The sequence below is a fragment of the Diprion similis genome, chromosome 10, assembly GCF_021155765.1.
Source record: "Diprion similis isolate iyDipSimi1 chromosome 10, iyDipSimi1.1, whole genome shotgun sequence".
NCBI classification, from domain to species: Eukaryota; Metazoa; Arthropoda; class Insecta; order Hymenoptera; family Diprionidae; genus Diprion; species Diprion similis.
Window position 1 is genome coordinate 21,471,904 of NC_060114.1, and position 133,707 is coordinate 21,605,610.

Genomic DNA, 133,707 nt, shown 5'->3' on the forward strand with positions numbered 1-133,707 from the left:
ATATTATGCACACATTGAGTGATATTAAAATTCTAGCTTGCATCATGGCTTTGATTTCACTGAAAAAGTGACTAGCTAAGGATTTAACTTCTCTAAAAAATGTATAACCCAACCCAGTATCATCTTCAACATGCTAAGAAAGGTAAACAGCTGAATAACCAAACATCGTAGGCATGTTGGATGTACAAAAGAAAATTGTTGAAAGTGATGCTTAAGCAATATATGTAATTGTTCATTAAAATTTGTACGACAAATGATTTGGTTAAACCAGCTGAAAACTTAAGTAAGTACAGATTTATAAATAAATTCACAAAGATTATGATACCAGCTGGGATTAGGACATCAGCGATGTGGAAGATCAGCTCAAAACTGTTGACATTATCTATGTATCTATGTACATACATACATACTTCAACGCGTTCAGCCCATATGATGTCATTTCAAGTCATAACTCATGAAATCCAAAGTGTTAACAGTTGAACAGACGTTGATTAATCCAGTAAAAATAATAATGATGATAAAGTGAATAATCAGTCTCAACTGTGAATACTTATTTATGAGTGTGACGTTTATACCAAGTGAATAGCTAAACACAAAATGGTTTGTCGTCTGCTACAATCAATGCGCGTGCGCTACAATCGAAGAGCAGTTGTTTGCCAGGGTGACCAACCACTGAACTTTAATACATCTATAGTTCAGTGCGACTAAACGACATGAATGTAACCTAAAAAATTTTGACAGTTGTCGCTGGCAATTGTGTTCAACACCGACGAAAATTTTTGAGGTTACATACATTGCAGCGAACTGTCATCTAAATTTATGACGGCTGGTCGCGCTGGCAACAACTGCTCTCGAAATGCAGCGCATGCGTGTGAATTTGTGACTGACGACGGACCATTCTGTCGTTAGTAATTTACTCTGTACGTAGTTGAGAGATACCCTGAAATATTGCAGCAGAACTTTGATGAAATTAGGTTCACACGACAAGAAGCTGGTATACAGCATGTGGATCGAAAGTATTGGCTGTGAAATTCTAGTGTCATCGGTTGGAAGTGAAGTTGCTTATATTTATATCAGTTCGGAAGAGGAGCAGCATACGATTATGATTGAACTCCGCATACAGGTAAGTACATTTGGATCATTCGAAATTCAAATTTAATGATGGACGGAACTTCACCGCTATTGGATGAAACAAATCCTACGCGTGACTAACAACCTGAACCAACTCTAAGAATTTCAACTTTGAATTAGCGAGGGCAACTATGTTAAAAATACTCGATTCATCGATTAGCCAGGACCAAAAAATAATGGAACACGACTTGATTGAAACGGTAAAAATTAATCGATTAATCGATTATTTCATATTTTCTTGAAACGGTGCATTCGAAAACAAAATTTCGTAAATTTCAGTACGTAGTCGGAATAGCGGAAAAGTTTTTTTGATACTTTATAGTTTTATTCAAAATATCTTTCTTTCAATGTTGGGTAAAAATATTTATTTGTCTTTTATTTATTACATCAAATAGGTACTTAGTAAATAAGACAATGATAATTATTGATACTTTAATCATATAAATTGATATTGTATTACATCGTTCATCGGATTCAAAAACAAAAACCAATGGTGAGAAAAAATAATGGAGTCGGTCGATTAATCGAGTTTGAAAAATAATCGATTATACTCGACTAATCGGTAAAAGGTAATCAACTTAACTGAAAATCGATTATTTTTGGTTATTCTTACTTTGAATCAATGTCCTTATGTGTACACCAATTGGTTCTCGAGTTATGATATCCCCTTTGGAAACTCAAGAGTAAACATCGCGAAATACGAAGATTTTTCACTGGCGACCTCGTTCATTTAATCGGTCAAGTTCTCGTCGAGGAAGAAGCTGCACCGAATCGTCGCAGGTTGCTGAACTTTCACGGAAGTAGTTTGACCAGCTTACCCTGAATCCAGGTAATATATTTATACCTCTCATGAATTTCGCACATACAAGCATATCACGTTGATTCGTAATTGTTACAACTTACTGCAAGGTGTGTCGGTCTAATCCTACATATAATAGTAAGACGTAACGGGATTATCTGACAGTATAACTAGGTGTCTGAGAATATACCTCAATCTGTTAGTCGTTCGGAACGAACGATATTTTATACCATAACGACATTCGACGTCTTATTTTTCAACTAGCGTTCCGTTCACAGTATGGACCTTTGCGGTATTTTCCTGCCACTATCACTTCCAACATTTGTCGAAGGAAACTGTACGTATACAGATTATGAAAAGAACCGGGGCCTACTTGGTTAAAGACATGGTACTTTCATCGGCCGGTGAAAGCAATATGAAAGTGCTTGATTGCAAAGTAGAAAGGTGAAATGTACGGTAAAAAGATTACCAGACCTGTTACCTATGTGTGCGTATGGCTTGGTCTAGAACTGTTTGGTACTTAATTATTTTAATTAATTCATCTTCAGCGAATAGCCAAGTTCAGAAATTTCCAGCTCTGGGTATGTACATATATATTCTGAATTCGGTTATCCAGAAGCCGGAAAATTTTATTTTCTATACCAAAGGAATACAGTTTTGATTTTTGCACATACCTTTTGAAGTAATCAGGGATTTTGGTCATGATAAAACAAATGCATTCTTCATGCTTGGCACCGAAATGTTATCGTCACCGGTGGTTATGACAGCTCGGTTTTGTGAAGTGAGCCGAAGTTGAATTTGAATAATTTGCTGGAAGAAAATGATGAAGATGACAAACATCAAGAGATGATAAAAGAAAGGAAACGTGACTTTTAAACGCTAAGATAATAAGAAGTAAAGATAAGGAAAAGAAGAAAAAAGAAGAGAGTGGGAGACAGAAAGATGTATAGATAGGGCGACTCGTAAGGCAATCAATAACGTGAACGCCACAAGTCAATAGCCACTGAATATATTTACAAATCCCACTATACGACCTTACGCAAATATACGCTGCATGATGTTGATTTTATATACATACAATGGCAAGTTCACGGCTACATATATGTACATTACGTGGGAATATGAGTTACGTAACAAAGCTTTTGTTGAAAAAAAGACGTGCGATTTACATAAAATCTTCATTATTTATTTATTCATTTTTTCTGACGTCTCTCACTTATGAAAAGTTGATTGGTCCGGTGTTCGGATGAATCGGATCACTTCATGCAATTGAGCTGCACATTTAAACAAATGAAGTAAGGATCAGGAATACTGGAAACGCTTTGAAGAAGACGATCGAAGTTCATTATAAGATATGAATAAAAAAAAGTCGAGGATACTGCTCGAGCTAGTGTTGCAATGTCGCATGGAGGGGATGTTATTTGCACGGTACTGATATCCGGCCAAATACAATGCAATGAGTGTCGAATAACAAAAATGAAGGCCAATGGGATTGGCCACTGCAGCGAGAATTTATCCAGCACTGAATAAGAAATAATAAAACATTACTTGTTGAAAACAACTGTTTTGACAAACTGATGGCAATAATCAGTAACGGTTTTTGATTTTCAGACACTTTTTATCTTCATTGTATTGGTTGTGCAGAAGCTCTTAGGACCTTGAATAAGTAATTAAAAGTAAATCCTTGGCCATCCACACGTAAACAGCAAACTATTTATATTATTGTATGGAAACTGAAGTATAAGGTTTCATTAAAAAGTAAGTGTTGATAGTCTTTGTCAAAACGTTGAAAAATGTGTATAATTTACACATGCGCAGCAGCGTTACGAAACGCGTTCAATACATGTTCACGGATAAAATTCATCCTTCGAACTGCGAGCGATGCTTCTTTGTTTATGGTTGCAAAATTGGTATAAAAATAGCGGGGAATCAGGCGACGCCCACGTTGAGGAAGGTTATGATACTTTGGGTAAGGTTAGATAAATCGTAGCAAATAAATACGTCTGGGTCTGAAGCAACGAGCGCGGTGTTATCGCGTATCGGCTTTTGCAATCAAAATAATAAGATGTATATCACCGGGACTCTGCAACGAGGCTCTGCATTATCGCTTATACACAGCAAAACGTTCACCTTGGCGAAAAAGTTCGCGGCGTTTTTGTGTGTACAACAGAAAATACTTATGAGCAACGGTAATGTGGTCGAAATGCAGACCCCTTCTCAATTTCCAACAATCCCAACTGTCTACGAGAATTATATCTCGTCCGGTCGTTACTTCAATTTGTCCTACAATTTTTCTTCGAGACAGGCTTGCTGTAACACATCAATTAAAATTTTGAAGACGAATAAAGATCCCGGCGATTTCAGACAAATAATCGATAAAAATAACCTAGTAGTTGATGCAGTGGGAAAAAATTATGGGACGTTTATGTTCTTTACTTCAACAACCCTGTGATTTTTCTCGGAAACATTTTTCGACGTGATGTATGCCCTGGGAGATATTTTGTCCTCAACTGAAAACACGATCCCGGGGTCATTGTGTAATTGCAAAAACAAAACTCAACGATGCATCGACGTACCTACATGTATGAGTAAGTCGCCTTTATGCCTCGACAAATAAACTGCAACGCGTGCTCAGAGACCGAGTATCCTTGAAATTCCCAAACGCATAATATGCGCCTGAGTGGTATGGGATCGCGTCACACCCGATGCGATTGTGCATCCATGAATGTACCCATATAACGCATGCACGTACTTCTAACGTTTTTTCATTACGAACCAAAGACACTTCTCGCTAAACTTATTTTTGATGCAGTCATTTGGTCATCGCATTGCAGAACTGTGCTTTTTTTTGATGAAGCAAGTTTCGCTCTTTGTTATCCATAATCTTTGTATATGCAGTTCTCTTCGTTTTATTTTTCATAGCTAGCCAATTGTTTACCCGTGTATGAAGTTCGCTAGCAATTAATTAAGAGGATATATTTATACGATTACGCGTGCGTGATTAGCAAGTAAAAATGAAACGAAAACAAGACTGTTGGAGGTTTTGTTTTCGAAAGCACTGATCTGAGTAAAGAGATTTTTCCCCTCTACGCTATTTTGTTCCTTTGTCTCCCTCTCTCCCTCTCCCTGTTGCTCTGTACTTGTTTTTATATCGTATTGCTCAATGGCTTACCCACAGCTGACTCTAACGGTGGATCGTTACGTTCTGTATACGGTCATTGTTGAAATTCTGCACGTATAACCGCGGTCGATAAGGGTTGCCGAGCAAATGATGACAAAGCCATTGCGTTTCAAGTTAAGTGCGAAGGTGACCCGCGGTGATTCACGTGCTGACGACCTCTCGTCTGGCCACGCGAGTATAGATTAGGAAGGAGGGGTTAGCCGCGCACTGAAGGAATTCAGGAGAAGTTAGGAGGTGGCAAGAGCCGCAGGAAGTTACCCGAAGAGATTATGTACCACCACCGTCACGAACTGCAGTTAATTCGCAGGGGTGTTGGAACGTCCAAATATACATGCAGAATCGGAAACCGTCGGGCGTTTGCTTTGGCAAGGAATTCATTGCCAAAAAGTGACAGGATCGGCACCCTGATGTAAATGTCCTACAGTATGTTGAAACATTCAAAAGAATGGAAGGATGCTCATTTCAGGAAAGGTGTTGCAATGTGATTGCAATGTCACGTAACTTCACCCTCAACTTCATTAATTTTGAAAGTGATTTTAAAGAGGAGGAAACATGCAAACCCGAAGTAACGTAGCATCACTGACTGTGAATCGGAAAATTCGCAAAGACTGTTTTGAAATCACGTTCTAAATAATGTCGTGCGTCACTCGTCGTCCTTTATTTGACATCGCCGCATACGTGTGTATATCAAGCGCATTAACCCTCGCCTGTGCTATTCGAAAACTTCAATTCTTAGTAATCACAAACGCATACGCGAAAAACAAACTACTTACGTATATATGTATATATATAAGTCTACACACATGCTCGTCGGGTAATGTGGAAGTATTTACGAAAGACGAAGGAATTAAAAAATGATGCATGAAGTTGGGAGAGTGAAAAAAACAAAGAATCAAGATTAAAATTGTTATACAAAATGCAGAAAACAACCTTTTTATTCATTGCACATATGGAACCACCAACAAATTTCGAAGGAATGAACAATAGCAATGAAACAAGTTCTTTTAATACTGCACTGTGACTATCGTTGAACCTTTAAACGGCCGAATGACCTTGCTTGCGTAGCAGTCTTGTAATCAGAGGACTCGACAGTGTGGCATGTTCCTCCGAGATCTGCCTTGATTACTACTTTAGTAGGCTTGCCTTCCGTTATAACTATTTTTTCTAATTACGCCGCCCATCAAGTATAGTTCCGAGCGTAGTAAAGTCCAGCTTAGAACCTGAAACTGAACAAAGTGGAATATACGCAGAAAAATTATAAAAATAAGCAAATAATACTAAAACATTGGTCTTGACGCTCCTGTTATGTGCACTTCAAAAACCACAAATAGATCGGCAGTCTTCTCTGTACATCCAAAATGAGGAAGCAGTTTGATTTGCTCAAACTTTCGAACTACCAATTTCATATTTTGTAATAGTGCGGAAATTTTTATGAATGTGAAAAGTCCTAATGTATCAAATGAATAAATTTTGGCACATGGCAATACTCGTCTGCAGACCTCCACCAGAGGGTCTGGGCGAATATATTTCGGCGCTGCCCTAAACCACAAGCCTCCCAATATATAGAAATTCGAATGCCAATTATAAAGCAAAAGTCGCAAACAGCAATTTTCGATCGTTAGAATGGAATGTTGGAATGTCTTCTGGAATGTTGGTTCATCGCTAATCAAACATAGCCTAATCCCTGAAAAAAGAGCAATAACCATACAGACGAGTAAGAATTTTCAGTAACACCCAGCTACATCAAGACGGAAAGTCCTAACCCCGTCCTCCAAGAATTATCTAGAAGCTAGCGCTTAGACCGAAAACCTAGACCTAAATAACCTACCCCAATCGATCAGACCCTTCGCTTGTCAGACGCTCAAGCTGCGCGGGCGGGGGATCGAGGGACGCTTAGAAGCGCAGTAAACACAAATGGGTGTAGGATTATGTGACTGACTCTAGAACGCGGGGAGGAGACAGCGACCGGATAGCGAGAACGAGATAGAAAATGAGAGAAAGGTTGATCCTGAACATAAACTTCCCCCGTACGTTGCGTCGACGCTACGCGGTGCTTCGCGCGACGTCGGCTTCTCGGTTCTCGTCTCCCCCTCCAGGCATCGTCGCGAGAAGAGGAAGGCCCCCTCCTCCCACACACATACACACACACACACACACACACACACATACCTCCGGAGGGCGCACGACGAAGTAGCGCATAGACTCGCAGGAGGAACGACGGTGAGCCAGCCGCGTCGCCCTCACCCTCACCCTCACCCTCGTCCTCCTCCTCCCCCCTCCACCCCCCTCCCACTCCTACTCGACGCCTAAACGAGAGAGCGCCGGGAGGTGGCGGCGACATTGGCAGCAGCAGCAGCAGCGGTAGACCGAACTCGCGACTGAGTCTCGTACCTACTTCGAGGCGGCTTAGTAGAGTCAGTTCTGATCGCGGTATCGAGCCGTTCGCACGTGTTGTTTGATCGTCGATGCGCGACGTTTAAAACTTTTCCTCGAGACACTGCTCGTTATCGCATAAAATCGCAAGGATTTTTCGTCAACTATACGACGACGCTACTTATTTAATATTTTCTACGAAAGTGCACAGAGTTAATGTTCGTTACGTCGCTGGTACTCTGCGTACGGTTGTAATCGAATATTTTAACATTTATCTGTTACTTTGTAAACATACGATACACCGCGTAATCGTTGAAGTTGGAAGTTAAACGGTTTCAACTTTTCGGCGAACTTCACTATTTGTCGTATATCATTGTGATTGTCACTGACAGTAGTCGTGAAGGAAGACAATTTGCACGTTGGAACGTTTCAACCACCTTTAGCCGAGTTTTAATGTTGAGTTTTATCAACCGCCAGTCTTCGCCAGACGCTACGAGGGATATGAACACACGTGGTCTTTAGTGTCCGTCTGTATCAACGATCTGCGCGCACTTTACAACAGTTTATAAACAATACGACCATAGGTACTGAAATATTGGAAATCAATTGTGTGTGCTAGTGTTACTTTTATTTGATTTAACAACGTTTTTAACACACCCAATTTATATCCATTGTGAGGATTGACTTGAAAACGTTTTAATACAAGTGAACAACATAGCGAGTCTTCATTCTTTTTTGTTGGACTTAAAAACTACAACCATAACTACAAGGACAACAACAAAAAAACCTTCCAAAATTGGTAAGTACATGTCTTTTTCTGAGTTTACAATTTTCGTCTTCTTTTCTTCTTCTTCCTGTTCTTCTTCTTCTTCTTCTTGTAAGGTCTAACTGACAACGCGGTGTTATCTCTGATATTTTTGACTGTCACGTACGACGTTTGTGTTTTCGCAAACAAAGGAACAAAGCTAAAGAGATAAGAAAAAAGGAGAAAGCGTGAAAGAAAGAAAGGCACACGTCTGCAAGCCACCGAATCAAACTAAAAGATTATGCAATTGGTACATGGGCAAAAATAAACCCGATTTAATCATATGCAAATAGCTATATATTGAGTAACATTACGAGCCACGCGCCTCGTTTACACCGACAGTGACATTGAAATGATAATTAATTACAATTTCGTAAGTCCCGCCAAGCTGCGCGGTATACCGCGCGTTCCATTCGAATGCCCATCTCTACCTGTAACTTACAATGCATCTATACTTCACCGGCCGCCACATTAAATTTTGTCACACTATCTTGTTATGACACAATGCTGGATTTCAAATTCTTCATCAAATCTTGAGTCGGATAGTTGGAATAATGTTTGCTCATCGGCACACTTCAAGAAATACATATCGCAATGTCTGGAGGTTATTTCGACAGGTACAACCTGCAACTGAAAAAAAGAATTATCACAAGTTTATAAATAAGAATGTACAAACGTGTGGAGAAAGATCTGTTACTATTTCACGCGGTCTGATCTATCCCCTTCGCCCCAATCGCCATACCTTCTCCAAGTATACATTGTATAACATTGTTATGCGGTGACGTTATGAGTGCATATTGCAGTGATTGACCATTCTCGGAGTCTCGATGGTAATCTTCTTTGTTTCGAAGCTACAACTTGATATTGTCAGACGTATATATATACGTATACTGATGCAATGAGTAATCGCGTCTTGAGGAGGTATGTTTTGTAAACGGCGCAACATATCGCTAAGAAAATTCATTGCGGTATGTCGGCCATTAGGAATAGGTGCGTTAATCTCTCGAACGATTTAGCAAAATAAAAAAGCTGTGTGATCAATATTGTTGTATGCATATGGACTGTGATGTGTCGGTGATTGACGTGTTTATCACAGTAAGATAACACCACTCACGGGGCTTGGGGTGTATATCGAAAGGTGGGCAAAATATTTTCAATTTAAAAAAAAACATTGAATTTTTATCTCGGTAATTTATACGCGTAACTCATAATCGGGCGTTGACCTGAATTTTCACAACGATCCGCAATATATTTCTTTCACACTTATATTTATATCTCTACTTGTCGATCTACTGCTTACGCACTTATATAACAAATCGTGACACCGTATTACACGTTCGAAAATCTGTAACATCACAACATAGATTCAACCTGTTTCAGTTGAATCTGAACAAAGAATTTTTACAAATACCTATTCACTGCCACCATACGCACCTTCACACTATCGATATACGTGACGATTATTTGGTACAAGTGGATCACACGTTGTTATTTCATTCCGCCTCGAGAGATAAGAAATGTTTTGCGGAGAAAGAATTGCAAGAAAAAAAGTCACAAGAAAAAAATGGAGCAACACAAAATAACTCAGATAGGTACATCGAATGTCGTAGTAGTTAATAATAGTTGAAATAGCACAAACAACAGTAATAATAATGATGATAATAATAATCAACGTTGACCCAGTTTCGTCGGTCCTCGCGAATATTTTTGCAGACTTTTACATCTGCGCTGCCACTACCTGCCTGTCTGCCTACTACTATACACTACCACCACTATCACCACATGCTTGCGCATTACGTATTATTGCATCATATTTATTGTCGCCCAGTTATAGATTACATGTAATCTAATATCTGTATTATCAATTGAACTGCTAAAAGTAGCACGTGTAGATCGTAGTGCGCGTATATTTTAGTACGTAGAAAAACCCGCAATTATTGCGTATTTATCTGATTACCTGCAACACATTTCGAGGATATCGAAAGAATGAATAAATGTCACGGGATAAAGTATCGATAAATAGAGGGTGCGTGTACGATGATACTATCTCCATTGGTGTGGTTAACAAAGAATAATCACTACTTGCTGCACTGAAGAGACAATTGTAACTAGCGGAAAAAAAGTAATACACTGAAAATAAAAAAGCGAACTATACAAGAGAAAATAAGTGGTAAGAGGTAGGAAGAGGAGCCCTCCTTCTCGTTCAGGGTCGGAGCTCTGCCTACTCGACGCTCTCCACCGGTCCGGTGTTATAGACGTTACACGTATACGCTGTGTGCTCGACATATACAGCTACATAAGTAGGCCACGGCCTAATTTACTCTTCGTGCTCTGAACATCACAATCACGCGCGCACGTGGTGTATCATGTTTGACGACTATCCGCTACTACTATACACCGCTTTAAACACTAATCTCTTTACGTACGCGTGAGTTTAACGCTTTACTTACACGATGTGCATGTACTCGTAACGTCTTGGTAATTTCATACGACGACAATGCGATAACTTAATGCGATAGCTACATACACAGAAGAGTTTCAGCGCTCTTGTTACAAATGTTCCGCGCTTGTTGCATTACGTTGTATTCTTGCTGCATTATTTGACATGCATGGACCCATAGACTTATGGAGATAGAATGCGCGGTCTGTGCTCCAAGCTGAAGCCGTAATTAGAAAGAGAGAGCAACAGCTGGAGCCGGATCTCTCACTCTGATCGGTAACTCGCTGGAGTAATCACATAGGTCGTATGTACAAGTATACCTCCCTGCTTGTCTCATTGCTTTCGCCGCCTGGCGGCTACTCCCCACTCTTTCAATCGTGCAACGAAGAGGTCCGGCTCCAGCTGTCACTCTCTCTCTCTCTCTTATGACGGCTTCAGCTCGATGCACAACTGCACAGTCTATCTCTCGATAAGTCTATGCATGGATCTAATAATTTATCGCATACGGTTTCCACTTGTTAGTTTCAACGTCACTCGTCTTGACGCTCGTAAAGAAACATGTGGAAACGAGGACTCTTGGATAGATAGACAACAGATTATCGACACGGAATGGTGATAATAGTAGTGATGATGCAATGATGTCAAAAAGTAGTATAGGTGTGGATATATTCTCGTGCAAATGATATGCGCGTGCTGGTCGACGAGTAACGGTGCTTTGTGACACACATGCGGAGGCTCGCTATCATTTCCGTCCATCTAACTTTCCAAGTATCTCTCTCTTTCAACATGCGAGTATTGCATACGGTATAACGATAGGTAGATAAACCGATCGATAGATCGATCGGTCGATGGGATGAGGAGCATTGTCCAACGCGTACTTGTACAAGCTATCGAACACTTTTGTATCGATTCCTTACCCTGATATCTTTTTTTATTCTCGTAACTGTGATGCACGACTGTTTGGCTCATGCTCGTTTATATCTATTTATGTATGTCAATCGTTTTAATACAAAGCTGATAACATTTGCGGAGCACGTGCCCGTCGTCTAATCGATTTCCTGTTTGCTCAATCTCGTGTATGAGCGAATCATGCGTGCTTTCGTCCAATACGCAATTAATACGCAATGAATTGACCACTGATGTATAGGTCTGTTTCACAAATCTTGTGCAATCCTGAAAAAAAACTTTTCTAAATATACCTACACTTGGTTAATATTTTTATTTTTCCTTTTTATTGACTCTGTGCATAGGTCGTGGCGAGTTTCTTCATTCATTCATTCATACGCGGTTAATATCAATATGAAGATGTGATTGTTACATCCATCTGTAACCCGGATGGCACCCATCCATTTAATTATCAATTCAACTGTGTACACCCAACGGGATTGATAATTCTGTCACTGACGGCAGTTCAAAATCCCCTATGTGTATATATGTAACACACTAAAAGCAGCCGTCGTGTTAGTTACTAGTTAGGCTAGTTTGACGTACTTATTCACAACTAATATACGCATGTTCCGTACACAAGACTCCCGTTTCTTTGAAACGACAAAGTATACATCAAAATTCCGTAGAGAGTAGATGTACCTCCAAGAAAACAAAGTTCGTTTACTATATTTTTTATACCGATCAGTCGAGTCGTGACAGTGATATTTTTTTTCATCTCACATTGTCATATCATCCATATAGAATCGAACTCGCATTTTGTTTCGGACCGAAAACAAGTCAACCGTAAGGTTAAAGCACTAATGAATATTACTATTTACACCGACCGATGTTTCATCGCGTATATCGCGTATGGCTAGATTTATCTTTAGTGTTTGATAATCAAAGCTGACGGTGAATATACGTATTATGATTATACGACAAATTGAGGAGAGAAAGAAACTGAGATAGCGGAGATTTTTTTAACTACTATAAATGTATATTCATACAATATCATGATTGTAGTTCGAGAGACGAGATGGATTATACCTATATGTATACTGTTCTGCATAGTTTAAAGCGATCCTGTGCTGTTATACCGTTACATTGTATCACTGCGTAGTTGCGATGACACGTGTATATATGTATATTAGATAATAATAATCATCGTTGCGCAATATTACCAGGGAAACACGTGTCCGCGCAACATGGATGGGCGCTGGGTCGCTTCACCCCCTCCCGGTCGGTCACCATTACTAACTGCTATGCTTAGTACTTTATATATAACTACTAATAGTATACTCGTCACGGGATTAATGGGCATAGCTCAGCTGCGGTGACGGGGTTAGATAAAGAAAATAGCGAAATGGAGAAGGAAAAATTTATAGGAACAAAATACACACTTTACATCGATGATGCCCCTGTAGCCAGGCCACTTAATATTATATCGCATTATGTTGAATAACATAACCGCTTATCTCATACTACGGCGACGATTCACGTTTCGTTTTATCCCAAAGTTTCATACACCAATACTGGCATGGACTTACATTATATTCATGTGTTTCGTGATATAGAAATCGGTCAACAACGTCGGCACTGCGTTGTCTTTTTATCATTTCTTTTTCAAACGCGTGTTTATCGTTACATCACGAGAAGGAAATATCCGTGGTGCTGTGTAGTAGTTATAAACACGATCACAGAAATAACAAAAAACAGAGTGAATAAGATGAAATCAAAATGATCATATCATGAAAAACAAATCACCACTGATGACATCATTTTTTAAAAAAGGAACACGCAAACACCCGCGCCCATGGCTGTGACAATGAGAAACAGAATTAACAGTTACCTAGTCTGTGTAAGTTACGTAGCTATACTTATCTTGCGTAATAAATTAGGTAAATTTTTTTTCTCCGTTATACCTGAATAGATGCGTGTACGTTGTACGCGCTGTAGTAAGATAGGCTTCTGGCTAGCCAACGGCGGCGGGGCAAGTAAAGGAAATAGAATGCGACGCGACGCGTTTCGTTGCGTGAACAGTGAACCTAGGCATAGCAGGAGATTATACGGTCCCACACGTGACAGTTACTCGGGTAGATACATAGTTCTAAGATATTATAAGACTCATGTGGCACGAATTACGTAATTCCTGGAGGAAAACTACCGTCTTGTTTTTCGATCCGAAATATCGATAGTTTTCTCCATGTTTCCCCCTCTCGATGTTTGTTCTTGGATATTTCTCAACATTGCATGATTTTCAAAGTAAAGAAGAGAAAAAAAAAATTATGCGCAATGCTTATTTTAACATGAAAATTGAGGAAGAGAGTTTTAAAAACAAGGCAAAAATTATGAATCATACACAGAATTGAACTAAAATTTAATCACGTTTTGTGACTTTATCGGGTTTCCCTTGTAGGAATGTATTCACATATATATAGTTATGTAAAAGAGGATATTACACGCAGCAGGATAGTCAGAAGCCGCTGCTGATAACTACAACAATTATCTATAGCTATTAACCTCTGACTAATATCTCAATGTTGCATCATTCAGGGACTGCGTAACGCCAAACGGCTCGGCTGTACCATACACAAGCATATTATTGCATGACCATCACTAATGTATTCGCAGAATTGTGTACGCAGCATGTTTCTATTTGGAGCGCGGATGAACCGACTTTTCTTGTTCTTTTGGTGATTCTGGGACCCTCGGAACACCGAGGGAATGACGTGTAGCATGTAGATTCGTCGGATGGAAATTTAATATAATAAGCGGGACGTAGTCGGACGTTCTAACAATATAACGCGTGCATGAGCCCGAACGCGGATCCAGCGATTTATTCCACGAATGATTCACCCGGTTTTATATATGTGTTTTATGTATATGTATCCATACATTATACATAAACAGGCATACCCAAGCGGGGGATTTTCAGTTGCTTAATAAAATTCCGGGAATATTTGACGAGCGGAAATAATAGTGAATCGACTAACCTGGGTCATCGACGTGCTGCCGCCACGGCACGCCGAACAGAGACGCCTGTCGAGCAACCAGCCAACTTATACGTACCTAACACGCGGTTGTAACGACTGCGAGCACGTGGTCGTAGAACGGGGCACAACCTTGCAGCAGGTTGCGTAATCCGACGAAGCCGCAAGATAAAAGCCATCTTTCCCTCTCTCTGTCTGTCTGTCTGTCTGTCTCTCTCTTCTTTTCTAGTCCAGGTTAGGCTTCGTTACCGGCTACAAATGGATGTTCTGTGGTTAAAGTTATAGACGCTGCACCGGTGCTTAGACCATTGCAGACAAGACACTGAACGGCTGAGTGACGCGATAGCCACCGTGATAAGCGTTGCGGTTGGAGTGGGCAGATTTTGAATTTCAATTTTCGAACGCGTCGAACGGCCGTTAGTCACTCGATGAGTACCAAGTATCGAGGACCGTTCGGAATATAGATTAAATACGTGTCGCAGTTAATAGGTTTGGCTACAAACAATTTTTTGGCTTTCTTATTTATTTTTTTTCTCTTGGCATCATTATCACTGGTTGTATAGTTGGCAGGTTGACAATTATTCGTCTATTGCTACTTTGTAGCCAAGAAGAAGACTAAAACTGTTTTCAAAGTGTTGCATCGAGTCACTCAGAATTCGAAGCGCCCGATTCATTTTGTTAACACGTTCAGATGACATCGAACATGTACTTACAGGCTGATCGGGACTCTACTGCGATTTCGTCTATTGCGCAACAGATAGGTGCGTGTGCACACAATGTATAATCAGGGCGATCACGAGTATCTAGGTATATATACACAACTTACGAAACTTTAGAATGATTTGCTTTTTTCAATTCAAAACCAAAATATTCGTGGACGTCTCTACACGGAAGACGTATTTGTAATTTCCAGAACTGTAGAAAAAATGGCGTTCCATCTGATTCCCAGAGGTTCTCTAATTTGTTATACTAAATATATAAGTACTTGTACATATACGTACACTTGGTTACATGCCGTGCGGAAAGTTTTTCAAATGAAAATCGTTATGATCACACATTACACTTGTTATACAGGTACGTATAAGTCAATGAGTTGACAAGGTGACAACGAAACGCTCATGACGCAATTCTCCTCGAGTCTGGGTCGCTGGTTAGCGGAGGTTGTTTTCTCTAGGTCGAACACAATGTTAGTTCCTTGTTCCTGGCTGCAGCATGAGTTAACATCGTGTACTTGGCTTCGATATATTGAATACATAGGTTTATAAATATAGTGATAGATCAGCTATCATCGGTATAATGTGTATATGCGCAAACACTGACGACAATCCTTGGAATGTATAAATATGTGTTTAATACTCACCTCGGATAATTCCGTTTTGTAATCATCGTACAAGTTTACTTTATTTCATTTTTTATTATTTTTTTTTTATTTTTACTTTGTACGCTTAAGTCACGTACAGCAGCGTCGATAAGTGTATACGTGCGTTTATCAAGAACAAGAAAAACTGAATAAAAATTAAATAACTAATCAAACATTGACTGCATTTCACGTTCAAGGATCACGACTTGCCTGAAAGTTATCGCGTCGTACCCGGTTATCTAGTACACACATATCACTCTCTTTCTGTCTCTCTTTGTTTTTCTCTCGATTTTTCTCTTTCGTTTTATGTTTTCGTTCCTTGAGAACTCACCCAACCTTGGAAATAAAAGAAACACCTGTTCAAGACAGCCTTATATTATACCGTGGCAAATTTTATACCGTGCGTATAATATTGTTATTAACAACGAAGTTGAAAGCATGATTGAATTGAAAATCAATTTGTTTAATGTCGCGTCAAACTATATATTACGTAATTTATGTTACAGATGTCATAAGAAGACAAATTATGGTGGCAGAATTTGTCGCCCGTCAAAATGGATCGCCCATCAACGGTGAAACCGCTTGCCTGAATTTAAATATGCCGGGAGGACACAGTATGGCTCACGCAGGTCACGGGGGACCTCATACGGGGGGACATCACGGCCCTATGCCGCCCCTGAATCACCCGGCCCATCCCGGTCACCAGGGTCATCTTGGGCCGCAAAGCACGTCCCAGCACTCTCACAGCGACACGGAGAGCCAAAGTCATCCGGATACGTACGGGCCGAACTTCGACCTCAGAAAGGAGCTGTTCTCCCAGAGGAAACAACGGGAGTTCATACCCGACAATAAGAAAGACGACAGCTACTGGGACAGGCGTCGGAGGAACAACGAGGCCGCCAAGAGGTCGCGGGAGAAACGCCGTTTCAATGACATGGTGTTGGAACAGCGCGTGATGGAGCTTAGCAAAGAAAATCACATTCTGAAGGCCCAGCTGGAGGCGATACGCGACAAGTACGGTATATGCGGCGAGTCGGAGATCAGCGCCGAGCACGTGCTCGCTGCCTTACCGACCGAGCCTCCGCTCGTCAAACGACCCAAACTCCCGCCGACCGCCGCTATTCTATACGCCAGGTCTCCGAGCCCTGTTCCCACGTCGGTAATCCACCAACCCGTCAGCGGTGCGAGGTCTCCCAGGTCACCTGCCCAGCTCTACGTCCCGGAGACGACGGCCTACCCCGAGACCGACAGTTTCCAGTACACCTACAGCCATCCGGCGATGCATTTCGACACGACGAGCGCCCTCAATTTGTCGAGGGGTCGCAGGACCCAGTCGCCCTTCGAGCTTTCATCGGGCAGCGGCGACGAGGGCGGTCCCCAGGTCACCGCCGCTCAGACAACCGTTAATAACAGCCTCCCACACAAGCTCAGACACAAGTCGAGGATCGGCGATAAGGACGCCGCGAGCGCCCTTCTCGCCTTACAGGGCATAAAGCAGGAACCCGGACCACGAGCCTCGCCGCCCTGGGACAACGAAGGATCCAGCGACGAGAGAGACTCCGGCATATCCCTCGGGGCCGAGTGGCCCGGTCCTGGAAGTCTTGCACCCGTTCCCGAGAGCGAGCACGAAGTCAAGTCGAGGCTCGATCGCTTAGCCTCAGAGGTCGCCTCGTTACAGTCGATACTCCGTCTGAGCAAGCCTGGGGATGCCCAACTGCAGCAACAGCAACCCCAACAACAACAACAACAACAACAACAACAACAGCAGCAGCAGCAGCAACAGCAGCAACAGCAACACCAACAGCAGGCAGCGCAGGTTCCTATAACTGCGGCGCAGTGAAATAGTACGGTACACGTATTTCCAATGTTGGAAATATCACGCGTGATGATTCTGTATGGATATATACCGATTACCCGATGAACGGACAGACATCAATGTATATTTACAAACGACGTACTACCGCCCGGTTCCGTTTTTACCCACGACTCCTTCTCACGAGTCGTAAAATGATCGTAAAAGCCGGATTTACACGAGGTAATGGATTGATCACATCCCGCCGCCTTCTGCCCCTTCGGACCTCAATTTATTACGATACCGCTCCCCTTGTCTCTTCAAATCGTGACCCGTATCCAAGTTTTTCAAATTCTGTTAACTCTGCAAGAATATCGTTGTATCGACAAAATATCAATATATATTATATATATTTATCATACGAGTACATATTATATGTAACTAAACTTGTTTTTATACACTTTGTTAAAATACGAATTTATAATAATCACACTTGCATACGACTTCTATATTGTTCTGGTTGTATTTATATTAAAAACAATGAAATTTTCAAATCTCAACTTGATAGCAGACTTGGTTATGACTGAAAGAATATTCGAGTAGTGGGTGACGAAAAAAGTTACTAGAAAAGAAACAACAGGAATACTTTGAGAATCAACAGTATTGCACGTGACTGTGGAAATTGAATAATAACTTTCGAAGCATTTCTTTTCTCGTGTACTTTCATCGATGTCGAAAAAAATTTGAGATGGATACGAATAACTAGTGGAGCGGAAAGCTTACGGATCTTTCTAAAGTTTCAACCAGTGTTGAGGACTTAGGGTGAACGTTTTATGGTTGTTGAAAAACAACAATACGCAGATATGTGTGTGTGTGTGTGTGTGTGTGTGTGGGGGGGAGCGCGTATGTATATATATATATATATATATATATAGGGACGTCTAGACCAATATGCGTAAACAAATAACGATGATAACAATCACAATATGAATTTTAATGACGATTATGATAATAATAACGATAATATTAATGATAATAATGTAATACCTTTCGCCACCATTGTGTACAGCTAATGTTATTACTACACCACACCGCTACTAGGTACTACTACTACTAGTACTACTATCACTAATACTAATATTATTATCGGTATAAATATAAAACACCGTTAGCTAGTTTCAATCCGTGAAATCCTATCTCTTTGAATGCAGTATAGGTATAATCGGATTTATACAACGCATATCGATGCAACTGCGCCGCTAGCCATCACCACCAGGATATTTCTAAAACAATGATTGCTATTTATTAATCAAATATCATCATGTTATTAGCAACTATATATGTATATTATTCGTGATGCAATGAAAGTCGACGGAATTGGAATTTTACAAATATCGTCACTGTATCGAACGCAACGTTTGTTGACTGTCCATACTTATTTCGATTCACTTTTTGTCACTATACGAGTATATTTTATACTTCTGTCCGTAGTTTTCTATCTTAGACCCCCTCACTTTCTAATTTTTATTTTCCTACTTGTTTCCGAATCGTTTTAAAGCCCATTGAGACCTGCGAAATGGAAGATCTTCTTCAGTTACCCACTTATCCAGTATTGTTATGTTTATTGTTACTATTACTGTTAGAATTTCTGTTGTTATTGTTATTATCTTTATTATTATTATTATTATTATTATCATTGATAACACTTGTTCTTGCCTTCACTTGCGGTATTTAGGAAGAAATGAAAAAAAAAAAATTTTATTCATTCATAATTGTTGCACGGTGCCACGCGGTGTAACGGTTTCACTCGAAACAGTTTAACATTTGCGAAGATCTTCAATTTCGATAAGCGAACTCAATTATCTACGTTACCACATGTTAGCATGAATTAATTTTCATAAGGCACAGAATATGGCACAACTGGATGATAATTTTATTAATTACTTTCGGATTTAACAACAAAAATGCTTGACGATCGATCGAAATGGACAAGAAAATAAAAAAGAAACAAACATTCTATATGTTCATCAATATAAATGACCGTCGACGATTCTGTCTCTATTTATATCAATTTTACCAAATTATACAGATTCATATACATACATATATATATATATTATATATATATGTAGTAAAATATATCTATAGATATGCCTACGTATCATACACAAATATTATATATTTATATCATATATTTTTCGAATGCGAACGTCAATGTATTTTTGGATATATCACGTGTATAACAAGAGTTGAGTAGAGGAAAGAAATTTGTGAGAAAAAATTGGACCAGTTTTTATTGACATGGATGTGGGAGAAAGAGGTAGATGAGGGGCACCGAAATGTGGCTATAATCTATCTATCATCCGAATCGAGGCCGCAAACGAGACATAACAAACTTAAGTAAATCAAGGAAAGATAAAAGTTACACATAAACAAACAGAATCATTTGAAATTATTCTAAACTACTACATATAAACTAGGAGAGATTTGAGAGACATGAAGTATATTTGAAATTAGTACGGATATAATTACATGGGTCAAGCACTATTGCTTCGTTGCGGTATTAAATTTCATTATTTATCGATTACGCGTTTCCAACGGAATGTGTTAATGAATCACCAATCGTTCGATGTATTTTTGTAAAAAAAAAAACAGAAAAAAACAAAAAAAAAAAAACAAATCTAATCATAAATTTGCCACAAAAAAGTAATTTCGCCGCGGAAGAATATCTGACCCATGAAATCGTACGTAATAAAATAGGGTATACACAGTGTAACATATATATAAAAGTTTATCTATTACCAGTAATAAGAGTAATATTAATAATAATAATAACAATAATAATAATAATAACAACAACGCTTTAGCATTATTACCGTTGTGTGCATGCATATGTGTATACATATATACGTATATATAGTATATATATATATACACATTGTTATATCATATTATATTATATGTTAAGTAAAACACTAATACTGTAGACGTAACCAGAAATTATTTATTATATTAACTGTATGTGTAGAATTGTATACTATTTAAAGAAAAACACGCAATACACAAATAAACACACACACACACACACACGCGCGCACGCACGCACTCAAACCAACAACCATAATGTCTATAATTTTATATAAATATTATAATATCAATATAAGAGATCATTAAACAGCAAGAGAATAATCATAATAACAGTTAAAGTTGCACCCTATTTAGTAACAATACTCGACTAAGAGATTTGTCGTATTGTGTAATATAATATAATATAATGTAACATGTGTGTGTAATTTGAAGTGCAATTGTTGCTACAGGTAATTGCGAGAATATATTTTATGTCGAGGATATTTTTGTTGTGTTTTTTATTCTCGGTGACGAGGGAGGGGGGCAGCGTTTAAACTTATACGTATAAGTATATCGGAAGGACCGTAGATACGAAACCAGATATACATATTAAATTGTAGCCGCAGCCAGAGCCACAGCTAACGTGATATAAAAATAACAATATTTTTACTGTAACGAGATAATTCTGATGATGATAAATTATGAAAATAACAATTGATCGATTCTCTTCAAGCCCAATATACAAGACTGTTTATAACTATTGGTGTTGCAAAAGGAGTTGAAAATATTATACATAAATATATCATAACGCAGGTATACAGGACTGAAGTTTTCCTATTATATCTGTCATTGTTTTTATATCGTTTGCTACTGTTATTATATAGAAATATATTATACATACAAAATGTAGTTTAGTTCAGTATGCGTATACATATTATACATATATAGTATAAACATAAAGAATATTTATATGATTTATTGTGATGTGAGAAGAATTGTTGTATGAGAAGGTAAAAAACTAAACCAACAAAACAGAAAAAAAACTCGAAAAAAGAAAATAACAAAGCGGAAAAAAAATCGATGGAAGTGCTGTGTCGACTAGATATGAAAGTGATATACGTATACTTTGTACATTACGTGATAATACAACGATTATGGTAAAGTTTTGAAATTGTTTCGTATGTGTATTCTATTATATTCTACACACACACACACACACACACAGACACACACACACAATAAATACGCAACGTACCGTAATATTTGATCTTGATCCGCCTTAAGTGTGTGATGTATTATACAAAAATGATGTCTCGGTGAAACCCCACCGAAGGCGATTTATTAATTATTATACATATTAGATTCTAATTATTTATTGGTTAAACGTTATTATTATTATTCACGATGTTCTTTTTTTCTAACTCTTTTCTATTGTTCGTGAAAAACGACGAGTGTATATAGATATATTTATATGTAATCTTGATGAAATATAAACTACAGGTTCGAGAAAAACAAAAAATTTATTCCGACGGGGTCAAGTTAATAAGAAAGAAAGATAGGAAATGGAAAGAGCAAGACTGTTCTGTATGGTGTAAGTTCGGTAACCTCAAAGTAAGAAATAAACAATTTCAAAACATGCCGCGATGTATTATATACCATCTGTGTAGCATATACATGATATACATCTACATTATTATGCAAATTTGATGAAATTTTTCTAACGACTATTTTTTAACTAGAGCAGAATATTTGAAAGTTAACGGCAGACATTTACTCAGGAACGGTGCGCACCTTGATCGATAGCTTTTTATTGCGAAGAAGTGAAAAATATTGCCTGAGTACGTACTGTATAAATAAGTATATACGATAGAAAAACATATCTGAGGAACATATGTATATATGTACACGTACACATGTATACACTACACACACACATACCCACCATACATTGGATTAGGGCGTCGACTGGTCAATAAATGTGCCTAGTAATAGGAATATGTTTACGAGATGTTTTACTCATTTTTGCCAAATACTTTCGTGTCCCTGTCGACCGTTTTCATCATGCAATTGGGGCCAAAGAGGCGAAGATTTGAGCGGTCGAAGTCCCAGCATTCCCCTTTTTTTCCACGTTTTTGCTTTTCCTTTTTCAGAACGGAGCGAAGAATCGGTAAGAAATTATTTGAATTTATTCTACACCGAAGTTATTTAACCAAGGTTTCAGATAGACAGTTCACATATTGATGTGCGGATAATCGTCGTATATCACTTATGCAAAAACGATTCATGAAGCACAAGGGTTGTGTCAAATTTGCGAGTGGAGCACAAGTGAAGGGAGACTGATGGATTCAATTTATATTATTCATTATTATATTACACACACTGCATATGCAATTATTACAAGCAAACTTGCAAACGTATTTTTATACTGAATCAGATGCGTTAATTATAATACGAGTATTACAGAAGTACGAATTTACGCATGGCAGAAACAACGAATTGTAGATATTTTCTAAACTTTCTCAGTATTTCTATAAAAGTTTGCGTATACGTGTGCGCTTATCCATAAATGGATATTTTCACTATTGTAATATGCAGTGTTACCAGATCGTAGATCCAAAGATGGTGGATCGCTTTCATTAGTTTAATGATAGCACTAGTAATGAAAGTGGTAAAACATGTTTCTTCAATATAGTGTTAATAATTTAATATGAAAAATTGTATCTATGCATATACAATTCACTATTTCTATCACGCGGTAAATGTGATTAATATTGTGATAATTATTTCATTCGCAGGCCTAGAAATTATAACAATAAACTTATTTACGTTTCTTGCATTTGGTTCTGCCTCGACGTCGTCGCGAAGAATTCGGTCTCGAGTCTGTTTTCTTTGCCGATCTGAAAGTATAAAGTAAATATTACGCAATAATTGAGAAAACCAAATGAACGAAGAATTGGCCGGAACAAAAGAATGTCTTACCTATGAACGCGGCTGACGGGTACAGAAGTATGTTTTTTCAAAGACAGATGCTGCTGGACCAATTCCGCGAGTTTTCCTTGTTGCGCCAGCATAGAGAGGAAAGTGCAAATGAACTCGTCATAGTTGTGGGTCCGCCGGCAGTCGTCGATCTGTGAAACAACACCGATAGAATGAGAACCGAAATTTCCATCTTTGTCCTTTTTGTCAAATCTACCGAAAACCGACTAACTTTGTATTTGTTTCTCTTATCGTTTTCGTCTTTCAAACTGTTCTCGCATATGCTTATCTCGTGCTCGAGGTTCTTCAGCAACGCGAGAAGGTCCTTCGGGGCAAAGGTGTGCGGCTCGAACAGTTCCGGATATTTCGAGCACAATTTTGAGTCCATTTTCTCAACCTTCTTTTCCTCCGTCACCGTGTCTCCGTTACTCGTTTTAACCCGAGCGTGCGGTATTCGCACCTCTCCGGACAGACAGACTTTTTTGTGCAGATGACCACTGTCGGACACTAGCCTCTTGCCGTTGATGTTTATATTACCCAAGGAGCGACCTGCCAGAGGCGGTGGGTATGAAAAAACGGTTATTAACACGTCGATAGGCTTTGTAATTAGTCAATGATTATTTCTAGAGAGATGCCACGAGGTATGGGAGGAGGAGAAATTATACTAAATAATCTTACTCAAGCCTGTCTCGTGTTTCTCATCTCCCGCCACGCGAATGACAACAAATTTTTTGAAGTCTTTCGTCGATGTCGGACTACTCTGGCCAGAGTTCCAGCCCCAAGCTGTAAATGTTAATCGATATTAGTGACATTTTTTTCAAATCTGCTTCATTGAGCATCTTGACGAGAATTTCACATTATAATCAACATAATTATCCATTTTTTCTGCTCGCAAGTTACAAAATTATGTCATCTTCAGTTTAGTCAAGAAGTGGCACGCATGATTATCTTTCAAGAAAACCGCAACTATAACTGTTCTCAATACCCACTGGCCGTATTTCGAGTTGATATATAGTTATACAATTAGTAGATGTGATTTGGACAGTTATGTCTACACTCTGCTGTGTATATAACCACACGTTACGTAAACAGAAATTTCGACAACGTGTTCCAATATTTCGGAAGAAAGCTGAAGTTGAAGTTTTTGCTAACGCGATCATTCATTTCACGAAGAACAACTGTTACCAGTCCCTTTACCCTAAACAGACTAATTCTTACAATTTCCACCTCGTATAAAAATGATGTTTTCCTTTGTTTTCCGGAATTTCCAAAGGACAATGCATAATTTTTTGTTAAATATTCCAGATTTTAAAAAACCACCATTCGAGGGGCGTTGAGAAATCTTGAGGAAATAATAGCTCACCCTGCATCGCGCCAGTTGAGGACGCAATACGCTGGGAGTGAAACAAGTTCATCTAACTGTACCCGACAAAGGAGAAGTCAGGAGCAGTGTCAATAGGACTGTTCTAATTGTACGAGAATGTGTTAAACACGTATAAGAAGATTTCGAAGTGCAAGAAAGTTCTTAGTGAGGCCGAAACCTCTGACCAAAGACCATGCGCGGCATTGAGATATGTTCAATTTTCCTGGCCCTCCTGGGTATCGGATCGGCATCGCAATGTCCGGAGCCGAATAAACCGCATCCAACGAGCTGCACAATATTTTACAAGTGCATCAATCTACCCAGCGGAGGATACGTTTGGGCTCCGGCTAAATGCACGAACGGTCTGGTGAGTTTTTTGGCAATTATTTAGTCTTTCCAAGAGTCACGTGACCCTGCGACGCGACAGTCAATTTTTTTCATGCCTGTCGGTAAACAAAACACCTGAAAGTGCAGAAATCTATTCAATCGTTGATTCGATCTCAGGTTTTTCAACCGTACCTGAGAATGTGCGTCCTGCCGGGAGATTCCTGGACTTGTGACATCCTCGCTACGGAATCACCGGAAACAACGACGCAACAAATTCCCAATCTGATTGACTCGACGCAGACGAGTTATCTGGAGTACGCCGAAGACGGTGTGTCGAAGTTCAGCGAGTCCCTCGACAATACGGACAAGTACGCTGAGAAGGATGACAGCGTCCAGACAACGATGACGCCCTACCCTCTGATCGAAGCTACGCCGCCGAATACCTACTCGAACCAAATCGACAGAACAATTCAGAACATCGGATTGCCGATAGCGATAAAGCACAGCGAGGACAACTATCTTTATCATTTCGTAAACGGCCAGCAGGCCCTGGCTACACCCGTGAACGCAAATGGGGAACAACTTCAGAATCACCTGCAGCGTTTGACTCAGTTAATTGAACGGTTGATAGCCTATCAAGCCCAGGGCGTTCCTCTGGACAGACAACCGTCAATCGCGACGATTACGGCTGTAGAAAGAACGACTGCCAAACCGCCGGCACAGTATACTAGCGACGACTATGACACCAACGCTGAGAGATTTTCAAACAACAATCGAGACTCGGCTATACTGAATTTGTTGATCAAGAATTACATCCTTAAATCTCAATTGCAAAACGGTAAAGCTGGAGGTCTACGAAGCGATGCTGAAACGAAGGAGCCGGAGACAACGAGCCTGCGTGATCAGGAGGAATCAACTACAGTTGATTCCTTGGATGTGGTGTTGAATGGACCTGAAGCTGCTGACAATATAGTCGTGGTCAGTGACAGCTTAGCAAATCGACAGTACTTTACTATAAGTAAATACAAACGTATAGCTCACCAGCTGACGACTGAGACTGTGGAATTGATTCCGTGCACGAGTGGCGTGAGGTTGCCAAATTCTACCGATTGCACCAAGTACTACAGTTGTGATCCGGCCACCGCGAAAATCCGTCAATTCTCTTGTCCCAAGAACACCGCTTTCAACCAGTACAAACGACTCTGCGAAACTAACGAATACGCGTTGTGTCTGGGTGACTCCAGCAAGACGTCGCTCAGGATATCGCCTACTACCGCAAGACCCAAGACTACGAACAGTCTGGAAAAAGACTCGAATGGGAATCCGTGCCAATCAATTGGAAAGCACGGGGATCCGTCGTCCGAGAATCATTACTACCTCTGTTACTCTGACAAGAAGAAATCAACGGACATTGAGTACCGTCGAATGGTGTGTCCCAATAGTTTGATATTTTGTCAGCAGAAAAATGTCTGCACAACTAGGAAACGATGCGAGGCTATTTAACTGTCATTGTTTCAACTCACCTTGAGTGGGAGAGTTGAACGCCGAACCGATTTCCGACGACGTATCTGTACTGGACGAGCTGTGGGCCGGAGACGTCTGAATTCTCAAAGGCGTCGCGTAATCTAAAGCGCACATTACGACCTTCTCCATGCCGCTGAAAAGTTTCATTCGCTTATATCGAAGTGAGAAATGGCGTGAACAATTTATTATCTCGCAACATAAGGTTACGCGAATGCTTCCAAATCGGAATTAGGAAATAATACATTTGGAGAAATTTGAACCCTATGTTAAAGAACTCGTCCTATTCAACATCACATTTATAGTTAAATGTCTCGTTTGAGGCATGTGAGACAGACTCTACCAAACTGTAAGCTTTACGGGCTATAAAGTAAACGTATGTGTGCATTTTTGAACTAATAAATATGTAAATCGCATGTTTTGATTATGTATTCAATTGAACAAAGTACGAGAACATTTTGTAAATACCTAGTTTAAGAAACTGGTCGTCAATCGTAAAACGGTGATATTTCCGGACAAAATTATACTCACGACTGTATCGTGTTTTTTATTTTCATTAATTCATTTATTTGTTTCTTGGCTTAATTCAAAATAAAACTTCTGAGATTGAACCTTCAGTACCTGCGGTAGGAAAGCAGGACTCGGCAAACTATTAACATAAGTTGTTATTGGTTTGTTATTACCTTGTCTCATTTTTTACTGTGCTCGTAGTCGCGGTCGAGTTTTCACCGCCGTTATTTACAGCATCGCACTGTTCGACACTGATAGTGGGTATGGAAAGGGAGCCATCTCCATCAATTTTGGCTATAGCGTGTCCATCCTCGATAACTTTGTCACTCTCCTCCTTTCTGTCTCCTCTTTCACCGTGCATACCAGTTTTATCAGACGTGCTTTCAGAGTGGCTCAACTTCACCAGCTGTTGTAGAGCCTCCAGAACAATTTGCCTGTTGGTCTTTAACATAGTCAGCTTATGAGATATCGCCAGTCTCCGATCAGGCACTACAGCCATCAAGTTAAACCTGATATCTTGGAGCTGTTCACCCGTCGCCATTCCCAGTCTGTCGGTAATCACACGCCTAAATTGTTCCGTCCATTCCTCGTGCTCTCCCCAAGGACCATGGTCCATGGGATAGGGTTTCAGACCGTCTAGCTCGAAGAGCCTGCCATTGATCGGTACGTAACTGACGAAATGGAAAGCTTCTCCAGTGAATCTGCCAGTCGATACACCTGTGTTTTTGTCCTGGCGTCTCTTGGCCTGGGGCATTGCGTGGGAGTTGTGGGCGCAAGCCAGCTCCGGGGTATTGCCAATCGCCCATCCCTTGTTCTCTGGACACATGCCGGAGGTATGGATTTTCAGCCGCGACAAAGTTGTGCCCAGATGGATCGAAGGGCAGTTTAATAAAACGGATAGGAGAGCATGAGTCGCACAGCTGTTAGGAACAACCTGGAATATGGGTAAAAAAAAATGTTAAATATATTATGTGTCGCAGTGGCTACTGATTCAGGTGAGTAAATCACAAATTTTGTTTCAATCGTTCAATTTGTCCAAGTATAAGTTGTAGATGTACATTATCTACTTACCTGTTGGGCAAAAAATATGTTATTGACTATATCTTCGTCCTTGACGAAACTCTCATCTTGTTCGACAACCTTGCGCCGTGATCTGCGCTCTTCAATCCAACGGAATAAAAATATGAAACCGTAGATCGGACCCTCGAGTGACTTTTGTAGGTCATATATTTCCTCCACCTGGACACCCTTCACACCAAAGTCTTCGAGGAGCAGAGTGAAAAGACCTGAGAGAAAAGTTATTGGCATAAGTAAAGGAAAAAAAAATGTGATATTTAATACACACGGGGTAATCTTTATTCTGTAAATGATGAAAAATTTATATCCATATTCTGCGCAATTCGGTTCGTTTTGTATAACGCAACCGAGTGAGGACACAGTTTCGAATCAGAATTCAAAAATTTGAATTGTCGCGATCTACGCGCTCTTATCTCGGGCCCGGATGCTGGGACGTTTGATTGCTTATTGCGCACCTGGATCGCTCTCCAACTCCAGCCAGCCTTCTGTCAGGCGGTTTATGTCGACCGGCATTATTATCTTTGGAGTAGTCCATCTATTTAGCAAAGCAATAAGCTCGGTGTCGAGCTACTAATAATTATTTGAATACGATGCAATCCGGCGCGCCTTGCATGTTTTTTAAAATCCATAAACATCACGCACGTACTTCCAACTGTCAACGAATGCGAATGGAATGAGCTGAACAAAATGGCGCTCCTCGACGCCATCGACCCGATATGCGCCGGCGCCAGGCGTCGCGACGGCTGTGTAGTTTCGGTAGTTTCTCAATGCCGTTAAAAATGCGGCGAATTCAAATGTGGAATAATATAACGTACTTTTCGGCGTCGTTTCGTGACTGTAGAACAGCATACCCATGTATGTCGTATTGTTCTGAACAATGACATGACGTTATTTGAAACGAAGCAATCGAACGATCGTATTTTGTTTACTTCCTCGTGAGGATAAAGCAAATGAAAGCGATAATTCAAGTGGAGTTTTTTTTTTTTACTTAACTCATGATTAGGGTAAAGGCAAGTCAAAAATTGGTATGCATGGCCTTCATAGACTGTGCTGATAGATAGATCAATTCGGTTAATCGAAACTAAGTCAAGTATAGCGCTGTCTGTTGAAGCCAACTGCAGTGTTCGGTAATTAACGAATAAATTTATTTAATATTTCATTATTTGATCCACAAATTCAGATAGCCGTAAAAAATAATTAATTTTGAACATGTACATTTTATTTAGAATCACCGTGTACATATAATTATACTACATAATATAACTATAACTCGTTTTGATGCAAAATAAATATAATAATACTCACTGTCAGTTCATCAACAATCTCTTTAACTCTAACGTAGTAATCATCTAGGTGTCTAACAAGTAACATTGACAGGTTTATTATTTTAGCTCATCATATGTACTAATATACAATTATAATTTGGTAAGCACAACAAAGTGAGACGTACGACGATCAGCAGTTAACAATAATATATATATATATACTCGTGTCTGTATTATCGCATATGTACCTTTATTGTATGTGTACTGAAATTATTTATAACTGAACATCGAACCGCTTCCAAGATATACAATATTACGTTCATGTTCAATAACTAGGAGTGATTTTTGTTCGATTTGATCATTACAATTTTTTTTACATTCCTAACAATACAGTGTAAGTATCCTGCTGTATCTTTAGAACAACAAATGATAGCAAATCAACGACGCGCTGAGACGTTGCCGATTCTTAATAAATAGTTCATAATTTCAAAACTGTCCTCATTCGATGTAGCTAGTATACTTTTTATATTTATTAGCTTGTTCGTATAGACTCAATAAAATTGAGTAAGATTATTCAGCTTGTTCATATTATAGGCGTAATAAGGACAGATTACCATCACAGAAATAATACTGAAGTCTTGATCTGTAGCTGATGCGAGCAAAAATTGTTTCAAGACTTTGAAGCTTAAGCTCAATTTTTGGAGCGTTAATTGGGCAAGGTATAGTTATGTATACAGGCGTGTAGGAAATTCACTTGTTTAAAAAAGAACGCAGAGTAAACGAATAAAGTAAATTGTATAAACAAAAACGGAAAAGAATTAAGATACAAAATCATAATCAAAGTCATACACGACCTGCAATGCTCTACAGTTTTCAGATGCTGGAATCAAATAAAACTATCACAGTGAAGCATGGTTTTTATACGTATATCTGCCCGTGTGAAAGTTTTATTTTATTGAAGTAAAGGATTACCTGCTCCCTCACTTAAATATTTAAACTAATATCCGTTCAAAAAATCGGGCGAGTGGAATATCCGGTGACGAATGATTCCAACGATCTTACCGCGAATAGACCTTCAATAGCGCAAAGTCTCTATTTTCACCGTCGAAAAATAGTCAATGATTAATACATAGTAATCACTGGCTGAAAAAAAGTTGTTTACAAACAATTATATAACAATTCACACCTAATGAGGATTCCGTGCCGGAATCGGTGGTCCTCCTGTCGTTCTCGCAGGAACAGGAGGTGGCATATTCATTGGCAAGGTTGGTGGCGGATGCTGAGGAGGTGGAAGAGCCGCTTGTCTCTGGGGAAGCGGAGGTGGCAAGGAGGTCGAAGGGCTGTTTGAGAAATCATCGGGACTTTCGATACGCGGTAAGGGTGGCGGAGGCCTGCTGGGAATTGGATAACTCGGTGTACCGTCTTGGATTTCCTCGTAAATCGCAGATTCCGGTGATTGTCTTTCGTTTTCAGGTGACTCCGGGTTACAAGGACGACCGCGAGGCGACGGAAATTGATTAGGCACGACGCTGTAAACACCGGCACGGGGTACCTGGCGCCTTTCCACAGTTGGACTTCGGCTAGGTTGAATGGGGCGACCTGGGGGTGCTGGTCTGGGTGGAGGAATCGCCCCATTGGGACTGTAACGCTCGGGGAAATTTTTTCGCTCGGTTAAATTGAGCCCTTCGAACTGGTGGACTGGACTATCGGTAGGAGAGTTGTCCATGCAGTAGGGCACAGTGGTATTGCTGCATATTTCGATCTCTTTTTGTATCAGCCTCACCCAGTTGGGCGACTTCAGAGACAGTGTCAAGGTCTGACCGCATACTTGGGTTGTTCCCTTATTCACAGCAGCCAGGGCGCACTGACCATCCCTAAAAGTGACCCAAATTGTGTCCTCGACAAACCTGACTAGGATAACTTCACCTATGTGTGAAAAATCCTGCAGCAACGCCATCATGAAACTGTCGTCGAATACACTGTCCATTTCCTCGCTGCCGTCGTCTACTGCTTTCACTATTATTGTGCCGTCGGGAGGTCCCAGGTCTTGGATTACTTCTTCGAACACACGCTTCCGCTTTTCTACGTCGACTTGGTGAACGTCTATGTCGATTATTGCTATCACAGGCCTGTGATCGCTTTGCTTTAATTCCGCCCTGCCGTAGTGAACAAGGCGTCCAGGATTCCAGTCCGCCGGTGAATCTGGAAAATAATTGTAAGTCCTCAATCATTTTTGTACACGTTGTTACACCAATTTTCAGAAAAATATCAGCAGATATTTATTCTTTCAATTTACCAATATCGGGAACCTGTTTCCGCCTTTTCCATAACACTCGATCTGTCCAAGCGGGTTGTCGGCATTTCTCACTCGTATCGTAGTCATCGGAGAAAAGATCGTATTTGTACGTAGGAGGGAAGTTGATCGGACCCTCCAAAAAGTTTTTGAAAACATTACCTTCCTCCTGTTGATTCTGAAGTTGTAGAAGAGAAAAATGAACACGATATGTAACAAACGTGTAATACTATTCGTAAATCTGCTCACATCAACTCGCAAACTTGGACCGTAGAGACAAATCGGAGTTCTTGGAAAATGGGCGCATTGAAGGACCAAAATAAACCCACCTTTAATTGGTCGCACTGCAAAATCTGATCGAATTCATTCCTCTTGATCATCTCCTTCATTTCATCCTTCTCCATATCGACTCTGTAGTTGAAATCGCCACACCAGAATACATAGTCGTGAGTATTGAGAGTTCTTCCCATGGGGAAAGTGATTTTTCGAGTTATTTCAGCATAGTCGGCGTTTCGTTCGCTTATCTGAGACTGGCCGGCGGCAAAATGTGCACATACAAAGCAGATAGATGTCGAATAAAGAACGCATCTTATGGCCGTGGCGCCTTTGTTACCCGTCGTTCCACCGAGTCCAGTTTTCACACAATCGACAGCAACGTCTCTCAAGTAAGGCGCATGTTCAGGCCGAATGAAGAGATAGAGACAAACCCCAACAAGCTGTTGGAACGTTACAAGGACATATTCGTTGTCCCGAGACAAAACTTTCTGCAATTCTTCCGCCCATGCTTTTGCGTTTTCCGAGCTTGCTGCCATGATGTTACTAGCATTCAAATCAACGATTTCTTCAAACCCTATCGCGAATATATCCACAGGAACATTGTCGTGCTTCACGCTTACTAGAGCTAGAAAATCATTCGCATGAAGTTATTACCAGTTTACACAAATGTCTTGAATTATCTACAAGACTTACAGAAAAAAAAAAAAAATACTACTCACAAGGTGACTTGCCGACTGAATCCAGAAGCCAGTCAGCTAAAGAAACATCCTTGTAAACAACACTGCGAAAGTGCTTTCCTCCGTTGACGTTATATGTTCCAACGCCGACACGCAGATTCATAGAAACAACGTACTCGTTGTACCTCTTGCACATTTCTCTGAGTACACTAGGAGGCGCATGAAGCATATTGGATGGAAGTAGGAGCCGAGCTCTGTCGGCGAGTTCAGTGTTCAGAGTCGAACCGAGGAGTAGAATATCAATGGCCTCCTGCTTGCTGGAATCCAACAGATTATTCTGTATCGTTCTCGCAGCGGATCGTGCTCCGTCCATGAGTTTTGAGCTACCCTGAATGGCGCCGGTGCCGGCGTATATTTTACTGACTTCGTTTCCATTGTTTATCCACATCTGCCGAAATACTTCTTCAAACCTCGAGACCATCTGCTGTTTCTCCATAAGTTTCAAGAGCCCCAACTGAACAGCGAGTATCTCCATGGCAAAGAACGTCTGTACACAATTTGTCCTGTCCAAACAATCGAGGCAGTTAGTGCGGATTGTACCTCGCTGCTCCTTTATGACTTCAGTGCCAACGGCGTAGAAGAGGGAATAAGATTTGAGGTACTTCTCGACCTTTGACTTCAGCTTGGACAAATTCTTGGTGTTTCCTCCACGGCATTCTTGATGGTAATCGAATAGAATGTGAGGAACATCCGCACGGTGCTTTGAGACGCTGTGATGACGCTGAAACAGGTTACTCAGCATCGCCTCACCCTCTTTATTACCAATCAGACTAGATCCCAGTAGATTTACGATAGCCTGCTGTCCGTAACGCTCCTTTATCATCGACAAATGTCGCTCGAATGCTGGTGCCGAGGCCTCGAATCCACGCGATATCTTCACCTTGTGAGAACCGACTTGCACCCCAGGCTGCTCCCAGAAAAGTGGGACCGAGCCACGCGTCTGAACATACGAAGTCACTTCATTGTCCAAGTATATCACCTGCTCCGTCTCCACAAAATTTGCCACATGTCCATCATCGTTACTCCCTCGGACATTGAACCTGAAATTACACTATTATGAACAACCAGTCGGAAACGTGTGTACCTATTGATTCTAGATATATTTGCAAACCTTGTTCCTGCGCGCTCGCAGCTCAACCTGGACACCACAACAGCGCGGGCTTGTCGATGCCCTACATACACAGTGCGGATTTCAACGCTTCCGCACATTGCTTTTAACAACCATTGACTAGTGTTGACTCCAAATCTAAGTAGATGGATGTGCAGCATTCGATTCCTGCGGAAAATTATTATTTCAATATAAGAATAATGTGCTGCCATTTTTAGTTGAGAACTGTGAAGAGTCCGAAGAAACAGAACAAAGAGGGTATCAATCGAATAGCTGATGTGTAATGGGCGTACCAAAAAAATCTGTTGTCTGTAATGCTGGACTTATAGCGCTTCTGGGCACTGAGTGTTATGTCCAGGGCTTCTTGCTGACCGGCGCTCCATGAGAAGTAAAATGTCCCGGAGTTGAGGACTTTCCTGACCTCTGAGATCCTGTCTTCGTTACCCTGGACATAATGCAGTGGTACAAAATGCGTCTGCGTCACACGAAATATTTCCGACTCCCCAACTTTTCCCACGGAGAAACAGCCCGTAACGAGAACTAGATAGAGCAAAGTACTGTCCCCGGCATTCAGCTGCAGGACACCCAGGCACCCATAGGCATCCAATAGTTTAACGTACTGAGACTTGAGTGACTCCGTCTCTTGGGCAGCTGTTGAAAATAGAAGTGAAGACATTTTTCAAATGAGTGACCTTAATTTGAACGCGATTCTTTGCGTCTGTTGTTCACAGTTTATTGCGTTTCAGTGTTTCTCAATTTGTGTTCAGGAATCTTATCTAGTTTACAGATAAGGTAGATTGTTTTTGCCAACAATACCGATTCACTTATATATTCTGGCTACTGTAGAAAATGTAATTGAGAAAGTGTCGTATTTTTCTCAAGATGAGTGTTGACAATCATGAGCTATTCCCACGAAAATATATTATCAAATTGCCATTATTGCTTAAAGATATACCTCATGTGTGAAATAAAGGATTTCAAATTTTGACAGTGGGGAAACAAAGACAAACCATTAGTTATAGTGAAATGATTTGCATCTTTATTGATTCAAGTGCTCAAAAACAAGGTAATAATCTTCTCTGGAACAGAGAACTGAGCTCTACTCTTTGGTGATGCGAATTTATGCTATAATAAATTTTTTAAGCTGGAAAATTATCAACCAATTTACAACTGCAATCGTGCATTCAGCACACGACGGGGGATTTTTAAGAAGACGTGTTAACAATTGTCTATTCGATTTCGGCAAAATAATGATCGTTCGTTGAAATTATACGGACTTTCAGTAACTCGGAAAATATTAGTCCCACTGCTTTCGGTATCGGGAAGCCATCGTGAACCCTGTTGTTTTTTAGTTTATAATTTATTTTATATACAAAGTCGGTTTTCAGCCTAAATAGAATTGACAATTATTTCTGTATTTTTTCGGTATTTTTCTGGAATTTCCGTTTCGGTCAAAAACGCGGTAAAATGTTCCACCGCTCGCAGCGCGTTATCGGAATTGGTAACTGATTGAACGATGCGAATGAAGCAGCAGTCTAGATTCAAATTTGAGCGTTAATTCGCTGTCAATTCGAACAGATTGGTCATCAACCAAGGGTAATTCACAGCAGTTAGTCAGAACGGTCAGACTTTTATCTTCTGAAACGACTCGCTGAACCCGCCATATTGCCAATCGTAATAATTTTTTCAATTCTCAGACACTTCTACTGCAGTCTTTCCTTCTCTACTGCATTTTACTTTGGCAAAGAAATATAAACCAGCATCCATTACCGGGGGGTATATTTTTGTAGAACTGTCAATAATGTACAACGACAGTAACTGCCGTATTTATTAGCGGAAACGGTACAGAGAAAATTAGAATATCGCAGAACTTCTAATACTTGACAGATAAGACGAAGATTTTCGACAGTTTGTAATTGTAAGGCTTCTTTCCTTCGTGTTAATTTTCCGTTACGGAGAAAACAGAAGGAGGGGGATTATTGTCGGTATACTCACACAAGACTGCCACTGCTTGGGATTCGAAGAGGACGGTATCCTTGCGGTTTCTTTGCTCGAGTAGAAGAGAGTGAGGGCTTGGCGGTTTTAACTTCTCATAAATCCGAAATCCCTTGCCCATAGCCATTTTGTTCGGAGGGAGTTTGTGTTTTTTATTCTATCTTTATTTCCGTTTTCGAATTTGTGCTGTGTATATAGTAGGCCCACATACACACACGCACGCTACATACGTATTTTCTTGTACCTCGATTGTTTTGTACGGCACACCAACGGGCTAAATTGACAGCTGACAGAATCGTCTGCAGGCTGACTCTCCGGGTCTATTCCAGGCCCCTTCGCCTGGCTCCTCACTTCTACGATTGACTCCACCAAGTAGAGCAGATTATTACTTATCCTTCACAGCAGAAATTCAAGACGATATACATATGTATGATTTTAAAACGCCTCCTCGGGGCGCTACCAGTACGCGGTTTAGATAAGGTTGGTTTAGATTGGGTCAGGTTAGGTTTTACGTCGATAATTCGATAGTTGATACTCGAAATACTTTACGTGTGTACTTCGAACCAGGTGGCGCGTCTGTCTTTTTACTTCTCAATGTTCCTATGAGTGGGCGCTGGTAGCTGTTCGGTATTGTTTTTTTTATCGTTGTAAAGACAACAGGTAGGGTCGTTACTACGCCTTGTATACTAACAATAACAAATCTAGCAGAAGTTCCAGGTGTTACGGGGGTGTCTGGTCAATTTCGAAGTTAGCCCTTTTTCGTGATTAGGGTTTTAAAAATATCGTCAAAATTATACACGTTATAAAACACACTTTTTTGGAATAAAACGGCCTGCACTGGACTTACTGTTCTTATTGGAACCTGAATCTCTACTACATATATTTATGAAAAAAAACGTAGAACCAAGTGGCTCAAACGCTGTATCGACCTCATTTTGCGAGGAAGAGCAATCGCGTGCCGTTTTGAGTCGGTTCGTCCAGCAAATAGGAAAACACGGCCGAAGAACGGTAGAATTTAGCCGGATTTTCGCTGTTGTTAGTCCTACGAGGTTGTAACTGTGTTTCGAATTCTCAAGGTCCACTTAGTCGAAGAAGAATCGCACAAATCGTTTTCAGTAAAAGAAATACCTGTGTTCAAAGATTGCAAATAAGCAAGGCTAACCCCTTTCAACAATGTTTCGATAGGTCTGGCCTGAATGCGTGAAAGTTGCAGAGTTTTCGAAAAGGTGGGGAAATGAAATAACAAATTTGTTGCTACCAAGTTTCAGCTGGTTATTCGAGATACCTTAATTTTATGGGTACAAGTGTTTGGGTGTTAGTGTATGTAGTAATTTAAAAGGCTACCTGAAAGTATGAAGTGAAAGACAAGAAGAAATTCAAAAGTATGATTGAACATTATATAATAAGTTTGAATATTATAACAGGACATGTGAGTTGCAGTATATGTTGTCTTAAGCAGTATATAGAAAATATTGTATGTGATACTAATTTTCGTAGTTATTAAGTATTGTTTGGCCTCCGGCTTGCGTCCAAGCGCAACACACCTCTGCAGAATGCGATGTATTATGAGTGTCATATCGTTTTCATTTTATGTATCCTCCACTGAAATAAAATGAATGATTGCATTTTCCCTTATTTAAATCGCATTTTGTCACCTGTTGGTCCCACTACCATTTGAACACGAAACGAAGAATTTCCTTCGTATCTTTTCTGCTGTTGGTCCTACGCAATGTTTGATGTCTTTCATAGGTTCCTGAAGGTCGTATTAGTCGAGAAAGGGTAAAACTAATCAATTCAAAGACGAAAGATTTTTGACACGAGGAAAAGTGAGGCTAACCCCTTTGGATTTTTGTCAAAAATTTCGACGATTCCGGAAAAGGCTGCGATTAATTTTGTGGGGCACTATTCCGACGTAATTTTGCGAGAGAACACGATTAAGCGCACTCCCAATACGCTGCAAGCAGCGCTTGAGAAGTTACAGCCAAAAAACTGCAGATTTTCATCGTCATTTCTTTGCTGTTGGTCCTACGACCTTTTTCATGTGTTTTCTGAGTTCCTGGTGGTCGAATTACTCTAAAAAGGGTCATGCCAATCGATTCGGAGACGCAAAATTTTCGGCTCCGAAAATCAAGAAAAAACCAAGGCTAACCCCTTTGGATTTTTGTCAAAAATTTCGACGATTCCGGAAAAGGCTGCGATTGATTTTGTAGGGCACTATTCCGACGTAATTTTGCGAGAGAAAACGATTAAGCGCAGTCCCAATACGCTGCAAGCAGCGCTTGAAAAGTTACAGCCAAAAAACTGCAGATTTTCATCGTCATTTCTTTGCTGTTGGTCCGACGACCTTTTTCATGTGTTTTCTGAGTTCCTGGTGGTCGAATTACTCTAGAAAGGGTCATGCCAATCGATTCGGAGACGCAAAATTTTCGGCTCCGAAAATCAAGAAAAAACTAAGGCTAACCCCTTTGGATTTTTGTCGAAAATTTCGACGATTCCGGAAAAGGCTGCGATTGATTTTGTAGAGCACTATTCCGACGTAATTTTGCGAGAGAAAACGATTAAGCGCAGTCCCAATACGCTGCAAGCAGCGCCTGAAAAGTTACAGCCAAAAAACTGCAGATTTTCATCGTCATTTCTTTGCTGTTGGTCCTACGATCTTTTTCATGTGTTTTCTGAGTTCCTGGTGGTCGGATTACTCTAGGAAGGGTCATGTCAATCGATTCGGAGACGCAAAATTTTCGGCTCCGAAAATCAAGAAAAAACTAAGGCTAACCCCTTTGGATTCTTGTCGGAAATTTCGACGATTCCGGAAAAGGCTGCGATTGATTTTGTAGGGCACTATTCCGACGTAATTTTGCGAGAGAAAACGATTGAGCGCAGTCCCAATACGCTGCAAGCAGCGCCTGAAGAGTTACAGCCAAAAAACTGCAGATTTTCATCGTCATTTCTCTGCTGTTGGTCCTACGCTCTTTTTCATGTGTTTTCTGAGTTCCTGGTGGTCGAATTACTCTAGAAAGGGTCATGCTAATCGATTCGGAGACGCAAAATTTTCGGCTCCGAAAATCAAGAAAAAACCAAGGCTAACCCCTTTGGATTTTTGTCAAAAATTTCGACGATTCCGGAAAAGGCTGCGATTGATTTTGTAGGGCACTATTCCGACGTAATTTTGCGAGAAAAAACGATTAAGCGCAGTCCCAATACGCTGCAAGCAGCGCTTGAAAAGTTACAGCCAAAAAACTGCAGATTTTCATCGTCATTTCTTTGCTGTTGATCCGACGACCTTTTTCATGTGTTTTCTGAGTTCCTGGTGGTCGAATTACTCTAGAAAGGGTCATGCCAATCGATTCGGAGACGCAAAATTTTCGGCTCCGAAAATCAAGAAAAAACTAAGGCTAACCCCTTTGGATTTGTGTCAAAAATTTCGACGATTCCGGAAAAGGCTGCAATTGATTTTGTAGGGCACTATTCCGACGTAATTTTGCGAGAGAAAACGATTAAGCGCAGTCCCAATACGCTGCAAGCAGCGCCTGAAAAGTTACAGCCAAAAAACTGCAGATTTTCATCGTCATTTCTTTGCTGTTGGTCCTACGATCTTTTTCATGTGTTTTCTGAGTTCCTGGTGGTCGGATTACTCTAGAAAGGGTCATGCCAATCGATTCGGAGACGCGAAATTTTCGGCTCCGAAAATTAAGAAAAAACTAAGGCCAACCCCTTTGGATTTTCAACAAAAATTTCGACGATTCCGGAAAAGGCTGCGATTGATTTTGTAGGGCATTATTCCGACGTAATTTTGCGAGAGAAAACGATTAAGCGCAGTCCCAATACGCTGCAAGCAGCGCCTGAAAAGTTACAGCCAAAAAACTGCAGATTTTCATCGTCATTTCTTTGCTGTTGGTCCTACGACCTTTTTCATGTGTTTTCTGAGTACCTGGTGGTCGAATTACTCTAGAAAGGGTCATGCCAATCGATTCGGAGACGCAAAATTTTCGGCTCCGAAAATCAAGAAAAAACCAAGGCTAACCCCTTTGGATTTTTGTCGAAAATTTCGACGATTCCGGAAAAGGCAGCGATTAATTTTGCAGGGCACTATTCCGACGTAGTTTTGCAAGAGAAAACGATTGAGCGCAGTCCCAATACGCTGCAAGCAGCGCCTGAAAAGTTACAGCCAAAAAACTGCAGATTTTCATCGTCATTTCTCTGCTGTTGGTCCTACGATCTTTTTCATGTGTTTTCTGAGTTCCTGGTGGTCGAATTACTCTAGAAAGAGTCATGCCAATCGATTCGGAGACGCAAAATTTTCGGCTCCGAAAATCAAGAAAAAACCAAGGCTAACCCCTTTGGATTTTTGTCGAAAATTTCGACGATTCCGGAAAAGGCTGCGATTGATTTTGTAGGGCACTATTCCGACGTAATTTTGCGAGAGAAAACGATTGAGCGCAGTCCCAATACGCTGCAAGCAGCGCCTGAAAAGTTACAGCCAAAAAACTGCAGATTTTCATCGTCATTTCTTTGCTGTTGGTCCTACGACCTTTTTCATGTGTTTTCTGAGTTCCTGGTGGTCGAATTACTCTAGATAGGGTCATGCCAATCGATTCGGAGACGCAAAATTTTCGGCTCCGAAAATCAAGAAAAAACCAAGGCTAACCCCTTTGGATTTTTGTCAAAAATTTCGACGATTCCGGAAAAGGCTGCGATTGATTTTGTAGGGCACTATTCCGACGTAATTTTGCGAGAGAAAACGATTAAGCGCAGTCCCAATACGCTGCAAGCAGCGCTTGAAAAGTTACAGCCAAAAAACTGCAGATTTTCATCGTCATTTCTTTGCTGTTGATCCGACGACCTTTTTCATGTGTTTTCTGAGTTCCTGGTGGTCGAATTACTCTAGAAAGGGTCATGCCAATCGATTCGGAGACGCAAAATTTTCGGCTCCGAAAATCAAGAAAAAACTAAGGCTAACCCCTTTGGATTTTTGTCGAAAATTTCGACGATTCCGGAAAAGGCTGCGATTGATTTTGTAGGGCACTATTCCGACGTAATTTTGCGAGAGAAAACGATTAAGCGCAGTCCCAATACGCTGCAAGCAGCGCCTGAAAAGTTACAGCCAAAAAACTGCAGATTTTCATCGTCATTTCTTTGCTGTTGATCCGACGACCTTTTTCATGTGTTTTCTGAGTTCCTGGTGGTCGAATTACTCTAGAAAGGGTCATGCCAATCGATTCGGAGACGCAAAATTTTCGGCTCCGAAAATCAAGAAAAAACTAAGGCTAACCCCTTTGGATTTTTGTCGAAAATTTCGACGATTTCGGAAAAGGCTGCGATTGATTTTGTAGGGCACTATTCCGACGTAATTTTGCGAGAGAAAACGATTAAGCGCAGTCCCAATACGCTGCAAGCAGCGCCTGAAAAGTTACAGCCAAAAAACTGCAGATTTTCATCGTCATTTCTTTGCTGTTGGTCCTACGATCTTTTTCATGTGTTTTCTGAGTTCCTGGTGGTCGGATTACTCTAGAAAGGGTCATGCCAATCGATTCGGAGACGCGAAATTTTCGGCTCCGAAAATCAAGAAAAAACTAAGGCTAACCCCTTTGGATTTTTGTCAAAAATTTCGACGATTCCGGAAAAGGCTGCGATTGATTTTGTAGGGCACGATTCCGACGTAATTTTGCGAGAGAAAACGATTGAGCGCAGTCCCAATACGCTGCAAGCAGCGCTTGAAAAGTTACAGCCAAAAAACTGCAGATTTTCATCGTCATTTCTCTGCTGTTGGTCCTACGCTCTTTTTTATGTGTTTTTTGAGTTCCTGGTCGTCGAATTACTCTAAAAAGGGTCATGCTAATCGATTCGGAGACGCGAAATTTTCGGCTCCGAAAATCAAGAAAAAACTAAGGCTAACCCCTTTGGATTTTTGTCAAAAATTTCGACGATTCCGGAAAAGGCTGCGATTGATTTTGTAGGGCACGATTCCGACGTAATTTTGCGAGAGAAAACGATTGAGCGCAGTCCCAATACGCTGCAAGCAGCGCTTGAAAAGTTACAGCCAAAAAACTGCAGATTTTCATCGTCATTTCTCTGCTGTTGGTCCTACGCTCTTTTTTATGTGTTTTTTGAGTTCCTGGTCGTCGAATTACTCTAAAAAGGGTCATGCTAATCGATTCGGAGACGCAAAATTTTCGGCTCCGAAAATCAAGAAAAAACCAAGGCCAACCCCTTTGGATTTTTGTCGAAAATTTCGACGATTCCGGAAAAGGCTGCGATTGATTTTGTAGGGCACTATTCCGACGTAATTTTGCGAGAGAAAACGATTGAGCGCAGTCCCAATACGCTGCAAGCAGCGCTTGAAAAGTTACAGCCAAAAAACTGCAGATTTTCATCGTCATTTCTTTGCTGTTGGTCCTACGATCTTTTTCATGTGTTTTCTGAGTTCCTGGTGGTCAAATTACTCTAAAAAGGGTCATGCCAATTGATTCGGAGACGCGAAATTTTCGGCTCCGAAAATCAAGAAAAAACCAAGGCTAACCCCTTTGGATTCTTGTCGAAAATTTCGACGATTCCGGAAAAGGCTGCGATTAATTTTGTAGGGCACTATTCCGACGTAATTTATCGAGAGAAAACGATCGAGCGCAGTCCCAATACGCTGCAAGCAGCGCCTGAAGAGTTACAGCCAAAAAACTGCAGATTTCCATCGTCATTTCTCTGCTGTTGGTCCTACGCTCTTTTTTATGTGTTTTCTGAGTTCCTGATGGTCGAATTACTCCAGAAAGGGTCATGCCAATCGATTCAGAGACGCAAAATTTTCGGCTTCGAAAATCAAGAAAAAACTAAGGCTAACCCCTTTGGATTTTTGTCAAAAATTTCGACGATTCCGGAAAAGGCTGCGATTGATTTTGTAGGGCACTATTCCGACGTAATTTTGCGAGAGAAAGCGATTAAGCGCAGTCCCAATACGCTGCAAGCAGCGCTTGAAAAGTTACAGCCAAAAAACTGCAGATTTTCATCGTCATTTCTTTGCTGTTGATCCGACGACCTTTTTCATGTGTTTTCTGAGTTCCTGGTGGTCGAATTACTCTAGAAAGGGTCATGCCAATCGATTCGGAGACGCAAAATTTTTGGCTCCGAAAATCAAGAAAAAACTAAGGCTAACCCCTTTGGATTTTTGTCGAAAATTTCGACGATTCCGGAAAAGGCTGCGATTAATTTTGTAGGGCACTATTCCGACGTAATTTTGCAAGAGAAAACGATTGAGCGCAGTCCCAATACGCTGCAAGCAGCGCTTGAAAAGTTACAGCCAAAAAACTGCAGATTTTCATCGTCATTTCTTTGCTGTTGGTCCTACGACCTTTTTCATGTGTTTTCTGAGTTCCTGGTGGTCGAATTACTCTAGATAGGGTCATGCCAATCGATTCGGAGACGCAAAATTTTCGGCTCCGAAAATCAAGAAAAAACCAAGGCTAACCCCTTTGGATTTTTGTCAAAAATTTCGACGATTCCGGAAAAGGCTGCGATTGATTTTGTAGGGCACTATTCCGACGTAATTTTGCGAGAGAAAACGATTAAGCGCAGTCCCAATACGCTGCAAGCAGCGCTTGAAAAGTTACAGCCAAAAAACTGCAGATTTTCATCGTCATTTCTTTGCTGTTGATCCGACGACCTTTTTCATGTGTTTTCTGAGTTCCTGGTGGTCGAATTACTCTAGAAAGGGTCATGCCAATCGATTCGGAGACGCAAAATTTTCGGCTCCGAAAATCAAGAAAAAACCAAGGCTAACCCCTTTGGATTTTTGTCAAAAATTTCGACGATTCCGGAAAAGGCTGCGATTGATTTTGTAGGGCACTATTCCGACGTAATTTTGCGAGAGAAAACGATTGAGCGCAGTCCCAATACGCTGCAAGCAGCGCTTGAAAAGTTACAGCCAAAAAACTGCAGATTTTCATCGTCATTTCTTTGCTGTTGGTCCTACGATCTTTTTCATGTGTTTTCTGAGTTCCTGGTGGTCAAATTACTCTAAAAAGGGTCATGCCAATTGATTCGGAGACGCGAAATTTTCGGCTCCGAAAATCAAGAAAAAACCAAGGCTAACCCCTTTGGATTCTTGTCGAAAATTTCGACGATTCCGGAAAAGGCTGCGATTAATTTTGTAGGGCACTATTCCGACGTAATTTATCGAGAGAAAACGATCGAGCGCAGTCCCAATACGCTGCAAGCAGCGCCTGAAGAGTTACAGCCAAAAAACTGCAGATTTCCATCGTCATTTCTCTGCTGTTGGTCCTACGCTCTTTTTTATGTGTTTTCTGAGTTCCTGATGGTCGAATTACTCCAGAAAGGGTCATGCCAATCGATTCAGAGACGCAAAATTTTCGGCTTCGAAAATCAAGAAAAAACTAAGGCTAACCCCTTTGGATTTTTGTCAAAAATTTCGACGATTCCGGAAAAGGCTGCGATTGATTTTGTAGGGCACTATTCCGACGTAATTTTGCGAGAGAAAGCGATTAAGCGCAGTCCCAATACGCTGCAAGCAGCGCTTGAAAAGTTACAGCCAAAAAACTGCAGATTTTCATCGTCATTTCTTTGCTGTTGATCCGACGACCTTTTTCATGTGTTTTCTGAGTTCCTGGTGGTCGAATTACTCTAGAAAGGGTCATGCCAATCGATTCGGAGACGCAAAATTTTTGGCTCCGAAAATCAAGAAAAAACTAAGGCTAACCCCTTTGGATTTTTGTCGAAAATTTCGACGATTCCGGAAAAGGCTGCGATTAATTTTGTAGGGCACTATTCCGACGTAATTTTGCAAGAGAAAACGATTGAGCGCAGTCCCAATACGCTGCAAGCAGCGCTTGAAAAGTTACAGCCAAAAAACTGCAGATTTTCATCGTCATTTCTTTGCTGTTGGTCCTACGACCTTTTTCATGTGTTTTCTGAGTTCCTGGTGGTCGAATTACTCTAGATAGGGTCATGCCAATCGATTCGGAGACGCAAAATTTTCGGCTCCGAAAATCAAGAAAAAACCAAGGCTAACCCCTTTGGATTTTTGTCAAAAATTTCGACGATTCCGGAAAAGGCTGCGATTGATTTTGTAGGGCACTATTCCGACGTAATTTTGCGAGAGAAAACGATTAAGCGCAGTCCCAATACGCTGCAAGCAGCGCTTGAAAAGTTACAGCCAAAAAACTGCAGATTTTCATCGTCATTTCTTTGCTGTTGATCCGACGACCTTTTTCATGTGTTTTCTGAGTTCCTGGTGGTCGAATTACTCTAGAAAGGGTCATGCCAATCGATTCGGAGACGCAAAATTTTCGGCTCCGAAAATCAAGAAAAAACCAAGGCTAACCCCTTTGGATTTTTGTCAAAAATTTCGACGATTCCGGAAAAGGCTGCGATTGATTTTGTAGGGCACTATTCCGACGTAATTTTGCGAGAGAAAACGATTAAGCGCAGTCCCAATACGCTGCAAGCAGCGCTTGAAAAGTTACAGCCAAAAAACTGCAGATTTTCATCGTCATTTCTTTGCTGTTGATCCGACGACCTTTTTCATGTGTTTTCTGAGTTCCTGGTGGTCGAATTACTCTAGAAAGGGTCATGCCAATCGATTCGGAGACGCAAAATTTTCGGCTCCGAAAATCAAGAAAAAACTAAGGCTAACCCCTTTGGATTTTTGTCGAAAATTTCGACGATTTCGGAAAAGGCTGCGATTGATTTTGTAGGGCACTATTCCGACGTAATTTTGCGAGAGAAAACGATTAAGCGCAGTCCCAATACGCTGCAAGCAGCGCCTGAAAAGTTACAGCCAAAAAACTGCAGATTTTCATCGTCATTTCTTTGCTGTTGGTCCTACGACCTTTTTCATGTGTTTTCTGAGTTCCTGGTGGTCGAATTACTCTAGAAAGGGTCATGCCAATCGATTCGGAGACGCAAAATTCTCGGCTCCGAAAATCAAGAAAAAACCAAGGCTAACCCCTTTGGATTTTTGTCAAAAATTTCGACGATTCCGGAAAAGGCTGCAATTGATTTTGTAGGGCACTATTCCGACGTGATTTTGCGAGAGAAAACGACTAAGCGCAGTCCCAATACGCTGCAAGCAGCGCCTGAAAAGTTACAGCCAAAAAACTGCAGATTTTCATCGTCATTTCTTTGCTGTTGGTCCTACGATCTTTTTCATGTGTTTTCTGAGTTCCTGGTGGTCGGATTACTCTAGAAAGGGTCATGCCAATCGATTCGGAGACGCGAAATTTTCGGCTCCGAAAATCAAGAAAAAACTAAGGCTAACCCCTTTGGATTTTTGTCAAAAATTTCGACGATTCCGGAAAAGGCTGCGATTGATTTTGTAGGGCACAATTCCGACGTAATTTTGCGAGAGAAAACGATTGAGCGCAGTCCCAATACGCTGCAAGCAGCGCTTGAAAAGTTACAGCCAAAAAACTGCAGATTTTCATCGTCATTTCTCTGCTGTTGGTCCTACGCTCTTTTTTATGTGTTTTCTGAGTTCCTGATGGTCGAATTACTCTAGAAAGGGTCATGCCAATCGATTCGGAGACGCAAAATCTTCGGCTTCGAAAATCAATAAAAAACGAAGGCTAACCCCTTTGGATTTTTGTCAAAAATTTCGACGATTCCGGAAAAGGCTGCGATTGATTTTGTAGGGCACTATTCCGACGTAATTTTGCCAGAGAAAACGATTGAGCGCAGTCCCAATACGCTGCAAGCAGCGCCTGAAGAGTAACAGCCAAAAAACTGCAGATTTTCATCGTCATTTCTCTGCTGTTGGTCCTACGCTTTTTTTCATGTGTTTTTTGAGTTCCTGGTGGTCGAATTACTCTAAAAAGGGTCATGCTAATCGATTCGGAGACGCAAAATTTTCGGCTCCGAAAATCAAGAAAAAACCAAGGCTAACCCCTTTGGATTTTTGTCAAAAATTTCGACGATTCCGGAAAAGGCTGCGATTGATTTTGTAGGGCACTATTCCGACGTAATTTTGCGAGAGAAAGCGATTAAGCGCAGTCCCAATACGCTGCAAGCAGCGCTTGAAAAGTTACAGCCAAAAAACTGCAGATTTTCATCGTCATTTCTTTGCTGTTGGTCCTACGATCTTTTTCATGTGTTTTCTGAGTTCCTGGTGGTCGAATTACTCTAGAAAGGGTCATGCTCATCGATTCGGAGACGCGAAATTTTCGGCTCCGAAAATCAAGAAAAAACTAAGGCTAACCCCTTTGGATTTTTGTCGAAAATTTCGACGATTCCGGAAAAGGCTGCGATTAATTTTGTAGGGCACTATTCCGACGTAATTTTGCCAGAGAAAACGATTGAGCGCAGTCCCAATACGCTGCAAGCAGCGCTTGAAAAGTTACAGCCAAAAAACTGCAGATTTTCATTGTCATTTCTTTGCTGTTGGTCCGACGACCTTTTTTATGTGTTTTCTGAGTTCCTGGTGGTCGAATTACTCTGGAAAGGGTCATGCCAATCGATTCGGAGACGCAAAATTTCCGGCTCCGAAAATCAAGAAAAAACTAAGGCTAACCCCTTTGGATTTTTGTCGAAAATTTCGACGATTCCGGAAAAGGCTGCGATTAATTTTGTAGGGCACTATTCCGACGTAATTTTGCGAGAGAAAACGATCGAGCGCAGTCCCAATACGCTGCAAGCAGCGCCTGAAGAGTTACAGCCAAAAAACTGCAGATTTTCATCGTCATTTCTCTGCTGTTGGTCCTACGCTCTTTTTTATGTGTTTTCTGAGTTCCTGATGGTCGAATTACTCTAGAAAGGGTCATGCCAATCGATTCGGAGACGCAAAATTTTCGGCTTCGAAAATCAAGAAAAAACTAAGGCTAACCCCTTTGGATTTTTGTCGAAAATTTCGACGATTCCGGAAAAGGCTGCGATTAATTTTGTAGGGCACTATTCCGACGTAATTTTGCGAGAGAAAACGATCGAGCGCAGTCCCAATACGCTGCAAGCAGCGCCTGAAGAGTTACAGCCAAAAAACTGCAGATTTCCATCGTCATTTCTCTGCTGTTGGTCCTACGCTCTTTTTTATGTGTTTTCTGAGTTCCTGGTGGTCGAATTACTCTAGAAAGGGTCATGCCAATCGATTCGGAGACGCAAAATTTTCGGCTCCGAAAATCAAGAAAAAACCAAGGCCAACCCCTTTGGATTTTTGTCGAAAATTTCGACGATTCCGGAAAAGGCTGCGATTGATTTTGTAGGGCACTATTCCGACGTAATTTTGCGAGAGAAAACGATTGAGCGCAGTCCCAATACGCTGCAAGCAGCGCTTGAAAAGTTACAGCCAAAAAACTGCAGATTTTCATCGTCATTTCTTTGCTGTTGGTCCTACGATCTTTTTCATGTGTTTTCTGAGTTCCTGGTGGTCAAATTACTCTAAAAAGGGTCATGCCAATTGATTCGGAGACGCAAAATTTTCGGCTCCGAAAATCAAGAAAAAACCAAGGCTAACCCCTTTGGATTCTTGTCGAAAATTTCGACGATTCCGGAAAAGGCTGCGATTAATTTTGTAGGGCACTATTCCGACGAAATTTATCGAGAGAAAACGATCGAGCGCAGTCCCAATACGCTGCAAGCAGCGCCTGAAGAGTTACAGCCAAAAAACTGCAGATTTTCATCGTCATTTCTCTGCTGTTGGTCCTACGCTCTTTTTTATGTGTTTTCTGAGTTCCTGATGGTCGAATTACTCTAGAAAGGGTCATGCCAATCGATTCGGAGACGCAAAATTTTCGGCTTCGAAAATCAATAAAAAACGAAGGCTAACCCCTTTGGATTTTTGTCAAAAATTTCGACGATTCCGGAAAAGGCTGCGATTGATTTTGTAGGGCACTATTCCGACGTAATTTTGCCAGAGAAAACGATTGAGCGCAGTCCCAATACGCTGCAAGCAGCGCCTGAAGAGTTACAGCCAAAAAACTGCAGATTTTCATCGTCATTTCTCTGCTGTTGGTCCTACGCTTTTTTTCATGTGTTTTTTGAGTTCCTGGTGTCCGAATTACTCTAAAAAGGGTCATGCTAATCGATTCGAAGACGCAAAATTTTCGGCTCCGAAAATCAAGAAAAAACCAACGCTAACCCCTTTGGATTTTTGTCGAAAATTTCGACGATTCTGGAAAAGGCTGCGATTGATTTTGTAGGGCACTATTCCGACGTAATTTTGCGAGAGAAAACGATCGAGCCCAGTCCCAATACGCTGCAAGCAGCGCCTGAAGAGTTACAGCCAAAAAACTGCAGATTTCCATCGTCATTTCTCTGCTGTTGGTCCTACGCTCTTTTTTATGTGTTTTCTGAGTTCCTGATGGTCGAATTACTCCAGAAAGGGTCATGCCAATCGATTCGGAGACGCAAAATTTTCGGCTTCGAAAATCAAGAAAAAACTAAGGCTAACCCCTTTGGATTTTTGTCAAAAATTTCGACGATTCCGGAAAAGGCTGCGATTGATTTTGTAGGGCACTATTCCGACGTAATTTTGCGAGAGAAAGCGATTAAGCGCAGTCCCAATACGCTGCAAGCAGCGCTTGAAAAGTTACAGCCAAAAAACTGCAGATTTTCATTGTCATTTCTTTGCTGTTGGTCCGACGACCTTTTTTATGTGTTTTCTGAGTTCCTGGTGGTCGAATTACTCTAGAAAGGGTCATGCCAATCGATTCGGAGACGCAAAATTTCCGGCTCCGAAAATCAAGAAAAAACTAAGGCTAACCCCTTTGGATTTTTGTCGAAAATTTCGACGATTCCGGAAAAGGCTGCGATTAATTTTGTAGGGCACTATTCCGACGTAATTTTGCGAGAGAAAACGATCGAGCGCAGTCCCAATACGCTGCAAGCAGCGCCTGAAGAGTTACAGCCAAAAAACTGCAGATTTCCATCGTCATTTCTCTGCTGTTGGTCCTACGTTCTTTTTTATGTGTTTTCTGAGTTCCTGATGGTCGAATTACTCCAGAAAGGGTCATGCCAATCGATTCGGAGACGCAAAATTTTCGGCTTCGAAAATCAAGAAAAAACTAAGGCTAACCCCTTTGGATTTTTGTCAAAAATTTCGACGATTCCGGAAAAGGCTGCGATTGATTTTGTAGGGCACTATTCTGACGTAATTTTGCGAGAGAAAGCGATTAAGCGCAGTCCCAATACGCTGCAAGCAGCGCTTGAAAAGTTACAGCCAAAAAACTGCAGATTTTTATCGTCATTTCTTTGCTGTTGGTCCTACGATCTTTTTCATGTGTTTTCTGAGTTCCTGGTGGTCGAATTACTCTAGAAAGGGTCATGCTCATCGATTCGGAGACGCGAAATTTTCGGCTCCGAAAATCAAGAAAAAACTGAGGCTAACCCCTTTGGATTTTTGTCAAAAATTTCGACGATTCCGGAAAAGGCTGCGATTGATTTTGTAGGGCACTATTCCGACGTAATTTCGCGAGAGAAAACGATTAAGCGCAGTCCCAATACGCTGCGAGCAGCGCCTGAAGAGTTACAGCCAAAAAACTGCAGATTTTCACGTCATTTCTCTGCTGTTGGTCCTACGCTCTTTTTCATGTGTTTTCTGAGTTCCTGATGGTCGAATTACTCTAGAAAGGGTCATGCCAATCGATTCGGAGACGCAAAATTTTCGGCACCGAAAATCAAGAAAAAACCAAGGCTAACCCCTTTGGATTTCAGTCGAAAATTTTGACGATTCCGGAAAAGGCTGCGATTAATTTTGTAGGGCACTATTTCGACGTAATTTTGCGAGAGAAAACGATTGAGCGCAGTCCCAATACGCTGCAAGCAGCGCTTGAAAAGTTACAGCCAAAAAACTGCAGATTTTCATCGTCATTTCTTCGCTGTTGGTCCTACGATCTTTTTCATGTGTTTTCTGAGTTCCTGGTGGTCGAATTACTCTAGAAAGGGTCATGCCAATCGATTCGGAGACGAGAAATTTTCGGCTCCGAAAATCAAGAAAAAACTAAGGCTCACCCCTTTGGATTTTTGTCAAAAATTTCTACGATTCCGGAAAGTGCTGCAATTAATTCTTCAAGGCACTATTCCAACCAATTTTTCGAGAAATCGAGTAAGTGCAGTCCCAATACGCTGCGAGCAATAGATCGAGAGTTACAGCCAAAAAACAAAGGATCCTCTAATCGGAACCTCTGCTGCTGGTGTTTTCCTCGTAATTTCTTTGCTGTTGGTCCTACGCTTTTTTTCATATGTTTTCTGAGTTCCTGGTGTTCCAATCAGTCGAGAAAGGGTCATACAAATCGATTCCGAGACTAAAGATTTTCAACTTAGACCTGTCAATACTGTTTAACGTTAGAGCATTATCAATATGTAGTTGGTACAGTAAAATAAGTTTTGTTAGAATTTCTTGATATTTATTTGCATACAATCACACCTTAGTAACTGCTATCATTAATACAGTAAACGAAAATGATTAAAATTCTAATTAATTGTAAACTCAATCCATAATCTTGAACGCAATGACTTAGTGCCGTGATGAGTTAATAAATTCATTGCTTCAACCGAGTCCTACGCCCGAGTCAGTTAACGTACTCATGCTTAATGCGTGAACGTGTATCGGGATTTCCTCAGACATAAGATGATGGACTGACTGTTTCACTCTTCGTAAAATCAGGTAAAAGAAATAAGCGGAACAGTAACGGCATTTCAATACTCATTTTCATGCATCAGGAGTATTACTAATAATGCAAGACATTCATTTTTGCACCAACCGGCAACGTACCTCCAAAGAAATACTGGAAGTACCGACAAAGAAAGAGGTATTTTTAAAAGTTTGACCAACCGGTACAATAAATGTTTTCAACAAAATGGTAATTCTAGTGTACGAGACTTACACCAGTAGACAGCGCGTTAGAATCAGAATTCGAAGAGAAAAATAGAAAAGGTGAAACTCGATAGTTATTGTAATGCACCCGCGCTTTTTCCGATCCAATTCACTGGCGGTCTATCAGACTGTATCACACTCTGCCCGCAACTCGGCAGCACTGTTTGCCAATTCTCGCAGCCCCTGAAACATGACTTCTGGGGCTACGAGGTAGCCGAAAGTAGAGAGGTAGAGTAAAAAAGCAAATAAATGTCATAGTCAATTTCGTAAAATCGAGAACGCAATCGCAATTATCCCCCGAAGAAAGATCCACGCGATGCGACTCCGGGCTGGACGACGTTTTGCTGAGGTTTGACCGGGTTGAGGTGCTCAGCGATTTGCTGTCGGTTCACATACCAGAAGGGTTGCAGTTCCGCTGGCCAGCTCTCGACCTTCTTTGCCGTTTCCCCATATCCAAGAGCTTGGAGTAGAGGGTTCTGCGTCGAGGACGAAGCTGGTGAGCCGGGAATCGGTTTGGTCGGTGCGCTATTCCCAGGAACAACGTCGTTTAATCCTGAATTCTCTCCGACTCGGTTAACCAGGTCAACGTCGACTGGGGTCACCGTGGTCGAACTTGTCGTGCTACTTTCCTTATCCTGGAATCTGGGCAGTACTTCTGGGTACGGCCGGCTCCCGGCGTAAAAAGGTCGCTGGGATTGTCCCATGACGATGCACATGAAGAAAAGGACGGCGTATTTAATCTGTAATTAAAAATTGACACCAATTAAATTTTGCATTCCATGTATGCGAACCTCCTATGGAATAAACAGGCACTATAATCTGGAAGCGAAGATAAGAGAAGAGGAAAAACTACTTGAAAAATCTCCAGTTGAGTCATTTGCGTGCTGATGATGCTGAACACCAATGAAACAACATCCTTATTATGTAATCGAGAACTAATCTGAGCAAGTTCGAATAGCACAAGATAATTTGACAAAAACAATTTAAGATAAGGTTTTATAATGACAAAGATAAAAATAATTACGCCTTGGTGTATTCACTCGATTTTAATGACTTTCGTCGGATTTTGTTTACCGTAGAGATCCCTCAAAAGATCGCTTGAATGAAATTTAACAAATGGCTCGACGAGAATAGATTTGTGTAAGTACGGTAAAACTCATATTCCCAAAAGTTTGTATTTGCGCGTTATAAGTGTATCATGATGTAAAATTTCTTTATTATCTTTCTGACAATTTGTTAGGTTCTGGTCAGTCAGAGATACGAGCCCAAAAACAATGAAATCAAATCAGGAACACCAGAGTTTGATCATTTTGAACGTTCTAACGACAACATATTTCTCAAATTGTTACGATATCCTAGCTTCTGTTATTCTAATGTTATCAGTACTTCTCAGTTTTGTTTTTATTACTTGACATGCACGTTGTTTTATTTGTTGTCACTACCATGGGCGGAAATGAAATTGCCGAGTATTCTTAAAAGTCTATTCACTTCTTACAACTTTTGATCCAGATTCTACGGCCCGTATATTCTGAACAAATCAACGATCATGCCATTTCAAACGTATCAAATGTGACGATAAAAAAGTGTCTTTTGTTTTCCGTTCGTACGATTAATGAATGATTACTGTGTAACGGACATTAAACTAGCTCGGCGTCTTATTTGAGTTTTATTGTATCGCTGAATACTGATTCCCGAAGTAGGAACTTCAATAGATTTATTATTTTCGTGTCTCAATCAATACACTTCATCTGACCTTTCGTTTACTAGCAGAAAAGTAGGTAATTAGATTGTATAAAACGACTTACCATATTGACGGTGTAAATAGTAACGTTTCAAGGAGAGATGTGCTGTGTGCGGTGGTTGAATCGTTCTGCCTGTAGTGAAAGGTTCGACTGGGAATATATGTATGAATTGTCCACCGATAGGATTCTCCCACCGTTGTGAGATTCCCGTAAGCCATCCCACCTAACCTCTCACGACGCGGGGAACTTTGCCGCAACTTCCAGCATAATTCTCAAAACATCTGTGACGAAAGCACATTACGTGTCGATTTGTCCCAACACAATCTTGTGCTCATAATTACCATCGAGCTTGAAATATGTCTACAAATATACCTAATATCCTCTTTGCATTACAGAATCTGGTTCTCTCTCTCTCTCTCTCTTTCTCTCTGTGTGCGTTCATGCTTACATATGTTCTCAGGATATAATAATCTATCATCAATATTGTATACTGCGTATCATACCCAATGATGACGCAATAGGTACATTAATGGAGAGGCTATAGTATGTATTGTGAATAAACCAAACCAATGAACCATCCTGTGTGTATTATTACAGTCTCAATATTTTAGGCTTTCTCAGATTCTGCTCGCGCAAAAAACACCGATTAAAATATTAACCACAGGTACTGATTCTCTAAAAAGTTACTTGATTACACGGGTGAACCATTCTCATCAACAAAACAGCAATCACCTTCCACAAGGTAGAGATCGTAATAGTGTATAATGTATACGTTACGAGTATATACATTATACAACTACATTCTTCCTATCAATATTTCCGGTTTCAAGCGCGTCAAGTGCGACTGTGAAATAACGGCTGGTTATTTTGTTCTGTTTTACTTTATCGTCATTCGCTTTGGCCTCGGTTCGCACAGCATCTGTATGTTTTAATGTAGTGGTAATAATTGTATCTGACTAAAAATGAAGAGCAAACTTTGCGGCACGTTCCGTAAAAATGTGGAAAAAGTGAAGAAAATTGAAATGTGAAATAAATCCAAGCTGCAACAATTAAAATGTGTACTCTGCTTTGTATGATAATCCTTTCAAAAGAATGATACGTGATATTTTTACACAAAAGTTTTCAGATTTTAATGGGTGTCGATTTTTTTGTCAAGATTTTATCAACGGCAGCTCTTTAGGAACAACAAGCGTGTCTCTTTTCTCCTTTTCTCGGTTACGCCGAGAGATTATCTGCATAATTTATTAGCTGCAAATCACTACACTAATAAAATTGTCATCCTCCTTGGGGAAAACCATTTCAAAACTGCCGAGCCCTTTCTGGGTAATAATCGTGTGTCAGACAGCTGGAGGAATAACAATAAAAGAATTATCATAGATACCGCGTTCCGAGTAACGCTGCAGGTGTGAAATATTCGAGATGCGTGCAGTGAATTCTAGAGCAGGGTATTGTGTGAGGTTTAATGAGGGGATTATAAGTTGTTTGCATCAATCTTGTTATAATGCGATACAATGTCCGACATTATGCGATATAATGTACGAACATGAAGATTGAAATTCAACGTTGCGAGGAAGCCAAAGGGTATCATATGAGCTTCGTTATACATAGATAAGAAAATGCGAATGGCTGATAATGCATAGTTATTTGTTGAGCAGATTGTTCAAATACAAATTACAAATTGTTAAGGAGATTGAAATACGTTCAAAAGTAAAACCTTTATGCATACCTGCTTAGATGTACCCTTACGGATGAAATTAATTCGCAAGAATATACTTTACGGAGACTATTATTGACTTACCACTCGACTGTTTTCAGAATTTCTTCCAGATTCGAGTGTGTCACATTAATTTTGAAATACTATTTGTTCACCGAAGGATTTGCATTTGTATTCAAGTGAGTAATGCATTCCAGAAGGTTCGCCTGGTACAAACATAAACAAAGTGTATAAAAATATTTCTATCATAATCCAAAGTTAGCACGTCGATGTACGCCACTTCCGGCACAGCATGACGACCACAGTAACCTCGGCTATTGTTAAAAATGTGAAAAGCATTTGCATGCTCATACAAATAGACAAAGGTATATTAACATTGGATTGTCCGGCAGCTCGGAACAACGTCTGCGCAAAAAACGAGTCACCTTTCAATCCCGAACCTCTCGCCAAATATTTATTATTCAATTCGATTTTTGGGTCGGCTACAAAAAGGCTCGAGTATGTCAGTGGGTCAAGCCGTAAAAATGACCACAGAGAATGCAAAATGTCTGTCATCTGTCGTCGGATGTCTGCACAAGTCAATTAAATTGCCCAAAGAACGGCGCGGATGGGTTTATCTGTGACTTATGGTTTTCCCAGGATGCACTCATCGGACCAAATGTTGCGTATACGTAGGTATACCGTATAAGTGACAACGGTGTGTCATTTAAAAGCCTATTCAACATCGTTGCGCGTAAAGATTTATATACAGCATGTGTGGAAAAAAAGCCGGAAACTTTTACGTGTTATCCGTAGCGACCTATTTTTAAAATACCCGCTGAGTATTTCGAGAATCCGGTGAATTCTGAATTCTGCAACAAACACATCATATTTAACTTCAAATTTCAAACCAAGTATTTTTTAAAACACTTTATATGGCGTATAACGTATATAAATATAGTATATTACGTCTGATAGATAGCACCTGTGAAAATAAAGTTTTGAGATCTGATTAAAACTATTCTAATTTGATGATATTCTGTCGTATAGTTCCCAATCAAATTTCTGCCACTCCAATCGTCATTGCTTTCTCTGTGAAAGTGAAATCGTAGTGATAATTACCATTGTAGTAGTTACATTAACTTGTTGATTGAGATAAACAAAGTAATCTGCGAATAATTTAACCCGTTTACTATAAAATGAAAATATTCATTCAAAATGCCTTCATTTGAGTAAAGCAACACTTTTTCGACGATTTTGAAATGTTTTGGACGTGTTTCAAAAATTGAGTTTTGTAAGAATATGAGCAATTTCGTAAAATAAATGACGGCAATCTATTTGTCAGAAAGTTTTACTCCTAATCCATATACTTGACGATTATTTAATCTGCGGTGTATCTCGAGAAAATCGTAAAAACGAAAATCAAAAAAGCGCATAAGGTAATTGGGCGAATATAAGCAGCGCAACTATATCGTGCGTTTTCTTGAATGCACACCGTGAGGTTGACTCTGATTGAGTCAGAGTAATTTCGTTATTCATTTGTTAGCACGCGGCTGCTGCGCAACTCGGAGCTGTTTAGCGTAGACGTGTACCCTCAATTGCCTATAATTAGGGGTAAAAAAAAAATGCGAAATCGCATGGTATATGCATATCTGTGTACAATGGATGCATAGATATAATTTATTATCGATAATTTTTACATTCAGCCCGTTCGACCGAGTTATTGGTTATTATATTCTAATACATTGTACAGTCATTAAAGACATTATCATTAACAAGTTTAGTTCAAGGTTTACGTTATATCCAACTAGCTGAACTTTAAACTTTTGACTATCTTGACTTCTTGGAATAAACGTATACTGTAAACACATTATGAGTTGGTGAAATGAAAAAGTATTCCGCACTCGGCGAGTCACATGCCAGCAATTTTGCATCACGTGTAATGCTGAAATTAAAGTTTAACGTTAAAGTGCAAAGCTCGTTTTATTTCCGTTGGCTGATCAAGCTGGTTTTTTCCTTCTTATTATATAGCACAAAAAGAGAAACCGACACGATGATACCTTTTCGCTTAAACTGACCCGGCTTATTATCGTAATTATCTGTTCTTTTATTGGATTCCTTTTCCTGTTTTTCAATTTTGTTACCAAAAACGTATTCATCGTTAATTTGTTATCTGTACATTTTTATCATGGGGTCAATTCGGTGGCGGTTAACTGAAATAAGACATCTTTTGAATATAGAAGATCATGAAAGTTCAATAGAAAACATAACGGACGTATTTCCAGTTTTTGGGGAATCCCTAATCGATCGGGATTCCCCGGTACGTCATAGAATAATCTTATTCCCTTTGGCCTGCAGCTGCTACGTAATTTTTCTCCATCCATGACTTTTACGATGTTTACTCTCACTGGTGGACCACGAATGATTATGTTCGGTATTATATTCCACGCTCATGCGGGTAGTTTAGATTTCAACAGTGAAAGTTTGTCGAATTATTTGGGTACACTATCATTCTAAAGGCATTCGATTGTTCGCCACTTTATGCCGGGCTTACGTGTCGATGATGTTGGTGACTCATACTTGCAGTCACTGTTGCGATCGGTCGCAATATGCGTGCACATATTTTTATATTTCTTGCTATCAGATCGTAAACTTTTGAATATTTACCCATATTGCATAAATGGGACTCACGCCCGAGCGCTAATATTTACTTCTCCGAATTATCTAAATTTACAATTTCTTGGAGGATACTCGATACTTTCCCCGTGATGCAATTGGGTTTGGTTCTGAAAGAAGTAATTGAAGACGCATAAAAGAAATCCCGAGAATATTTCCCTATTTGTTTCGCTTGCGTTCATCGAACTATCAAAACCAATTAAATGCGAAAGACGACAACCTGATCCTTCAAATCTTATGTTGTTTAAATGATAAACTTGCCAGATTAAGAATGGATTCTTCAGGATTTTCAAAATATTTTGGTATTCCAATTTCCTATACGTAGAAATTGGATATCAGCGAGTGGTTGAAAGCATGTGCTTCATTTTCTACGGATTATGAGTGATTCGGGAAAATAAAATACTTTAACGAATCAAGGAATATCATATAAGTAGATCATATTTGAGTTCAAATTTTAAGCACAGCATTTTTCAGAGAATCACGTGAATCGATATTACCGATCGATAAAACATATGACTATCGTTTGCAGCAATCTATTCTGCTTCAGAAAATATTATACGAGGCATTCCATACATTATCGTAATCCATCTATTTTTACTTTATGAAGAGCAAGTTGAAATCATTATATAGAAGGTGGAATTAATGTTTGGTGATGCTTTTAAGATTTTTAAGAAATGTCAGCTGAACTAGATCTTAAACGATAAAAATTATCAAAACACATAACAAAATAGAAAATTAGAAATTGAATCTTTCGATTGTCGATTCATAGAAATAGAAGATCCATTATACAGTTCAGATCAGGTTTCGAAATAAACGTATAAAACATTAAACAATTCCACAATCTATTGTATACGAAATCTTGAAAACAAATTTTGAGATCACAAACAAGTTGAAGAGAATTGTAATATATAAATGAGAAATGAGAATACGCACCTGATGAGACTTTGGGCGAGCAAAGGGTTCAGTGCCAATTCACCATGGCAGACATTCGAAGTGCAGTCAAGATGTTTGTTTCACGCCCCAACAACAGCGCATTAGAGCAAATCGTTATCGTGAACAGCATCCGGTGGTGCCATTAAGGTCAGAGTAGCAACATGCGAAAGGAAGTCGGCAGTTTTTCGTAAAAATTGCCACGCGTGGCATAGATTGATACACTGTTACTATGTCGTCTGACGATTGCTAGAATCAACAGAGTTGAAGGGTTAAATGTCGTCGAGATCAATCGAATCGGTATAAAAGCCCTTGCAGAATCGGTACTCATCACTCCGTCTGGATGTCAAGCAGCAGAATGTGGTCTCCTCTACTTCTGTGTCTCCTTGGTAAGTACTTGATTGTTACACATTATTTTATTTGCAATTATTCAATTTCGACTTGTTGTCACAAGATTCACAAGCATTGCGCAGTGATGTATTTGGGCTGTACCCCGATACTTGAAATCCATTTTTGTTTTCCGATTGTGAAAAGTTGAAAGCTGAAAAACCAATGCAACTGGTGATTCATCAAACATGAGTGATTTTAACATGTTTGCAAAAAATTGTTCACTGTTCCATAGTTGGAATTGCTTCCGCGGCAAACCAAAATGCCTGGAAGCCAGGCCAAGAGTACACCTACTATGTGCGTGGTCGCACAATGGCGGCACTTCACCAGGTCAAAGATCAATACACCGGTGTGGCGGTGAAGGCGCAGCTCAAGTGTCAGCCGAAAGGATCTGACTCGTTGAGCTGTAGGATCCAGAGCCCTCAGGTCGCAGAGGTTCACGCCCAGCTACCTGGTGGATGGGATTCTCCTCTACCCGAGAAGAAGACCAATTACCAGCAGTTACCGCTGAGCCAAAAGCCATTTGAGATCAAATTCAAAAATGGCGCGATCGACGACGTTATCTTTGAGAAGTCTTTGCCCGACTACGAGCTCAACTTCATCAAGTCCATCGCCAGTCAGCTCCAAGTTGATACTCAGGGTGAAAATGCCATAAATTCACGCTACAACCAGGAACCCGAAGGTGACAACGCTTACGCCACCTACAAGACCATGGAAGATACTGTTACCGGCGAGTGTGAGGTCTTGTACGACGTTAGCCCCCTGCCAGAATACGTGCTCCAAACTAAACCGGAGCTGGCGCCCTTCCCCAACCTCAAGGCAGATGGTCAAATCATTGACATCGTGAAGACGAGCAACTTCAGCAACTGTAAAAATCGTATGAGTTACCACTTTGGTTTCAGTGGAGACACTGATTGGGAAGCTGGAAGCAACTCCATGGGTGATCTGCTTTCTGTAAGTGGATATCTTGATTGTAAAGAATTTTCGACCCGCCGGTGCACCAGTGCATATTTATAGGGGGGGGGTTTATACTCAAACTTTTATCAGCTAAATCTAAGATGGTTATTCATTTTTACAGAAATCATCGGTCAGCCGCGTAATTATTTCTGGAAGTCTAGATCATTTCACCATCCAGTCGTCGGTCACCACAAACAAAATCATAGTGAGCCCGACTATTCATGATACACGAAAAGGTATGGTTGTCAGCAGGCTGAACATCACCCTGCAATCAGTCGATTCTGCTTCTGGAAGTCCCGAATCTCCATCCAACCCAGAGTCTATGGGTGACCTAGTGTACATCCCTTACAAGACAAACGACAAACGTCAGTCTGGCTCAAGAAACAGTGGCCGTGATGAGGACTCCTCTTCTTCTTCTTCAAGCTCTAGCTCTTCTTCGTCTTCCTCGTCCTCGGAAGAAAACGGTTACTATCAAAACTCTGGTCGTAACCAAAATTCATACCAGTACAACAAACAACATGGACATCGTCAAGCTCGAGCAGCTAATCATGGCTCAAGGTATAGTTCTGACTCAAGTTCCAGCAGCTCAAGCGAAAGTGACAGTCTTGGCAGCAGCGAAGAATACTGGCTGCCAAAACCCACCTTACAAAATGCTCCTAAACTTGAGTCGACCAGAGAAGTGGATCGAGTTTCCTACACCAAGAAAATCGCTAATCAGATCGGTACTGAACTTCAAAAACCGAGTAACATCCCAAAGGAAGATACCCTTGAAAAGTTCTCTGAGCTTTCTGCCAGCCTACGCACCATGAGTGCGAAACAGATCGAGCAGGTCGCGTCCGAGATGTATACACCAGCCTCTCAATGCTCGGGTGATAAGGATAGCCAAAGCCAGAGTGCAAGGTGCGCTTCGTGGGCTGCTTTCCGTGACGCAGTTGCCCAAGCCGGTACTGGACCTGCACTTGTTGTTATCAAGGACTGGATCCTCACTAAGAAGGTCAAGGGCGTTGAAGCTGCGGAATTGATCACCGTATTGCCAACGACCACCAGATTCCCTACTACTGAATACATGGACGCGTTCTTTGAGCTTGCCACCTCCCAAGAAGTCACCAAACAAGCTTATCTCAACTCTACAGCAATTCTGGCTTTCGCAGATCTCGTACGTGAATCGCAGGTAAACAACGCCTCGGCCCATAACCGCTATCCTGTACACGTTTACGGACGTCTTTCCCCTAAGAACAACCCAGCTGTTCGAAACAAATGGATCCCTTACCTCGAAAAACAACTGAAGAGCGCCATCCGTGAAGCTTACAGTCCGAAAATTCAAGTGTACATCCGTGCTCTTGGTAACGTCGGTCACCCCAAAATGCTCGCTGCTTTTGAACCATACCTAGAAGGTGAAGAAGATGCCACAAACTTCCAACGTTTGTCCATGGTCCTCGCTATGAACCATTTGGCTGAGCTGTACCCAAAGCAAGCACGCGCTGTCCTCTACAAGATCTACCAAAATACCGGTGAATGTTCCGAAGTTCGTACCGCTGCAGTTTTCCAGCTGATGAGGAGCAACCCACCTGCCAGTATGCTCCAACGCATGGCTGAATTCACCAACGAGGACACGAACAACCAGGTCAACTCTGCCGTCAAGTCTGCCATTGAATCAGCAGCTGAACTTTACGATCCTGAACTGTAAGTACATAAAGAATCTCAGAGAGAGAAATAATATCATCAGATTACCGTATCAGTGACGCATGGTGACTTATTCTTTCTAGCTCTGCGAACGCACGTGCTGCACGCGATCTGCTCAATCCGGAGGACATGGGTCTTCACTATTCCCGAAAGTGGCTTTACGATTACGGTATCGAAGAGTTGAACGCTGCTTACAGAGCTAGTGTCAACTGGATCGGAGGTCAGGACAGCATCGCCCCTCAGGCTATTTTCGGTGCCCTCAGACGTAACAAAGGCGGATTCGAAATGCCCGTTGTCGCCTACAGTTCCATGGTATCCAGCGTTGACGATTTGCTCGACGTTCTTTACGACCAATTCGAGGATGACGACGACAATACCAATTCCCAGAAAGGCAAAGGCAACTCCGGAAAATTCAGCCCTCAAAACATTTTAAATGCACTGAACATCCAAAGCGATGACGACGAGGAACTCGAAGGACATATGGCCATCGAGGGATTCCTTCAATCCACCCGTTTCATGGCATTCGACAACACCACTATCGAACAACTCCCCAGATGTGAGTACAGTACATAGTTTAGAAAATGTGTTTCTGCTAGATGACTTAGTTTCTACTTCGGTGAACGATTTGTCATAATGACAAATATTTTTAGGGGTCAAGTCAGCCGCAGGCGCTTTGAAAGATGGCCAGAAATTCAACTACACCAAACTGTACAATGACCACGAATTGACCGTCAGGTTCCCAACGGCGATGGGTATGTTATTCATCTACACCATGAAGACTCCTTCTCTTGTACAAATCGGCGGTGAAGTACGTGCTCGAGCCTACCCAGGCGAGTACCGTGGCTCCTCCGATCAGATAGCTATCCCTGACGCACTGAACGCAAGTGCCCAAATTCATGCTGTCTACTCCAAAAAGATGATCGCACGATTCGGATTTATCAACCCCATCAGTAACCATCACCATATGGCTGGTTACGATCAGAACTTCCAAGTCAACGTGCCATTGAGCGCTGAAGTTGATGTTGATTTCGAAAATAGCCACATCCGCATAAAACTCGAGCCCATTGACCAGGATAAGAGTTACAACCTTGTACACTACAGCAGCTGGCCATACACTGCTCAGTACGAGCTTCTCAGTGACAAACCAGTCTCCCAACAGAAGGGTTACCAGGCCATCGAAGATGACGATTCGGAGGAACGAGAGTGGTCCTTTGGACAGAAGTCCACTGGTTTCGCGTTCCGTTTCACAGCTGAAAGTGATGATGAACCTGAGCAGCTGAGCAGTTGGGCCTTGAGAATGCTCGAATCTGAAGATCCATTCGCATACATTGCCTACCCCTCGGACGATGAAAGCATCCAACAGTCAAATTACAATCTGTACTGGGACGCTAAGCAAAGCAGCAACGACGCCGTAGAATTGACGTTCTCCTACTCCAATTACACGAAGGGAATGGGTGGCGATTCAGGTTCAAGTTCAGGTTACCAACACCCTGCAGGCCGTAAGAGCTCCGCTGGCGATGACAACCAATCTTCCAACAGCTACGTCTCAGCCCCTCAACCCAACAGTCATGAACCTGACTCCGGAAAACGTCAAGAGCAGTTCCTGAGTGAGGCCGGCTCCGGCATCAAGGACGCGTATGTCCGGGCTTACGATTTCGGTGCGGAATTCCAGGGTAAGAACAAGGCACAATACGCAGCCACTTTAGCTGTGGCGAGCAGCTACGTTGACGAGAAGAGCCGAGTCGTCTTCTACTACGGCAGTCACCCTGCACAGCAGAAGAACTACGAGGTCTGCATGTCCGCTCAAAGCTCAAGTCCCCAAGTCCCACGCATGAACTTCGTCCATGCATTGAAGGCCGATCCGACAACCAAGATTGCATTCGACGTTAAATTTGGCGAAAGTTGCCAGTCTGGCGCACGAGTACAAATCCAAGGTAAATTGGAGCAGTCCGACGAACGCAGAGAGTACCTTAGAGACGACCCGATGGCTCAGCGATGTGCTCAAGAGATGCAGGAGGGTAACTACGTTCTGCCAGCTTGCCGCAACGTTACGGCTCGCGCAAACTCTTTGGACGAAGGTAGCTTCACCATCAAGTACCACCAGATTCCCAAGTCAATGAAGAACATTACCGCGAAAGCCTACAGCATCGTTCGCCACCTGACGTATCACAACGCCTACGAGAACTACGTCGATGCCCAAAACCAGGCTGAAGGCCAGATCGATATCGAATACGAATTCTCACCCGACTTTGAAAGCTTGAACGTGACCATGAACGCCCCTGGATTTGACGCCAACATTACAGATCTGAGCATCAGCCCGTGGGCAGCTCCCCTTCTCGCCATGGACCCCGTACAATCGGCTCAACGTCGTTTCGGAAGGGAAGTCCTTGCCGGGCAATACAATCGTGAGTTAACTGTACATTCGAATAGCACGTTTGAATTTTTTTTTTTAAAGCACATTAACGCAGTAACGTAACGAACGATCTTGTTAATTTCATTTACAGCAACTTGCGTTATTGACAACTCCGCCGCATCTACCTTCGACAACAAGACTTACCCCATCACACTTGGCAACTGTTGGCACGTTGTGATGACAGCCATTCCCGACGACGATGACGACGAAGGTCTCCCCGATGATATGGAAGTCAGCGCAGTTTGCCGTGACATCAGCGACAAGCAAAGGGAATGCAAATTGGTTTTCGGAGATTCCGAAATCCACATGTTCCCGAACAGCAACCAGCCATCCATCAAGGTTAACGGCCAATCTGTCCAGCTTTCTAAACACGAAGTCTACCGCTACGATAACGACGAGGACGACGACGACTACTACGAATTCGAAGCTTATCTCGAACAGCAGGGTGCTGTCGTGATTCATTCCGAGAAGTTCGGTGTCAAAGCGGCCTACGACGGACAACGCATCAAGCTGGTTCTCAACAACAAATATCGTGACCAGATCCGAGGACTTTGCGGTACATACACCGGAGAAGAGGATGACGACTTCACCACTCCAGAAAACTGCATCCTGAGGAAGCCCGAGCACTTCGCTGCCAGCTACGCTCTGATCAATGAAGAACGCTGCGAAGGACTTGCAAAGGAGAACGCACGCAAGGCTGACCAAGCCAAGTGCTACCGCAAAACCCTTCTTCTCGGTAATGTCGTCAGCGACCAGGATGCCGGACGTGAAAGGAGGCGCGAATATTCCCACGGTAACAACTATCAGAGGCCTAGTCATTCCAACAGCCAGGCACACGGCAGCTGCACTACCTACCGCACTAGCGTGGCTCAAGAGGGTGGCCAAATATGTTTCTCTCAGAGGCCAGTCGCCGCCTGCGCTCCTGGCTGCAAGCCGACCGGCAAGCAAGAAAAGACCGTGAAGATGCACTGCGTTGAGAAGAGCAGCTACGCCGAGTCTCTTGCCCAGCGCATCGACCAGGGAGCTCATCCCGACTTCAGCCAGAAGCCCCACAACAAGAGCTCCAGGATCACCGTCCCGGAGAGCTGCGTTCCCGCATAGATCACATCGTCGGAAGTACACCGTTTCATCGCTTATCTGACGTTGTACATTGGCGGTATTTTATGACGACTGGCGATACCTGTGGACATGTGTATATATGTAATAATATAGAGTATAGAGAATTTACAATGTTATCGAATATTTAAAAATTAATTCCAAATTAAAATGGAAAAGAGAATTACAAAGTTCATGTATTTATATTGAATAAAAATTTTCATTGCATATTACCTGATCGCTTGTGGGCTGTTAACTCAATTTAATAACATCTATGGTATAATATTTTTTTTTCAGATAATTTTTTCTTTATTTAAATTACATTTAAATTACACCTACTATTTATACCAGCATACAAAAAGACCAGCAAGGGCTCCGAAACACTCTCTGAATAATTTACTCATGACAATTTACGACGCCGTTCAATTATTTCAGTCGGAAATATATTAGGACACGCGATCTTGACGTCTGGATTACCTAATTGTATATTTCCAGTCTCCTCAAAATAATCGATTTAATAATTTTAATGAATTCTTATTGAAATCAAATTATACTTTTCCATCGTAATCGTAATTGATTTGTATTCATTTATAATGATTGTAATAATCAATAATCAATAATAGTTCTGTCGCAGTCAAAACTTTGTGGATTATCTTCTCGTTCTCATTATAATAATAGTTATACATGCATACATCATTATATTTGACTAAAAATGACTAAAATGTATTTTTCTTTTATATTTAGCCAAATCTATAATAAAATTTTGCTTCTGATTACTTAATTCTCAAATAAAAAAAATTGCAATATGCCCAAGACTCATGAAATCTCTCACTTTTTCAATATGGCCTTCGTCTACAGCTTGTATACGACGTATTTGGCATCTAATATCGTTAGAGCCTGTAAGTTTAAAGAAATATCGCTGGATTCTGATGAACGAAGGAAAAAACATTCTCGATAGAAAAACCTGGCTGAATAACAGACAGTACGTTGATTAATGAAGAACTGAATCCTTGAAAAAATTTGATAGTGCAACCTTAACTCCAAACATATCGTACTCGAGAGGTTATACATTGTTGTTTTTTGCCACTTCAGTTTCAATAGCAGAAGCAACGACTGGGGGGCTATTTCTTATCTGAATCCACGTCCACCGACGTTATAATATATTTCCTATGATAGTACGGAAAACAAAGAAAGTAAAGGAAAAAAATAAAGTACAGAATAGCTGTATACACAAATTACTGTCGAAAAATGAAAAATTGATTCGATTCTTTGTTGAATTTCCGCTCAATAGATAAGGTAAAAAATGTTCGCGACTGTGTTTGGTAAGTGACTTTCGGAATGTACAGACATCAGCAACGCACGCCTCACAGATTAAACAGAAAAAAAAATGATGTTTTCAAATGACAAAAATCGATGTATATATAAACTATACGTATGTATATGAATATTGTAATTTGTCACGACACTTTCACGTTCACCATACAAATATATGGATATCAAATTTATGTTTACATGTGAATTAATTAATTAATTACCGTTATAACATTTTTACGATAAATGTTTTCTTTTTAATATTAATATTATAATAATATTATGTATAAACGTGTTGGTATATCAAAGTACGTAGCAATGAAATTTGATTTCAAGGTAACCAACCAATATGTGTATATTAAAGTGTTCGTTTTCAGTTAAACTGACAGTGAAACAGAGAGGAAATATGCAATAAGCGCAGGTTTCAGAATGACATTGATTGTACAATTATTAGAATTCTGGTCTGCAGTATAAATAGAGTAAAAGTCCTTATTTTAAATCCTTCAACTGCCAGCCCTCATCTATTATTATTATAGATTTAGTAATATGCAGCAGTACAAAATTGGAAATTGTGTATATAAATATAGCCTACTATTGAATTCTGGAGGAACATGATTATTAATTATATTAAGGTCCAGTGAAACTCGACTTTCCTCAGGTGTAGAAACCCGTTATAAAAGTTCAACACGTGTGCCACGATGCTGTCGCCGCACAGTGTAGCATTACTAAAACGTGAAACACTGTACATCGCGAAGCATTGCAGCGAGCAAGAAATATCCCAAAAATTGTCACAAGAGCAATACTTATTCTTACTTTTCTTTAGGTGAAAGTGTTTCACATCAAAATATCATGGGAGTCATTTTTTCGCTATGAGATGCTCTTGCACTGTTTTTTTCATTTCCTTCCTGTAATACAATTATACGATTTTCGAAACACACGATGTCATGCTGACGCCATAGAGAATATGTTGCAACCCGATTTGCGTGTTCGCCTCTCATCTTGATAACGATAATTAAATTATCCTAAATATATAATAATATCGTATGTACAATTTTTACGTTTAGTAGCAACAAGCCATGCGTGGATGGTTTGATGTGTACAAGATACCATACGCGGTGTTATATATACACATATATATATATATGTATATAAAAAATCCGCTTCGTTACTGGACGATAACGTCGCCGTTGCTCGTCTTGACGGAGTCCATGTTTGGTACGTAGTCCAAGGCCATAAGGCAGGCGAAAACTGTCATCACCATTTTTGGTTTAACTTCCGTGATGTCTTCGGGCAGGGCGTAAACCCTCGCCCCAATTTTGCGCGCCATGGATATCGCGTATTTCGCGTTGTCCAGGTTCTCCTGCTCGGTGCCGCCCTCCTTCACCAGATCGTAGTTTATGATTCCCGGTTTTATCGTGTCGATCAGGTCGATAACCACCTTCGCGTCGGATATGCTGTAGTCCTGAAAGCTCTTTATGCTGCTGCTCTTTCCCGCAGCCTGAAGCTTCGAGTTGACCCACTGGACGATCGATTTCTCGACAATCGGACTGCCCTGGTTCCCAGCCAACGAGGCAAGGATCGATAGAGTGTAGGACCTCATTAGCTGCCATATCAAAGCGAGCGTCAGAGTCGCGTTGCCGTCGTTAATGTCCTGCCCGGCAATACCGACAAGCGAGAAGTTCATCTGTTTACCAAGGTCAACGGCGTAGTTGCAGTTCTCCAACTTCTCCATGAACTTTCTGAGCTTGGTGAACTTCTTGTGAACCTTGTTCCAGCTGACCGTGCCTGGCTTGATAATGTCGTAGAGTTGGAATATCACAAGACCGTCGGCTAAGTCGGAGTAGAGCCAATTCACGTGGGGCGAAATGCCCAACGAGTTCATCCAATTTCTGTAAGTTTTCTCCTCCCTCGTTTCCTCCAGTGACTCCAGTCCTTCGATCACGGTCTCAGGGTTGTCCAGGCCAGGATGGTTGTTGAACAGATTGGCAACGAAGGCCAAGTTGAGCTTGTAAATGCCGTTGACGACATCGCTCGGCGTGACGAAACTTCGGCATCCAAGTTTAGCGGCTTGCTGCAGCATTATCTCCGCCCTCGTACTGTGGTTTGGTTCCATCAGCGCCTCGAGAGTCACATCAGCGTCTCCAGGAGCTATTTGCTTTATCAGATGCGAGTAGATCTCCGAATCGGTGATGTCCGACTGGAAGTTGTTGCACCTCCTCGCTATTCCAGCATTCTGGAGGTGATGGTTCACCCATCGTAGGAGTATTGCCTCCGGCGACAACTTCAGCAGGTCCTCAATCCGCTCTCCGTCCTGCAGCAGCGTTGTCAAACCCGGACAGTTCTCAAGGGTTATTTGATTGAATAATCCGATTCTAATTATCTGCCATAAGAGTCCGAGGACCAGGTGAGGTGATCCTTTTGTCAAATCGTGTGCGTCGATGTTTATTATGTTGCAACCGATTGCTTGGGCCGATGACAGAGCCAGCGTCAAGTTCTCATGCTTCGTGTAGAGGGTTAAATTCTTCTTGTTTATAGTCCTTTCGTCGATCGTGTCCGGGCAGGAATGGTTTATAATTTTACTGTAACAAACATGTTTCAAAATCAGTCATGAACTTCAATTGGAATCGCAAATCATGAAACGGGTGAGTCATGGCATTTTGATTGCCAAATCCATAGGATTTGATCAGATGTTTTTAATATACCGAATATGAAGAGTAAGCCGTTCATGTAACAAATGGATTAACTACTCAAAACCACGCCTCTTTATCTGATAGCCCTGAAAGCATGCTTTATCTAATCTTACAATTAATAGTCTACACGATTCTTTCAGCATTCCGTGTCCGATGATCTTGACTTACCACAGGAGTATTCCATCCTTGACCTTATCGTAGAGAGTTTTTCCTTCTGGATCAATCGGCAGGAGGTGTTTCAGGTCCGGATCGTATCCCAAGTTTGTATTTACCCAATCGCTGAAGGCCAGCTGTTCTTCCAGCCTGACCGAATGGGTGGTACCCTCGCTCGAGGCGTCAGAAATACCGCCAAGAGTTTCCAAATTCTCTTTCTTAGATACAACTTGTTTGAAGGTAGACCCAAGCTCGTTGGCTTTCAACTCTTTGCATAGTTTCTCAAACTCCTCAAAGGACAATCGTCCTTTATGCTCCAGTCGCTCCTTGTCGTCGTACTCTTCAATCATTTGGCGAACTTTGTAGCCGGGCATTTTGAATCCACATACGGCCAACGCTGTTCTAAGCTCAGCCAAGTCAATGAAACCATCTCCATTTTGATCAATCTGCAACAAAACGGCAAAATTGGTTTTCAAATAATTCACATATTCATTAAATCATCACTCACACTACAACCCTGTTAATCTCTATCGTTGTGAATATTTTATTGATTTTCTGCGCGTAAGATGTTAATTACTGGTGATGACACTGCAGAGAAAAGACATGGAAAACAACTTACTGAGTTAAACAGATTGAAAAAATCTTGGAAATATTCGTCCATAACATCCCATTTTTGCATCGATTGGATCTCCATTGTTACTATTATTGTTGTTAAGCACACTGAATAATTATACTACCGGGAGACAAGAATTCAGCAAAACGTTCTCGCGGAACTCTACCGAATTGAAACTTGCAAAAGCACTCAGTGAGTCGACAGTCGGGCAGACACAGCTGCTTATCAACGTTATCATTGATACGGAGGTTCGATGAAAAAAAGAATTCGAAAAAAAAAATGTACGGGAACCAATACACTTTCAGCTTTTATTACATCACCGCGCACATACGCGGATAAGACAGAGTATTACACGATTGAACAAGATTTTATCAATCGATGGAAGCTGTAGATTAAACGTTGACGTTTGGAAGTACCTTTTTGTACGAAGTACACTCGGTCACTTGCAAATTATTTTTTATTAAGGGTGTCGGGAAAACCAATATCCGTTGCAATCGTCTAGAATGTACCTTTGCACATATAATACCAATCAACAGAAAATCGATGGTTCTTAAAGTCAACGAGGAGGAGAAGAACTGTTTTCGAACCCGGTCATAGACAGTGAATACCGATCATGCCGTGTGATTCTCGCTGTCAGTTTTTGAGCGGATGGAAAAAAGTAGAGAAAAATGAAAACTAATCGACGTAGTGTTTGCTTGGCTCATTCTCACTTCAGTTTATCCGAGTGAAACGAACTCTCTGATATACGACGAACTCTTGAATCGAGGTTACAGACCTGGCCTGTCACCAAGGACAAGGTTGCGCGGTGGCACGTGGACCATAAGTTGACCAGTACCTGCCATCTGCATTTCAACAGTGCTGTATAATCCTCGATGACTTCGGGATTCTGTTTCCTTCGTTTATAATCGCGAGTAGAGAGTCATTGAGAATAAACGAGCGTCGAAATGAATCATGAATCGTAATTGCTAACTCGTCACACGTAGTTTCACCAATTAGAATCTGATCTCTAACCGAACCTATACGCTGGAAAATCGTCACACCGCATGACAAACGAAAAGTTGGATAATCTTGGATCGGCGTCCCTTAATCGATTCGGCGATATCTCTTGAAATGGAGGACAAAGTCTAAGTTCGAATTTCAATGACAGTTATCCGTAGTCGGTAAAATACATAATAATATATTTCAACGTTATTTCTTCGGTGTGAAAACAAGATTTGAAATTCATAATATGTGAACTAACAATAATTATTTTGATACGATAATTGGATGTTTTTCAGCCGGGATCGTCGCGATTTTTCTCCTCAGGGTGACTCACTCCTTCGCTACGATGAATAATTACGAATTGTTTGAAACGAAGACATCGCACGACGAGATCGGAATTTCTCATAAACATACTTGTATCGTGAACTATACTACCGAGGTCGTCGGGCGCCCGATGACGCGATCATAACAGTTTCAAACGCATTGATGCACACGTGTGTCTGTGTAAATCTGATCCACAGCTGTGAACGCGGATCGAAAAAAAGTATAACGAATCCCGCTTTGTAACGGTTTTTATTGTTCCAATTCCAATCCCCGTTGTAATCACTCTGCCTCCCTGCTTCGAGAGAAATTCCGCGCGGCTAATATGCGCAAACATGGGTTGTAATTATAATATTAAGCAGGGTACAGTAATTGTTATCTGAAAACAATACGAACGAGTAAGAATTTTTTCACTCCTCAATTAAACTGCAGAGGTTATTGTAAAACGGTTTTTGTTTTTCTTTTTTTTTTATGGCAGTGGAGTTTTGAAAATTAAAAAAACATCAGCTACTATCAATGATCATCCGTTGACGCATTAGAGGAAAGTGAGAGTGTCCCTATTATTGGTCAACATTCGAAAGTCAGTCGAACAAGGTAGGAAATAGGTACGCGGGAAAGCGCATATAGATTGTTTGTATGTTACTGTATGTAGTATAAGACATACGTAAGAGCCATTTAATACAAATCTGGATGCGACTGAATTGAGCGGCAATTGGATTTGGAGAAGTTCACCTTGTTGAAGTTAGTAACGTTATCGTGACGATTCATGCTGCGGAAAAACCGTTATTCCGTGATTTTGGAATTGTTTGAAATTCGGTAAACCGTAATAAAAGGAAACGTATTCATATTGGGAAATCTCCGTTCCTTTACGATCATTGTAAAAATAAGAAAATAGTGTTTTTTCTTCAACGTTTCGTTACAATAATGTTATTAACTAGAATCTCGTAGAATTTCAATTCTGGTTGGTGATTATTCAGAGCCATGTACAGTCAGCATAGAAATGATGAGCGACGATGTTGAATAAGCAAATGGTCTCCAATCCTGACTTCGACATGGCAAGTGGGCTGCAGATCTCAATGTAATTATATCATCGCAATGACGCAAGTTCTTTAATCAATGCAAAATAAGACAGAAGTCGAGCCTACGCCTCTCTTGACGCCAATCTGGCCATGGAACGTTTGTGACCGGCCGTCCCACACATCCAATTGGAAGATCCCTGAAATCTGGCTGACTTTTCAATTCGATGAAACATGCTTTCGTTACAATTCTGTAGCTCTCTCGTGCAGATGGTGTGGAAATAAAGTATTAGTTTTTCTCATTCACTCCACATAAGGTTCTGCTGGCCATGAGATGATTCCGCGTCATACCTTATACTCGCATGTCTTTTTTCATTGTACGTAAGTGTCTGTAAGTCTGACTTCTGCATCAGGATCAAAGAAAACTGTTCAAAAGCTGATGAATTGCACTGTCAACGATACAGACGGACATAGCCATTAATATCCCAGACAACGTCACGACTTTTCCGATAATTTTTACTTCATACATGGCAGTGGCTATAGTACCACGTGGACGTACCGAGGTACATCCGCGTCATCGTAATTCTACACACTTGTCCGTACAATTCACGGCCAATTGATGCTTCCGTAGACAAGAGTTTAGAAGATCCTTTCTTGAAACGCTTCCTGAGGGGCCTTTTATTGGATGAAGCGGGGTCACGAGCATCTTGACCCTAAAGGTTTAATTAAGATTGGTCGTATTGTTGCTGCCTCTGGCAGGGTTCATTCATAAAATCAACCAGGCCTTAAGTTACCAAACGGAATAGGTATGCCTATTGCGTCGCACCTCGTCGGCTGGCTCATTACAAAAACCTATTTATCGTGAGATGAGTCAATCCCAGAGTCATAGGGCGGTGTTTCTTTGTCAATAACTAGGACATACACTACGTTTGCCTCCACTTAGTGTGCCAAACATGAAAGAAAGCGGTTTCAAATTCAACAAAGACAGCGGGTGTTGGTATGTATTCCATTTTGTGAGTGTACATACATGGAGTGTTGTTACAGAGTGATGCAACTAAACGCAATTGCATACGAGTTTTAACAGGACACGTGTTGTTGCAGTTGCTCATTTGAGGAATGAAATCGGGGACGTCTGGAACTTGGCGTCGTGTATGTTAAGAAAAAACCAAATGAACAATCAGAAATTCTAGAAATCTTTAACGAGAAGTTAGAACTACAAAGACATTTTTTTTTCAACGAGGCGCCGGCTTTACGGACGTGAATTATGTTTGGAATGGTATTCAACGATGTTGTGTTAAATTTTTTTTCTTCAATTTTATTTCCTTCAAGAAAGTGATACCTATTCTGTATTCCATCGGTATCATTTCATTTTTGTTAAAGTCATTTTTACTCACTATTCACGACACCGCAAATGTTACTTAATATGTGCAGCCAAGGTGGTGGTCTTTGCCGCTAAGGAAGCCAAAAAGTACATCGAATTATCAACGAACTTGACGCTGTTAAACCAAAGTAACGTATTCAATTAATTAACCAATTTTAACTACTACCACTACTACTTCTATTACTGCAGTAAGTTTCCTGTACGAGGAAACAAAGGAGCGGCGGCATAATTACGTTCTCAAAGAACCGTCGGCTAGCACATTCGAGGGAAAGATTTTAACAAGTGAACTACGCCTAATCTCTGAGAAAAGTGTACCTTCTATAATATCATAATTTTGCGTACCGTAAGCGTGAACCCTATTATGAAGAGAAAAGAGGTCGGGCTAACCAGAAAATACGAAACCACAGCCTTTGGAGCTAGCTAATCAATGGCTGATTGTGAAGTCAATACCTAACAACTTAGACCAGTGAGTTAAAAGCTCATAATCGATGGTATATTGAACGGGAAAATCGTCATGGTCAAACGACGCACACGTCATCCATGGTTAATGGAACAACCTGGAGCCAAAGATGAATCATATCGACGTGAAAGTGAGGTATACACCCATGGAACAACAGCAGTGATCTCTTAACCCGGATTCCATAATTCGTCATAACACAAGAGTTCATAACTACCGAAAGAATGACTGGCTCTCGGACGGCAGACTATCTCTCACAACTTCGTCAAGTATCATTTCGATTACAAGACACTCCCACGTCCGCTCATCTCTCCATCCGTCCGAGCATCCGTATAATAATATACAGAGACGCGTGAGCAAGCGAATGATAAGAGAATCGCGTCTTTTTTATTCTTGATTAGACACCAGGGAACGACGACCTTTTACGACTAAATATCGTTCCAGCTGATTATGAGAAGTGCTCATCGATATGAGGATGAAGTTGGTAACGTTACTTTATCAATCACGCATGTTTAGGAAAACTCTTACTTGAAAAGTCATCTCCTTGAAAGTCATTTTGAGGTTAAGAAATAATGATTTTTTTCCCCTAATGTTTCGTTATATCAATGTTACCAACTTCAGCCATATTCGATGAGTCCATTCGCAGGAAATTCATTTATGCAGGTCATCAGTTTTTCTAAATTTCACCGTTCAAACGGGTTCTCGGTTTTGAGTAACACCGTCGCAACGAAGTTGTGGTCAAGATGTGGTGGTATAAGTGGCACGCTTCTCAACTCTGATTTCAGGTTCACGCAACCGAGTGTTAAGTGTTATTAAAGCACCTGTTAAGCAGCGCGTAACTCACCGGTAAACGAGACTGTTTTTCAGCATCACGTTTCGCTTTTGTTTTCTATTGCAGTACACGTGACGCGACTAGGAAAAACCTGATAGCCCGTTGTGCTCGTCCCCCGATATTACAAGCGGCACCTTGGCACGAAGGTGTTACAGAGTTTTGCGCTCGAAGGAGCGCGCGAGAATTCAATATTTTATGCTACATACTTAACAAGACCGTAAGAAAGCTCTAAATGATAAAGTTTATTAACCGATTCGAGAGGCAGTTACGTTTGATTATAAATGAAATATATTATTTCATAATTTATACACACATTTGGTCATAATTTTTACTTTGTAAAAATCCAAATTTCATATACTGCAAATCCGTTCAATCGATGGAAGACTACTTGAAATATCGGATATATCAGAATTTGAGATCGCACGGTAAAGTCTTATACTGACTTAAGAGGAAGCCTTTGATCTCACTCGTAATAAACTGTTATAATTATGAGTATCATTAAAAGATTAATTATACAAGCAATTCGGATCAATGCATAATTTTCTACTCAAGTGATCGTAACGTTGAATAACTTCTACAAAGGAATTAATACTTTCCTTCTGCTAAACCACGATAAGAACCGCCACGGGAAGCGCATATACATATACACATATATGTATGAATCGACGTGGCCATTGCTAGACGAATAATCTACTCTACTAGGTTTCAGCGAAAACGACATAATATCATCGCACCACCGAAATACGAGTATCGGGATTGCGAAATTTTTTTTGAAATCGTACCACGATGAAAGACGATACATCCGCTCTGACTCAACAATTGCGTGTAAAAGCCTTTTGCATCAGGGCTCAAACTTCTAATTAGAATTTTCTGTTGTTCAGTGCAAACACAGTGTAAGCGGTAATTTAAGACTGCGCTCAGTAGGATTCTCGCATTATATTATATACATACAGTGGGCGAAACTACAGGTGCAAAGATTGAAATCGATAAAACGACGCAAATTTTGAATGGAACAGTTGCTGCGGTAATAAATTACTGAAATTCACGTAGTTATATTAATCAGCGTTATAGACCGATTATTTGATAACTTTTTTTTACATTGCACAAATTTCCGGCACCGACTGATGGTCAATATGAAGCACGTGCCTAAACTTGATACGTCTTCACGTTCACGTGTATAATACGTACAAGTTTGTATTCGAAGGTTCACAGGAAATCACCGAACACATCGCAGCTCTTTCCCGATGTTTGGCACATCGATTTCTCGTATCGGCGATACGCCATGTCCGTTATTGCGTCATCCTGACACTCCGACATTGCTGGTACCCAGTTCACATGAGAATCCAGGATGCAAACGCTCCGAGGATGGCGACGTTTACGTGTGAACTTAAACGCAAATCATCGGGCATTGTGTTCAAAGTAGGTTGTTGGACAGTGTTTCCCATCATAGAACATAAGGCGGGGATCCAGGAGGTTCAATACACCGTTGGGAAACTGTACTATAAAAGAATTTACACAAGGATTGCCTGGATACGAGGGAAGAAGTCGTCTATTCCACATTCCTTGCCACGTCGCTTTGGAGTGTCGAAGCGGCTCGATCGACCGTAAGGATCTCGTAAATATTCGAAATGATGAACTTTGAGGTTAGAGACGAACGAGAACGAGTGGCGCTTGTACGATCTCTGCACAACGCAGGCTGCTAGTACCAAGTGGCTACAGGAATTAAACGTCCTGCCGATAAACACGTGAGAATAGAGTGGGCCTGTATATACCGGACCGGTAATCGGTCGTTGAACCGAAGAAAACTCGACTGGCCATGCAGCTGAGGAGCCGGGCTAAAATTCCGAGACGTTTATGCGGCAGGATCGCATCTGAACCAGCCCCATTCCTGACCACTTTGATATTCGACTCCGCTAGAATCGGAAGGTAAAAAATCAAGGTGCAGAGTCCTGGTTGAGAGTCCATTCTTTACTCCGGGGATCAGGAGACGAAGGAATCCTCGACTTCACGCACGCTCCTTTGCAGTTTTAATCCCTATTTCAGTTACACGTTTTTCAACTCAATATTTTGGCCTGAATTTTGTAAATCGATGGTTTTGGGGTCGCTGATCACGAATCCGAGGTCAGAATTTAATAGCTTCTAAATCCAACATGGCGGATATAAAATCTAAAAAAACTATCAAAATTCGATGACTCTGGCCGAAACTTGTTACTCGGGGGTTTTTAGGGTTATACGAAGTAACAAAGATCATTCAAAGTTGCAAATAAATTGTAATACGGCTAGGACATGAAAATTTTGAGTTGGGACACTGAGCATTTCACTGTGACTCAAAACGTTACGTAGCCATAACTCGCGGCTCCGATGTACCGGGTTTAATTGACCGAGGTCAGGTGCTTCCATGAAAGTAAATTTTTTTTGTTCCAAACCATCAACGGCTAACACGTTCTATAAACTCTCTGGGATGAAAATGAAACCGTTTATCGCAACATTTTATCAGCTTGTTAGTCATACACATGCACCGGAGAAGTTAGCTACGGAATAGAGTTAATAGCTTGCTTTGTTTGAATAAGGATAAAATTCAAATTGTAGCAACATTTTTACTTTTAATCAGTTCTTTAACTGGATTTCTATTCTTTCTACGAGAAATGCGGTAACCCTATTATGGATACGAGTAATTATCAGTAGCTAATCGCAAATACACTGCAATCACGGCACGCCAACATTCTTTGTTTACTAAGCTTGTTTACATGTGCTTGTGTGCTCGGTGTATAATTAACACAATATTACAGGGGTTACCTGTGTTCATTTACTTTAAAATTCTTCAATTTCGATGGCGCAATGGAATTTTTGATTTTTCAGGTTCAATTGTCGCAATTGTCGATACTGATGAGAGTTGAAAATATTATTCACAAAAATACTTCTTTCGTTTCTCCTCCGCAGACTCCGTACGTAAGTTTCAATTCGACGGACCAAAGCTTATTGTTAGTGTAGCAGACGCTTGTGTTTACAGTTTTTACTCTTTTCTGTGCCACCTTCTGTCCGCTTCGAAGCGGCAGGTATACCACAGGTTATACATATATGCATTATGCGAGAAAAAGGTCAGAACCGGTTTTTGAGAAAAGAAAAGAAAAAGAAAAGAAAAAAAAAATAACTAAGAACCAGGAGCACCTGAGAATGAAAAAAAGATATTGGCACGTGTCACCTGCAGGAAGAACGTAATGTAATTCTTCTTCACCCCGTGCACTCAAAACGAGACTAGCGTGTACATAAGTATGGTACCTATTTACGTTAAAAAGTCGAGGTAGGTACAAATAACAACCGTTAATTTTTCACAAAAGAAACCGCGATATCCTCGAATCAGTCTTGGAGTCCAAAATACAACTCGAAAAGCTCTTGAAAGCGACAAAATTAGCAACGACTTTTTGCCCCCCCCCCCGACGCTGTGCGATCCGGGGGATCAGCCGCTGCAGGCATGTGGTACCAAGGATAACGGTTGCGTCCTATTATCTTCCATTCCCTTCTTTGTTCTTCTTCGTACGTCAAGACTTTAAAAATATATCCTCTACGGAAACTAAACGATAAATATCTATGTATAGCTCTCGGCTTATAGGTCGATAAGAATAGTTTCCTAAGCTCGACGGATAAACATGCTTACATGTATTCAACCATGTACGGTCATGCAGAACGCGTACCTCGAATCGAATGAGCCATGAATTTTGTAACAACTAACCGCAAGCAGCGATAAAATAACGATCAGTCACTCGCACGTTTAATTTTTTTGGTTCCTTGTTTTTTTTTTTTTCCTTTCTTTTATCAACTTTTCAAACCAAGTATTATACTACACCGCCGTTTATACTGCCAATAAACCATGTAGCAAGTATTCCGAGTAATATTCGAATTCGGAAATAATTTTTTTCCTCCAGAAAGATTAGGCCTAGCTTGACATCTCGCGAATCGAAAAGAAAATAGATTTTCAAAGGACAGCTTATTTTTTCTGTACCCACGTGTAGAGATCACGAGATATAAGAAAACGCGTCTAGTTTTTCAATCAAAAGAGGTGTTACATGTTAAATTTATCCAGGCAGTTTGTATTTATTACAGGTAAATAGAGGAATTCAATATGGCTGAGGTAAGAATAATTAATGGAAGAAAAATGAACACTATTTATACGTCAAATTGTTGCACGATAGGACTTGTATAACATGTTGTATTCTATCTTATATATATATTGCGTATATGTGACATGCTAGTTGTGAAAAGTGTCGTTTGAGGTATGTATGACTTATTTTTATCATTCATTTCGTTGCATACTTTGCTGTTTCAGGTGATACGAAACACTCTATGTTGTATCGGTATGCAAGTACAACATTGCGCTGATGTGTCATCGCGGAACGGTCTATACCTTACATATGTATATATATATACATGTATACCTACATCTCACTAGCGTACGCGTTCTAACAGGTAATTGGTAGTAGGGAATGGTTCAAGGAGACTGTAGAATTGATATTCAATGCTCACCGCATTGTCACCCGTGCGAAATACGAGAAAAGAACAATAATAATGATGATAATAAAAATAAAAGAAATAAGGAATATAGATGAATAGAACAGCGTCAGATAGTTTTCATAAGTATTATAATTATAGACATATTTTTCTCAATGGATTGTGTGTTATTATATTATTATCACAGGTGGCCGAAATATTCGCAGTTTTTTATCTGCGTCAGATAAAAAAATTTTTTTTCACACACCTCTGCAATCAACATTATGTAATAAAAATTGAATCTCAAATTCGATCCGACACATGTGAATATATGGTGCGGATTAATGATTTTTATCGTTGTTCTCTTTCTCTTTGATTCGCTTCTCGTCCAACAGAATTCCAACGATTCAATTTACAAAAAGTCGTTGCGGTGACAGTGCATACTTGATTAGTTTAACAGTAAATCGCACTGCTCAGTGGTCGAAAACGATTGTTCAATCTCCATCAGCTAGGTAAATGTTATATGTTATCGTAGAGCTTGTATAAGATTGTGTAAGATAATATTTTTCGCAGTAAAATCATCGATTTTTATGATAGCGATTAAGACCGCTCCACCTTTTTACTGTTCAAAGGTAAATCCACTTAGTCTTGCTGATAATATATCCGGAGCGGGACGGCCATTTTGTCCAATTTTCGAAATTACCGTGCTCTTAACATACAGGAATCGAAGAAATAAAGGGTTACTCGGACCCTCCCCCGCCTGCGGTAAGAAGCCGCGATCATCGAGAGATGATTTTGACGCATGCCCCAATCCCCGGGGATATCGACTGTCATAATGGCAGTCCACGAGGATAACCCGGACCCGGCGCCTGGCGCCTAAACGGCTTGAATACACGCTCGATTATTGCAGAAGTTAGGGTACGATGGACGGTAGGAGGAATAATTGCTGAATCGAAGACAGCTCGCAAGAGGAAGGGTGATAACGGTTGCGATCAATAGGTATACATACCCACATGAATGACAAGGACTTAAGTTCGTGCGAGAAGAGCAAAGAGTAGGATAAAGGTACCTAAATCCAAGGGGAACGGCATTAGTATGAATAAAAAACGAAAATGACGTGTTGTAAGAACCAGACGAAGGAAGAACGCGTGAAAAACGCCCGGTATAATCGATGGAACTCGTCGATTAATTGCAGTTAGTCGATTCAACTCACCGCTTGAAATTGCTCGAGGAGTTCCTGTCTGTCGTCTATAGCGGTCGCCATGTTGTTGGCTTTTGGTAGTGCGCGGCACTTCACGGTGGGTTCCCCTTGGCGGCTCGAACTGGATAGCGTTCCTTCACTCCGGGTAACAGGAGCCTCCTGCAACGTCGTTCCAGCAGCGAACCACTCTAGAAACTGCGTTTGTGCTTATAACGAGCCGGGCAAAGCGGGACCGACACTCTGTCTCTGCGCACCTCGCCACACGCCGCCTCGGATATGACTGGATCACTGGATTCTACTCTATTCCGTATTCGAACAACGAATATACAGCTCCGACCACCGGGACGCGACATGCGCGTGTATATATGTCTATACACAGACACACACGACCGTAATTTATACCGTGTGAGTCGTCTCACAGGCACAAACTCACCACTGAGTCACACTTATTGTCATGCATACATACACCGGCGAATCGGTCATCACGCGTGTCAATAATGTCGTATGGCACCGATTTTGCATTTTTGCTCCGATGGGTGTCCGCTTCGGTTCGGTGTTCCTGTATTGCACCTGCATTGATCAGGTATGCAAAGATGCGATCAGACGAGGAGAAGGATAGCCGAAAGCCCGGAACGAGGGATCAGGCTCACCCGGGTGGGGGTCAAAATCTCAAAAGACCGAAAAGTCGGCTGGTCGAAAACATGAAGTTTCGAGATACGAATTTTAACATGACGGCAGATGGGGGTACCGAAATTTGGATTTTCGATAAATCACAGAGTAGAATAAGCTGTTTTTCCGAAAGTTCATTTAACCGAACACTTTTTTACACGGAAAATGGTTTTTAGAACAGTCGGCATTCCGAATGAACGCTTTCTTGGATGAATGAAGAAATTTGTGGATGTATAGAAAAATGACAGTTCTGAAATTAAAAATTGAGGGCGGCTGATACTTGGAAGAGTCAAAAATCGAAAAACAATATTTGTCGAAAATGAAAGTTCAGAAAGGGCAAAATCTTGATCCGCCCAATGCGAAAGGATCAGAATCCCGAAAGGACGAAATACCGAATTTCCTGAGAATTCGGAATTTATGAAATTCGTCAACTCGATGCTAGTTTTAACGAGATTATTTTATTGTATTAGAAAATTGTCTGTATTATGAAAGAAAAAAAAACTCAAAGGAATAGACAAAATATTTTTAATAACATTTAAACAGTACATCTCTTTTCCCGTACGTTCAATTTATCCAAGACATTATTACTTTAAATCGTGTTCCACATTTACGTAGGCGCCCTCGTGTCACTTCACAAGCGTAACGCCGTCTATTAGCTGCAACTGATGACGTTGAAATGAATAAATGTGTTTCCGACGTCTTGCAACCTTTCGGTATTTTGTCCATTCTGTCTTATTGTTAGTGGATTTCGGAATTTTGACCCTTCGAGTCTTTGGTCGGTCGTTATTAGTGGATTTGAGTGCGTAAACTTTCGAAAAAGGCACGAGTCTAACATTTGAAAGGTCGATTTTTTTAACTGTTCAATATTTTGCCATTCGTAATCTTGACCACTCAAAAAAGAAAAAAAAAAAAATTTGGTATAAATTTATTGTATATGTATGTTTCAATTTCATTTTTCTACAAGACAACTTTTCGCATTTACGGAGGTTCTACGTTGTCAACTGTCGGTAAGTTGATTTTCGGGATTTCGTCCAGCCGAATGTTTGGTCTTTTCCATTTTTGTACCCCGAACTGCTCACCCGGAAGCTGGAACTCAGTTCTGACGAGGATAGTTTGATCAGTAAAATGATGAACGTAAAGAATGATTGAAATGCTATACAATTATTAAAAATTTGTAGGAAGCGCAACAAGCAGGTTAGGATCGAAAGGAATTCAATCCATGAACAAATCGTTTCATTACCGTCGAAATAAATTGATCGGTACGCTGTTTCAGCTACAATTCAGGCATAGATTATACACTCGACCCCCCGCTAAGGATTGCCACTCCCGATTGTGCGAGTAGAGTTATTGAATTTGCGCAAGGGTTGAACCGTCAGTCGTTGACTCACGACATGCAGCGTGTATGATCTGCATACATACCACATGTCGCGATGTTTTACGACGTCAGGTGTGACTCGCCGTAAATTAGCCCTGAGGGCTTGAATTGACGCAGAAGTTTTGAAAGCGGTGAACCTTCAAAAATTCGCTTCGGAAAATCTGCTGTAATTAACCCTTTCAGTCACACATTTTTCAACTCAATATTTTGGCCTGAATTTGGTTACTCGGGGGTTTTTGGGGTCGCTGATCACGAATTTGAAACCAAAATTTAATAATTTCTAAATCAAAGATGGCGGGTCCAATATGGCAGATGTAAAATGGAAAGAACCATAAGAATTTGATGATTCTGGCCGAAATTTATTACTTGGGGGTTCTTATAGGGTTATACGAAGTAACAACGAACATCTGAAGTTGTAAATAAACTGTGATACGGTTAGTAGGACGTGGAAATTTTTGAGGTGGCATCCCACTGTGACCGAAGAGATTAACGATCAGCGGACGATCCGCGCTGACATTTCCGAGTTCATGACGTCTGGATTATTACAGATTTACTGGGGTTTCCACTTTTTTCTCTCTTGCGATGAGACGAGACGCGCAGGCGTGACCAAACCGATTAATGGAATATTATACATCTTCGCCTTTCCATTTAACAATTCTCGATGGATGAATCATTGGCGATGGATGGGGATATACCTTATACACTGTAGAACACCCAGGTTCTCGCAGGAAGTTCGTAAATCCGTTTTCTCAAACATGCGTCATCACACGTGTCGACATAATGTTACATTTTATTTCATGTTATATTTTGCGGTCTTTCCTTCACCGCGGACGATTACATTCTGATAAAACACAACGCTCCGGAAACTTTTACCTGTAAGTCACACACGGTGACTACGGTGGTCTTACGCATGGTCATGATTAAGTTAATCCCGAACAATTATGCTTTGTAGTTAAAAGAAATGTCCTCCCTCATACTTGGATAATAATTCCAAGAATGTACCGATCAAATGTACGAATGCGCACGTGCATCCTTCAATCGGAAAAAATACAAACATGTTTACTTTTATCGTGATACTATACTATTTTATTATTGTTAGTATTACAGCTATAATAATAATTATTATTATTATTCAATGATTTACAGGGGATGTAACAAGCTATACAACAATTGGCCCATATTCCAATATAATCTCAACACATATAGTTATGACTCATGATATTGTTTTTCTAGACATCATAAATATATCTATATTATAATTGTACATCCGAATTTAATTTAAAGTGGGACAGTCGTGAATTTATCTGTATTTTTTTCGTTACTAGTATTACTTTGTTTACTTCGACCACATGTCCCAGGTATCATGGTAATCGTATTACAAACTATCGGTAATGGAGATATTTCTACAATTCACTAGAACGCGAGAACTGGGAGAAGGTAAAAATGGGTAAAATCGTCGCCAGAAGTTTTACATACATATCCATACCACGATCGTGTAGAAATTTAAAAATCTTCGATCTATTCTCGCTCGCATTACGTATATATTCTGTGTCTGAAATATTTTCTCGAGTACCCTTAATTTCATTATATGTTTATTTGATTTTTTTGGTTCGACACATGAGGCATAAATTAAATAATCATCGTATGTTTTATATAGACATCTTTTTTCATTGTTTATATAATTAAAAATAGTTTTTAGTAGTGTATATGTGCCTGCGTAAAAATTGTTACCGACGATCATAATTATTACATAAATGTAAAATAACATAGTATTGGTTATCTACTGCATACTAAGTTGCATATACTAATCACACGAATTCATCTTCTTTCGATAATACTATAAGTATATGTATTACGTGTATGCATGTATGTATGTGTGTATGTATTTATATGTACCGTATTTTTCAATCAGATAAATTGATAGATATAAAGTTGGTATTTTATGGAATTCTATTATAACTTACAATTAAACATGTCTATACTAAATATTATATGTATATATAAATATAAATATAGTAATGATTCTGACTATATGTATTTATGTTATTATAAATGTCTATGTATTCTCATATCGCATTCTTCTGTGTAAAAAATTTCTCACTGCGCATTCCTTCTATTACTCGATCGTACTTATGTATGGTATTTGTATATTTATGTGGGTTTATACCATGTGAAAAAATTTCCCGGTATTCCCGAAGCCTCACTGGTAGACATAAAAAATGAAAAGACGAAACGAAAACAAGGAAAAGGAAATGAGTAGAACATGGTTCGAAAATCATGTTCACCGCTGTGAAAGCCCGCTTGCGTGTACTCACGCGTTTCATGAAATTATATTTAATTGTAAGAAAGAATGACTGATAAATTTGCAGAATATTACAATTCCCTTTGATATTGTTGTGAGATCATTGAAATGAGAAACTGTGATTAATTCACATAAAAGATAAAGAAATCTAGTGTGTCGGTTGGCTCATCGTATCCCAAGAGATGAGTTATTTCCACACAACAGGATGTCGGTACATCCTTCAAAGAGCACACATACGGAAAAAGAACCGTATCATGTCACTCGTATATACCAACATAAAAACATAAACTTCATTGCTCGAGTGGGTGCAGTTAACAATTTCATCACTTTGACATGGCTAAGTATAAAACGTAACATGAGTGTACTGGTAGAAATGAACAAAGAAAAACTAAATATGTACAGATTTGAAACATTCCGGACAAGTATGCAGCTTTCGACGGTACCGTTGAAACTCGTGTGGAAAATGGATTGGCTTAGCTTTTAATACAATAATATCTATATAATTATACACTTTAGGCTAATCGTTATATTTACAAATACTTAGAGACTAGACAATAATTCGTCGTAAAATACCAAACATACCTATTTAATACCACGTCCTTACAAGTTACGCATTGTACATATACATACATACCAACCGATCATTATAAACTTTGCGGTACGATCCGACGTTCACCGAAGGGATTAGATTGCAGATAAAGTATCAGATAAGTTAGCTGCGAAGACTTCCGTGAATGCGGTAATTTATTTACTCTGTAGGGCGTACTGATGCAATATCTATACGATCGATTGCTTGACCAATGAAAAAGTCTAATCCAGAGCCTATAAAAATATACGTGCACGAAAAGTGTTGGTTTTATTTTTCATACTTTTGTTACTTTAAACTTATAATTTAATTAGGACTTCTCATCTACGTATGATAAAGATCGTATAACGCGATTGCGATCTTGAATTTAACTTGTCGCAAGTTGAATTCAAGGCAAGTCGTCGCTCTGACACTAAAAGTTATATTACATGTAAGTTAATATCGTTATTATATCTACAACCCCTCGACAGATATACAAGTGATATCGTAGAAGTACAGCGAAACTCGCGTTATTCATACAGATTCTCAATCGGCACTCACACCAAAACATGCTAACGTAACATCAAGTTCCAAAATCAACGTAATCGCCCGATCAACACCGCATTTATTGCCATTTATCCGTTAAGAATTCGCAATGTTATGGTTACATCAGATATGTACATATTTGCACGAAAACTTTATTAAAGATTGTAAGATACTTTGCAACAAGTAATTCGACGAAATGGGAAATAATACGTGACTGAGAGCGATAATAATAATAATAATAATAATAATAATAATAGTGATAATCACAATCGTACTAAGTATCAAGTGGTTTGAGATGTTAGAAAGTTTTTTTCGTTCATTCAAATCGTTTCAATCGCGTCTCACAAGGAACATCAGTTTGATGCCTCTCTCTGATTTCGTTGAGACTCGTATATGTTGTAGAACATTGAAAACTAAGAGACAGGTATTTTTTTACCTGCAGAAAAACGGTTTAAAGGGACGAAAACGACCCCTAAAGATGAGCACTCAACAGGGTGACTCTTGACACGCTTCATGTATTTGAGTGAAACCAACACTGAAATGTTTTTTTAATGAATAGGAAGACTTCAGCGTTAGTTTCATTCAAACCCATCGAGCGCATCAAGAAATCACCTCGATAGGTGCCCAACTTTGGGAGTTGTTTTCACACCTCTAAACCGTTTGTCTGCAGATAAAAAAAATACATGTCTCTTAGTTTTCAATGTTCTACAGCATACATGAGTCCGAACGAAATCAGAGGGGACACCAAACTGATGTTCTTTGTCAGTTATTTGGCTCTGTTTTCATCCCGATATTCTTGACCACATACGTTATCGTTAATTTCACTCTATTTTTATCAATCACTGTCAGTAACGAACGTAGAGAAAAAGAAAGGAGAAAAATTTTCTAAACGTTCTAATTTTGAATGGCAAGACACCGTGTTGGAAGACTGAAAACCCAAGGACTACACAAGACAAAGTTAAATCGAAATTTGGAGGAGAAAAAAAAAAGCAAAGCGTAACAAAATTAAGGACAATTAATGAGAACGAAAATGTTCATTGTCACGTGTGAGTACGGTGTTGATAGCTGGACGTTGCAAATGCTTAAAACGGCGTAGTCTCGTTTATCCTGATAAATACATGGGGCAACCGGCTACTGCGTCAGCACAGAGATCTTGAGAGTGAGAAGAAGAAGCTGATCAATACGTCTCGACGAACGGCGAGGCTTCCTGTATCTCGGGTTCCGTATCTCCGCTGTTGTATCCCTGAGATTGAGAAAGGGAAAGAAGTGCATCCAACCCTAATAATTCGGCAGTGGGATCTGTTCGTGACAGCTAAATCGTTTGGCACGTAGAAAAACAAATATTAACAAGAAGAAAGAGAGAGAAAAAAAAACAACAACAACAACAATAACAACAGCAATACCTCAGGGAGGATAAAATGTATTAAACACAGAAGTTTTTCTTCGATTTGGGAATGGAATGCGAATGTTATTACAATCTACAGGATGAATTACTCAACGGAGAGAAATCGTTGGATATGTGTTTGACTTGTGCAAATTTTCTGGACACCGTTAATAGTTCCTCGATACAGACTTGCAGTATCATGAGAAACACTGTTCGTGCAGTGGTTCTCATGCTACTGTAAGACCCACGATGTAATAGTGGGTGGGGGGTCAAAAGTTGGAAGAGTCTATATTACAAATGGCGGGTAGATAGAAATTTCAAAGATGCGAAAATAAACTAACGAGAGTTGAATCGTTGGAAATCTTGGTTTTTGAAAGTCTTACTGATGAGTAGTCATTTTGATAAGTGAGACTTTCGAAAATCAAGATTTCAACTTTCGTTATTATTTCATTTTCTCATGTTTGAAACTTCGATATATCGGTCCTTTGCAGTATCGAATCTTCCACCTTTTGACCCCCGCCCGTAATAGTAAGATTTGCAGTAATATGAGATACCGCGTTGCCCGAAAATTCGAGGATAGATACACCGCGAATCCTCCTTGTGTAAAACCATTAATCATACGCAAAAACAATTGAGGATACAGAATTTGCACATGCGTAAAAAATACATCCAATGGTTTCTCGCTGTTAGGGAGTATACAAGTTACATTTCTTGGCACTCTCCGTGCAAACAAAATGAAATCAACATAACAACAGCAGTAATTTAATTATCCGTATATATTTACAAAAGGCATTAGAATTGACTCCGTTCCCCTCGATTGTTTTCATTTCTTGCGCATTTTGGATGCCGCAGTCGGAACAAACTAAATGCAATCGAGCGGGGCATGACACCAGTACAATTGGTTGGCTTTGGAAATCGAACTCTGTACAGAAAATTCGGATCTAATCCCACGATTCGATTTTGAAAAGATCCTACAATATTATACATACAGGATACAGTTGAAATAATAACAATTACCTACGTTCGAATTGTTAAATGATTTTAATTTCGTCGTGTCGTATAAATATTTCAACATAATAATAATGACAATAATAATAATAATAATAATAAAACAATAATAATAGGTTTTAAAAATATAAAATACAGAATTAAGTAATGATAAAGATAATGGTTTTGGAATTTGTTCACGTCATTATACCATTTATTTGATTTTTTTATCATTATTTTTTTTTTTTCGTTTTCTTCCTTCCTTCCACTTTTTTTTTTATTCTTTTTCTTTTTCTTTTTCTTTTTCTTTTTCTTTCACTGTACATGTATAGCATGAAAAATTGGGTAATGCACAAATTTTCACACCTAGTGAAAGTAGAACATAAATTTTCTCATAAACGAATATTTCAAAATGTTTGTACTGATGTCAAAAATTATTGAATTATTATTATTTAGTCGTAGCAGTAATAGTATTAAAATGATGCGGTAACAGGGCAAATTAATGAAAGAAACGGTCCTCCGCGTAACAGTGCGACGAAAATTCGCGGCCACGTAGGGAAAAAAGAAAAAATGAAGAGAAAAAAATAAAAAAATAAAATTTAATTAAAAAAAAAAAAAAAATAATAATAATAATAATATCAAGTAGAGGAATACTTTAATTAATTTATCGTACCATGACATTATCGCTGTCTTTGCAATTACTACAGATGTAATCATCTTCTTCAGCTATTTCTGCACGGTCCAAGCCAACGCAGTGCATGTGGAACCAACCGTCACAGCCTCCGTCGCACTGGACCCAATCGACCTCGCGTCCTGATGAGGAAACGAATGATTAACGAAAAGCTTGCGACTTAATGAGTCTGAGATTGTATAAAAAGTTTCCCGATTTCTAGTGACAGTTTGTAAATATTTGATCAATGCTTTTACCACTGGGGCGGAGGCAACTGACAGCTGCACAGTCGTCTTCTTCATCGGAAGTGTCTTGTTTCGTTTTCTTCCTGTTACCACCGCGTTTTTTGGGCCCTTCCTCGCCCTCCTTACGTTTTATCTGTAAAATTCGATTATCTGAGATCGCGCTAGCCGATATTCTGAAAAGCGAATGTGCTTTTGATAAATAAAAATGAAACCTTGACGAATGACGAAATTGTGTTACTCAGTACCTTTCGCGGGCCGCGTTTCATCGGTCCGACACTCATGAGAATTTTCTTTTCCTTGTTCAATCCTTTACGTTTTAGGATATTTTTTTCATCGACTTTTGGACGGCCCAATTTTTTCAGCAGCTCAAATTCTTCCGATTTACGTTTACGTCCGCGTTTTTTCACGTCTTTCATGTCGTGCTTAAACGTCGCTTGAACTTCCTCGAAGGTCGCATACTTTTGCACACTGCTGGGTATGTTCGTGTGGCTCAGTATCTTCCATATGTGCTGTGTTTCATCCAAGGCTACTTCGAGCAGATCGCCTTCCATCATCAACTCCTCGAGTCGACCCCTCGCACTCTCTGACAAAACTACCGCGGCGTCAGCGTCCTGTCCCTGGAGTTTGTTGGGTTGAAACTTGGAAACTGAGCGTGGAAAGGAGTAAAGAAAGAAAAGAAAAAGGTTAGTCTAACGTGCAGCTGCAGATATGCAGGATAAGAAGGAGGAACACAGAGCGCTGGAAAATTGTTTGGAAAAAATAAAAATTAACATAACGAACCGACTCTTCTACAGCAAAATTGTTTGGATATGTACGAATGTCTTCCGCGTCAAAGAAGCATCTGTAATCTGTGTCTCTTAGCTTTGAACGAAAAAGTTTCGTTCAAATTTCCTTCCAAGTTGAGCGTGATCTTGTACGAAAAAAAAAACTAAGAGACCGATCGCATATGCCCAGTGTCGACAGTAGCTCAATCAACAATCATAGCTTTTTCAAGAAAATATTTTGACCCGTAATCCGGAAAAATCGCTGATCGCAGATGTAAATTATGTTATTAGAGAAAAGGTATAACAATTTACCGTACGAATAATCGTGTTCGTTACTATTAAACGTACTACAAGTAGGCTCGTCATCCTCGATGGTAACAACGTCGTCGTCATCGTCCTGAAAGAATTAAGAACGGAAATGTTATTCTCGAACAAATTACTGCCCAACTGCTTGTAGAACGTGTAACGCAAGTACGATAACTTACAGCAGTACTCGGTACACTGTCGTCGGAATGTACACCACTAAGCGGGGCGATGGCTTGTACTCTTTGATGGAGTTCCGGGTTGTTCGCAGCCTTTTTTAACTCGCTGCTGATTATTTTTTCTGTTTTTTCCCTCGCAGCTGCTTCGACCAACTTCTGAGACAAGACGGAGAGTTTGGCCAACGCAGAAGACAATTCGTCAGTCGCTAAAGCTTGCCTGGCACGATCCTGTACATGAAAGAAAGTAAAGGAAGTCGGGGTGAATAAGCAAAGCATTTGTTTATCGAGCAGTTGGATTGACCAATTTTTTCTCAACACACGCACCTGCCAGTTCATCGCTCGTTCCGTTAGGCATTGCAGAGCTTCACCCTCGGGCAAACGTACAGGAATTTTTTGTAAGCTCACTAACAGGGCTAATATCGTCTCGAGACGAGGTCGGCGTGATCTCAGACAACACGGGCACAAGAACTTTGTGTCCCTTGACACCGGTAGCTTCCCTTTGTACGTGGTTTTGGGTAAAGGCACACAGTTTGCTGTTGAAAAATGAAAATTCGTCAGGATACAGCGATCAGCGAGTTTTTTAGACGAGTAAATAAGAGCAATTGTCTTACAGTGAAACCAATCCTTGCAGAGTTCGCACTGTAGCATCAGTCCGAATCGGGGTCTTCGGCAGACGCAATATCTCGATTCGTCCATCTCAGTCTTGGTCAAATTCCTCTCTCTAAGATTCCTCATAGCTTCCATTTCGCGTTGCTCGGCGAGTTTGAAGGCCGCGACGACGTTCGCAGAGTCATTAGTGTCGTCCAGTTTTGTATCACACACAAAGACGGCGCCGACCGTCTCCTCTCCCTTGTTTCTCTTCGTCTTCATAGCTTGCACACCTACTCCGATCCTCGGAGAGAGAGCTTCCATTAAGGTGTAGTGAGAATTCTTTCTGAGAAACGTTCGGGCTGTTCTTTCTTTCCAAACTTTGGCTTGAGACAACGTCGACTCCAGGATCGGCAGCGCGTCCAAGTGAAGCGGTATGTTTCTACCCCTGCGAACAAGTTCGTCGAGCGTGTCGTAGTAAGGATAATTCTCCTTGGCTTGAACGTCCTGAACGTTTTTAGTCCAGTTTTTGGCCTTTGTTAAAATGTCTTGTAAATTGTCTAGGTTTGGTAAATAGGCGTCGATTTCGTCGGCTTCTTTCAAGAAATCTTCTATCGTAACGATAGTCTGACGATTTTTATTTTGCAGATACCCTTTCGCCTTGTCTTCCCACTTCTCTATACTTATCATTAAATTCTGGAGCTTTGATAAGGTGTTTTCTATGCTAACGTGTGGCGGGATTGTCATTCCTTTTTCTACCAGCTTTACAAGATCCTCGTGACTGGCTGATTTCGGTTCGTCTTGAATAGATTTCACTTCTTCCAGCCACTGCGACTGCACCAATCTCTACAAAACGAAGTGCAAAAAAAGTTGAGGAATGGCCAAAGAGGAATAAAAAGAATATTGAAAAAGTGCACATAAAGCCCACTTTGTAAAAAAAAAAAAAAAAATTGAAAAATACCTGTTTTAGTCGGACAAGCTGTGGTAATTCGATGCAAATAGAATCGCCGAAGTCGATGCATTTCTCCAGCTTTTCGATGTCCGCAACTTCATCTTTACTTTCTAATTCCTCGGCATCCTTTTGAAATTGAACTACTTGGTCTAATATGTATTTAACGCCGTCAGATTCTTTCAATTCGCAGCAGAGATTTGTTATTTCTTTGTAAAACAAGGTCAACTCTTCGACAGTCAGTTTATATTTAGTGTCCACAGATTGCCTAGTCCTGTTTCCGTTGAAAAATAAACAAGATTGAATAAAAACCACCAAAGTTCATCGGAATACGACTAAGTTTCCGATTAACACAAAAATCATGCATTAACAAAAATAGTGCAAACCTCGTCCGCTGCTTGTTATTCAATAGCTGCTGAGCGACGCTGGCGCATTTTTCGGCATCTTGTACAGCGGTGGTAAGAGCGGTGAGCAGTTCGCTTTCCGGAAACTTCTTGACTTCGGCTTCGCTGAGCAATTCTTTGAGTTCGGTAAGTTCGATTTTGTCTCCTTTCGGGTCCATCGCTTCCTTTACTTTGGTGACCCACGAGTCGAACGACTCGGCCTTCAGTTTAAGCTTTTGCAACATTATGGGCAACTCATCGAGCGTGTAACGATATCTGAGAGTATGTTTCTCCGGCGGGCAGTCGCAGAGGTCGGTAAAATGCCTCAAACAAACGAGCTGCGAGTTGTGGCAGGAGCACGTTACCGCACTTAAGAAACAGGTAGTTTTACATGCCTCGCATTGCCTCTCATCGTCCGGTAAAAGCTCAAAAGCTTCGCGCTCCGCTTCTGTTACGCCCTGAAACAAACAAGCGGTAGACGAATAAAAAAAATTGCTTGTAATCAGAGGTTCGCGGTATGAAGTAGTTTATACATAGCGTTTGGAGTAACAGCAGATGAAGCATATCGTCGAAACCGGTAAAACGATTACCATTCGGTCATTACAAAAACACGTTTGCATAAGTTACTTTGCAATTGAATCCAAGACTTTGTTTCGCTTGTTAAAAACCATTTCCAATGTTGGAATAGAAAGTAGACGCACGAAGTAACATCTGTCTTATCTTTCGCTACTCGTACTGTTTGACAACAAACGTTGCGAAGGAGTAAAAAAGAAAGGTGCAAGGTGAAAACGAAGCTGTACAAAGGATGAAAACGGAGCGATAAAATATGCGTGCGTATGTTACTGTTCCTAGGATTAAACAGGAAATATCGTGGCGACTTGTAAACAGTGTAGCATCGCTCGAATACCCATAAATCGAACGATGTGGTATGAAAAAAAACATAACCTGGACTCACCGAATCATGTTATGTAACAAATGTTGAAGAACAACAGAGTATCATTGGCCAACGATAAATAAAACTTGATAAATATAACGAGGATCGAACTCTGCTTAAGACGGTGCGAAGAATAAGGGTGTCGAGCAAGCCAGTTATAGGCAAGTTATGGAAAAAGCAATATGTACGTAAGCAAAGGCATCAATTAAAACTTATAACTTGAGCTGGGATACGAGAATGTTCAGCGAACTGGCAATACATTGCACCTCTCTGTGTGCCTGTTGGCATGTGGCATGTGGGGAAACGAGATTGTACTACTCTTCTCAACGACATAAGCTGACCAGTTTCCACTTGGCTATACTCAGTTCTCGCTAACTCTCTTTCTTCTATTTCCTTATATAATCTGAGAAATGTATTCGTGAATATGCCTACGGATGGGAATTTCGATGCAGTCGATTCTCGTTTCCAAAATCATTATTTCGACGTACGACTACTGCGTTACGATTAACGAGACTAAAGAGGAACGAAGATCGGATTAAAAGGAGCTTCGATCTTCAGCAGTATCGGAAAAACTTATGTCATTTCTGAGATATTCTTACTGCTGAAGAATCGACCACAGATGTATTGATTTGCATTTGAATAGGAGCGATATTGAGCTTTGTTTATGATAAAATCAAACGTACGGTTCTTTTTGGAGTATCCATTTTTCAAGCGTCGAATCACGATCATTGAATACTCGATGCACGGTAACGTTCATTAATGCCTCGGACTTCCGACTACATTGATTTTGGACCGAAACAAAATGCAAGTTCGATTCGATACGGATTACGTAACAATATCTCCCAATCTCTCGCTTCGGTTGCATCGCCGGTCGGTGTCATGTAACTCGTATAAAATCTAGCTCGCATTTCGTTTCGGAGCGAAAACAAGGTAGTTAAAATCTCAAGACATTAATGAATATTAAATTGTGATCTCGAATTTTGACTATGATTGATTTGGAAACATATTTTGTGGCCGAAATTCATAATCGTAAATGACAAATATCAATAGGTCAGTCAATTATTTGAATTCTGGAATCAGGAAGTTTAACACGGAGTGATAAAAGTATATTATTTATCGTCAATTAGCTGTGTCTAATGATAAAGGGTACCGCGATAAATTTTGATACTAGAAACAGAGCATTGAAATTTTTGCGAAGTTAAAGGAAGACTGTTTTCACTCTGTTTCTTGAGTCTATCGTGATTTGAAGTTTATTTCCAGCAAAATATTAAGAATAAAACAAAGAAAAGTGAAAACTGGGCTAAGACTCACCCATTCCAGAAGATTTTTTCGCAATTTTTTTTCATCGTCAACCATCTGAAGCATGTCGTGATATGTTGCCGTGGCTATACCGATGTCCAAGGAGTCTGGGTCCAGAGACATTTTGCAGACAAGTTCGTCGTGTGAGAAAACGCAGAAGCGTCTCAAGTTCGAGTAATGTGAAATACATTCGCGGCCCATTTTTAGCTGTAACAAAAAGAAATCACAAGGCGTCGAATCACGTCGTAATAAACGAGTGCCGATTCTCTTTTTTTATATCTCTTACCCAATCGGCTGGAGCGAAATTGACAGCTTCGGCAAAGTTGTACCCTTGGTTGAAGCCCGCGTGATAGGCTCTTGGAAAAGTAACGACAAATTCACCTGCGTGCTGATCCGTTCTGAACACTGGAACTCCTGAACAACATAGAGAGTAAAAGTGGTTAACGAAAAGTTTACTTCAGATCCGATCGGTTGTGACGTAAGTCTTGAATGAAATGAGATCCATCTATTTGGTGAAATATCAGTTACCGCAAATCGATAGTAAAAACTGAGCGATTTGTAAATTACTTGAACAATTTTGTCTATTATCGTTAAAAGTTTTTTTTTTTTTTATTTTCAACGATTATCGAACGTCGTACTGATCGCTGCTTTTCTGACTATTATTACCGTGACTGTTGGTATTTTGAATAAATTCATCGAGTCGATGTGCAATATATTCTATTCAATATCAGTTCGTGCCATAAAATGACTGTCAATATCCGTTCAATTAGCCCAGTTTTTAATATAAAAACTATCTTTTATTTTCTACTTAGAAAAATAGCAGATAATAAGGTAATAAGCGAGTGATGGAAATGGGATGGGGGATAGAGCGAAGAGGGAAATTGTTAGGGAATCGGATACCTATGTACATGGGGGTTGGATTATTTGTATGCTGGCATCTCGGCGAGCAACCAGGTCCAGGACAGTACAGCCATCGACGATTTTCTGAAGTAAATTAAAGCAAAAAGCTATGTGAAGTTGAAGGAACCGAAGGAACTAAATCGAACGGTACAATTGATGTGTCGAAATATGAGACGGTGAGTTAATATGGCAGCCTGACGAATATATTGGACAAAAACTCAGAAGGCTGTGTCACGGGTACATTCAAAGATCGAACCGTTGCCCCCGGTGAAACTGAAGTGGATTTTTCAATACTTAAAGAATTGTAGGAATCGTCGGAAGCAGACGCGATATGGATAAATTGAATTTTTTCCGTACGATGAGTGAAAGAGAGTAAATTAAAAATGAAGTATCGAATCAGCAGGATCAGTTGAAACGTGATAATTTTCTGTATCATATTCAATGGACGTTTATAATTGTGCTGTAATATTCACCTTCGTTCATCAGTATGTTGGGGTTCATAATAGTGACGAGTTGATGGAGAAGGTCCGGTTGGCTGTGGAATAATTCCGGGGCAGCAGACTTCATGGAATGTTCAAATCTTTCCGCCTGAGATCCAGGAACTCCGTACCAAGTCTTGGGCTCTCCCCAGTGTAGATAGTTTATGGAATAACTCCAATGGTCTTCGTTGTGCCAACAAAAGGTGGCGAAGCACATGCCGACGTACATCCAGGGAACTTTCATGCCGCTAATGTCCGCATTGATGTGCCCCAGCACGCTGCCCTGTAGAACGGGTAAATTATTCAAATTCCACGAAGATTCGGCGTACTCCTGATCGCACGTGAACAAATTGACACTGGTCTTCGTCGGGAAACCGGAGCCGTGATCCATTGTGTGCAAATCAGCCCCATACTCGACGGTCACATCTTCATCTATCGAAGAAACAATCCGCCAGAATTCCTTCTCGACCAAAGGAGTCGGTACCATCTGAAAAAATGACCGATTAAAGATATAACTCAAGAGGGTAGTATGAAAATGAATGAAAACCTGATGCTTACGTGTACAGGCATGTTGAAGTAATCGCTTTTGAACTGATCGGCCATTTCGCCAAACTGTTGCAGCGTATATTCGCGCTGAGCTTGTTCGAATCCAAAGGCTTCCATGGGCTTTGAGACTTCTTCGGCGACACATTTTGGGCATCGCCAATCACCCTTTGGTATTTCGGTTAACGGAGGCATAAGGCAGAAGGTGTGATAGCTGTCGTCGCATCCGTCGCACAACAACATGCTCTCCTCTGTATCGCCTCTGCCACAGTTGTGGCAAATGTATTTGGCAAGCTGTGAAAAAAAGGAGGAAGGAATAAGAACGTGAAAACAATATAGGAGATATTTAGTAAGCCGTAATACCGATAATCAAACAGTTATTTTTTTCTCAACACGTGGTAAATTAAATTCACTCACTGGGTCAAAATCATAGTGTAATTTGACGCCTCTGGTTTTGCTAGGTTTCTTTACATCTTTGGTATTAAAACCGGCCATTTTCGGACCAGGTCCGTAAAACTGCAATTTTTTAAGCTCCTTGCTGTTATCTTTATCTTTTTCACCGTCAGAGTCACACTCGTCTTTGCAATCTTCTTGCTTAATGGGTGATGCGGTGTCTGCGACTAATTCTGGTTTTTCATCCGTACCAGCAAATCGTTTGGAACGTCGTGAAAATTTTTCATTCGGGGGTTTTATTTGCTGTCTCGATATTATTCCATGAGGCTTATAATCCCTGTCCTTTTTTTCATTCACATCACCCTCTGGCTCAATTTTCTAAAAGAAAAAAAATATCACAATATTAGAGTAAACTATGAACCATTTATTAATGTACGGCTTTGATTCATGGAGTCCAATTCAGGAGCTTCGAATAGTTGCAAATAAACAAAAATTGTACCCTTAAATGTCCGGACCCCAACAAGTTTTTTTTTTTTTTTTTTTTTTTTTATAGAGACAGTACAAATGATTGATCACCGATTAATTAAATTGATGATTGACGATTGATTAAACTATATCGATAAGCCAGTCACAAATTTAAACTGAAGCTACTTACGATGTCAGTCAAGGTTTTTCCTTGCTTGAAAACGTCAAAGGGGTATAAAATTCTTTCGTAGTGGTTTTTTAAAATACTTCCAACACTCCGACCAGACGGATATCCTATCCGGTTTGCAATCTTTGCCCATCTTCTTTCTTTAGTAACTGTTTCGATGCCACCTATAAAACCATATTAAAAACTATTAATATTAACGCCGAATCACAGGTGGCTGAGAAATGAGAATAGCGACAAATCATTACCTTCCTCGGTGACAATTCTGTGTAAGGAGTATAAGTCCAACGCTTTGCGTTCAACTAGTGGAATTTTCAACGACGATCCTTGCAGCTCCCAAAATTTGGCTATTTGATCTAAAAAATTCAGCTTTATTCTGGTCTTTGCTTCAAGTTCGTTTAACCTCTGAATTCTTGGTACAAACTTGAATTTGTCAACGTCAACGGCGAAAGGTGGTTGCCAATTCTGTGGAAAGGAAAAAAAAAAAAAATAATTAATTTCAATAAACGAACTGAAAATTCGGTTCTACTTATTTATTTATTTTCTTTAGTTTGTAAACGAGAATGAAACATTTTTATTCCTCTTTGCGGTTGAACTGTCTAAAATTGCATAAGAAATCGTTGAAAAAGTTGATTATTCTTTTTTTCGTTGATTTTTAAACCATGCAATCGCACGTTTCGTCATACAAATTATAACGGTAAGCGTCTCTCCCTGCCGCTCTCCCTTGCCCTTAGCAATGGCTATAAAACACGGATGCGATTGGATTACTTATTTGTTCTAATTTCAAATTTCGACAGTTGAAGACGACCTTAGGTTTAGATTCGCTTCGCAAATTGCTACTCCACCAAATTATCGACTACAACAGACTTGAGGCAGGATTTATCTCTTTGATTGATAAAATGGTAATCCGAGCGTAACATATAATTTCCTGTTAGAGAAGAAAAAAAAACAACAAATAACATGGGCATTCGCAATATAAACAACGGCGGCTCTTCGTTCGCCGTTTACTACTTTTTACCTTTCTTTTCGTTACAATACGCGAACGGATATGCAATGTCCGTTATACCTACATAAAACAAAATGGACATCATCTTTCATTTTCTTCCGTCGGATTCGACAATTCGTCGGCCGTAAATTGACTAACGGAATTACAAATTGACCGAATGCATTCACGGTGATTCATTTTCTGAGATTTGCGATTCGTTTGATATTTAATGCAAGAAAAATAATGGCTGTATCAGGTAGAACAACGTCGATCGATTTTATCGTTGCAGGCAATAATATATGCGTATAAACATTGTCGTTAGATTGACGTTTCTTGTTTTTATTTTATGTTTTCGATTCGTTCGATTTACACCATTTCAGATATTTTTCGATGATAAGCCGATTGCGGCTGTGATAAAAATTTATTCATCTAGTAATTCACTAATTGTAAAATGACGAACGACCATTACGTGCATCGATATAGCTATAGTTTGTGGATGTAACACGCTCGTGAGATTAACATCGGTGGTAGTTTCGTCCGAGCAGAAAGAAAGAAAGAAAGAAAGAAAGAAAGAAAGAAAGAGGTAGCATATATAGGTACAACAAAAAGAGAGAAGAAAAAAAAACAGAATAAAAGAAAATCTCTCGGTAAAGAAACAGGACAACAAACGCAACAATAATTTTATTCTTCCGGAAGAATATTTCTAATGATGCCTAGTTTTGAACTACAAAAGTTCGACATTAACATATATTTGCAGGGGGACGTGAGAAAATGACGAAACGTTATGTCAGTCACAGAAGCAGTCGAGAAGACGCTGCATTTGGTACACCTAGATCTCATTTGTTTACGCGATTTCCCGAAATTCATGTCCAATGGTTAGCATCATCGAAGAGCAATGGGAAAGCAAATCGACAAACAGAATACCGTTTTTCTGCCAATGTTATTTATTTATTTACTAGGCATTTGTTTCATTCGTCACGTATTCAATCGTACAACTCTAGTCCATGTGGACACGGGTGATTGTGGATGATTCTTTTCATCCTCAACGATAAGGTATCCATCCAAAGAGGGTGTGTGCGCGTGTGTGTATTTTTTGTTACACATTTTAATCGCATCGACATCACTTTTCGCTTTCCTTTCTCAAAGCCCCCAAACACATACGGTTCGTCGACGCTGGGTTTTAACATCTCTACGGCAGAGGGAAAGGGGGGACGATAAAGGGCGAAGGGCCTCACAGAGGGGGGGGGGGGGGCAGAGGGCTGTCGCATCTTTGTAATTACTCACTGGCGGTGGTTTTATTTTGCAAATCCCCGATTTTTCGGCGATGGGACGAATCTTGGAGATGTAGCCAAGGGGGTCGAGAAATTCCTCCGCTGTTGGCTCAAAGACTGGGGCCTCTGGTGGTATAGCGAACTCAAAATCCTTGTCACCTTTTTCACTCATATCTTTACCGTGATAAGTACCAAACCGAGTCTCGCACCCGATATTTACATCCACCTTAGAGACCATCACGTAATTTCGTCACACAACGAATGCACACCACCAACGAGGACATATAGGCAAAGTTTTGGTACGTAAATTCCCCCGTGGATTTCACTCGGTAATCACCAATACACCCTGGCACGTGACAATACTGTGGGGATCGATTAGGAAACTCGGTACTACTCAGGTATTAATTGGAAAAACTTGTTCGTCAATGTTTTTAGCGCAGCCATGGCTACGGATGTCGTATATTTATGACCGTTACCGATGTGACAATCCGTCCGTCCGCACACCGTTCCCCGGGTTCTATGTAGAAACTATAGAACGATTCTAATAGGCAGAGCTGCTCAGTACTCACACCATTTCGTCTGGCACGTACGTACGCGTAGATCGCCTTTGCACCAACACGCGCTTCGAGAACCAACCTCTGCGCGCATGCGACAATCGAATGCGTTTTTCTCCCGTGTTTCTTCCATCGGCGCTTCCTCAATCCTCACCGCCAACATGGCTGACACCTTCACGGCATTGCCTGACCTTTTCGCCACACCAGGCGAACTGCCGTTGAGGTTATAACTGCGTTGTCTTGCGTTCGTCTCTTTTACACTCTAAGAAGCATGCGATCTTTAGTCAATTGTGCGGATAAAAACAGCCAGAAACGGCAACGATTCATCGTTTGAATCGTCGATGTTGGTTAGTCAGCAAATTGGCTCAACGATTCTTCATTGGTTACTCACGAAAGGTCCGCGAAAATAGTGTCCCGAGTGAGTCAACGTTGGCAGAACTGCTGGTCGCTCGCTGTTCAGTTTTTTCGCGTTGGCGCACTTTGCTTTGTCTACTTGTCTGAAGTTGGTATTTTCTTGCCATTAGACTCGACGGGTGCTCTCTGCGCTAGGGGTAGGTGTCTTTACCAAATAATTACATAATTTATTCGGAACACAATAGACTTGTTCAACTCAATACTTCGATGAGTTTCTCCGCGGTATTTCATTTGCCGTTTTTACCGCATTTCTTCTTACGTAATTCAGACGTGACGGTTAGGTCGGCCACAGAGGGCTACGTACTGGATTACGTTATCTGCCAGTCGGTCGATGCTTTACGTCTTCATCTTCAATTTCTCTGGTGTCATTAGAATGTTAACAGCCATGAGACCATGAGACAAGAATGTTCAACGGAATGATTCGTTTTGCAAAAAAATATTTGGCACATTTTTCCTGTACTTTCTTTTCATATTACGCCTGTGGCTCCCCTCCCTACTCGTGTGGCAATTCTCGTACACACACAACCGCGTCACATAAAATAACAGCGTAACGTAAATTAGATATTTTCCACAGACAGTTGGCAAGATGGGAAAGCAATTTGGAACCCTCTATAAGCTACGAGGAATTGTTTTTTACCGACTTAGTCCGTACGAGCAGCGGGCATTCGCAGGTGCGATATCTCAAGGTGTGCCGAACACATTTCGTAGGATAAAGGAAAACATGTTCACGATGGGAATCCGTGAGTATCTCATGAGAGTCTTACGATATTGTGTGATTCGATTCAAACCAGTCTGGATTGTCTAATATGAGATGTTTTCTTGTTAAAGCCTTTTTAACAGCCTACTTGGTCTACGACTGGGTAGAAAAGGAATACGCTCGCCTTCAAAGGAAGAACCCCAAGGATTATGAAAATGACGTATAAATAATTAGTATTTACATAGTTTATTTATAGAAGATGGTTGGAAAGTCAAATAACATACATGCATATATCTATCTGTACAGAGTATCCGTGAATACTTGCGTATGTCGAATGTCTGAAGTTGTACTACACGAATAAAGTCTCCTGTCAATTTAACGAGAAAGTGTTCATTCAGGAATACCGTTGGAAATTTAATGTCTAAGACTGTGTATTGCGCTCAACGAGCTGAAAGATTTCTAATTTACCCGCCGAAGTCCTTGCTACTACCGTTCAAACGACGTCGGAAAAATTGACAACCTGAATTTCTTCGTAACCGTCCACCTAATTTTGTTCTGAATTCTTACAGCAGATGTTGCGGGCCATTCACTGGCCAAATTTGTTCAGAATTGATGTCTGATTAATTCGCAAAGAGAATCCTGCAAATTAAAAACTCAGTCAAGTTGAAGATAATCGAATTCAATCGATTTCGTAAAAACTTATCCCATAATATAATATGGCCATCTCAAAACTGAAAAATTGTGAAAAAAATAACAGAAAGCCGTCCTATGACTTTCAAATTGTCTTAAAAACATCCTTTGGCGTTACAAGAATTTTTTAAAACACCGAATTTTCTTCCATCAACACTGGATTATTGTTAGCTATAGTAACGATTCATGGATGTAAAAATTGTAATCCGACAGATTATCCACTATATCCTCCGAAAGAATCCCGGTTACGGTTTGCAAAGTTGCAGCTTCCGAATTCTATCACCGACGCAACTCAAATAGCCACCGCGAAGAAAACAGTTTGGGATTTAACTGTAAGATGGTTTTTGCCGCAAGATGAAGCTTATACCTTCCATGTTCCGCGAAATACGAATCAGTAAAATTAGGTTTAAATTCAGTGATACGCGCAAGCAAATACCCACGATTGTCGTGTACTGTTTTGCCGCCTTTGTCAGCGCTACAGTGCAAGCTGAGAGTCTGCTATCGGTGAAACAAGCACCCAGGTAAACCTAAGACCTCTTGTAACCGATCGTGTCGTGCTCGGCCGCAGGTCTCGGCGAATGGAAAGCTTGGTACCGTTCCACCTCGACCAATGAGGTGGTTCGTTTCATTTGCTACCTGTCCGTGGGTCGAAGGGGGTGAAGAAGGGGGACCCCCGCCCAAGTTTACCTGGGGCTTCGTCAGGAATAGAGGTACGGCACAGGTATTTCCAGTCGACAATGAGTGGGACCGAGGTCCGCCCAAAACTCCGTTGCTCTGTGCCGTATTGTATATAGGTGAGTAGAGTGTGACGTCGGGACTGACACTTGTTGACGGAGTTGATAGTTTTTAAACTTTTTTCGTTCTGGTACCAGCTATACCAGTACGTTGATAAGTTTACAGTGAAAATTAAACGGCGGCGATTGGTCTTGTGCCACGCGATTACGATTAAAACCACCGTCATTTTGGATATTATAAGTTTCGTCCAGCCAAATCCGCGTTCTACCTAAACTCGGCTGTCACAAGGTATTTATCGATGATATTTTACTACACCCACCCACCCACACACACACACATACACACACCGCGCAGCAGCAGAGATATGGACACTCGTTGGCTAGTCTTAACATCCGACTACTGTAATTTTGTATCAGTATGTACATTGAGTACGAATAACACAACTTGCACGGAGCTCGAAGCGTGGATGCCGTTTCATCCATTATGCGGATTATTCCGCAACGTGTCTTTTTGCTTGGTTATTGTCCTCTTGAAAATCCAATTAGGATTTCAGTTTTTGGTGTGTATTAAGACTCGGGCGAAACCCGGTTGTAGCAGTGCTTAAACCATGTACCCCGCTTATGCTGCAGCACAAGGTAAATATCGCGTTGGATTATGACGGCAAGGGGAAAGAGGATCGAAAGGAAAAACAAAAATTAGACCGGCGTAACTAACAAGAAAACCAAGGTGATTAGAAATCAGTTCCAGGAACCAGCCGCACACGGTATACTAAATTCTTTAAGCGTCTATACCTCTATACATTGGACACAATATTCCATCTTGATGCTTATAATTTTTGTTGATCCCCTCCCTTGTGATGATTAATTAAAACTTGACGAACAGCTCAGTCAAATTTGTCAAAATACTGATAAGTTCGTGCTAGTTCCTTGCCTATCAAGAATTCAAAAGTGTCGTGACTTATCTTCACCGATTAGGGTAATATGCGGTTAGACAAACACACGATCGACAGCCTCGGCGTTATTCCGGTAGTAGGTACGTGCACGCGCCATTCGAGCTTGATATGCACACTTGTGAAATTTTTTTATTAATTCCGATTCAGGGTGTGTCAGCCTAAGGCACGATAGCTTTGTGAAGCACGTCGTCGCCGCGCAACCTCCCATAAACGTAGGGTAATGTACGGAAGAACAACGCGGCACCTATATAATACCTACGCCTCGAAGAGATTTCCGATGCGTTTCGTAACGGTCTTACTTTGCCTATACATATACCGACACCGCGCTGCAGGATTCGAACGCCGATTTTAGCCGTGCCGTAAGTACACGGTGCGTAAAATTTTACTTCGCATCGTGCAGACGCGTCCGCGGTATCGAAAATGGCTTGGAAACACCTGCGCCTAATTGTAAGTTCCAGCGGCTGCACGATCGTCGAACGCTACATTATTCCCACATTCACAACCAGCCATTAGATTCTCAACCTTGGCCTTGACGAGGTCAGACGACCGATATCCAACTCGGCATCCGAGTGTCGACCTTTCTTATCTATACCGTATCCCTCCAATTCCAACACCTCAATCAATTTCACATCGCACTTTGCGGTACAACGATGAAGATCATGCATAACGTTACTATAGGCATATTTCTACACGAGGCATAGGCATATCATATTATTATACACAGGTTATGAATGTGTACGTGTATTCCGAGATGAAAGTTCCTCGACTATATATATATATGCATATACGTTAACGTACGTAAGTCGAACCGTGGCATGCGTACACGCGTCGTACCTTCTGCATTTGTGTCACCTGTATACATATACGTGTGTGTATATACGTGTTTCGTGTGTGGGATACGCGCGTCCATTACGGATTGGGAATTTCAAATGTGGTTAAAGTCGCCTTGGAATCTCTGGAATGCGATTCAGCCAAGAACTGATCCCTTCTATAATACGTATACACGGCATATACACTGCAGCATGTTTATACACATGTATACCTGTATCTGTGTACATTAATACTATTTGATGCCGCATCAGATGAGCGGAGCGGGGGCCGGGGGGGGGGGGGGGGGGGGGGCACCTTTCCTTACTTGCCCAACACCCTGCAGCCTCACAAGCTCAACTCGAATTCGATAGTGTCAACATAAAGGCGCGTGCACACGTGACGTTTTATTGTTAGTTTTTCACCCGATGCGTTTTATCCTCTTTTCTTCTTTCTCCCAGCTCGTTGAGGATCGATGATGATGTCATTTTTCATGGGTACGGGATGCACGTTCACACGTCGTCGTGTCACTCCGAACAATCAACCGCGAACAGAATTTGATTCCTCTTGAGGCGCGATACGATATCTAATTCTCGCTCCTCGTTCGCCTTTTTTGACGCGCCTATCTTTGACAACATCCGAGGCACGGTTTCCATCGCCATAGCCGTCTGTAGGTATCGAGGAAATTGAACGGCGAAAATCTCACACATAGCAGTAACAATGATGCCGGAAGGTTGTATTTCTTTGTCTTTATGCACGGAGTCATCCTTCTTATGATGCTCATGAGAATCTGTAAATGTATTTCTAGAGAATTGGGTGGGAGTTTTGTAATTATAAGTTTCTATACCAGAACTAGTTCGAAGGAGACGCAGTTTTGACGGTATATAAAGGAGAAATTCACTGCCGAGTTGTTACCAATGTACTCCATTTCTCGACTGGTTGGTTTGCTTGCAGGCTACAGACTTTCCGTCGTTCGATCTGATCAATTGAGGAAAAAGAAAACAGCGCACAATCCACTTCTCCAATTTCTTTCACGTAAAAGCATATATACTTGTAGATACCGCGTGTGAAGAAGCAAGTATAACGTAATCGCCGTTTGTTGACACGCGTCGTGCGAGATTGAAAGTATTTCACATAATAATTCAAGCTGAGCCGCGTATAAACCGTTTGGCAAAAACTTTTTGCCGTCGGTACTTAATGTGTTGATTCAATATTGCGGAATCTTTTTTCTTCTTTTCGCATATTACGAATGTATACTAATTGAATTGCCCCGGTTCCGACCATCTCAACTTACTTTTATACGATTACCTAGAGATCTTCAAAATCCGGGAACCCAACTATTGGAAAATGTTCTTATGACGTCAGAGCCTGGTTGTCGGCGCCATTTTATCACCACATAACCTAAGTTTTTAATTTTAATTCAGACAAATCATACTTCCTCGGCTTTCAAATTGCTCATGTCACATAAATTAATTAAACATAATCAATATTATTCGGGTTCCACTATTCGTACGCGAAAAAAGACGGTCAACGGTCAGCTGTCAGCCTGGTTGCATTAGTTTTATTTCTTTCCACCAGATCACGCATTGCAAAGTGACAATCCCAATACATGAGTGCGTACGTGTATGTAAGTAGGCGAATATGTATCATCAGTGGTTTATTAATCGTACAATGTGCGCGTGGTCCACTTTGTCGAACGTGAAACCAAAATGTGCCGTATACAGACTTGAATGCATGTATATTACAAATATGGAAGCAGCGATGCAGAAAAATAAATAACAATAATCATCGTATTTGAAAAAAAATAATTACTCGTATAGCCGATGAATAATTTATTAAATTATTATTAAAATCTTAGTTTCTTTTCTTATAATCGGCCAGAAAATATGCAACTAGTTATGTTTTAAAATTGCTAAACCACATTTGTGCTGGTTTAAAATTACTAATTACTAATTAGGGAAGAATTTAATTATCGCCAGCGAGAAGGTATATATGTATATATAGAATAGTTATCGGTACGTGCATATGTGTATAATACGTACCGAGGTGTATACGAACGTATAACAGTTGCTAATGAACCTGACTTCGATGGTCCTGCCAGCAAAGGCGTTGCGATGAAAGCACAAATTATCTTCTGACAAATAATCCAACAATTCTTTAACGTCCTCTTTATGACCTCTTATGCTACAAAGAAATAAATTTCATTGAATTGAATTTGTATAACTGCCACTATGAACCAGGATATGTGAAAAACTGTTCCGCTCAGTTGTCACAGATGCATTGGTTTTAGGTTTGCCGATTATTTTTCAACCATGCAAAAAGATATTTCGCGTAATCAACTGAGAGATTGGACAATTTTGGTGTAATTTCTGTACTCATGTGAGTTTAGGTAAAGATCCGTGAGGCAGGAAAACAGTGTCTGGCAAAGCTTGGTGTACAAGATATCACGCCGCTACCACAGTTTAAGAGTCGGTTTCGAAAATACCTTAGTTTAGCTTCGAAAGAGAATTAACCTGCGTGCCAACAACATTTTGTCTTCAAGTTGTGAAAAATATCGGGGAACTCAAATCGTCGTGCCTACAGCTATTTAGAAATTTACATACAAACACACACACATTCTCATCTCCATTAATGATTTTGGAACTGTTTATTTCCGTCGCCAAACCTCGAAGAGAGACGAGTTTTTGAAAAAATGTTTTCTTTCCTATCAAAATGATAAGATTTCTATTGAAATGTACGAGCTATTTTAAAAAACCATCGGCAAGGTGTGACCGTTAATACCCGCTCAAGCTTTCAATTCCAAATAACCCTTAATTTTGTCAGGTCATAGTTTTCACCGCAGTTTTCACATACCATATATCATCTTGTAATGGAAATTGACCGCATCGTTATATTGGGAATAATGTAAGAGATAGCGTGAAAAGAGAAAGCCTCGGCATTGCAGAGCCTATATATTTATAGCATACATTTGCACATTCTTTCCAGCCTTTAAGTGAAGCTTCTAATTATTTGATAAATCATTTAATTTCAACGTTGTATGAGTAACAATGTATTATTTATAATTTGGAGTATTGATTGAGTATTTATATTTGCCAGATAATCAATAATTCGAACCAAACAATACAGCATCAAGCTGGCGTCACCAAGTTCAACAAATTCATCCCCGCAGTTTTCTTTAAGACAATATCATTGCTTATCCAATGTAAACTCATACTGGAAAATTTTGCCGAATTTAAATTATAAGTGGGAAAAGTTGTGTGCGAATAATGTAAATGTGGAAAGAAAAATTTGAATAACCGTGCAATCATGGTGATGACGGCAATCATAACTGTGGGAGATTAGTTTTGTCATTAGGTGTAACAATGCGCGTCAGAGAGCATGATATGCATAAAGGTATTATTCAAGGATAACTGCAGTAGTAGCAGCGTTTCGCAACGGCCTTTGGTGACCTCTGCAGAGTAAATACTTACCGAACGGAAATACATACACGCATGCATTCCTGCGGGCTACTCCTTTGGATTATGTTGGCGGCCTTATTGCCACGAACTGGTTTTTCGTATCGTTGACCTCACCTTGTCGAGATATTTCTTCCTGTATACTTAAACACCCCAGTTGCCAACAATTTTGATTTATAACATCACAACAAACAATATAGCATGAGAGAAAGGAATAGTGCAATATGCAAATAACGATAACTTTGCAAGGAATATGATAAATTGTAGGTATATATTAATTGTACCAGTATAACTGTTCTTTCATCTCTTCCTCTTAATCTAATCTTTTCGCGAGGCACAATAAATGAGACATATAGTGGAATTCAGTCCATCCCCCGAATAATCACTGTTTCAATGAGTCACAATTGAGACTGTTATCGCAGTCGGACTCATATCGAAGATTGTGCGAACGAGATGCCTGGGTAAACGTTATCAGTTATACTCACTGATCACCGAGGAGCTACAATCTAATCGGCGAGTGACTACAAGCTTAGCCTGAAACCTTGCAGAATTTGCGCAGACAGCTTATGAAAACACAATATAAACAGTCGGACCATTGAATATTGGCTCGATTTACCGCAACGACAGATAAGGGAACGGTATATAAAAAGTATAAAGAACAATTACGGAATTACAACAATTTTGCGATAAGTCATCAGAGTTGACAACTGGATCAATATTTCAGAATCTTTCAAGCCTAAATTGCGCACTTCTACTTATCGAATTGTTACACGTCCAGATTGGGATGCTTGAAAATTTTGATTTCATTGGTAGCTTTCATGAGGATTTCCTGTCATTTACGTAATGTTAATGTCTCACTATTGACCGAATCTGGTGCAGGCTAGCACATCAGATCAACTGTGGAATAGTATGTTGTGTAACAATGAGGCAAATTCGGTCTTTTCGGGCCGAGCGTAAGTTTGCAATATGAATCGTAGGTGAGCCCGAAGACGAATATTGCAAATATGCGAGGTGAAAAAACCGTTGCCTCGTTGCTGCACACGATTCTTTATATAACAAGAGTATCACACGTGATTTTTCACGAAGCACGAAATTGAGGTTAGGGTCGCGTAATGTCAGATTTGTTCGCGAAGCGTATGCGCGGAGTGCAGAAAAGACCACTTTAACCTCTAGGATTTGAAACAGTCTTTCAGTACTCCGCGCATGCGCATTCGCAGACTCACTTGACCGTGCTTGCATTATATAAACAGATTTATATGACACTGGCATCCGAAAGCCTTTCTCAGTGACTCTTTACTACGTTTTCTATACACTGATTTTACGATGTAATAATTCTGACTTTTTCTAGTTAAACGCTGAGTTGAAGCGGTGGTCGCACAATGCCTTACTATAACAGTGGTCACAGCACGTCGACCTACAACAAAGGTGAGTAGATTTTATTGCATTCTTATCTCGTGCTCCTAAATTGCTATTTAAGCTTATTCCGTGCATCTGTTTTTCCACATAATCCAGATGGCGGATCCAGCGGCCCTCCGAGCACATCCGGAGCCGTTGGTACAGGTTCCGAACCAACTTACCTGATGGAGCATTTGGCGACGTTCACCGTGACGATAGAAACCGGCATAGTTTATCCCGCCGACGGGATGAGAAGGCTCCTTCAACTTGAAAAGAGCAATGGTATATGGAGTCAGAAAATGCAGCTACGTCTGGAAAGGTCGTGGGTTTTGATAATGGACAACGAGACCGGGGTAATTTGAGAAAAATTGCCGTTTGGCTGATTCGTCATACATTGAAAAGAGGCTAGAAGCAGCAACATTCTTTTTCATATTTCAGGCAGTAATGGAGAGATTCCCAGCCTCATTGATACAGGAACCAACAGCGTTCACGTCCAGGGATCCAATGGAGATGTACAACAACATTTTGGTATTCACCGTCGCCGACGACAGTGCGTCCGGCCAACGTGCCGAAATGCACATATTCCAATGTCAGAGCGTCTCCGCCCAGGACCTTGTCGAGGACCTCAAAATGCTGCAAATGGGGAAATTAGTCCCTGGTGGTTCTCCAAGAGGACCGAGGGGTCACATTCCACCTCCACCGGCTCTCCCTCCTCCGGAACCTCCGTTAAACGGTGTTAATGTTCGCGAACAAGTCTCGGCATTCAATGCAGCAAACAGTGAGTCTGACAACGAGTTTGACGTCTTTGGTGTAATTCAAACATGACTGCACTCTAGATGTTCGATCTTTTGTGACGGAACTTTACATTCGCTTTGAATCTAAGATCCAGTCAGGGTTTCTTAATAATGCACTAGTATTATTTGAATGGGTTAATTTTGTTACTTTCCTTCATATTGACTCAAGACGATCACACATTATGCAGAGTTGTTTTTCATTTCTATAATAATCCACAATTAGCAGCCGTTGCTACTTTGATAAGCTTACTGGCACTTGAAAGTTTCACACGGCTTACGATTGAATCCTGCGTTTCAGATGACGGAACGAACGACATGTCGCGAGAGGAGAATATCGACGAGGTGTCGTCGACGTCTTCGGAAAAGTACGAAAGGGACGTTACAATACTTAACCACTGTTTCGACGACATAGAAAAGTTCATAGCACGGCTTCAGCACGCGGCGGCGGCGTCTCGTGAGCTGGAACGTCGTCGCCGGAATCGTAAATCGAAGAAGAGGAACCTCGGCGACGGTATGTTGACGATGCGCGCTAAGCCACCACCGGAGATGGAGTTCATAGACATATTCCAAAAGTTCAAACTCTCATTCAACCTGCTCGCCAAGCTCAAGGCGCACATTCACGACCCAAACGCTCCAGAGCTCGTGCACTTCCTCTTCACCCCGCTGGCGCTGATCGTCGACGCTTCTCACGACACGAACTACGACCCAAACCTCCCGAACAAGGTGGTATCCCCCCTACTGACGCGCGAGGCCGTCAACCTGCTGATAAATTGCGTGACCAGCAAGGAGACCGAGCTCTGGCACTCGCTCGGTGACACGTGGCTGATACCCAGAGACCAGTGGAAGGGCCACGTCCCCCTTTACCATCCCATATTCATGGACGGCTGGTCCCCGGAGTACCCGATACCGGAAGACCGGGACCACGACCACCTCGCCTCGCTGCTGAACGCGGACAAGCAGAAGAGGGACGAGATCCCGGAGCAGCAGAACCTCGGGGAGCCCTACTACAATCACCGGGACGTCGACGAGTCGCACTACAGCAGCGACTACCTCGAGTACGAGGGGGGTAGAGAGGAGCGTCCGAGCAACGACTACTTCGAGCGGAATTACGGACCAGCCTCTGACCTCTACGGCCGCGAGGACAGGGAAAGGGTCGAGCAGACGAGGGCGCACAGCGAGATATCCCTCGACTCGATCGAGCGTGGCTCACGCGGCGTGCCGGTCGAGCAGCGCGCGCAAGAGGCTTGGCTCGACGAGCTGGTGGCGCGACACGCGAAGATCGTCCAGGTGACCTATCCACGGACCGCGAACAACGACAAGGAGCTGACGGTTGTCAGGGGCGAGTACCTCGAGCTCCTCGATGACAGCAGGAAGTGGTGGAAGGCCAGGAATTCGAAAGGGCAGATCGCCCACGTGCCTCACACCATTGTCGCGCCTCACAGCAGCTCGACGAATCAGCCCTCCGGCGACAACGACGTCTTCAATAACCCGCTGTACACCAGCAGGTATCAGCGGCAGGGACATGGATACAATTACGAGGTACAATATTATTATCGGAGTACTTCTTTACGTTTGGCTGAAAAGTTAAGGTTATGTGGTAGCCCTACCTGTACCGGCCGAGCAAAGTTTACCGGTCGGTAAAGTTAGGAGTACTAGAACTAAGAAAGACCGTTTACAAGATCCCCGGCAAGTTTTTTTAGTTGGAACCTCAGTTTACGCTATTCAAATTTTCTCAGATCCATTTCTGTTGCGTAGAAGGGATGTTGTTTCATTCGTGTTCACCATCATTCGATTAAATAATATTGCTGAATATTTTTTTGGATGGTTTTTTCTCTTCCTGTCTTCCGATTGAGACGATGGAGCCCCTTCACTCTTGATTCAATTCTTGGAAAAGTTTTTGATCGCCTACAAATTTCTTCCTTGATTCAGGACTCTGAAGTCGAGGGCACGAGCACCAGTCCAGGACCTGACGCCTCGCATCGTCCTCATGCCATACCGCCTCCGGCCCCCGCTGACTGGGTTCGGAAAGAACGACTCGGGAAAAAAGGTGAATTTCGATATTTCTAAGGCCCATACGTCAAGCTCACCGACACCATATTATTATGTACATGTGCAACAGATTTTAGACGAGCTCACGTATAATCCGGAAAAAATAAGTACCGGATAACATTCCTCTGTCTTTAAACAGAGAATATCGATCTACTTGAAATTTTATCATGGCGGACGAACGATTTTAGAAATTCACGCGTCACGTCATTCAAGTTCTCATTCGTTCGCATTCTTCAATTAGATACGAACGAACTGCATGAAATTTTCAAATTATTTTCCGTCTTTGCTTTGAACGGTTGCAAAACTGACGTTCAAATATTTTATAATAAATATTGCGTATTTATCGATTAACAAATTCTCACCGTACCATAACTGTACGTGTAGCTAGACAGACATAGCATTTCAAAGTGCTAAAGTTAAATATATAAGTACATATATACATACACTTTAACAATTATAACACTTAACACCCAATGCTTCGTCCAAGTAAATATTAGATGGTTGACGAGTCGAATTTTCGATTGCCAAATGCTTGTCTTGAAGCACTTATTGTTAATTGATGTCGACACCTCAACCAGATCGGTGTATACCTCTCGGAAATTTGATCTGTCTAGAAGTTGAATCGTTTTAGTTTAATTAGGAATATCTGTTTGTCCGTTGTCTCATTATAATATGGGGGTTTCTGTTTGTGTCGTTGAATATATGTGCAATAACGACGTTTGTGGTCATTCGCATGAATCTATCACGTGCATAGAGATACGAAAATTTGTTACCGATATACACATTTAAAACATGCGCAATAATCCGTTTTAATTTCTTTATCAGTTTTTCAAAGAATTACGTGTAGCGGAATATAATTTTTTGCGCATGAAAGTATAAAAATTTCATGAAATTTTCTTAAATGATAGCAAAACTTGCAAAACTTGGAATAAGTAAATGAACATGAAGAAATAAATTACATTGTTGACACGCCTTAGAAGGCGTGATTGTTTTGTATCACAGAGGTTGTACGATTATTTTTACACGTACATCGAATTACTTATATTCAAATTCCGAAATTAGGACTTGAATATTTCGTGAAGAAATATTTCCCTTTGCCGTAGTGCTTCGTATTTAGAATGTAAATAAATGTGGTAAGTATTGTTAGAACACACGCACGCCATCATTTGAAAATAATCCACCACATGCTCGATTATCAAAATTTAGTATCGGTCAATTCCAAGTGTTATACATTTAGTCGACCCTTGACATCGTAGTTATACACACATCTATACGTATACATCATCGCGTAAATTTGTTATGGAATGATAGTAAAATGATTTCTGTGACGTCTACCATTTTAATGTAAGAAGAAAAGAGAGTAAGTAATAAAAGAGAGAAAAAGAAAGAAAGAGTGAGAATGGGAGTGAACTAGGAGAGGAGAGAAAGATGAAGGAAGAGAAAAAAGAAAAAGAAAAACCCGCTGGAAAACAAAGGAACAGCGAACAAACGGAACGGCAATAATTTTAAAAGCTTTAAGTCGCACGCGTGTCGCTTTTCAGTTGTTTCTCCGTTATTTTTAAAAATACTCGCTGTTCCCGAGGTTGTTTGTCGGTGTGAATTTTTCGTTTTTCTTTTTTCTATAAGCATACCTTGTTTACCGGATATGGATTCCACATCCGTCCAGTATTTTATTGTATTGTAATTTATGTAAATCTTTTATTAATAAATATATACAATTAATTATGTATGTTTAAATGTTGTGATTGTTCATATACACGTATAATCTTACAGTTACGTACTCAGTTTCATGTTCACGCCGTTCATAGACAGATTGTGCAAAGTAAGGTTGTGTCCACGTTATATCTCCCGCATCATCGTATAACTCACGTATTATTTTTGTTCCCCTGTTCGTCTTTACACCTCGTTAATGTACCCCCGTTGGAGTTGATAAATAGAAAGAAACACCCAACATGCACCCAACGTTCACATACACAGACACGAAAAAATTTTCGAATACCGCATGTAGTACGCAAAAGAAACTTCAGAGGAAAGCCGATGAAAGTTTCTTTACCTCCCTTTTTTCGTTGTTTCTATTTTTTGTCCCCTTTTGTGTCTCTATACGCGCACTGCATTGTGATCAAAGCGTCATGTCTGCCGATACCTTCGCTTCGAATTGTTGCTGCAAAAATTTTTTTACCGCTTCCTCTGACAAGAAGTGACGCTACTGCGATTCGAGCCCGCGACGTCTCCACCCCAGTGAAAACACGTCTGCGGCAGGATGAAAATCTCTACTTTTATGGTAAGTTATCTACGTGGGTTTTCCAATTGACGTACAGAAACAAGTCGATTCATCGTACGTATGATAAAATAGAATAGCTACCAATCCGCTGGTTCTGCCGATTCTTCTTTTGTCTGAGTAATTGGAAAACTCATCACGTTTTACGCATGCTTTCGAGGAAGTGCTTGAGGTTCGTCAATTTATCTAACCTCTATCAAAGTAACTCTAATCGTGGTAAGATCTTCTACCGAAGTAATGCTTTTGTTTCTCCGTCTTGCTAACACAATTGTACGATAACTGAAGGTATGTTCATCAAATTACTGCACACTTAAAAAGAACTGGAAGAAAGTTTGCTAACAAGGATGATATTACTGCACTGTGCGACAAGTAGGATAACAGTATTTGATACACTAACCCTGAAAATTTTACTTCACCATTAAACGATTGACGACCATTATTATCATCAGCACAATTTCACACTCATCAATATGCTACTCATTCGAAGTTGCGGTGTACTTACTCAAATTTGGTGAAGGGCATGTGATCGGTGACGCTCTTCCGGCGTTGAAGTATCTCAAACTGTTCCTTCGATTGGTTCACAGGTATTGCAGGAGATTCGAGCACGTCGAGTGACAGCCTCAGCGTTGACGATCTGTCGAGTATTTCACCCCAAAGTTCACGGTCAAAGGCCAGCACTATGCGTCAGAGCGACGAGTCTAGTTTCGCGTCGAATTCAAGTTCATTTTCCAAGGCGCCACCACCTCCGCCCCCTCCACCCCCGTTACCTTTGCCAATGTCAAGGAAGTCCACTGGTGATCCTCCAAGTTTTAGTAAAAGCGGGACGTCCAAGAGTAACAAATCGCTTGGGCCAGGTGAGGGTGAGACCATTCTAACATCATTATGGGATCCTTAAATTCAGAAAACGCCATCTGCTGGCAGTGAATATGCAGCACTGATACGTATTTAATTATAAAAGTGATCATTTATCAGACATTTTATCCCAAAGTGGCTCAATGTCACTAAATGAAATTATAGCAGCTGGCACGGTAATTTCTGTACCTTGATATTCGCTAAATTTAACAAAAACGATCAGCCGATTATGCACACCGACGCCATGTTGTCATAACCATGGGATCCTGATTTCGGAATCACGCTACCGGATGTTATGTAAGTCAATTTGCTGTAATTCCAATTGTCCTTGTAGGACTCAGCAGCCAGGACCAAATGCAAGAAGAGCTCAAATACGTCCTGACAATGTTTCGCGAAAAAAGACGGAACTTGGATATCGTGAAGACACCGGACGTCTGTATCGATAATCGCTCTACGCCTAGTGAAGTTCAAAGCTGGCTGAGAGCTAAAGGATTTTCAGATAAGTACGTATATCATAGCCGTTGGCTATCGCGAAGATCCATCTTTGACAACATAGCACTTAAGGTCATGTAGTATTCCTACCCTTACCGACCGAGTAAACTCACCCTTTTTCTTCCTGTAGTAAATAAACAAAGAAACGGAAAGGGTTGAAATTTCGACGGTGCATCGTTCTTTCTTTGAGGAATTCAGGAAAGTTATTCATATCCCGAAAATCGTCAAATAAATGTGTGATTTTTTTGAGATGCATTACCATTCCCACATTTCCTGCATTTCAAGTACAAAACTGAAATACTTTCCGCCATTCCGGAAAGAATGAGGCATAAGATGTGCCATCGTGAGACCGTTTTCATGCAATATTGAGGTCGCTAGACGAGAACTAGGAATTACAATAATTTCGTCAATAAAAGGTGTTTATCTAATATAGGAATAAAAAGCGTGATTTTGCTCGATCGGTAAAGATAGGAGTACTACATGACCTTAAGAATGTGATACTTTGAATCAATTTACTTGTGTAGCTGCTAATTTCAATGATATTCTCACCATGTCGTTGCACTCGTCTTAACGTCATACTGTAATCAAAGAAATCAGAAGCTTTGTTAACCTTTCTTTGTAAAAGTCAACATAAAACAAGTGAAAAATTGCCTGAAATGTTCTTGTGAACAGTATACAATATACTTATTTATTCACAGAACCTGTCGGCAACTCCGAGGAATGGCTGGCTACGAGTTGTTCATGTTGTCGAAGCGTCAACTTGAGCAATATTGCGGGCAGGCAGAAGGCAGGCGGCTGGACAGCCAAATCACTTTATCTCGTAACGTAAGAGGGGTGAGTTGATCTGTTTTGGAAGATAGAAATTGTTTTTTGACTCAAAGTTGAATTTGTTAATTTTTTTTTAATTTCAGTACAAAACGGCGCGATCCAACGAACTGAAACAAATTTTGGACAAAGTACGCCAAAGAGTTGACGGCGACGAAGAGTTTCAGAACGGAGTAAAAAGCAACGTGTGAATTATTCTTTTTTGCCTTCGAACTTCTGATCGGTAATAATTACCCGTTGATATGTATCGATGATGTGTAAATACGTTTGTACATATTCGGCCACGCACTTCTATTGGGTAGAACCAATAATCGAGTTCCATGTACAGCAACAATCAATTTATATTCGTAATCATAAATAGTATTATAGTTAGTGAAAATAATTCAATATTACAAGTCAGTAAAAATTATAAGAGATTTTAATATTCTTATATCCCTGTTAGCACTATTTTGTTGTTATCGTTGTTTTTGATAACCTTCATGGTCCGTAAGAATTTCAACTAGAACGTATATTGATCATCGTGCATGTATATAAAATTCTTTACAGTAATACCATAAATACATCAATTTAATAAATAATCTGAATTTTCTTAAAGATATAGGAAATTGAAGAGAAACAAAAAGATTACCGGTAGCTTATACGAAATTACACGAATCAGCTATTCATTCCATAGTCATGATTATTAATCCTTTTTCATTTATTTAAAGCAATACCATATACATTGTAACAGATATATATATATTATATAGTATATATACATATAATATACCTACTCTGTCAATTATTACACTCAACATCGCTTATTCTTGTTCAGCTCAAAGTTCATGGGAAAATGACGAATAGTAATGTTGTCATGTTTGAAAATTTGTTTTCCGTTTGATATTTTTTGCCTTCTTAAAAACCACAGTAAATGCGTTATACGCAGACTTCCCGATCAGTATCGACTCCTGTTTTTTTCTCCTTTCAATATAAATCCGCAGCTTGAACCTTTGCCAACGTTTCGTATAAACATCATTTTCCTTAAATCACTGTAGAAGTTTTGTCCTGGAGTCATGACAATAATTTCAGACGTTCATCTATTCCGCGTAACTATCTATATCTATACGTGGCCAATAAATTCTTGCTCAAAAGATGCGGAGTTTACGATTAAAAACTTCAGTACAAAAACACCGCGAAGTACATACATATCCGGGTGTAACATTATAATTTATATGTGTGTATTATAAGTATCGTCAAAAATGTTTTTTTTTTTTTTAATTTGTTAATGTACATATACTATAGGGTGTTGCGTTATTTTCTTATTGACCTGAAACGGTAAAAGTACAGGTAAAATTTATAATAATATTGCCAGAGGTTCGTTAATTAAACGAAAGAAGAGAATTAGCAATTAACTCCCGCACACTGTTGTATCAGAGGAATTGAATTCATTTACTTTTTTCCAAACACGAGTGTAAATATTATTTTCTATTATTCTTGGACTTCTCGTTCGTCATCGGTAAATTCATTTCCACGATATGTTGAGTTTCACAAGAATTCTTGGTTGTTTATTAATGATGTCGATTCCCTGATATTCACAGTTTTATTTTGTCCGTTAAATCACGTCGACCGGTAATCAATATTATTTGTCATTGTCATAAATTATTCAACTTTCACGACGTCTAATTACGTTTTGTTATATTCTTAGTGCTATTGAACACATAGCTTTCAAGATTATTAAATCAGCATTACTTCAATTGTATATTCAACTTTAATTATCGATTACACGTTGCTGCTAGAATAATTTTCACGGGGTGTTTTTAATAGGCTGCATTCTGATAATCTAATAATGGAATATGATTTTTGCTGCGATTACGGCGAATAAGCAATATTAGTTTTTCGTCTATAGACCGATTTTCAGTTTCGATCAATAAATTGAATTATTCAATTAATCAACGATCCGTGAAAAATCTTTATATTATGTGATTCTAGTCGGACGTACGTCACAATACCGATTCTGCAAACTTTTGACGCAAATTCGTTACCTAATGTTATACGTACGTAAAATCTTGTACGTAAAGACTATACATTGTATATCTGCAAATATATGATGTCTTATTCTGCGCCATATTTAGAACAAGAAAGAGCAATTATACACCAAGATGCTTCAAATGACTTCCAGCGGCTTCTTCTGCTGGTTGTGAAACAAATATTTGCTTTCATACGTCACGCGTATGATCCGTGCAATACGAATTTAATTGATTATTTGCTCTTGTTAATTGATTAATCTGTGCGAAACGAGAATAAATATATTTATAAATAAATAAATAAGCGAACGAATTCAGTTGCCAAATTCTTGTTGAATTAAGAAAATGGAAGAGTTTTATGTCGATACGGTTATCAACTTCTCTGAACGCTGTATAATTGATGTAAATTTTATTCCATTTCACTTTAATTTATAAATATAATACGTACGCTATTTTTTTTCCATATTATCTGGTTGCTGCACCTTTATTAGTCGAGAGTAATTAAAATCGAGTACGTTTCTATCGTATGTAAATAAACTTGTGACAATTAGTTATCTACGCTAATATCATTATATTCGGTATAATGACAATCTTGTACTCACAGTAACGTTATGGATTAAAGAGAATCGCGTATTACAATAAAACCCATAAAATTATTAGCTCATATCGTCATTACAATTACTATTATTACGTTTATTATTATTTGTAACAGAAATATTTTTAAAAAAAGTTTGTTAAAACAAAAATTGTAACCATACCTAACGAAAACTTAACACAGAACTTAACAATATATTATATGCATTCTTATGTATATAAAGAGACGAGACTCAGTTTAAATAATCATTTGTCATAATATTATTATGTTCCCAAGCACCGCCGCCTTCGGAGAGATATTTGGCGATTTTACAAGCATTCCTTATTATCTTTGCTGCTGCAACATGCGCGCTAGAATAACTAACGGATATATATTCGAATAGTAATAAACGTTAGGATCTTGGCGCGTGTGGTACTTTGGCGTGTAAGTTACAAGATGCCGTTTATCGTGAAAGCTTGAAAAGAGGCAGGCATCCAGCTGGAGTGACAGGCATACAGACATCGACACGAGATTAGATGTAACAATAATTCAAGTCTTATCAAGCATAGCGAATGAACGAACGAATCAATGAACGAGTGAACGAATTACGAATAATGGTTAGGTATACCTATCTATCAGGTCTGCGGCACATTCGCACAACCTACTGACTTGGCGCCTCCGTTTCCTCCTTGGGTGGGACAGACCTTGATGAAGTTGAACGTTGGTGAAAACTTAACGTTTAATATTTGGTAAGTAGCGAAACGTCAAAGCTATAGATTACAAGCCGTGACGGTGATGTAGGACGCCGGGTGTTACGGAACGGGATGCAGGTATTGCGGTATTTATGAGGTAAAACGTAACGTGGGATGGGAGCTGCTGTTGCCCTTCAGCCGGTTTGTCTTGTTATCAGTAATTTCTCTTACTCCGGGATAGTTTGCTTATCATTTCTTTTTCTTTTGCCTGCGCGTTAAGCGGAACCATGACGACCCTTAAGGGATCAAATTACCAAAATCCGCCGGCGCTGCGACCACCCGGAGGATTATTGACGCGGATGCAAGCGCGACGAGCCTCGTCGACGTCCTCTGAAAATTCAGAACGATAGGGAAAAAAACTTAGAGAAACTAGCGGAAACAAAACACCATCGCGTTACCGACGGAGCAGCAATGAGCGGGAAAGACTTACCGCTGATCGAAAAGGTAGAGTCCTGCAAGTTTCTTTGACCCTCGAGACGCGGACCCTTTGCTGACGGGGTGACCACAGCTGACTCTGGCAAAGTTGGAACGCACGAGAGGTTCTGCAATTTCGGTTTCAGGCTGTCCACTGAACCGTTTGTGTAATTGTTGCTGATCGTCACTGCGGTCGCTGCAGCAGCCGCTGCAGCCGCTTTAGCGGCTTCCCTCGCCTTCGCCATGGCCGCATCTTCTTCGGCGTATCGTTTCAACTCCGCTTCTGTCCGAGCCACTCCGCGTGGCTTCTGAAAATTTACCCTCAAGCTTGTATCTTATTAACGATTCGCCTGCCTCGACACTCGTTGTCGAAATCAGGGTGGCCAAAAATTTTGGGGAAACAATTACCTGGCGTTTTCCCAGTTCTAGTAAGTTACTGCAACTATAGCCGATTTAAATTCAATTCGAATTGAAGAAAAATATAATGCACAAAAAAGTCAGTTTAAGCCAATTTGTTTTATCGATGAAAGAAAGTAAATTTCTTGCCTCAAAAAAACATTTCTAATCGACCAAATAAAAAATACTTAGACATTTCCAGAATTTGCAGCTGATTCCCGATCATAAATTATTGGACATAAATTACCTTTTCTCGTTCGGAAATAAGGTCGTAGACGTACGGAGGGTACACCGGAGTTTCCACAAATCTGCCATAGCCGTGAACAACTTTGACGTCACATTCGTCGACGCAGACGCGGCCGTTGACGATTACGTATTCGGGAACACCGTGGACTTCCATACCCTGATTGGTTTGGACATGAAATTTGTTGATGCATGTTCGGACGATTAAGGCATACTCGTGCAGGTGACTGTTAAAACTGACCTCAAAGATGTTGAAGTCGACTGCTTGCACGTGCGTCTCGGCAGAAATGGTGCGTTTCCTGTTTGGGTCCCAGATAACGATGTCCGCGTCGGAGCCGACGGCTATCACACCTTTTCTCGGGTAGACGTTGAATATCTTGGCAGCGTTTGTGCTCGTCACTGCGACGAATCTGGTCGGGCTCATTATCCCAGCCTGAACTCCCTTTTCCCAAACAACGGACATCCTGTCTTCAACTCCGTTGACGCCATTTGGAATTTTGGAGAAGTCGTTCTTCCCAAGTGACTTTTGCTCCGAATTAAAGGTGCAGTTGTCACTTCCGGTCACTTGGAGACCGCCCCTAGTCGTCAGGCAAACCATTTTGTAAGCATTGTAAATTTAATCTACCGCGGTGTATGATCCCCGTGATGTGACTTCAGAGTGGATCTCACCCTGGCAGTTGGCAATCGATAAATAAACATTTTACTGGTCAGAAAAGAAATTCGTCAAGAGTTTACGCCATGATATAAGGCGCGAGTTTGATCTTCTGCCGATGTAGGTTTACGTATGCTCATATTGAATTTATAGTTAATTTATCTCATGAAATTCAAATATAGTTTCGCAATTGCGGAGACATTTTTTACCCATCAATTTCTTTCTATCCCTAAATCCGTAGGATTCAATGACTGATTAAGAAGAGAAAGCTAGAGAGAGAGAGAGAGAGAGAGAGAGAGAGAGAGAGAGAGAGAGAGAGTGCTCGACTTGTTTGTCGCGTATTTTTGCTATCTGAATTTCGCTGGTGTTACAATAGTCTTGCAGCACGTAAGACAGGCTTCTTCGACCTACTCATAAAGAGACTGCGTAATGTGTTTATACTACTGACTCTTACACGCCCACGCGACAAAAAATTATCATACAAAGTGCCTGTGCAGTTGCATCATCGCGCAATAGTGTAGGCATGATTAAACTCTCAGGTTTTGTGGTGAATTCATTGACGGACTTCAGGGGGAATTAACGATGAAGAAATAAATGTGAGAAACAAATTGACAATGAGTGACAAAATTATATCGATCTTGTACTATGGTTTCTGCTTTTGCAGCAGTTAATCTACTTACTGAGCAAGTTGCTCAATCAAATATGCAGGTGTTGTTGGATCTGGTCTTAACGGAGGATTTGTGATCAGCTTTATAGCCTTGTTAACATCCTTTCCGTATTGATCTCTACCGTCAATCCCGAGGCTACTCGCTGGGGGTTCCCCGAACACGACGACACCGTTGGCGCGTTTAGCAGCTATAACATCGGCCGATGATTTGCTCGTCACAGGAGATACGTACAGCGGACAATTTACCTAAATGTCAGATCATACAAAGTTGTCTAATTTCGAAAAGATCCCCTCAAGATGGTGTTTCCTCACATGGTACAAAAAAACGTATCATCGCTATACTACCGTGTAATAACCAAGTAAAATAAAAGTAAAAAACAAAACGATATTACGACAAAAAGGCCTCTATACTGATGAAAAATATTCAAGCTATGCTTAAAAGCGTCACGGGCGAAAAAAATGTGCCAAAAGTGGTGCAATAAAAATCTACTGTAAATAAAATCAGCGTGCACGATCCTGAGTTTTGCAACTACACACACCAAGTCTATACTAACAATAAGGAAGAGAACGAGCAATCTCAACGCAGGTACAAGTGCTGCATGGCCGCGGTGCGGCGGCGTCCGTTTATCTCCGCAGTTGGCGTAAAGTCAAACATGTCTCTTCCGACCAGTTTCACGGCGCTTATTGAAAAACTATGGAGACTTACGTTGCAAGCTGTATCATTAAATTGTAAGGTGTGTCAGGATCAGGCCTCAGAGGAGGGCTGAGCACGTGTCCAGCTGCGTGCCTCCAGCAAGAGTGTGCGTACTGTGTACCGTCGGTTCCTAAAGCAGCTGCCAATGTTTCACCCCACACTATCACACCGCGTCTTCGAGCTGCCTCAACTTCCTCGGCGGCACTCCGACTCATCACATGCACAACATACAGCGGGCAGTTGACCTAGTCGTGCACAACTACTATTTAAAAAAATTGTGGTAAAAGAAAAAACGTGCTAGAAAGGTCGCATGGTGGGGAGAAAACTGATAATAATGATCGGCAAATGAAATATTGCTTGTGCACAATTGTACGCCTGGATCCGCTGCTCGTGACAGCGAAGATACGGTCAATGGTTACCTGATTAGCGATCACGCAGGCTCTGTTCACCGCTTCAGCTTCAACCTCTTCCGGGCGTGACATCTCATGACCCTCAGGTCCGGTCACACCGGCAGCCAGAAGTCTTTTGGTGTTCTGAAATTGTTTCGGACGGTGAATACTGACGTCTTTTAGAATTGAGAAGACGTCTTGCCGAATGTTGAATATTGCTTGTCTGCCACTGCCATAGACTTTTAAAATGGTGGAAAGAAAGAGTCAAGGAGTGCGTCAGGCTCACCTCGGCAATTAGGTCACCATTTTCAGCGTGGACTTGAGCTACGGCTCCGATGTCTTTGCACGACGCAAAAACTTCGATCAGCTCGGGATCCCTAAGCATGTAAGTGTCCTTGTAGGCCATGAACACTTTGAAACTGTTTATTCCGTGGTCCCTGGCTAGAATTGCCATCTCTTCTTTGACCTGGGAACAATTCGATTTATGGTTCAGATTTAGGCTGTTCAAACTTTGCAGAACGAGCCTAGGTAAATTGATTTGTGGTTGCGTAAAAAGTCGAAAGTTGACTTTAGCGAGCAAGCAAACTGTGATTTCCATCAGTTCTGGGGAAAAAGAGAAAGCTTCGACACTTCTAATCTTTAATCTCCATGGTGAGTTCGTTGGTTTGAAAGAGGCTCGTCCCGGTTACAGATGTCTCACGAGCAAGTATACCATGGTGCGTATATATAAGCGAGTATTCGTGGATGAACCAGCTGCCCATGCAAGGAAATTTAAAACGTTTCCGTATTCCCGTTCTGAGAGTTCTGGTCTCTGCCTCTCATTATGTGTCGTTGCACTGGTTCGTCGGTTACCAGAATATCATTGGCTGAGTGGAAGATAAAGAATAACTGGCCTATGGCTCTGCACAGTAAAAAGCAAAGCTGACGTTAACTCGCTCGTTTTAACTACAATAACTGTCCGTCTCGTTTTGCATCGAACACTATTGCTCTTTTTACTGATAGTGCATCACCACGTAAAAAATTCATCGTGAATTCAAAGTTTGGTTGTTTCGCTTTTTGAAGTGAATTCTTTATTGTTTTTCTCGTATTGATTCTGCTTCTGGCTTAATAATAATGAGTCAACGTCATAAGACTGTTAATTGTTAGATACTAGCGGCTTGTTTGAAGAACGACCTACTTTTAATCATGTAAATAGCAGAAGGCTTGTAAGGATGAACTACATGGAAGGAATATACATAGATAGAACGATTCCTCCCATCCACTTGCTCTATAAAGTATTATATCTACAATTTGTGGAGTACCTACTATAAACAAGGCATCAAGCACATGATTGCACAGTTGTGCAAGAGGTTACACATCTAATTGCTGAAAAACTAGCCCAGTTGACTCGACGAAAATAATAATATTTTCCCACCATGTCAGTGAGAGAATGTGGCCAAGTGTGGGTAGGCATACTCCGACCGCTTAAAGAGCTAAGAGACGAATAATGCAAATTAATTGACCCCCGTTTCGGCGCAGCAGCAGACTGACCACCAGCGTCTCTTAAATGCCGACGTCCATTAAGCATCATCAAAGTTATAAAACGCACGGTCTGGTAGTTTGATCACCCTGCTGCAGAAATGACAGTGCGTGGAGGATGCGAATGCAGGAAGTCCCGCATTTAAAGCCTCAACAGAAAAGTGACGCTGATCATTGATTCGCGGGCCTACGGGCTGAAGGATCCACTTGGTAACGACTCCTCACCTTGCTGTTCCACGAAGTCACCCCGATGTGCAGCCCGTAGTCACAGCAGACCTTTTCGTCGGCAGTTGCTCTGTACCTGTCGTAAGCCTCGAGGAGCGACTCCCCTTGCTTGGGTATTGCGAAGTCTATAATCATGGTGGTACCGCCAGCGACAGCGGCCTTGGTCCCCTGATAAAAATCATCCACCGACTTGGTCCCCATGAATTCCAGCTCGAAGTGGGTGTGAGGATCAATTCCTCCTGGCATCACATATTTCCCTCGTGCATCTATCACTCTGGTTCCACCTGGTATTATCAGGTTGCGTCCCAGCTGTCTGTGAAGCAAAATATTATCCTAAGTGGTATTTCTAACGCTATCGATGTACCATCGTACGATATGTAAAGTTGCGGATGAAAGGAATCAAGTCAACGTCGCGTTCGTTCGTTGGCAGTGTTTTAAGAATAGTCTGGACGTCAAAATACGTGGCGGCTCTCGATCTGGCTTGTATGTCTACCGTGACAAACGCTTCCGTTGCTGGTGCCCCTGCAGTCGTGATCACGCATGTGTTGGAGGGATTAAAATGATTCAGCCAATAATGGTGTGTGCAGAAGGGCGGACATTAGCATGCGTCCGTCGATCCTGACAATCGTTCCTATATGACTACGGAGTAGAAAGTAATTAAGAGAGCATACTAATTGCCGATGTGAAGTAGATAAGGTGTGAATTAATTCTACACCACGAACGATTCACACCGCGATCGAAGTTGATGTAATTATTTACCATTTTTACAGTATGAAAATGGATAAAATTACACAAAGTTGCTCCTCACGGTTCGGACTATTGGCTTATTTTCTTTGCTTTTTCAGAGTATGATGATAATTAGTACAACCCACTTGAAACGTACACGTGTATTCCAAGTTTAATTATCGCAAAACACAACGCGAATTGTTCTCTTCAGCACGATACTGCGTGTGTTTATTTTATTTACATTAAAATATCATTTTAGCACCCAGCGTGGGCAATACCCTCTGAGCTTTAAACTAGCGTGTACGTAAATAGATTAGGAAATACTCTAAAAATAGACAGAAATGTCTCTGTAGTACGTGTATGAGGTTAGCTGCAATGCGAAGAATATTCTATTGTTTTCAATAGCGGTTAGATTAGGGAAAAAAACACTATTAAGAGCTGTTTAAAACCAAACCGGTAGTTTTGATCTCGCGTTACTTTGTCGGCACTTGTTCCTTATAGTACCGTGAAATTATTTTCATTGTCTTCAATTATTATCACGCTGACATAATCCCATTCTCTCTTTACATTTACACTCTAATGAATACTTTCCTTTCAGTATCTAATTCATAAGGAGAGCATCAAAGCTAAGAGCGTGAAATTTGTAGTATACCTCTTCAATGCTCTCAGGTTCGGTATCTCAGTCATTACGGGTAATCTCGTTTGGCCTCCATTGGCAGTGAATTGAAATTGGTAATGACCATGTCATCGACTTATCGCCGAGTCTTGATACACCACTTAATGTTATCTGAACCCGAAGCTCAGTTCGAATTTATTCATTATAAACGCGATATGAAAATGTGTAAGCATAATATGTGAATATATTTCAGGTCCACGAAAAACATTGCAAATTTTTTCCACAGTAATAATGGCCAAGATGTTTGCAGGGACTATTTCTGGTCGAATTATTGCAGTATCAGCTAAAGCTGAACCATCGATCCGAAGCAATTGCGCAGTGTATAATAGGCGTGCTGTCCGCGCTTAAAGATTCTTGACGAAAAAATGGTGGGATTTGGAAGTTTGCCCGAATGCGGGCATATTGTTTGGGGGTTTGTAACTCTCAACTGCGTTTGACTTCACGGATTTCGGCACAGTCCTCTTTGAGGTCGTATTGAAAGAGGAAGGTGTTTATAATGGTCAATTATACTCTCAGGATTGTTTAGGTTTAGAAAAAGCTCCCTGTCCATTGGCCTTGAATATAACTGATTCAATGATCCAGAAACTCTGCAGTGATATTGACGCGGCGTATGTTGGCGACTATGTGACTGATCGTGAGTCACGAATATGAGCTGGGTGTTTTAATCTTAAAATTAAATCGGTCAGGCCACCCTCCGGCTTTTTGTTCACTGGGCACCAACAGCTTGGACTAGTTTCAAGGTAGTCCGAGTTAAAGTTACACCCCAGGAAAATATATCTGCCCTCACACTAGGAAACGCAAAGTGGTCAAATGCACGCTACGTGTTGGGATTCGGCTTCATTGTTTTGTGCAGTAAGAATTAAAGAAGGACAGACAGTCGTTATAATTGTCCATGCTTTTCTCAATACTAACTTGATCACACCGTCTTCAACGTAGACGTCGTTGTCCACAATTTCATCCTCGTTAACGATTTTTCCATTTTTAATGAGAAGCCTGTTTTGAGCGCTCTGAAAATAAGAATGAAAACAGAGAACATGAGTTGTAAGTAAAAATAGTGTGAATAATAATAATAATGGTAGTGACTCCGTCATGTGAAATTCTTCGAGTCACTCATGCATAGAGATATAGGTATACAATCATGCGAGTCAGGTTTATTTCGATAATCCCTTTCCCGCTACTTGGATCATCTATTTTTAGGTTTCGACTTTCTCCGCATTACAGGGGAAGATAGTTCGATTCCTTAAGGGGTTTTCACAGCGCTGGATTATATCCCAGGGCGTTGTCCTGCGGTTGTATTTGCACCCTCGCGCTGGCAGGGTTCAAGGTATCAGCGCCACCTACGTCCATGCCCAACCCTCTGAAGTGGCCACCAATATAGATTTTCTCAATACAAGTCGTCAACCTGGTCGCTATTCATCAATTACATATATTTTCCCAATTCATGGAGTATGTATCATGAAAATGTATAGTGTAGAGACTGCATAACCTGCACAGTTGTTCAGATTTTAGACTGTACTCTGCATCGCAAATGGAAAAGAAATAACGAAACAATAAACCGCATGGACGAGTTCATCAAAACCAAGGATTGTGGAATGAAAAGTTTTTTTCGACCACATCGTCTTCACGTTTTGAATTTCATACATTTCTGCGATGCTCTGTTCAACATTAATACACCCACACGGAAGCGCTCGAGATTTAGCGCGGAAATTCTCTAGTACCGTATCGATCCGAGCGGAAATGGAAGGTCTGTGCCCTGGCATGATATTTTCAGCCACAGTAGACGGTGAGACGCTGTGAACTTTGAGTAATTTTATTTCAGACCTTGTCTATAACCAACCCTGAGTCTGAACTGCCCGACAGGTGAAAAGATCATTGACTAGATAAAGAGTGCAGTCACTGAATTGAAGACTTTATATGAGAAGATTGTCGTTCGGGATAATGAAAAACGATAAAAATAAAAATATAATCAGCCGGGTATTTTGTATAGGTAGGTACTCTCTTTTCCTCGGACTCTGTATAATGAATTCCGAACAATGAGCGTAAAGCCTTATTAAATGACGACCTAGAATTGCCATAGCTCGACGTAAACGTTGCGGTCGGCTAGATTATAACGTGCTCGTAGCCTCGGGAATAATATATAATGGTATCGTACACTTTATCTAGTAACAAGCCGATTCATGCGCCGGTTCCCGGCACTTCCGGAAGTAACGTATGGAAATTTTCACGTGTCCGCCATGGCTGTATGGGTGACAGCTCCGGCAGGTAACGGTCAATGACAGTTTAATAAAAAAAAAAAAAAAAAGAAGAAACAAAAGAAAATGTTCTGATCTTCGACACACCTGCAGATACAGTAAAGAGCCTCTATAACATTTTACCCTTTTCACATCGCAACAACTCGTTATATTCATTTCCATGGAGACACGCGTTAGTGTTGATATCGATTCAGCGCGGTACAGCCGCGACGTCTACTGCAGATATTCTCGCAAGTCTAGTTTTTCAGTTCCTTAATGGCACAGGGAATTCGAATATTCAGTAGCACGTGACACCGTGTAGTCTTCAATTGAGGTCTCCGCGCAACTTTCTCATAATCATTTCATATACGGTATATCTAAACCTGCAGCGGTATCAACTGCGACAGTGTAGGGAGATCTTCGCCTAGTTAATTTTTCGCTTTTGTTATGCAGACTATAAGCAAGACTTTCTCAATTCATATTCCGTCACAGTCAACTGCCAGTCGTGAGCGGATGCTAGGCTGTGCATACATAGATTCTCTTTAGACACACCAGAGTGAAGGTCACTTGCAACGTATGCTAGGGGCTTATGGCAAGCGAAAAAACTACTGATAATATGTAGTCAATTTCAACTAATTTCGGTCGAAATTCATGATTCCGAATTAAAACAACATTGTCATAACTGGGCAGTATCGTGGCGATGATAAACACTGTGCTTTCATTCAGCGTCCAGTCCCTGATCCAGATAGCGAATCTATCAATGGATGGCGTGCGGTTCACTTGTTTTAAACCATACACGATGTGTACCAATCATAGACAACCGATAACAACGATGAGGAGGTACACACTACGGAGTAGAGAGTGTGTTTTATATCCACGGCTGAATGCAGATACCGCCTAGAGGAGAAAGAGGGGATAAATGCACTGTGAACAACTGGAATAGAGCGGTATCGCCGTCAAGAACATATACAGATACGTTATCATGAAAGAAAAGACGTGATATGGTGGAACAGGTATTTTCACAACCTCGGGTTCAAGGGTTGGGACTAAGAGTGGCTTATTTGACAATCGGCGCAGCGGCTGATCGCAGCCGATGAGGATTGAAACCGAAAACCGGTTCCAAACCGAAGCAACTCGTTCATGTTCGAATGGATTTCTGCCCGCCTTTCAATACCACCGTTGACAAAGCTAATTTTTGAACGTTCTAACATTCGGTGCCATCATCAGTACAGGCGAACGTACACACTGATCGTTACCTACAGCATAAATAGCTTATTACGTAACCAGCGTCGGTTTACATTCATCCTACTACATAACGGGCTGCTTTTGTCGCGTAATACGTAAACGCGTGATCGTTGCTTACCTGGAGGTGAATTGGCACCTTCTTCACCGGTGTACTCATGATCCCGGTTTTAGATCACTGCACAGTGTCACAGTGGTGTGGGACGAAACGATGCGCACTACCGTGTGTATCTGCTCGATGCGATGCAACACGTATACTGTTACTATTGGTCTGCCAGGTCCTGGGGTGTTAATGTCAATAACAGTGGCGTACAGCGAGCCCGAAGAACAGAAGCACAACCCTAACAACAACGCGCTGCGCCGTTCTTCTTCGAATTATACGGAACACGTTTCCGGAGATCTAATCGTCGCAGAGGCACGCTACGGTCGTTGGGTGGTTGGTTTTGCGACGGTCGGAGTCTGCGCGGCTGGTTCAACGGCTTGCGATCGACTGACTGACTGACGGACCCGGCGAGAACTCGCCGCCTGGTGGTTATTCGGATACTGGTTTAACGAAACACCTCGAAGAATCATCTCTTCGCGTAGCTGGTTCGCGCGACCCAGGCACCACGGTGCCGCAGACAGCGTATAGCCACTTCTTCTTATCGCTATGGCCCTCAGACGAAAGAAGATGCTCTGCGTAGGAAATAATCTTAAAGATATTAGAAACTTGATTAGTAATGAATTATCTTTACAGCTTTACCATTTTCAAAGCGAGGAAAGGCTGAGAACCTGTGCATAGGAATTTATTCCCATAAACGGTTTTCAAACAGCGTGGAACTGGTTCGACGATACTTGTTACAATTTCTCTCCTTATAGATGATTACTGAATGCCGTTGGAATTGATACCTCGTTTCTGAAGTTATACCTTTTCGCTCTTGCAGTTGGAATCTTTCCATCTACTTTGGAACTTGCGGGTCAGTTTTGATTCGACCATTTTCTTTTCCGGTTTACTGCATGCGAAAATTTAATCTACGGTAGCGCAGGTTTGTTGAACCCGAAGAACGAATCGTATAATATCAGCTTGACCATATGAGTCGAACCGGTAGTTGCCTCTGCAAATACTAATGAACTTCCTAAGGCCACCGTGACGGTAATTCTCAAGCCTTGAATGGAGTTTGCCTCAGGGTTTTTATACATCTGAGTTGAGTTCAGAGCAATTTTATTTTTCATAACAAATATGAATTCCTACGAAGAGACCCATACAGTATTGCAAATTGCAGATTCTCCTTTATCTAACAATTGCTAGCAGGTAACTTTGGTTATTTTACCTTTCACGGAAAAGCGGACTAAGGCTTCGCAACCTGCTAGGCTTGAACCATTGGATATCGCGTGAATAGTTTGGTGAGAAAAGTTGCTTGATGGATCCCTTGAGACTCAAGGGTCAATACGCCCTTTTCTACCTCTCTAACAACCTGGATTCGAATATCTCTCGGCGAAAAGACGGTCGCTCAGGTTTTATACCTCACGGAATTTAAGAGGGTTGTGGTGAAGGTTATTTATATTTAACGAGGTTTCTCTGCTGCGGGAGTCGCTTCTCGTTCATTTTTGGACCTGCATAGACATACGTGCAGTCTATATCCGATTTAGACGGAAGGCAACCGTAAAAATTACGAGGAATCATGTCTAATTTCAGGTTCTCACTATGATACTAAAAACATTCGTTTTATCGTTTTGATGTTTCGTTTGTATTGTTTCGAACGATGATATTTTTAGCTCGTACTTTATCCAGATATCACAGCACTCGTGAGTGTAATCTCGAATTCTATTTTTTGGTTAAAGTTCACCCCGTTGGCAACGGTTGTTTTGTATGCTGCGACATGTTTATAGAAGGGATAAATTTTCATCGGAATGTGGACGGCATATTGACTCGAAGTTAATACTGACACAGGGTAAGAGGTGAGGTACAGACTCGCTGTAATTTTGTTCTCATATGTCGGTAAGGTTGTTTATTCATTACTGAGTAAAGGACTGGTATTGTAGCAAGGTGCTGTTCACTTGCGTGATTGATCTTCACCTGCAATAAGCGCTGATTCTTTCTCACGGATCTATTCGCGACTACTGACATAATCATCGCTTGGAAGGTCTACTACCGATAACGACGCTGTCCCCGTCCCGTCTGTTGATCAGCTTCGTGGCACAGAGACAAAACAAAACGTCTACCACCACTAGCGGAACCTGGCGCCGAAACTGCGAACTATTTCGGTTGTGGGTACTGTAGCTTCTGTTGCACGGCCACTGCCATATATACATATAGTAATACTTCGTGCCTGGAACCAAAGAATTCGGCGAAGCTGTTTAGCAACAAAAAGGCTCTGCTGGGCCATCTGTGTCGCACTGAAAAAATCATTACAGCTTTCTTTGCTTGTTTTCACCCCCGAATCATCAAAGGCACTAATGTATCATCATCCAAGATTACCCCCACTGTCTGTTTGAATTTTTTTTTATCGTTAAAGGTAAAATCTGATTCTTGTGTGGAGCAGCTGCCGTATAGCTTACGTGAGTAACGATTGTTGATTCTCTTCGCGGTTATTATCCGGTATCCTCAAATTCCGTGAATCGTGCGAGGGGTCGGCTGCCATTATTATCACGCGACTTCTTGCGAGTCGCGAATTATTTTGAGTTTTAACTTTGCTGAAATTTTGTTATGACAAAAATTTAACATCAATGAATCTCACTGAGTATTTGGTAATATTTGAAAATATTTAGATGGGCCTGTGATAAGCATTTTACGTCTTAAGTTTTCTACCATACTCTTGTGTGTAAATGGGAGCCCAGGAGTGATCGACGTCCTCTCATATTTCACGGCTCCGCTTACTTTTTCAAATTTGATTCCACCATATCTAACTGTATTGATATAACTATCACCTTATCATCTCTCATGTCGTATGCGATCCATACATTTTGCTTCTTTTTTACCAATCATGTTATTACCGTGCCGACCTCACCTGCAATGTCTTTTGCGTGAGAATATTTTTACATTTCAGAGCTATGTTACTC

The 133,707-nt window shown here is 40.8% G+C and overlaps 11 protein-coding genes across 27 annotated transcripts; 5 read left to right on the forward strand and 6 right to left on the reverse strand.

The window, feature by feature from the left end:
- Positions 1–7,452: 7,452 nt before the first annotated feature.
- On the forward strand, positions 7,453–18,184 carry LOC124411834 (NFIL3 like protein-like). Its single transcript, XM_046891300.1, has 2 exons — positions 7,453–8,283; positions 16,513–18,184. Exon 2 carries the CDS (start codon positions 16,533–16,535, stop codon positions 17,844–17,846), a length of 1,314 nt encoding a protein of 437 aa, XP_046747256.1. The 5' UTR covers positions 7,453–8,283; positions 16,513–16,532; the 3' UTR covers positions 17,847–18,184.
- A 587-nt stretch (positions 18,185–18,771) lies between these two features.
- LOC124411832 (ubiquitin carboxyl-terminal hydrolase calypso) lies at positions 18,772–29,099 on the reverse strand. 2 transcript variants are annotated; one of them, XM_046891298.1, is made up of 9 exons: positions 28,875–29,099; positions 28,414–28,628; positions 27,516–28,276; positions 26,835–26,968; positions 24,300–24,404; positions 23,854–24,170; positions 23,625–23,773; positions 23,416–23,542; positions 18,772–18,829 (listed from the first exon to the last, which is right to left on the reverse strand). In XM_046891298.1, exons 1-8 carry the CDS (start codon positions 28,930–28,932, stop codon positions 23,464–23,466), a joined length of 1,818 nt encoding a protein of 605 aa, XP_046747254.1. In that variant the 5' UTR covers positions 28,933–29,099; the 3' UTR covers positions 18,772–18,829; positions 23,416–23,463. The 2 variants fall into 2 exon arrangements, with proteins under 2 accessions (XP_046747254.1, XP_046747253.1); XM_046891297.1 differs by lacking the exon at positions 18,772–18,829 and having other exon boundaries at positions 22,988–23,542.
- Positions 25,046–26,841, forward strand: LOC124411833. Its single transcript, XM_046891299.1, has 2 exons — positions 25,046–25,351; positions 25,489–26,841. Exons 1-2 carry the CDS (start codon positions 25,178–25,180, stop codon positions 26,812–26,814), a joined length of 1,500 nt encoding a protein of 499 aa, XP_046747255.1. The 5' UTR covers positions 25,046–25,177; the 3' UTR covers positions 26,815–26,841.
- A 520-nt stretch (positions 29,100–29,619) lies between the features above and the next one.
- Positions 29,620–36,607, reverse strand: LOC124411014 (synaptojanin-1). 2 transcript variants are annotated; one of them, XM_046889823.1, is made up of 8 exons: positions 36,094–36,607; positions 34,392–34,749; positions 34,102–34,266; positions 33,970–34,030; positions 32,973–33,897; positions 32,307–32,878; positions 31,981–32,155; positions 29,620–31,886 (listed from the first exon to the last, which is right to left on the reverse strand). In XM_046889823.1, exons 1-8 carry the CDS (start codon positions 36,218–36,220, stop codon positions 30,871–30,873), a joined length of 3,399 nt encoding a protein of 1,132 aa, XP_046745779.1. In that variant the 5' UTR covers positions 36,221–36,607; the 3' UTR covers positions 29,620–30,870. The 2 variants fall into 2 exon arrangements, with proteins under 2 accessions (XP_046745779.1, XP_046745778.1); XM_046889822.1 differs by having other exon boundaries at positions 32,973–34,030.
- A 15,282-nt stretch (positions 36,608–51,889) lies between these two features.
- On the reverse strand, positions 51,890–53,927 carry LOC124411611. Its single transcript, XM_046890838.1, has 2 exons — positions 53,704–53,927; positions 51,890–52,638 (listed from the first exon to the last, which is right to left on the reverse strand). The coding sequence occupies exons 1-2, from the start codon at positions 53,704–53,706 to the stop codon at positions 52,189–52,191; spliced, it is 453 nt and encodes a 150-aa protein (XP_046746794.1). The 5' UTR covers positions 53,707–53,927; the 3' UTR covers positions 51,890–52,188.
- Positions 53,928–59,213: 5,286 nt separating this feature from the next.
- On the forward strand, positions 59,214–66,413 carry LOC124411609 (vitellogenin-1-like). Of its 3 annotated transcripts, none has more exons than XM_046890835.1 (7): positions 59,214–59,328; positions 59,562–60,280; positions 60,405–61,966; positions 62,050–62,522; positions 62,617–64,371; positions 64,471–64,583; positions 64,779–66,413. In XM_046890835.1, the coding sequence occupies exons 1-7, from the start codon at positions 59,283–59,285 to the stop codon at positions 65,478–65,480; spliced, it is 5,370 nt and encodes a 1,789-aa protein (XP_046746791.1). In that variant the 5' UTR covers positions 59,214–59,282; the 3' UTR covers positions 65,481–66,413. The 3 variants fall into 3 exon arrangements, with proteins under 3 accessions (XP_046746791.1, XP_046746790.1, XP_046746789.1); XM_046890834.1 differs by having other exon boundaries at positions 64,471–64,572; positions 64,765–66,413; XM_046890833.1 differs by having other exon boundaries at positions 64,471–66,413.
- LOC124411610 (plastin-2) lies at positions 65,770–81,219 on the reverse strand. Of its 2 annotated transcripts, none has more exons than XM_046890837.1 (3): positions 80,928–81,219; positions 69,644–70,074; positions 65,770–69,364 (listed from the first exon to the last, which is right to left on the reverse strand). In XM_046890837.1, exons 1-3 carry the CDS (start codon positions 80,976–80,978, stop codon positions 67,951–67,953), a joined length of 1,896 nt encoding a protein of 631 aa, XP_046746793.1. In that variant the 5' UTR covers positions 80,979–81,219; the 3' UTR covers positions 65,770–67,950. The 2 variants fall into 2 exon arrangements, with proteins under 2 accessions (XP_046746793.1, XP_046746792.1); XM_046890836.1 differs by lacking the exon at positions 80,928–81,219 and adding an exon at positions 70,248–70,428.
- A 5,923-nt stretch (positions 81,220–87,142) lies between these two features.
- LOC124411959 (lysine-specific demethylase lid) lies at positions 87,143–101,051 on the reverse strand. 5 transcript variants are annotated; one of them, XM_046891532.1, is made up of 19 exons: positions 100,291–101,051; positions 98,270–98,486; positions 98,028–98,188; positions 97,397–97,750; positions 96,995–97,273; positions 96,431–96,923; positions 95,958–96,041; positions 95,344–95,471; positions 95,070–95,264; positions 92,828–93,282; positions 92,454–92,715; positions 91,516–92,338; positions 91,229–91,437; positions 90,908–91,132; positions 90,771–90,819; positions 89,904–90,304; positions 89,671–89,791; positions 89,417–89,556; positions 87,143–87,684 (listed from the first exon to the last, which is right to left on the reverse strand). In XM_046891532.1, the coding sequence occupies exons 1-19, from the start codon at positions 100,513–100,515 to the stop codon at positions 87,550–87,552; spliced, it is 4,956 nt and encodes a 1,651-aa protein (XP_046747488.1). In that variant the 5' UTR covers positions 100,516–101,051; the 3' UTR covers positions 87,143–87,549. The 5 variants fall into 5 exon arrangements, with proteins under 5 accessions (XP_046747488.1, XP_046747487.1, XP_046747489.1 ...); XM_046891531.1 differs by having other exon boundaries at positions 90,735–90,819; XM_046891533.1 differs by having other exon boundaries at positions 87,143–87,615; positions 90,735–90,819; positions 100,291–101,050.
- A 183-nt stretch (positions 101,052–101,234) lies between these two features.
- Positions 101,235–102,321, forward strand: LOC124411960 (cytochrome b-c1 complex subunit 8). Of its 2 annotated transcripts, none has more exons than XM_046891538.1 (3): positions 101,235–101,382; positions 101,807–101,985; positions 102,074–102,321. In XM_046891538.1, the coding sequence occupies exons 2-3, from the start codon at positions 101,832–101,834 to the stop codon at positions 102,166–102,168; spliced, it is 249 nt and encodes an 82-aa protein (XP_046747494.1). In that variant the 5' UTR covers positions 101,235–101,382; positions 101,807–101,831; the 3' UTR covers positions 102,169–102,321. The 2 variants fall into 2 exon arrangements, with proteins under 2 accessions (XP_046747494.1, XP_046747493.1); XM_046891537.1 differs by having other exon boundaries at positions 101,243–101,382; positions 101,820–101,985.
- Positions 102,322–103,291: 970 nt separating this feature from the next.
- LOC124411762 (epidermal growth factor receptor kinase substrate 8-like) lies at positions 103,292–118,294 on the forward strand. Of its 4 annotated transcripts, none has more exons than XM_046891146.1 (11): positions 103,292–103,426; positions 109,930–110,006; positions 110,094–110,329; positions 110,415–110,754; positions 111,069–112,309; positions 112,700–112,817; positions 114,945–115,100; positions 115,682–115,951; positions 116,284–116,452; positions 117,140–117,275; positions 117,353–118,294. In XM_046891146.1, exons 2-11 carry the CDS (start codon positions 109,961–109,963, stop codon positions 117,455–117,457), a joined length of 2,817 nt encoding a protein of 938 aa, XP_046747102.1. In that variant the 5' UTR covers positions 103,292–103,426; positions 109,930–109,960; the 3' UTR covers positions 117,458–118,294. The 4 variants fall into 4 exon arrangements, with proteins under 4 accessions (XP_046747102.1, XP_046747105.1, XP_046747104.1 ...); XM_046891148.1 differs by having other exon boundaries at positions 103,316–103,512; XM_046891147.1 differs by lacking the exon at positions 103,292–103,426 and adding an exon at positions 103,519–103,655.
- Positions 118,295–118,997: 703 nt separating this feature from the next.
- On the reverse strand, positions 118,998–131,196 carry LOC124411763 (dihydropyrimidinase). 4 transcript variants are annotated; one of them, XM_046891150.1, is made up of 11 exons: positions 130,790–131,196; positions 128,108–128,202; positions 125,794–126,106; positions 124,337–124,516; positions 124,081–124,194; positions 122,981–123,213; positions 121,890–122,226; positions 121,653–121,808; positions 121,026–121,317; positions 120,850–120,925; positions 118,998–120,547 (listed from the first exon to the last, which is right to left on the reverse strand). In XM_046891150.1, exons 1-11 carry the CDS (start codon positions 130,826–130,828, stop codon positions 120,505–120,507), a joined length of 1,878 nt encoding a protein of 625 aa, XP_046747106.1. In that variant the 5' UTR covers positions 130,829–131,196; the 3' UTR covers positions 118,998–120,504. The 4 variants fall into 4 exon arrangements, with proteins under 4 accessions (XP_046747106.1, XP_046747107.1, XP_046747108.1 ...); XM_046891151.1 differs by lacking the exon at positions 122,981–123,213 and adding an exon at positions 123,674–123,906; XM_046891152.1 differs by having other exon boundaries at positions 118,998–120,925.
- Between the last annotated feature and the right edge of the window lie 2,511 nt (positions 131,197–133,707).

What these genes read in the sequence shown, in the direction of transcription:
- LOC124411834 (XM_046891300.1), top strand. Translation starts at nt 16,533, where the DNA reads ATGGTGGCAGAATTTGTCGCCCGTCAAAATGGATCGCCCATCAACGGT.
- LOC124411833 (XM_046891299.1), top strand. Translation starts at nt 25,178, where the DNA reads ATGCGCGGCATTGAGATATGTTCAATTTTCCTGGCCCTCCTGGGTATC. An exon ending in CTAAATGCACGAACGGTCTG is followed by an intron (nt 25,352 to 25,488) that starts GTGAGTTTTTTG and finishes ATTCGATCTCAG; the next exon opens with GTTTTTCAACCGTACCTGAG.
- LOC124411832 (XM_046891298.1), bottom strand. Translation starts at nt 28,932, where the DNA reads ATGCCGGTCGACATAAACCGCCTGACAGAAGGCTGGCTGGAGTTGGAG. An exon ending in ATAAGAGAAACAAATACAAA is followed by an intron (nt 23,774 to 23,853) that starts GTTAGTCGGTTT and finishes GTTGTTTCACAG; the next exon opens with ATCGACGACTGCCGGCGGAC. An exon ending in CCCGTCAGCCGCGTTCATAG is followed by an intron (nt 23,543 to 23,624) that starts GTAAGACATTCT and finishes TTATACTTTCAG; the next exon opens with ATCGGCAAAGAAAACAGACT.
- LOC124411014 (XM_046889822.1), bottom strand. Translation starts at nt 36,220, where the DNA reads ATGGCTATGGGCAAGGGATTTCGGATTTATGAGAAGTTAAAACCGCCA. An exon ending in TGCAGTGCGACCAATTAAAG is followed by an intron (nt 32,156 to 32,306) that starts GTGGGTTTATTT and finishes CTACAACTTCAG; the next exon opens with AATCAACAGGAGGAAGGTAA. An exon ending in GAAACAGGTTCCCGATATTG is followed by an intron (nt 31,887 to 31,980) that starts GTAAATTGAAAG and finishes ATTATTTTCCAG; the next exon opens with ATTCACCGGCGGACTGGAAT.
- LOC124411609 (XM_046890833.1), top strand. Translation starts at nt 59,283, where the DNA reads ATGTCAAGCAGCAGAATGTGGTCTCCTCTACTTCTGTGTCTCCTTG. An exon ending in TCTACTTCTGTGTCTCCTTG is followed by an intron (nt 59,329 to 59,561) that starts GTAAGTACTTGA and finishes ACTGTTCCATAG; the next exon opens with TTGGAATTGCTTCCGCGGCA. An exon ending in TATCGAACAACTCCCCAGAT is followed by an intron (nt 62,523 to 62,616) that starts GTGAGTACAGTA and finishes AAATATTTTTAG; the next exon opens with GGGTCAAGTCAGCCGCAGGC.
- LOC124411610 (XM_046890836.1), bottom strand. Translation starts at nt 70,322, where the DNA reads ATGGAGATCCAATCGATGCAAAAATGGGATGTTATGGACGAATATTTC. An exon ending in TTTTCAATCTGTTTAACTCA is followed by an intron (nt 70,075 to 70,247) that starts GTAAGTTGTTTT and finishes GTTTTGTTGCAG; the next exon opens with ATTGATCAAAATGGAGATGG. An exon ending in AAGGATGGAATACTCCTGTG is followed by an intron (nt 69,365 to 69,643) that starts GTAAGTCAAGAT and finishes TGTTTGTTACAG; the next exon opens with TAAAATTATAAACCATTCCT.
- LOC124411959 (XM_046891531.1), bottom strand. Translation starts at nt 100,515, where the DNA reads ATGGTCTCTAAGGTGGATGTAAATATCGGGTGCGAGACTCGGTTTGGT. An exon ending in CAACATACTGATGAACGAAG is followed by an intron (nt 96,042 to 96,430) that starts GTGAATATTACA and finishes AATTTACTTCAG; the next exon opens with AAAATCGTCGATGGCTGTAC. An exon ending in CTGCAAGGATTGGTTTCACT is followed by an intron (nt 91,438 to 91,515) that starts GTAAGACAATTG and finishes ATTTTTCAACAG; the next exon opens with CAAACTGTGTGCCTTTACCC.
- LOC124411960 (XM_046891538.1), top strand. Translation starts at nt 101,832, where the DNA reads ATGGGAAAGCAATTTGGAACCCTCTATAAGCTACGAGGAATTGTTTTT. An exon ending in CATGTTCACGATGGGAATCC is followed by an intron (nt 101,986 to 102,073) that starts GTGAGTATCTCA and finishes TTCTTGTTAAAG; the next exon opens with CCTTTTTAACAGCCTACTTG.
- LOC124411762 (XM_046891146.1), top strand. Translation starts at nt 109,961, where the DNA reads ATGCCTTACTATAACAGTGGTCACAGCACGTCGACCTACAACAAAG. An exon ending in GGCATTCAATGCAGCAAACA is followed by an intron (nt 110,755 to 111,068) that starts GTGAGTCTGACA and finishes CCTGCGTTTCAG; the next exon opens with ATGACGGAACGAACGACATG. An exon ending in AGAACGACTCGGGAAAAAAG is followed by an intron (nt 112,818 to 114,944) that starts GTGAATTTCGAT and finishes TTGTGATCAAAG; the next exon opens with CGTCATGTCTGCCGATACCT.
- LOC124411763 (XM_046891150.1), bottom strand. Translation starts at nt 130,828, where the DNA reads ATGAGTACACCGGTGAAGAAGGTGCCAATTCACCTCCAG. An exon ending in TTATTTCCGAACGAGAAAAG is followed by an intron (nt 121,318 to 121,652) that starts GTAATTTATGTC and finishes GTAAATTTTCAG; the next exon opens with AAGCCACGCGGAGTGGCTCG. An exon ending in CGCAGCGCCGGCGGATTTTG is followed by an intron (nt 120,548 to 120,849) that starts GTAATTTGATCC and finishes AACTTCATCAAG; the next exon opens with GTCTGTCCCACCCAAGGAGG.